General features: G+C 44.9%; 1 protein-coding gene across 3 annotated transcripts; it reads right to left on the reverse strand.

Moving 5' to 3' along the window:
• Positions 1 to 49,146: 49,146 nt before the first annotated feature.
• TRIM29 (tripartite motif containing 29) lies at positions 49,147 to 96,307 on the reverse strand. Of its 3 annotated transcripts, XM_028708385.2 has the most exons (9): positions 95,193 to 96,307; positions 76,874 to 76,969; positions 73,568 to 73,801; positions 71,722 to 71,920; positions 63,504 to 63,590; positions 61,883 to 61,975; positions 57,936 to 58,037; positions 57,623 to 57,699; positions 49,147 to 52,992 (listed from the first exon to the last, which is right to left on the reverse strand). In XM_028708385.2, exons 1-9 carry the CDS (start codon positions 96,033 to 96,035, stop codon positions 52,930 to 52,932), a joined length of 1,794 nt encoding a protein of 597 aa, XP_028564218.2. In that variant the 5' UTR covers positions 96,036 to 96,307; the 3' UTR covers positions 49,147 to 52,929. The 3 variants fall into 3 exon arrangements, with proteins under 3 accessions (XP_028564218.2, XP_028564219.2, XP_028564220.2); XM_028708386.2 differs by lacking the exon at positions 57,936 to 58,037; XM_028708387.2 differs by lacking the exons at positions 57,623 to 57,699; positions 57,936 to 58,037.
• Between the last annotated feature and the right edge of the window lie 47,872 nt (positions 96,308 to 144,179).

Genomic DNA, 144,179 nt, shown 5'->3' on the forward strand with positions numbered 1-144,179 from the left:
TTTTGTCAGTACAGTGGTACCTTCGTTCTCAAACTTAATCCGTTCTGGAAGCCCGTTCCAAAACCAAAGTGTTCCAAAACCAAGGCACTCTTTCCCATAGAAAGTAATGCAAAATGGACTAATCCGTTCCAGACTTTTAAAAACAACCCCTAAAACAGCAATTTAACATGAATTTTACTATCTAATGAGACCATTGATCCATAAAATGAAAGCAATAATCAATGGACTGTACTATAAAATAAATATAACAATATTGTAGATGATAAAAATTAAAGTTATATTTTTTTTCTTACCTGCACTGATGATAGCCATTGTTTGGATGGGGGGCTTTTATCCATTTCTGCAGTCACACAATCAATCAATCAATCAATAGCTGAACTGGGATCCACACAGCCACAAAAACAAATTAACTGAAAAAGCCTCAAAAACAAAAAATGCAAAATAAATAGCAAAAACAAAAGCACCAAATATAAGCTCCAAATATCACCTTAGAACATTGCAATTGGAAACAGAAGGCAAGGCTTGAATTACAATTGGGGGGGGCGGGGATTAGCAGCACAACAGGAAACACAAGGGGACTCAAAATGGAGCACGTTTGGCTTCTGACAAAAAGTTCAAAAACCGGAACACCTACTTCCGGTTTTGCAGCGTTCGGGTTCCAAGTTGTTCGTGAACTAAGCTGTTTGAAAACCGAGGTATCACTGTCCCTCTCCTCTTTTGGTGAACACTGTAGTTGAAGCCAAATATCTTCCTAATACTGTTTGGGAAACATTGTCTGCACTCTGAATAGGCTTTGTATTCCTAACGCTATTTGGGCAGTATTGTCTGCACTCTGAATAGGTGATATCAGCTTGTCACCAAGTCCGCTTCACTAAAGAGTGTTATGATGCCATTTGTGTCACTATCTGGTCCCTTATTGGCTGAGCTCACTCTAGGAGGGAACTATAACCAAATAAATAATAATAATAAATGAGGAGCACCAAAATGGCTGAAGTGGGAGAAGACAATAGCAACGAACAGATTGAAAAGAATGTGAACAGTTACAGGTTCTTTGACTTTAAGGAAATATGCCTGCTTTGGGGCTGACAGTGGAATGGGTGAATATTCAATACAGCCCTACCAGGAGCAGAGCCTAGATTAAAGAGATTGGCAGGGTGTGTGCGTAGGTGGAACGTTGCTGGCAGCTGAGTGGAAAACTTGGTGGTCTTGATTCTCCTTATTGAATGTGGGTTGTTTATGTGTCATTACTATGGCAACAGAAAGTTGAGATGGCGGGGTGCTCATGTAAAAGCACTAATGGAACCTATTAGAACACCACAATCCACACTGGCAACATGGCCAGGGTGAAACTCTCTTGGCATGTATGGAACCAAAAATAAATAGTTCAATAATTTGCAGAGCAGCCTGTTAAACAGCCTGTAGAAGCTGTCAAAAAGAAAGTGGGCTAAAATGTTCTAAAGGCAAGTGAAGGCATTTTTGCTCCGTTCATTTATGATTCAGCCTACTCTCTGGCAGCCCAGGGTCCCTTGTGGAGAGGGCGCATTGGGGAATCAAAATGGGAAAGAAATTAAAGTCATCCATTTGTCAAATTTGAAGTTGAGAACTGGAATGTTCATATTTGACCTCCAAATTGGGTATTAGAGTTTCTGAACCAAACTGTAATATCAAAATTCCAAGATCTGCTGTGTTTTTTAACCTATCCAAGGAGATTGGGTGGGATTCAACTAAGTTTTGCTCAGAGTAAACCCATTGAAAGTAATGGACCTAACTTCGTCATGTTCATGAATTTCATCAAGTCCACTTTGAGCTAAATGTTGTTGGCTATAACCCATTGCTCTTCTGATTGGTTGCCTCTGCATGTCAGATGTCAGGTTAGGGGGTGGGGTGTGTGCACATGAAGCATCTAAATAGGATGCCCACCTGCATTTTAAACTGACACAGTCAAAGCAGCATCCATCATCAATGAAATATTAATGCAATAAACATTAGATATCTGCAAGCAAATTTAAGGCTAAATTTTATGGATAGGGTGTGAGGAATGGAGGTGAGGGAAGCAAAGACACCCCTCAGAGTAGTTCTCCTGAAGCTCCACTGAAATATGAACCCCTTGCATAACTCCCATCCATATGACCAGTGTTTCCCAATCTTGGGTCTCCAACTGTTTTTGGACTACAACTCCCATCATCCTTAGCTAGCATGACCAGTGGTCAGGGATGATGTGAATTGTAGTCCAAAAACAGCTGGAGTCCCAAGTTTGGGAAACACTGATTTGGCAAAAGCAAGCTTCCACAAGCAGATGTTTTAGACTCCAACTCCCATCAGCCCCTGCCACCTTCCTGGGGTTGATGGAAGTTGGAGTCCAACGTGTCTGAAGGGAACAAGGGTGTGGGAGGGCCGGTCTGAAAAGGGAAGATGACACTGTAACTTTTGGAAGCTGAGCAAGCCTTTCTTTTAATGGTTTTTTTATTGCAAATTTATCAAATAAATAAATAAATAAGCTAGGGAGAAAAGGGAAGGAGAATCGAAGGGGGAAATCAGAAAGGAAACAACCCACCTACAGGAAAGCAAAGCAGGAGCTCTGTCAGCTCACATTAACAATGTAACACCCATCTATATAGCCATCTTAGTTTATGCATGTAGCAAGCTAAATGCCATCCAAATGCCCGAATAGGTATCCAAGTGAAGTTGGCATTTATAAAAAAGGCACCTTCAGATTTAACAAGGGTGTTAAGGTCTTCAGACCATTGTGTAATAGATGGTGGGCATTTATCCTTCCAGGCTCAAAGTAGAAGTCTCTTAGCAACCATAAAGGGTTGCAAAATCCATTTTTGTTGTCCTGTCATTAATCCCCACGCAGTTGCCTGAAGGCCAAGTGAGACTTGATGTGGTACCAGCCTGGATGGTAGCAAATGACATTAGAAAAGAAAGGATAGATAGATAGATTTAGATATAGATAGCTAGATAGATGATAGATAGATAGATAGATAGATAGATAGATAGATAGATAGATGATAGATAGATGATAGATATAGATAGATAGATAGATGATAGATTAGATAGATAGATAGATAGATAGATAGATAGATAGATAGATGATAGACAGACAGACAGACAGATAGATAGATAGATGATAGATAGATGATAGATAGATAGATAGATAGATAGATAGATGATAGATAGATAGATAGATAGATAGATAGATAGATGATAGATAGATAGATAGATAGATAGATAGATAGATAGATAGATAGATATAGATAGATAGATGATAGATAGATAGATGATAGATAGATAGATAGATAGATAGATAGATAGATAGATAGATAGATGATAGATAGATGATAGATAGATGATAGATAGATAGATAGATAGATAGATAGATAGATAGATAGATAGATAGATGATAGATAGATAATAGATAGATAGATAGATAGATAGATAGATGATAGATAGATAGATAGATGATAGATAGATAGATAGATAGATAGATAGATAGATAGATAGATAGATGATAGATGATGATAGATAGATAGATGATAGATAGACAGACGGAAAGATGGGTAGACAGATAATCAGATAGGTAGAAGACAGACAGACAGATGGTAAAGGGGTTAGGAACATAGGAAGCTGACTTAGACTGAGTCACACCATTGGCTAACTGCCCTGAGACCTGCAGGTATATGGTGGTACCCAAATTATTAAATAAAAAATAATAATAAAAGCCATATTGTCTACACTGACTGGCAGCAGCTTCTCCCGGGTTTCAGACAACTGGACATTCCAGGGATTGAACCTGGGACCTTCTGCATGTAAGGCAGATACTCTACCATAGAGCTGCAGCCCTTCCACAAATTGCCAAATTTCCTCCTTTGCCCTGGCAAGGTCTGGGGATGGCAAATGCAAGGGCCCAGGTGAGGAACTAAGGTGCTGTTCTAACACGCAAAAGGCAAAGGCTGAGGAACCGAAGTCAAGATCCACAAACATATTTGCAATGCTGAAAGCTGTATTTGCCAACGATTCCACCCTGTTCTCCACCTTCCCCCATCCGTCTCCTCTCCTCCCACACTGCCTCCCTCATAAGTAACACAAATGAAACAGAAGCAATTAATATAATGTCAGCTGCAGGGCAAAGTATGAGTCCCAACACAGAATAAATAAATGGATCTCCCTTCTTATTTTACTTCTCTCTTTTCCCCCCTCTTTTTTTTCTGTTCCTAGCTAAACATTCAAACAAATTCCAGTCAGGAAACAGAGGAAGTTCAAAGAGAATATAATGAATTGGATGAAATAAGCAACTAATGGCCTACAGATAGTATCAAATCAGAGCTGGTAGAGAATGCTGATCAGCACTAGAGGAGAACCGATCCATCTCTCAGGTATGGGGTAACTCTGGCAGTGCACTCTGGAGATAAAACAGCCCAAAGCTACACTCTCCTAACCAGAGGAGTCACATCCTATTTCACCACTTCAGGAAATGCTGCCCTGCCCAGTCACTGCCGCCATTCCTGCCACCACCTACCTGCTCCTGCCACCGCCTTTCACCCTGCTGTATTGGCCAATATCAGGGAAATGGTGCCAATTTCAGACAAGATTACACTAATTTTGGGCAAGATCTCACCCAAAATGGATGTGACCTTGCCCGAAATCAGCACCAATGATGGGGTGCTGCTGCTGCTGCTGCTGGTGGAGGCAGCAGGGCCAGCGGGGCGCCAGCAGGAGTGCCTCCTTTAGGGCTTCTGCTCCCCTAATGGCTGGGCCACCTCTGCTCCTAACTGGATCCAGAAGAGCCTAGTTGCTGGATTTGGCCAAAGATCCTCCTAGTTGATCATCCCATTCTCACAGTGGCCATCCACTATGAGAAGCCTACAAGCATCTTCTGAGTGCAGTAGCACTCTCCCTACTTGTGACTTCCAAGGCATATTGCTTCTGACCATTGAGGATGCCATTCTGTGACCAGCACGGATGTAAGTTTCAATCGTCAGTCCAGTCTGAATTAGCAGAACCGAAGATCAGTGTGGGTCAGTTGGGGAGAGTGCTACTGTTGCATTCAGGCCCTGTTTTTGGGCTTCCCATAGGCATCTGGTTGTTCACTGTTCACACCTCCTTTGGGGGACTCTGGAGCTTGGAAGGAAAATGCATTGATGGGTCTCACCAGGCAGAGGATGCTGGTCCATTAGGGCAAATGGATGACTGCCCCCACTAACCTCAGCCGGCCCTCAGCCAGCCCCCACCTGCCTGTCTTCTTACTTGCAACCAGGCCAGGGGGTGACACTGCCTGTCAGATTCCTCCTCCTTAGTCTCAGTGCTGCCTTTGGAGAACTCAGGGAGGAGGAGCCTGGGGACACAGCTAGAATGAGATGGCTCTGTCTGTCATTGGCTCTGGCGCCACCTGCTGCTGCGCTCCTTTCCTTCTGCCCTACCAGTCTCATTGAGCACCAGCCATTGCTGGTCTCCGACTTCTCTGAAGCCAACCGATGTCTTCCCAGGTGACGACAAACACGTCTGGTGAGTGACGGCACGTAGCGGATATTACAGAGAACACTCTTTAATCTTGCAGGTGAAGGCATAAAAAGAAATTAATGCCTGAACAAACTCAAATTAGAGATAAGGCATTTAATTGTTCGCGGTGAGGGTAATTCATTACTGGAACAGGCGAATCGAGGAGGTGACGGCTTCTCTGACATTTGCAGCTCCCAAACGAAGACGAGATTCTCTCCTAAAGAATACATTGCTAGCTGGTGCGACCCAGATAAAAAAACGAGGGGAAGGGAATTAATTTGGGGCTGCTGCGTGATCCCTTTTGCTCCTCCTTTGACTTCGAAAATCTGTGGATGATTTGGGAGAGAGGTGGAGATTCAGTGGAAGCCCACCTCTCCCTTTCAAACATATAATCACAAAATTATAGAGGTGGAAAGGACCCCACTATATGATAATGTAGCGATTAAATTTATACCCCACCTTTCCTCCCAAGAAGCCCAGTGTGGCAAACACTTCTGTGATTAAAAAGAAAGGAAATTAAATATATCTATATATTTAAATATTTAAAACTGCTTAAAACATCTCAATAAAGCACAATAAAACACGAGGCCCTAAGCTACTGAAGGTAATGGGGCTCTTTATATGTCCAGCTGTCCTTTGTCAACAACAAATTGTCACTGTTTTTGTGTTGAATATATGCTATATGGTAATTCATGGACCTAATAGGTATCTAAAGCCATTTGCACATAACAAATAGAAGCCTACACAACACAAAACACTATTGCTGTATGTAGGTTTTATTTTATTTGTTTTTTATCTTATATTTTGGAAATGTACATCCAGGATTTTTTTCTTTAATTTTTTTTAGGGGCCCCCAAGAGAGTGAGGCCCTAAGCTATAGCTTGTTTAGCTTATATGTAAATCCGGCACTGTTTCTATATGAGGAAGCTGTGTCCCTCCAGATTCCAATGCCCACTAGACTCAGAGAGCAAGTTCAGGGATAGTTAGGGATGGAGAATGTTGTAGTCAAACAACATCTGAAGATCTCCAGATCACACCACATGCTATTCTACAGCCATTGAATTTATAGCTCTGTAGTACAGCATCTGCTCTGAATGCAGAAGGTCCCAGGTTCATTCTTCAGAATCTCCAGGTAGGGCTGGGAGTGTTCCCCATCTGAAACCCTGGATAGCTGCTGACAGTCAGTGTAGACAACACAGAACTAGATGGACCAGGTGTGACTCAGTACAAGGCAGCTCCCTAATCAAGAGTTCTGTAACAAGAAGGATCGCAAAATACTAGCAAGCAAACTTCTCAGAAACAAAGCATGTTCATTGCAGATGAGATCTCTCAATATACAACTTTAGAGGAAAGTTGGATGTGATGTGTCATATGCTGTCAGCTCATGCAAGGGGATACCAACAAGCTTGGATAGTGCCCCATGTTAACTGCATGGACGGGGCCAGCCCTACCATTAGGTAGAATGAGTTTAGGTGTCATGAAAGGGCAGCAAATTCATTTGCTAATTTAGTGCTTTGCATTTTTTTACCTCCAGAAAATTTGGTAGACACTGGAGCCATTTTGTTTTTGCTTCATGTTACTGGCCAGACTAACTTTGCCTGCCCCTGGGATTATGCGCCTTGATGCTGGCAGGGATTGAGGGTGCTGTTTGCTGCTCTGCATCAGACAGCAAACTGTCCTGGGCAGATCCACAGGGGTTCCTCAGCCACCTAAGCCATATGAAAAGTGTTCCCTGAAGTCAGGAGGTTCTCGATGTTTCTGTGATTTCTGGGAGGATAAATATAGAGTAGAACCTGCTTGGTCTGAGGAAAAGAAATAACATTAACCAACCTTTCAAGGTTTTATTCTCGATTCCCTGCGCCTCAAGCATTTCTCCTTGATATCCGGATGGGACTCATTCCAAGAGGATGTTTTGCAAAGCTCCTGAGGGATATTAGCAACTCAAGATCAGCATTTTAACCTTCGTTCGCTTTTTGGTTTCTTGTAGAGTCCCCAGGGAGCATCGCAAAGCTTTTATTGGAGAGAAAGCTGTTGTACACCAAAAGAAGCCTTTCTCAAGACTACGACTTCCTGCCTCTTAAAGTGGTGGGGATTTCAGAAAGGCAGATGTTCCACAGAGTTGGCTATGATTCAGGGCAGGCATGAGGGTGAATTTGGATGCCCCAGAAGATGTGTGAAGGGCATGAGCATTGTGACTTCACCCAAATACTCTCCAACTTTACTCTTGATGTCAAAAATGACAACACTTCATGAGAATATTCATTTGTTAAAATCTTGCTTGGTGTCATTGAGCTCGTCCTTTAGAGCCTCTCCCCACCCCTACCCCTCGCCCCAGTTACTACAATGCCAACATACCAGAGATCATTGAAAATAATGCAATGCAAAATAGCAAAATGGATTTCCCTGCGTGGTTAGATTAATGAATTAAAATGCAGGGAGGAGCTCTTGCTGGATTGGTCTCGTGGGTGATCCTAGCCAATCAGGAACACAAAGCAAAGAAGATGGATTTCTTGCTGTTATCCTCTAAATGCTGTTCGACACCATCCCCCTTGTGTCATTCCATAGCTTCAACAGGATCCCCAGCCTTCTCTGCTAGAAAATTTGCCAGAACATTCAGGAACACATCACTTTCCATAAGTTCTGAGGGCAGGCCCACTATTCTTAACAGAATGGTCTACAGGCCCTTTTAAAGACTGTTTGCAGCTCTCCCAAGAGGGTGGAGCCACTGGAAGGGAAGGTTCTGCCAGCCTCTTAAGCCCTGAGATGACTCTGGCCCTTTTCAAGACACCTTTCCTTACTCAGTCAACAGGGCCCATTGGGAGCTAACCAGGGTCCTGATTTGCCTTAGCCTTTATGCTTTAGAATGGAAGAGGCTCTGGTAATCCTTGCTACCTCCCTTTCTGGCCCCTAAACAGGGTGCGATGAAAATGATTGGATGAACAATTTTGTAAGTAGTGCTGAAACCTTGGCAGGAATTTTAAAATGTTTGCTGAAAACTTTTCTGTGCTTCCAGGCTTATGAAAACCAATATGTTTTAATGTTGTTGTTTTTACTGGTTGTCTGTGATTTTGGCTTTTATTGCATATATGTTTGCTCTATGCCACTTTTATTTTTTTAAATGAAATTGTGATATATAATTATTATTATTTGTGTGTGTATAATCTTCTTCCCAAATGCAAGCAGTTTCATCTCAGTCCTAAAACACAAGCAGCTGGGCAAAGAACGCAAAAGAATGGAGAATAAGCTCCATCTGCAGCGAGAGTTTTTCAAAACTTTTTTTTTATTTAAGAGCAACACAAAACCTCAAGGTTGTGCAAAATGGAGCTTTTTATTTCTCTCCATACCACAGCCTCCATCTCCCCATTTCCATTCCATCTTGCTTCATCTCTGCTCAGGTGTGTCCCGACATCCCCAGTCCAGTGCTCCTGTTCCACCGGGACAGTTTCTCATCACCACTGTAAAACACTTCATTAACAAGAAGTCAGGCTAGGCCACTTTTCTAGGAGCCAAAAGCTGGGAAATCTACCCTCGCGGCTTAGCAGTTTCTTCTGCAATATTCCTCCCTCACCCTGTGTTTTTCAAACTACAGTGGTACCTCAGGTTACATACACTTCAGGTTACATACACTTCAGTTTACAGACTCCGCTCACCCAGAAATAGTACCTCGGGTTAAGAATTTTGCTTCAGGATGAGAACAGAAATCGTGCGGCGGCAACGCAGCGGCAGTGGGAGGCCCCATTAGCTAAAGTGGTGCTTCAGGTTAAGAACAGTTTCAGGTTAAGAACGGACCTCTGGAATGAATTAAGTACTTAACCTGAGGTACCACTGTAAACTCCTGGTCAAATTTACCTTTTACTAGGACACTGTAGGCGGGGACCCTGCCAGGACTTTGCTGCAAGAATAGTAAATGGGTGTTTGACTCCACCAACAAGAACCCCTGACCTGTCTGCAAGGCTGCAGCTTTCCTATCCATGATTTAGAGGTTCCTGAGAATGCTTGGTGTATGCTAGCAAAGCCTAGGAAGTATGAAGTTTCACGACTCTGCCGGGCATGGTGAAGCAAAATTGTATGCAATGGATTAGATCTTGCTGCAGAATTTTCATGGATGTCCTCCCACCTCTGACGTGTGTGGGGGTGTGCGATGCCTAGCTCCATACAGGTACCTAGCACTCTGGAGTAATCATTGGGTATGTGTGTGTGTCACCTGTCAGCCAACAGGGAGTGTTTTCCTCCTAATGCTGAAGTCCCCTCAGGCATTTTTTGGTGTGTTTCTTTTGCTTGCTCCCAAAGATACAGTCTCCAACTCCATTAACCTCCTTCTGCAAATGATGCAGAAGTGGGCCTGCAGATGACAAGCTGATGCCAAAGAGTAGGAGTCTGTCACTCTGCAAAAAAGCAAAGCTTTTCTCTCCCCCACCGCTACCATCCACAGCCTCAGCTCAGAAGGGCGTGGAGGAGGAAAGATAGAGCTCATGGTTAGCAGTCCTTGTAGCTGTGATTATGTAGGGAGGTGATTTAGAAGGGGTTGTACAAAGGGGCCGTGGCATGTCAGAGAGGTAGAATAGTGGGGTCAGTAGAGTACCTAGTTCATCATTCCCCAACCTGGGGACTGCTGCCAGTCTGTGTAAGCAATTTTATTTGTTTATTGGATTTATACCCTACCTTTCTTTTTCCTCCAAGGAACTCAAAGTGCCTTACATGGTTCTCCCCCTCCTCATTTAATCTGCAGAACAACCCTGTGAAGGAAGTTAGGCTGACAGGCAGACAGTGGTCTGCCAAGGTCACCCAACCTGAATAAAATAGTCCAGGTAAGCCCCACCCACTATAATCAATCACAAGATGTGGCCCGCACACACACCATTTTAATGTCAATGCCCATCAACTTGGGTGGGGGGCAAAACCCCTCAAATATTTTATTGGGGGACTGAAGGGACCTCGGCTCCTAGGAGCTGACTCCTATGCCCAGTGAGCTGCATGGCTGAGTGGGGATTTGAACCCTGGTCTCCCAGATCTAACCCAGAGCTTTCTAAACTGTGTGTCACGACACGTTAGTGTGTTGGCTGCAGTGTGTAGCTGTGTTGTGCGAATGCTCCTCTCACTCCTCCGAGGGCTGGAAAGGGGTTAGACTAACCTTCGGTTTTCTAGTAAAACTGAATTACTGTCTCACGAAAGGATGCATGTCTAAAAAGTGTGTCACTAGCATGAAAAGTTTGGAAAGCTCTGCCCTAACCACTACACTGGATCTCAATACTCAGCTAGAGGGACCCAATAGCCTGGTTCAGGATAAGGCACCTTCCTACATATAAGAAGAGCCTGGCTGCTGGCCAAGGCCAAAGGTCCATCTTATCTATCATCCTGTTCTCAACAATGGCTAATTTGATGCCTATAGGAAGTCCCAAAGCAGACTGCAATTGCCACAGTGCTTTCCCCACTTATGATTCCCAACAACTTGCATGCAGAGGCATTCTGCTTCCAACAGTGGAGGAGGAATAAAACCACCGTGGCTCATAGCCCTTGCCATGACAGACGGGTTCTACCTCCCCTGTTAGCCTCTGTACGACAAGCTGGGAATCACAAGGGGTGGGGGAGAGCTGATGCAAAAGGGGGGGAAAAAGATTTAGAAAAGATATGCATATGCTAATTTACATGCATAGATGTAAATTTAGACATAATTACTATCATTTAAGTAGAAATACAATATACCTCACCATAATGAAGAAGACTGCTGCTGCCGCCCAGGTGCTATTTAGCTGCTGATGGACAGCTTCAAGGCTCCTTTAGGTCCCATTTTCTTTCAATCTTTATCTTTAAATTGGACTAGAACTGGACTTCCCTTCAAATAGAGGACTGTTCTCTGTAAAGGAGAACAGATGCCCATCCTCATTTAGCAGAGTTGAATGGAAAGTCTCCTTGAATTTTCCAGTGGGAGATTAAAGGTCTCTCTCTCTCTCTCTCTCTCTCTCTCTCTCTCACACACACACACACACACACACACACACACACACACACACAGACACCCTTTTCTTTGGCCACTACCACCACCTATGACCACGTTCTGAGAAGTCCTGGCCTACACTGCCTGGCACTGGTTCTCCAGGCTTAAGCAGCGAGTCTTTCCTTGCCCTAGTGGAGACACCCATAGATTGAACCTGGGGCCATCTGCATGCAAAGGAGTTGCGCTGCCACTGAGGGACCCTCCTTCCCCATAAGGCTACCCTGCCACAGACATCCCCTGAAGATCCATAGGTCTCATCACATCACCATTGCAAACTGGGTCCCCACACCATCACAGTTTGCTGAGCAGCAGACAGTGTGCATTTCCCCAACATAGGCAGCCGCACACAGAGAAGGAGACCCTTGCATTCTGTGGATCTCCTTGCTGTACAGCAAGCAATCTGCTAGGCCTATACCACCTCCTTCCGGCCCCCTGCAGTTATGTTGAATCACCAAGATTATTTCGTTCTATCTCTTTTCAGGCCACAGAAACTCATAAATAAAGCCGTGGATTTAAAGCAGGACTCAAATCTTATTTGAAAGGATTTGCTTTCTCTTTCATTTCTCCCTCCAAACCCCACACCCACCCACCCAAATGTAGTTTTATTAACAAGTCTATTCAATCACAACTGGAACTCAAGCTGGCTCTGAGCTTAAAAGGTTGGTTTCTCTGAGTCTGGGGTTGGCTCGATTTTTTCTTGCCCCCCTGCCCTCCTCCTCTGTTGCATTTCACATATATATACAGTGCACACACATTCTAATCGGTACATTTTAAAAAAATAGATTGCTTTCTTCTTCTTTTCCTCATATGCAGGTTTATTTCAATCACAGGACTGGGTTTTTGTTTTGTTTTCAGTCTTTCTCTTGGAGATGATGGAAGTATTTTTCTCTCTCTTTCTCTCTCTGTCTCTCTTTCTCTCACACACACACACACACACACACACACATACATGCACAGCACTCCCCAGATTCGTATTTTAAATTAGTTTTATGCAATGGTGGTTGATAGGCTGTGGAAGGAGGGAAGAAGAACAACTTATCTGGCAATGCAAAGCTTTAAAAAATTATAATTTTATCACTCTGCAGCCAAGATCATAGCAACTCTGGGGTGTTTCTTGTAGGGACTGATGTCAGACAGAGCTTTCCATGCTCCCTCATTCCTGAAAGCAAGGAGGTTCCAGCTTTACCCAATCAGTTTATATGCAACGAGAGAACTGGTAACTCATGCTTTTTTTGTTGTCATCATGACTATTAATTATACTTAATTGCTGCTTATTTGAACTAAGGTGTTTCAAAGCGACTTAAACAAGAAGAATAAAAATAGCAATGACATGCAACAGCAATAAATTAAAATATGCTTCAGAAAATATATACCAAGAAATATATTCTGCCCACATTACTTAAAGGATACACAAAACTGACCACCGGTGGAGATTTTCCTTCTATCCATATGGAGGGTGCTTTAAACAGGGTGTATTAAACAAGGTCCCTATCTGGAGTTCCCTGGGAAGAGGGATTGATTGTTAAACCTCTCTGGGAATTGTAGCTCTATGAAGTGAAAAGGGGTCTCCTGGAAACTCTCAGCACCCTTAACAAGCTACAGCTCCCAGGATTCTTTGGAGGGAAACCATGATGGTTTCAAGTGATGTAAGACCAATTCAAATGTGTGGGGCTGGTGGGGCTGCTGAGGAAACAATGCTCGGGGCAAAGTTTAGGAAGAGATATGGAGAGGACCTTGCACAAGGCTGTAATTTTGAGGGGACGAGATAAATAAATATATAACTGTAATGACTGCATATTTTCATTCTGCAATAGCAGTTGAAAGAGACAATTATCTCTACCCAGTCGTCACTTGACCACAATCAGTGCTACTTCCGTTCTGATACAGTTCGCTTCTGCTAAAAGCCTATGTTATTTGTCAAGCTGTCCACTATGACCCAAATAAACATACAAATTAAATATGTGATTGATCTCATGCTTAATTTCAATGGAAGGGAAATTTAATACATCAAACAATGCAGAAATTAATGCATTCATGTAATATTTGTGGAATAAAAAAAAAACTATAGCCAATACCGTTCGTATTCGCTTCTGTGATTTCCATTCCTGACTTCAGTCAAACATGTGAATTGTAACAATTTCCACTCCTGTTTCTCTTTCCAGCAGAATTATCCAGCATCCCTACTCTGTAGTAGTGAATATTGGCAGAAGAGTCTGTATCTTGTGAGGAAGATTCAGAAGCTTATTACTTTTATTCATTCAGGTTTTATGTGGTTTTATTCAGGTTCGTCTTTTTAATATCTGTTAAAAGGGGGGGATGCAGGGACGCGGGTGGCGATGTGGGTTAAACCACAGAGCCTAGGACTTGCCGATCAGAAGGTCGGCGGTTCAAACCCCCGCAACGGGGTGAGCTCCCGTTGCTCGGTCCCAGCTCCTGCCAACCTAGCAGTTCGAAAGGACGTCAAAGTGCAAGTAGATAAATAGGTACCGCTCCAGCGGGAAGGTAAACGGTGTTTCCGTGCGCTGCTCTGGTTCGCCAGAAGCGGCTTAGTCCTGCTGGCCACATGACCCGGCCACATGTACGCCAGCTCCCTCGGCCAATAAAGTGAGATGAGCGCCGCAACCCCAGAGTTGGCTACGACTGGACCTAATGCTCAGGGGTCCCTTTACCTTTAAAGGGGGGGGATGCTGTGGACTCAGGGAAAATTCAGAATTTTAAGGTTTTTATGGGTTGTATAAAGTTTTATTCTTATTGATGTTGACTGTGTTGTGGTTAATTGCCTGCCCGTCGCCCTAAGATCCCATATGAAAACTTTCATATGGATACGTCCTTCCGTTTCTTAAAACTCTGGGTTTGTGATGGTCAAATGACGCTACAAATGCACAAATCTGAATCTGACAACATTGAAAAGCTTTGTGTTTTGAGGCATGGAAATAATTAAAGGTCTATTGGTGGTGCTAGATGTGTGACTGCCCATTCACACATAGCTCCTTGATGCATGGGACCCTCATCACCTCCAAAAGCCTTTCTTTTCTTTTATTTCACAGAAGAGGATGATAGAAAAAGTACTTTAAACAAATACATACTCAATCAGGGTGGTCCTGCAGCCGAGGTGGCAGTCTTGCACACAGAGCTAAGGCTGTCACGATTGCTGTGAAACCAAAATCCTGAAAGCACAGGATGTCAGGGTGCTTAAGCCTGGCTGCTGCAGTTCAAACAAATGCACCTTGGCACTTTGAAATGTGTGGACACCAGCCCTGCACCTACAATAATCAAGGAATGTACGGTACTTGCATTTAGCCCCATGTTCGGTGTTTCTTTACATCCATTCACAGGGACATGCTTGTCACGAACCGTTTTTGCAGTCTCTAAAGCACGTTGGCTACAACATCAGTTGGAGTCTCTCAGGCAGAAGATTGTGCTCCTTTTCATTTTTCCTTTGAACCCCCCCCACCTCCATTTAATAGGTGCACCTCCTGCCCCCCTGGACACCTACGCACAAGAGACATACAGAAATGGAAATTTTCCTGCTTGATTGCTTTGCTGTACTGAAATTTCATAAAGCCTAATCATCTTCATTAGCATAATTTGGGTGGATTCGTTCCGTATCTCCATGACACAGTTGATTATTTATAGGGCCCAACAGCTGATTACAATTAACTTTGATTAATGAAAGGCTTTCTCCACAACAACAGAAACACAGGACCTTTTTTCCCTATCCCTGCCATAATTTATAATGCAGAAGTGGGGAGGGTATAAAAAAACAGGAAAGAAATTAGACTAGATCATAAAACATGAAAGGGGGTAAGAAAAATATACTGGGTCCAATTTCTCCATTGGTGACAATCAACAATGTTCCACCTCCTTTTCAGCCAACCAAGCTATGCTAATTTACGCCTGCTAATGAGAATCTGCATCGTTCTTGTCTTCCCTGCTTGCTCTGTCTGCTGTTGAATGCTAAACCGATGGGGTGAGTTTCTTTAATTTATGGAGATGCATGCACCATGCCAATATTTATGTGGGTGCTGCATGCAAAGAGAGGATGGTGGAAGAAAAATTACCTGTTTTCGGGAGTGTCCGAGAATAAACAGTTGCTTCAATCTCCAGGGGATTTTGCCCCAGTGACGAGATCTTCTCGAGCCAGGTTAAGTGAGACAAATACAATTACAAGAACTCTGAATATCAGAGATGCAGATTTAAGTTTCAGGCATTATCTAGAGTGACCTAATATAATCTGGAATTGCAAGGGATTGATGCTGTATGTGACAGGTCTCAATGTCATGTGCAGTGAAGACTGGTCTATTAGGGGAAATGGGGCATGGCCCCGCCAACCTCAGTCTGCCCTCCATTTGGCCCCTGTCTTCTTGCATGCAACCAGTCCAGGGGGTAGCACTCCTCCTTAGTCTCAAGTTGCTTTCGCATGGCACTTTGTTCCATATCTCCAACATTTCTGTACCTGCATTATGTTTGAGCTTTCACATGATGCAAAAGCCACTTCCAGAAATATAAAGGAATATAGCACAGATTTAGTGCTCATATCCATGTTCTTGGCTTCCGGGGAGGGGGAATCTGTTTGCAAATTATATGAAAATGAGCACTGAACTGACTCTTGATTCACACCCCTGAATCCTACACAATTTTCCCTGGCTGCCTGTAATTCTTCTGTGTACCTATATGAGGTCTAGGGAGCTTGTGTCCTTGCAGGTGTTTCTGCACTACAAGTCCCATCATGCCTGAGCATTGGCCGTGCTGGCTGGGGCTGACTGGAGTTGGAGTCCAACAGCAGCTGGTGCACCACAGCTTCCCCATCCCTGACCTATAGGCATCCTCAATATAAGATTTAATTGTGCTATGCTCTACTATGCCAGTTTTGTATTGGGAAGGAGATAAGCAGCTTTCCCCTAACATTATGAAATCTTCTCCAGTCTGAATAACTCGCATCATTAGGAAAGCTGCTGGCATAAGCTCTAACAGCAAGTGCTAATTCCCACAATAAATGGTGCCAGGCTAGATGCCCTCCTGTGCCCTCTTCCATTCCTGCTTTTCTTCTCTCTCCATTTTACTACCTCCTCACAGCTGATTAAGGGAGCACTTTTTGCTGTTGTCTAGCAACCACTGCTTCCTTAGCATCCTTGCTGGACCCTGTGAAACAGCGAAGCCTCACAGTTGCCTTTCAGCAGGGGTTGGAGGAGGAACCATAGAGGGTGAGGAACACTCTTTTACAAACTTCTCAGGGACTCATCCATGATTATTAACCTGAGACAAATGTCCCAGTTGTACAGTGGGCAAGTAGTCCTTTGTGAGCATTGCAGGACAAAATCTTCTCAAATGGCAAAGAAGGCCAGAGGAGTGTTTGAGGCATATGCATGCAGCTGCCAGTATCCTTTCTGTCGCATGCCACTCCCACTGTTTTCTACATCTTCATCCAGCCCACAAAAGTTATTCTGCTGGATTCTAAACTTCACTGGAGACACCTTCTCCTTTCTCTTCTTTTCTCTCTTTTCTTTCTCCCCTCCCATCAGGTCTGTATGGTCCTCAGGTGCCCTATAGTGGCTTACGAAACACTGCTTTAAGAGCATCCCAAAAGCCATGGCTCCTGGATCAGACCCAAGGATCCACCTGGCAGAACATGGAGACCTCTTTTCTTGGTGGGAAAGGTATGCATGTGACTGTTCAGACTATGTCCGTTCAACATAGATTCTGTTGCTGGAAACTGCAGGAGACTTGCACTTGGGTCTTGCTGACCACTGAGAGGACAGGATGCTAGACCAGGAGGGCCATGTAGCCTGATGCAGCAGAATTGTGTTGTATTCTTATAAACAAATAAATATGATCTGTGATTTTACTTTTTTAATGAAAAGAAGAAGAAACCATGTCTTATCCTAATTGCAACAAGTGACCCATTGGGAAGTGAACATTTCAGCTCTCCACAGCAGTGGCAGCCTTAGAAAATTTCACTCCTTTCTCAGCAATAATCCACTTGCTCTCTCGCTGTAACTCCGGCTCCTAATTTATTTTTTCCTGGTGCCAAATGCTGGTGGATTTGCTCCACTGTGCACGAGGCCTGCTCTTCCCCATCTGTGCTATGCGTATCTGTTAAGCCGGGCACTTACTCAGCATGGGAGCTGTCTGCAATTCCTTCTCCCCCAGCGGGTGCCCAGTGGGCTGATAGGCTCTTTATGCTTGGCCGTGTTCTACATCTTCAAATCCTCCCTCTGCTGTTTAGTAACCAGCCTCCAAGGATCATCTTCTGCTTCTTGCTGAGAGAACAGATGCTGCTTCCTTTCTCCCCCAGGGGGCACAACATGCCAAAGGAAGGAAGGAGTTAAGTTAGCTCAGTTAGCTACAGGATTGATCACAGACTCTGACGAGTGTTTTCTGCCAAAACTGGGCTAGACAGGCTTGAATGCAGACATTCAAAATAATCTGAGGAGGGGGAGTCTATGAGGTCCATGGTGCTCATCTAGCCAAGCCCTTTGCCAGGAAAGTAGATGTCCAGTGTTCCTGATATATCAGGCCATGTGAACGTGTTATATTTGTTGTTATGGAAAATTGCTTCTATGCCATCTCTTTCACCTGAATATTTCCAATGTGGTTTACAAAGGAGTAATGCAATGGGAAATGGCCATAGCTCAGAAGTGGAGCAGATACCTCTCACACATTCAATCCTTAGCATCTCCAGGTAGGACTGAAAAAAGCTCTTGCCTGACCCTGGTGAGTTGCTGCCAGTCAGTTCAGGCAGTACAGAGCTAGAAGTACCAAAGATTCCATACAAGGCAACTTTTGTTGTTGTTTAGTAGTTCAGTCATGTCGGACTCTTCGTGACCCCATGGACCAGAGCACGCCAGGCACTCCTGTCTTCCACTGCCTCCCACAGTTTGGTCAAACTCATGCTGGTAGCTTTGAGAACACTGTCCAACCATCTTGTCCTCTGTCATCCCCTTCTCCTTGTGCCCTCCATCTTTCCCAACATCAAGGTCTTTTCCAGGGACTCTTCCCCTCTCATGAGGTGGCCAAAGTATTGGAGCCTCCAATGTCCTTCCAGTGAGCACTCAGGGCTGATTTTCCTCAGAATGGATAGGTTTGATCTTCTTGCAGTCCATGGGACTCTCAAGAGTCTCCTCCAGCACCATAATTCAAAAGCATCAATTTTTTGGCGATCAGCCTTCTTTATGGTCCAGCTCTCACTTCCATACATCACTACTGGGAAAACCATAGCTTTAATTATACGTTCCTTTGTTGGCAAGGTGATGTCTCTGCTTTTGAAGATGCTGTCTAGGTTTAAGATGCTGTCAAGGCAACTTAAAATCACACAGCTACAATAAACTTTGTAAAATCACACAGCTACAATAAACCAGAATAAGCAAAATGATATACAGGGTGCATTAGAAGTTAATACTAAGGTGGAATCTACACACATATTAAAAAACGCTGTGAAAATGCTTTTTTAAAAAAAGTTTTGAAAAATACATTTTAATTTGGCATAGCTCACTGTCACCATCTAGTGTCACAATTGCACATTGCACTTTAAAACATATTTAAAATGTTTTATTTGCAGCTGTATAGCTGAGTCCTAAGACTTGGCAGTCAGAATATGCTTGGGCAAGCCGATGCAGTGAAACACAAATGCTGTAGGTACGTGCAGTATCTCCAAAGGGGGAGAGTTCCTCTTCTGGTGGTATTATTGGTAGTAACAGTGCTGGCTCCAGATTTTGGAGGCAAGATACTATGGGCCCCTCCCTCAGTGAGTCTACCCTTTCAAAGCATTGGAGCCCCTGTTCTGGCCAGTGGGCCACTTGCTAAGATGTGGAGCCCTGGCAGATGCCTGCTCATGCCAAACAATACTGCCAGTCTTTGATATCAAAAGCCATGGCTGAGAATTCTGAAGTCTGAAATCATGTCACATGCTATGGATTCCATAGACAGAGTTGCTGTTTAAGAAATAGCAGGGGCCCCTATGCCACACAGCATTCTCTGGACATGTGCAGAAAGCTCAGAAAGCTGACTTGTAGCAAGGTGCTGGAGGAGACTTACTGACAATTGTTAGGTGTTTCTGAATCAGCATATGTACAGTATGTGCATTTGCAGGGTGTTCACACATTACACCCAAGCAATGTACAACATTTGTGTGCCTGGGTCTATGCTTATATAGTATTCACACATAATGTACAGTGAACATACTCTCTGTGTCCACTCAAGCTATACAAATCAAGAAGTGCACACCTGTTCACACAAACACTTGTACACAATTTCAGTGTAACAAAGCCATTTGTGTGCATGTCTGCTAATGGGTGTGTGGATGCATGGGTAATGCCAACCAAAGCAATGCATGCTATTTTCCTTAATTTTCACCGTTTACATTGGTTATACAAGTCCTCTCCCTTTGGTTTGAAAACCTGGACACCGCAGGTGCTAAATACGGATTGATTTTTTTTTTTAAGGGGCAGAGGATTACATGCAGCACTTTTCCGAAGACAAAACGGCTTGTCTTCCACATCCCGTATTATATTGCTGATCTCTCAGCAAAGTTCTGTAGCCGAGTGCTTGATCTGCCGCAGTAAATATTCATTCTATATTAATTTTAATTCTGCCCGGGATCAATAATTTATGCAGCTGCATCTTTTTACAACTTTCCCTCCCTCCCTCTAGCTAGCAAGGAAGAAAGCATGAAGACAACAAAGTAATATTTCATAGCTGGCTTGCCCAAGAGGAGTTTTGCAGTAGCTGAGAGGACTCCCAGCTCAGTCCATTTTTAACCCTGCATGGATTAGCAAACATGCAGGACATCTCTGGGCACGGCCTAAAAGTGCAACGCAGCAACTGTGCCAAAGAAGCTAAGCAAGTCTGAGCCCAATCCCAGGTAGGAGGCTGCCTGGGACAGGCCTGGTTTCAGCAGGCAGCATCCCAAGGCATCTGCTGAGGGCTCCTGGGGTGTCATGGTTACAGCATCGGACCAGGACCTGGGAGACCAGGGCTCAAATCCCCACTCAGCCAAGAAGCTGGCTTAGTGGCCTCAGGTCAGCCACTATCTCTCAACCTAACCCTACCACCTTCAAAGGGTTGTTGTGAGGATAAAACTGTTGGTTAGGGAAGGGCTGTGCCCCCCAAGACACTTGTTCCATTTCTAGGGAGTGCGGGGAGGAAAACGATTCCATTTGCATTGAAAGGCGAACTTATCTGATCTGCACTTCTCAAATGAATACATGAACCAAAAGAGAGCCTTCCTTCAAAATTCACACTCAAAATTCTCCCAATTCTGCAATGCACTTCTCCAGCCAAGTAAAGTGTACACAAATGCATTGATTATTATGATGATTGAACCCTTCATTCTAAGGTTCCAGAGTGGGTTACAAAATTAAAACTCATTAATAAAATTAAAACAATATATATAAAGGTCAATTGTGCATGTAAATGCAGTGATCAGTGAAAATAACACACAAATATGTGTTAAGATTAGGAGGGGGGAACCACCCTGTCATAAAGTTGTGATGAGTTTTTCTGAGGACCTGGAAGAAAAAACACATTCACAAACTGATGTGGAACTGTGGAGAACTGAATTTAAGATGGGGGGGGGGGGAGAGAATGAGGAGAAACCGAAACTGACAGGTTGCCCATTCCTATCCAGACAGAGCTGATTTTGTTGGACGGTGGGAATCTGCCCCTCTTAGGAGCACCAGGTATAAGGTACAACAGGGAGAGGAGGACTTGGAAGGGGCAGCAGAGGATTCTGGGATGCCTCCTTTCCCCCCTCCTTTGTTGGGCCGTGCAAGCAAATCCCCTGGGAAAGGGGCAGGTTCTGCCAAGCATGAAGGCTGCAGATCTCGTCCTCACTCACCGAGTGCCGCTTGTCGGCTGCGCCTGTCTATTAGCATGACGGATGCTGCCCTGGTGGCCAAAGCGCAGCGTGTAAATCCAAATGTACAGATTTCCTGGCAGAAGAACGTCGCCTTCTTCATGGCAGCATAAATGCAGGCAAGGAAAATGCGAGCCCCTTGTTTTCAGATAGCGCTTAACGTTGTCATCTCATCAGTCACTCCTCGGGGGTTAATTTGAGCCAGGGCACCAGCAGGAGGGATGTGAAGGAATGGAGAACAATAAAGAGGAGAAGGAGAAGTGGGTTTTTGCACAACAGGCCTTTTGTCTTGTGACTGGTAGGGAGATACATGGAAGCACCTTATATGCATGGCAGACAGGGTGCAAGATACCATCCTAGCACCCACCAAATGTGGCAGGAGCCTGTGCATAGCCACTGCCCATATGGATGGGAAGAAATCCCATCCAGTTCTCATATGAAGCTGAATCTATCAAATTTGCACTTTTCAAAACAAGATGAAAACCCAAACACAGCCATCCTCTGAAATTTGCACATATCTGAACTTTGCAATGTTTGTTCACCAGCCAAAGAACATTTACAAAAATGCAAATATTAGGGAAGATTTGCATTAAAAGGAATATAGTAGTGAAAATAACATGCAGAAATTCAGTTTATTGGAACAGATTACTTACGAGAAAAGTGTACATTAGTCAAAACTCTGTACAAAAATGCTTTATGCGAGAAATTCACACTAAAATGCTGGTGAATTTTCATGGGGGGGGGAGGAGGGAAATGTAAATCTTCGAGTCACAGCTATCCCCAAATCACAGATTGCTGCAGACATGGGAAGAACGGAATTTAAGAATGGAATTAGGAAGAACTGAGATAATTGAAACCAATAAATCCTTCCATCCCTGGCCCATACACTGGCCTATACACAGATAAGTGTGTGGGGGGGGGGGGAGAGCTTGCATTCCTTCCCTGCATCCCACACCCATTGCAAAATACATCAGTACCATAAGCTGTTTTGTGTGCTGCTGCAAAGGTCTGTGGTCATTTAGATTGTGAAGGCCTGCCCAGAATTATTAAGAACATGGGGAAAGCCTGGCTGCTGAATCAGGCCAGCGGTTCATCTTGTCTAGAAACTTTCCTCATAGTGGCCAATGACATGTTTATGGGAAGCTCACAAGCAGCACTCTCCCAGCTTGTGATTTCCAGAAGTTGGCATTCCCAGCAGCTATTGGTGGAGTTTGAAGGAGTCCTATGTTTAGGAAAGGAGACCTTCAGGCGCCTGGAAGGTGCCCATCAACACCCACAGCAGGCTGAGAGGGCACCTGCCCTGAGATGTATTCTCTTTCTAGTCAAGTTACAGCAATGGTTTCTAAATATGCTTCTCCACATATAAATTAGGGCAAGCACATCATGTGCAGATCCATGCTGTCTTCTTCTTGGGTGGCACATTTCCTCTTTCAGAGAAATACGGTACATAAGAGGCCATCTTCACCTTGCCTCCCACCTTCACTTCCCCACACTCTACATTGCTTTGCTTCCTGGAGCAGAGCTGGAATCAGGGGCCATGGGGGAGATGGGTTGTGAATGTATGAATATAAACCTGGGGAAACCAAGAGGGGAGAGCTATGACTAGCTTTCTCCTACCTCTCTTTGGAAATTTGCAGCCACCCAAACGCAGAGGAAAGGTAGCAGGTCTGATGTTGACCCACCCCTTTGCTTATTGGACTAGAAGCCTCTATTAGTTTGTACTTTTGTACTCTATTAGTTTGACCACTTTTCATTGTGTGGTCAAATGTCCTCCATTCTCCACATTTCATGCAGATTTCACCCACTCTGTTAAAATAGTGTTTCCTTTTTCTCTGCCTAGCTAAGAAATTGTCTTACTTTCGTCTGTATTTATAGAAGCAATAACTGCATTAGCCTAATTGATCTATTAGGCTGTCCTATTTATGGATTTAATCACCCTTCACTCTCCAGCTCGGCCTGGATCCAAGAGCCAATTAAAATCAATAAAAGGAATTCAATGGGTTTTCTATTTGCCATCTAACGACTTGAGATTTTTACACCTGGAGTGCACGTGTGTATAGATGTATATATCCTATTCTCTACTTACACGGCACAATTTCTTTTCCCGGGAAGTCACTGGATACCATAGCAATCAAAAGGAAGCTAAATTGAAGGGAGCATTGAGAGAAATCAACTCCTTGATTAGATATAGATGCTGGGATAAAAGAAAAATACAGCAATGTGAAATATTTTAAAGAATATTCCCCTCACTAGGCAATTATTTTTGTGATACATCCTTGACCTAAAGACCATATTCTTTATTTATGAAGTTTCTCTTATTCATTTTTATGAAGGCTTTGAAAGCTTAGGACAAAGGTTGCCATGTAGGAAGAGAAGAAAAGGGAATATGTTTGAAAATAGGATAGTGTGGGGGCTGGGGTCACATCTGAACATCTAGGCAGCTTAACTACATGTCCCAGAAGGACTGGGGCTAAATAGGGATGGGGTTCTTAAAACATTGTACCCTCAGGGCTGTCTGGAGAGGGCTGAAAAATATTGAGGTGCTGGGGCAGAACTCTTCACAAAATGGCAGCCAGTGGAGCTGGAATTTGGCTTAATCAGCTAGCAGTTACTGATAATCTCCTATTGAAATTGAACCTCTCTTTGCCACAGTGTGTTTTTTTCTTGAAGCTAGAGATTCCATGGGAAGCGGGTGGCGCTGTGGGTTAAACCACAGAGCCTAGGACTTGCCGATCAGAAGGTCGGCGGTTCGAATCCCCGCAATGGGGTGAGCTACCGTTGCTCGGTCCCTGCTCCTGCCAACCTAGCAGTTTGAAAGCACGTCAAAGTGCAATTAGATAAATAGGCACCGCTCCGGTGGGAAGGTAAACGGCATTTCCGTGTGCTGCTCTGGTCCGCTGCTCTGGTTAGCCATGCTGGCCACATGACTCAGAAGCTGTACGCCGGCTCCCTCGGCCAATAAAGCGAGATGAGCACCGCAACCCCAGAGTCGTCCGACTGGACCTAATGGTCAGGGGTCTCTTTACCATTACCTTTACCTTTAGAGATTCCATTGCTCAGCTTTCCTCAAGTGCAAACATTGGCTTCTAGAGGTGTTGAGACTTGGCCTCCTTTTTCTTCTTCTCCTTTTTAGACAGAATCTGCTAGTTCCAATCTCTAAATGGAGAGAGATTTTTGTCTTATTATGTTTGCCTTCCTGTCCCAACATGCCTTTCAATCTCCTGTCATTTCTTCTACTATTTTCCTTCCACACTTAACATTCACCTTATTCCCCCCCCCCAACCACCAGTTGCTTTTGTCCCTCCTAACTGCTCCTTTTACATTCATTTCTTCCTTCCTTTACAGCTCCCTTCTCCAATCCCCTTGCGTTCTATTCCCAGATTATAATGTTGATGAAAACTCTTCACCTCTTTAGCTCTCTTCTGCATTTCTTTCAGGCCCTTCTCCCTCAGAAGAGACTTCCCCCTCTTGCTGAGCTTCTCTCTCTCCCAGCAGTCTTGACTCAACTTGCAGAAAGTTGCCGGTGCTAGCATTGGTCTAGCATTGGCCAAAGGCTATGGCACAGCTGAGGGGGAGAGCAATGCAGGCAAGTAAGGAGGCACTGGGCAAGCGGTGGCATTAAGGCTCACTTGGAAAAGGTCTGAGGCCAACTGGGGACCCACTCTTTGAGAAACAGTGGGACACCTAGGAAAGAGCCACAGGGAAATCAGGAAGCAGAAAAAGAGGCAATTGCATGCTAAGGTCTGAGCCCATCAGAACGAATGTGGGACTGAAATGAGGAAAGCATTCAGGAAACTAGCTGAGGTGTTGCAAACAGAACTTCTTAGATCCAGCAGCTCAGGTTCTGCAGAAAACCCATCCAGGTCCAAAAGCCAAGCTTGCTAAATAAAGTGGAACTTTTGTAGATGATATAAAAAGCCAGTAGCTGTTAATGGGTGAGGTTAGGAGGAGGTGCCATTCAGAACATGCAACTAGGCAAATCTCCAGGCCCGGATGGACTTACCTCCAAATATTACAAGACTTTGAAGGATTACTTGACACAACCTTTGATGGAGGTTTGCAACCAGATTATGGAGGGGAAGAGGGCACCGGAAACGTGGAAAGAAGCATTCATCACATTGATACCTAAGCTGGAATCTGAAAAGACTCAACTTAAGAACTACCGTCCCATCTCACTCCTAAATGTGGATTACAAAATATTTGCAGACATTTTGGCAAGCAGATTTAAAAAGGTACTTAATGAAGTAATTCATAAAGACCAAGCAGGCTTTCTCCCTGGTAGACATATGTGTGATAACACCAGGAATGTTATCGACATTTTGGAGCTTTTGCAAATTAAGAGGAATACAAGGGCGGTGTTAATTTTCATTGATGCAGAGAAAGCATTTGACAACATTTCTTGGATGTTTATGAAGAAAAATTTGGAAGGGATGGGAGTGGGACGGGGGTTTGAAAATGGAATAGAAGCAATTTACTCAGAGCAAAAAGCCAAACTGATAGTGAACAATGTGGTGACGGAGGAATTTAAAATTGAAAAAGGGACACGACAGGGGTGCCCTCTATCTCCTCTTTTATTTATTTCGGTCCTGGAGGTGTTGCTGAACATGATTAGGGAGGACCGGCAGGTACAAGGAGTAGAGGTCGGAGTGAAACAATACAAACTGAAAGCTTTTGCAGATGACCTAGTTTTAACATTACAGGAGCCAGAATCTAGCACAAAAAGAGTTTTAGAACTTATTTCTGAGTTTGGTCGGGTGGCGGGATTTAAGCTGAACAAGCAGAAAACTAAGGTTTTGGCTAAAAATTTGACACCTACAGAAACAGATGGGTACCAGAAAGAAACAGAATTAAGTGTGGTTAAAAAAGTGAAATACTTAGGGGTATATTTGTCTTCTAAAAATTTGAATTTATTTAAAGACAATTATGAAAAATGTTGGACGGAAATCAAAAAGGATTTGGAAATCTGGTCAAGATTGAAACTCACCTTGTCGGGCCGAATCGCAGCTATAAAGATGAATGTATTGCCGAAAATGTTATTTTTGTTCCAAACCCTACAGATCGTGGACAGAGTGGAATGTTTTGGAAAATGGCAGAGGGATATATCCAGGTTTGTCTGGCAGGGCAAAAAGCCCCGAATAAAATTTAAAATATTAACTGACTCAAAAGAAAGAGGGGGGTTTGCCCTGCCGGACTTGAGGTTGTACTATGAAGCTGCAGCCTTCTGCTGGTTGAAAGATTGGTTCCTGCTGGAAAACACTGATGTCCTGGATCTGGAAGGGTTTGACAATATCTTTGGTTGGCATGCATATTTGTGGTACGACAAGGTGAAAGCGCACAAATTGTTTAAAAACCATATTGTCAGAAAAGCAATTTTTGCCGTCTGGATGAAATACAAAGACCTATTAGAAAGTAAGACCCCGAGGTGGCTATCACCGATGGAGGCCAAGGCTCGAAAAAGACCCAATATGGAGGCCCATTGGCCAAAATATTGGGAAATAATTGAAAGAATTGGAGATAATTGGAAGTTGCAGAGCCAGGAAAAGTTAAAAAGTAAGGTGTGAGATTGGTTACACTATGCTCAAATTCAAGAGGTTTTTAAAATGGACAAAAAAGTTGGTTTCCAGGTGGAAAAATCGAAATTGGAGACGGAACTGTTAGAACCAAAGACTAAGATACTTTCGAGAATGTATAACTTGTTGCTTAAATGGAACACACAGGATGAGATAGTTAAATCTGCCATGATAAAATGGGCACAGGATGTTGGTCACAACATTATGTTTGAAGACTGGGAAAGGTTATGGAACACCGGAATGAAGTTCACGGCATGTAGTGCCTTGAAAGAAAACATTATGAAAATGGTATACCGGTGGTACATGACCCCAGTCAAGTTAGCTAAGATATATCACCTGTCTGATAATAAATGTTGGAAATGTCAAGAGGCAGAAGGGACATTCTTTCACCTCTGGTGGACCTGCCCAAAAGTGAAGGCCTTCTGGGAAATGATTTATAATGAACTTAAAAAGGTATTTAGATATACCTTTCCCAAGAAACCGGAGGCCTTCCTTCTGGGCATGGTGGACCGGAAGGTGTCAAAAAAAGATAGAACCTTGTTTATGTATGCAACTACAGCAGCAAGAATTCTCATCGCAAAGCACTGGAAGACACAAGATTTACCCACACTGGAGGAATGGCAGACGCAGTTGATGGACTATATGGAACTGGCTGAAATGACTGGCAGAATCCGAGATCTGGACGAGGAAATAATAGAGGAGGACTGGAAAAAAATTAAAGACTATTTGCAAAAACATTATAAACTGTATGAATGTTAAGAATGTGCATGATTAGGAAATGTTATGCTTTCGCAATTTGATTAAGTAAATGGTAAAGTAAGTGATAACAAAGAAAAAAAGAGGAGACAAATGTGAAACAAATATATTATGTTTATTTTAAAGGTACTAAAACTGGGTTATAACATTCTGAATTTGGAAACATAATAATTGAAAGTTACAGTAAGTCGCGAAATAAGGTAACAAATTGCTGACACTGTTATTGCATAGAACGCAAGGCCTGGAAGATGTGAGGAGGTCCAACTGACAGTGATAAATTATGGAAAGATGATTTGACACATATCTATTCTTTTTTATTTTCTTATATCTTCATAATTTGTTTCTTGTTTTTTACTCTTGTATTTTTGAACTTGTGAACCTATGGAAAGAAACGCAATAAAAAATATTTATAAAAAAAAAAATGGGTGAGGTTAGGAGGGTGGCTGAGTTTCATCTTCCTAGCTTCAAGCGTAGAAAGCATCCTTACCAAATTTGACTATTGTCTGCCTTACCCAGAATTGTGTTTGCCGACTGGCATTGGCTTTTCTCAAGCAGAGAGAGGGTCTTTCCCATCGCATGGCATCTGCTTTTTTACATAGAAATGCTGGGGATTGAACCTGCATGGGGGAAAATATTCTGTATGCAAAGTGCATCACGGTCCCTCCGGGTGGGTCTAGTTTCTCTCCCGTGACTAATAAGGTGGAGGTGCCACTTCCACAAGTCTGAAAATGTCAACCGAAACATGCAGAATGTGGCCCGGGTGGGTGTCACACCAGGGGGTGCAGAAAAGCTGAAAGGAGCCCATCCCACTTTATAGTGGAAGTAGCTGCATTTAAAACTTCCAAGGCCCTTTTCGCCAAAGGTCAAATACTCCCTCTGAAAAGCATCTCTGCTGGGAGAAAGGATGCTATTACAACATCCATTGTGTAATTTGGGAGAGAGAGAAAAACTGAGAAGTACCCTAGGAGACCATGCATATCCCTGCACCGAATGAAAATATAATAGGGTTTTCTGCTGTTCGGAAGCAATTATGGAAAATTATAGCTTATGCCCACACTCCATCCCAGGATGTATATGCGTACATGAATATATTTTTTCCCCTAGGAAGAAGGCATGGCTGCTTGGGGGGGCAGGGTGAATAAATAACTGAATCAAGTTTGTTTATGGTTTTGAGAGTGATGGCCTTGGCGTGGCGAAAAAGCCCTCCAGCAAAACAATGTTTGTGGAATAAATCTACAGCAAATGAGGCTCTCATTTGATGAAGAGGGGAAGGGTCAAACAACTAAATACATCAGTTATGTACCTGTGACCTTAGGTACAGGGTTTTGGGTTGGTTTGTTTTTTACAGAAGTTGTCAGCACCTTGTGGGTGTGATCTGCATTGGTACTCTGTAGGAGGGCTTTAAATCTCAGAGTGGCACTGAATCCTTTATTGGCACCTGGAGCGCAGGCGTGCGCACACATCACATGGGACCAGGGGCTGGGCATGGAGGGTGAACAAAACAGGATGGGCCAGACCAACTCTGGCCAGCACTGCTGCTGGGCAGGCATGGGGCATGGAGGGTTCATGGGGCCATGTTGCACAGCCTGCCTGTCTGCCCACCTGCCCATGCAGGGGGGAGCCTGGCCAGCCAATGCAGCCCTTGGCGGGTACATCCCACCAACACTAGCTGGGCAACCATTCAGTGAGGGGGCCAGGAGTGTGGCAGCAAGGCCAGGTTCCATGCCCCAGAGACCCCTGGAGGCAGGCAGACAGGGCAGGGATACCTGGCTCACCTTCTCTCAAAATCATGTGACTGGGGCTACAGCCCCCCAGTCATCCCCATGCTACGACCCTGAAATATCGCCCTCCCCAGGCTCCTGATGCAGACCCAGACCCAAGTTCTGCCCTTGCAATATGCATTGGGGGAAATAACTCTCACAATCCATCCAGAAATTTGTTTTAGGAACACAGCCAACTACTTTATGCTCAGTCAGACCATTGACCCATGTAACTCAGTATTGTCTACACTGACTCCGGGGTTTCAGACAGAGGTAGCTCCTGGATTTACATGGAGATTCTGAAGATTGAACCTGCAACCTTCTGCATGCATATCAGGTGCTCGACCACTGAGTTACAGACCTTTCCTGATGCAAATTCCAGGTGTGGAGGGGGGAGGATCTGAATTGGAATCATAGTGGCCTTAGTTTGTTGCAAGCTGTGGGTCTGGAATAAGTAGGTTGGTCAATGATGGGGTAATAGGAGGAGCAAAGGTTGGAGTGAAAGACCTTGGGTTAGGTGTCCACTTGCAATATTTACCATATTTTTAACCAGAATTCTGAGATCCACCAACTGGAACTTGGCACATAACACTACAATAAGGATGGAAGGATCTGCCAATTTCATTTCTCATTTTTGCAATTTTTATAATTCAGTTCTCCCCATTTTGCTACAGTTCATGATTTAAAATTAAAATCCTCATGAAAATCCACCAGCAATTTAGTGTGAATTTGTCCTAATAAACACATTTGGGTGCAGTTTTGACTAATTTACACATTTTTGCAAGCGATTTCCCCTAAGGGAATACATGCCATGGTACTTTCACTAGTGTATCCATCTGTAAGCACACTTCCCCCTAATATAAGCCTTTTTAAAAACACTGGCTGGTGACCTGCGGAGCAAAATGTGGATAAGTGCCAGGGCCTTATGAGGCAAAGTGAAGCAACCGCCTCAGGGTTCACCAGGGTAGCAGATCCAAATGTCAATCTTTATTTCCCTGTTTTTTCCTGATGTAGATCTTCCCTGAGCCCTTTTTCCCTGGTGGGGAGGGGGCACCATTTTGGGGTCCACCTCAGGCGCCAAAATGTCTTGGGCCAGCCCTAATGTGCAAATTTGAAGGGCAGCTGTGCTTCAGTTTGCATATTGTTTTGGAAAGTGCAAATTTGATAAATTTGGCTTCAGATACATGCATACTGAATCAAATTTTTCCTTCATCACTAAACTACATTTATAATTAAAGGATTTTGGGACTTGGAAAAACAGAACTGAATAGATCTCACTGTCTTTCTACATAGAAATCCTTTCCTGCTTACCCAACACTTCCTTCATTTCAGTAGTATAATTGAGGGTGGGAGTCATCCCACACACACTATTGTTAAATAATTGAGAGTCAAAAATATTTGACAATCTATTGCTGATTATTCAGAGATCTATAGACCAAGATCTACATTCTGCCTGTCCCCAATTCGCAGTTCTACAGATTATAGCTCTTACACTTCTGCAGAACTGCAGGACATATAATCAGCTATTCCAGACAGTGAAAAGGCCATGGAGCTGCAAAGCCACCTGAATATCATTTCTTGTTGTGCTTATTGATCACTGGCAATTTTATCGTAGTTTTTATTGTTATTGGCCTAATTACAGCTTTTTCCATGCCTCTCTTTCTGTCTGTATATGGCATTGTCTTAATCTATTTGGCAAACAATGATCTGGGAGTTAATTGCTGGTTTCCTGCATCACAGTTTTTTACTGTGCTGATCAACATTCTATCTTAGATTTTGCTCTGGTCTGCTTCTTTCATGCTGGTTTATTTCCATGCATCTTGCTAAAGCTGTAATTAATAAGATGCAGTGGGGAGTGGGAGGAATTCTAGAAGATGATGCAATTTTGCCTAATATAATGAATTTTGTGTTATTTTCACACACAAAATGTGCCTTTTTATGCACCCTATATTACCTGGCCGGAGAACTGCACTGCAAAATTCAGAGAAGTGTGAATTTTGATGGATATGTGTGGTTCGGTTCTCGTGTTGTTTTGAAAAGAGCAAGTTAGGCAGGGTTGTCTTCAAAGGTAAACTGGATGAAGTCGCATGAAAGGGACACAGACCAGAAATGGGCTGATTTGCTCTTTCGTAAAAGCAACCAATATCCACAGCATCCATCTGTTGCAGCAAAGTGGTCCATGGCCGGGTTGAAGAGCCAGTGATCATCCAGCCATGGTAGACTCCAGCTCCCATCAGTCCCCTTCCAGCATGGCTAGCATCATCAAGAATGATGGGAATTGCAGTTCAGCAGCATCTAGAGGGCCACAGATGCCCTATCACTGACCTAGTGAGGAACTCCCAGCCAGAATAGACTATACTTGGCTGAATGGACAAAGTATCCATCCTTGTAATAAGGCAGCTTTCCGTGTTCCTAAAAAGTTGTGTCCCAAGAATGTAAAAAGAGCCTGCTGAATCTGGTCCAGAGCCCAACTTGTCCAGCATCCTCTTCCCACAGTGGCCACCCAGATGCCTGTGGGAAACCTATAAGCAGGACTGCGGTGCAAAAGAAGTCTTCCCTCCTGTTCTCCCTAGCAGCTGATGTTCAGAGAGTACCCTGCCTTTGACAGTGCAGGTAGAGCATAATCATCAGGGCTAGTAGCCATTGAGAACCTTCTCTCCCATGAATATGCTGAATCCTCTTTTAAAGCCGTTCTAGCTGTTGGCCATCACTGACTCCTATAAGAGTGAGTTCCATAGTGCTGTGTGTGGGCAGAGAAAAAACTTTCTTTTGTCTCTTCTGAATCTTCCAGTGTTCAGCTTCATTGGATGTCCCCTAGTTCGAGTGATACGATGAGTCCCGTCATTGTCTGTTGATTGAACCAAGCCCCACTTCCCTGCTCTGACCCCCTCTCCCCCAGCCAGAGGATGTTCCTGTGTTTCCTGATCGACTTTAAAAGGTTTTGAACCAAGCCATCAAATCTGAGATGACTGCAGTTAGCTAATCTTTTCCCCAGCACATTAAAACACACACCAAGTGCTGTCTTTAAGCACTTAGGTGGCATTAGTGTCATCATAAGCACTTCAAAATCATTTCTGAGATTAGCTCAGATTTTATTCATGCGGAAGGAACATGAAAGAGGGAACATGATGCTGTTTATCAGCACCTTCCTCTGTCGACCGCAGGGAGTGGGAGCCTCTGGTTCTCCAGATGCTGCTGGACCCAACAGCCCCAGCTAGGGTGGCCAATGCCCAAAGATGATGGGAGTTGTAGTTCAGCAGCATCTCTCGGGTCACAGGTTCCCCATCTCTGGTCTACAGCAAACACATGTGGGCTGATGCATGAGCCCTGCCAGCTGCCTCAGCTTCTAACTTGCTCCTTGAAGAACCCTTGCTGCCTACTGGATAGGTCACAGGGTTTCGCAAACTTGGGTCTTGAGCTGTTTTTGGACTACAACTCCCATCATCCTGAGCTAGCAGGACCACTCTTCAGGGATGGTGGGAGTTGTAGTCCAAAAACAGCTTGAGTCCCAAGTTTTAGAAACCTTGGGATAGGAGTTGAAGTGTGGCCTCATGTGCGCAATGAGCAAATGTGTGATTTTTAAAAAAATAGTAAAAAGAGCAGGTATGGTGCCCCAATCCAGCATGGGACCCAAATCAGGGAGGGAGGAGGGTGAAGGGTTGAACCCTTTCCTATCAATGAGAGAATGTGGCTCTTGAGCTGAGATAGGTTCCCCACCCTCTGCCAGGCAGTGTAGGCTGGACCATCAGGACAAACGGGGTTCTGCCCCAGCAAGGCCAGGCTGTCCTCAGCCACCTGCCTCCACCTGCCTGCCTTCTTCCTTAATAACCAGCTCAGGGGTGGCACTGACCCCCAGCTGCTTCCTCCTCAATTCACTTTGTGGAATTCAGCAGGGGGGAGGAGAGGGACAAAACTAGAATTACTTGACTCAGCCTGTCATGGGTTGTGTTGCCACCTGCTGTTGGGCTCCTTGCCTTCCATCCCCACCAATCTCAACATTCTCCAGTCAGCACCAAGTACTGAGATCTCCTCCACACCTGCTGAGATGTTTACCATAGCTGTGCAAGAGACAGGGATGAACACAGAGTTATGAAAAGGCACAAGGGCACAATCTGGTGTAATTTAGGCAGGATGTTTTGATTCATGCCCCCCCCCCCCTTCCAGTAGCGTCTGTGTGCATTTAGGTTAATCCCATTAGCTTGCATGAATGGTGGAGTGGCTGGTAGGGTGGAATGAGGGGGTGGAATGAATGGTGCTTATCGTGTGTGTGTGTGTGTGTGTGTGTGTGTGTGTGAGAGAGAGAGAGAGAGAGAGAGAGAGAGAGAGAGAGAGAGAGAGAGAGATTTTTTCTTGAGATGTAGCTACAACAGAGAACTCAACAGCTTCTTGTCTCTATACAGTGAAATCTGGCCATTCTGTCCACCACCAGTATGACCAGCCTCAGAAATGATGCTTTAACCTGGAATTAGACTACCACAGCCATAGGCAAGAGCCACCTGGGGCCAGAACTGGGATCCCATAGCCCTGCATGAGCCTAATCTACATGGCAAGACACCAGAAGGACCCTTTGGAGAAGGGATAGCAATTGTCATTCCCTCCTAACGTGGCTGGAATACAACTCCCATCATCCCTGGCCATTCATCATGCTGACTGGGGCTGATGTGCACATATGAGGGATTCTATGCCAGCTACCTCTGCTTTGAAGCACTATCTAGGTCACTGGAGTGGACTCTGTGACCCTCCCGATGTTTTTGGACTCCAACTCCCATTAACTCCAACAAGCATCACCAATGGTCAGGGATGATGGCTGATGCTATCAGCATCTAGAGGTTCATGGGCCTAGGAAATGAAGAATTTCCAAATTCCTATTAGTTATGATGACTGTATGGACCTTCCATGTTCAGAGACAGCACTCCACTTGCTACCAGTTGCTTGGAAGCAATTTCAATTTCTTTTATGTCATGTTTATGAGCTTCCTAAAGTCAGCTAGGCCCCATCTGCACTGGAAATTTAGAGTAGTATAATACCACTTTAAACAGCCTTCACACACACACACATCCTGGGAAGTTTAGTTTGTTAAGGATGCTGAAAGTTGTTAAGAGTTCCCTATTCCCCTTCCAGACCTACAATTCCCAGAGTGATTTAATAATCAATCCCTTTTCTCAGGTCACTATTGGAATTGTCACTCTTGAAGGGGAACAGGTGTCTCCTAACAATTCTCAGCACCCTTAACAAAAGTGGTCAAGTCAAAGGTTTGCCTGTGATAACTACTCTAATGCAGGCAGCTTTAAGGACCATAAACCTCCTAGGCAAGCAGTTAACCTTTTTCTAATGCTTTCTCTCTTTTTTTTTACAACAAGAGTCAGAGTAACAGCACCGGTCCTGTGAATTGCCCAGCCACCAAACCCGATGATTATTAAACAAAGCCTTGCTTCAATTTTGCACTATCCATTCATCGGAACAACTGTTCATATTTTTGGATGATTATTATGAAACCAAATCTAGTCAAGTGATGCTGAAAAGGATTGTCTAGATTTTTTCTTTCTTTGCTTACTGATTTGTGTGGGATTCTCCCCCCCACACACACACTTTTCATAATAAAAATGGGAAATCATCAAAGAAAATGAACATTGCTCAGTGATATTCAGGGCTCAACGGTTTGCCAGCGATGACGTCCAAAGGGCAAGTGCAGGAAGAGTTTCAGGAAATTTGCTTCCTTCTCTTGGAAGCACAGCACTGAGGAAGGTTAATCATCAGCTTGATCATTCATATATGGGTGGACTAAATGAAAGAACATTGGTGTCTGGGATTCTCTCTGACTTCCTCTCGTTCCAGTTAAGCCTGTTTACCGAGCCTGCTGGTGGGCCAACAGATGTTATGAACAGAGAATTGGCCATAGGGGGTTGGCGGAATGGGATGGCCTCTATCTGGTTCTGAGAGTGCATCTGCAGAGCACATGAGATTGTCGCTGCTGTGTTCCAGTTGTTGGCCATTGCAGGTGGGCAAGACGCTATTGTGCTCATTTCCACCTTGCAGGCTTCCCACAAGCTTCTGGTCAACCACTGTGAGAACAGGATGTTGGACTAGATGGGCATTTGATCTGGTCCACCAGACTTGTCTCATGTCCTTATGGATTGGGCCTGTACTGGACATTGTGCTGGGGCACATTTTTTAGAGAAGGTGTCAGAAAACTTTGGTCCTCCAGATGTTGCCTAGCTTCAACTCTCATCATCCCTGGCCATTGGGCATGATTGCTGGGGCTGATGGCAGGTGTAGCTCAGCAACATTGGGGGGGGCAAAGGTTCCCCACTCTTGCTTTGGAGCATGGGTAGTCAACATAGTGCCCTCCAGATAGTTTGGGTTACAATTCCCATCAGCCCAACCAAGCATGGCCAACAGTCAGGGGTGGTGAGACTCATAGTCCACAACATCTAGAAGGCTACCTCTGAAGTACAGGACTGCAGTCTTATTGTACATATATTTTAAATTTAAATTTTTCATATTTCATCAAACAAAATGTTTCATTCCTTTGCTAAGAACCAGTAGTGGTATGGTGATAGAGTGTCTGACTAGGACCTGGGAGTCCAGAGTTCAAAACTCTACTCAGCCCTGAAGCTCACTGGGTGACCTTGGTTCTGCCACTGTCTCTCTGCTTAAATGGGAAGAGGGAATAACATCTACCTTATCCTTGAGCTCCTTGGAGGAAAGGTGGGATATAAACATGATCAGTTGCATATTTTGAAAAGTGGTTTGTCCATTTGTCCATTTGTTTTCTATAGCTTCAGGTAGCTCTCAAGATATTGTCACCAAACTCTGAAGAAGGATTCCTGAGATGAGGGTCTATGTTGGTGTTTGGGTGCCATTTTGAAGCAAGATGGTGGGCCAAAACATGATTTTGATGTGACTGCATTCATTTTTTAGCATAGGTTCGACCATTTATGGAGATATTGTTGCTATACTTGGCATGAGGGTTCCAGAGGTGAGGGTGGCAGTCTTCATCAATGTTTCGATACCAGGCATGACTTTGGCATGTCTTTCCCTCTCTTTTTTTGTGAGAGGTTTGGCTGCCTCTCAAGATATCACCCCAAAACTCAGCATGAGGGTTTCCAAGGAGAAGATGGAGGTCATAGAATCATAGAGCTGTAAAGGACCCCTGGGTCATCTAGGATGCCAGGCACCATTTTGAATCAAGGTGGCAGACTAAATTGTGACTTTGCCATGACTCCACCCAATTTCGGGAGTGGATTTAGAATTCACAATATTGTTTTATTTCTAGAAATTCCAGGGCAGCACCAGATACTCCCAATTGGGAATCAATTAACTGGAAACTGCTTTGTGTGTTTTTCACAGGAAAGCAACATATTGAAGAAATAATCTATAGAGCTGGAGGATCAGCTGTACTGGCCCATTGCACAAGACCTTAGGGTCATGGTGGATAGCTCCGTCCAGATGTCAACCCAGCATGCAGCAGCTGTGAAAAAGGCCAAATTCCATGCTAGGGATCATTTGGAAAGGAATTGAAAATGAAACTGCTGATAATATAATGCCATTATACAAATCTATGGTGTGATTGCATTTGAAATATTGTGTACAGTTCTGGTCGTTTCACCCCAAAATAGAGAGTGTAAAGTACTAGAACAATGAAGCTGAATGTTGGATGATTTAGGACAGATGACAGAAAAACAAAGGAGCTTCCTTTTTTTTAAAGCAATTTTATTGGTTTTTAAACAAATACAATAACCATTAAACACTTTCCCATCAGTATGTAGTGATGTATGGAAGTGAGAGCTGAAGAATTGATGCTTTTCTTCGCCGAAAAATTGATGCTTTTGAATTATGGTGCTGGAGGAGGCTCTTGAGAGTCCCATGGACTGCAAGAAGATCAAACCTATCCATTCTTAAGGAAATCAGCTCTGAGTGCTCACTGGAAGGACAGATCCTGAAGCTGTGGCTCCAAGACTTTGGCCACCTCATGAGAAGAGAAGACTCCCTGGAAAAGACCCTGATGTTGGGAAAGATGGAGAACACAAGGAGAAGGGGACGACAGAGGACGAGATGGTTGGACAGTGTTCTCAAAGCTACCAGCATGAGTTTGACCAAACTGCGGGAGGCAGTGGAAGACAGGAGTGCCTGGCGTGCTCTGGTCCATGGGGTCACGAAGAGTCAGACACGACTAAACAACAACAACATCTAATGCTGTTTGCTTTATCCATTGTCTCTGGACACACACTTACACATTCAACCTTCAAACATATTACTTATTGTAATCCCACCCCTGACAATATTGAGTGGTTGCTATAGGAAGGTCTTGATTTGGTCATTAACATAGTTAAAGAAAGAGGTCCATGTGCTTTGGAAGGTGTTTCTATTCATTATGCCTTTAATTGCCCTCCTGTGTCTGGTGAGATGCTCAGGCATGGCTGTATCCCAGATATTATTCTCCTATATATTCAAGGGTGTTTCATTCTGGTTCTTCCATTACTGAGCTATTGCTAATCAAGTGGAGATCAGTAACAAGCCTACTAGTTTGCTGTGGTGCAGGGTAGAGCCTAAGTCCATGTCCAAAGATTGCAGGTTAAAGGCAGGATTTGGAGAATGGAGTTGGCTTGTAATTGTGTATATAATAGAGAATACTATATTCCAAAAGTTTTTTTAAGTGCTTCCTAACACAGGGCATAGTTAAATGATGGAATTTGCTCCCACAGGACATAGTAATGGCCATTAGCTTGGGTGGCTTTAAAAAAGGAGTAGACAAATTCATGGAGGTTAAGGCTACTAGACATGATCACTATGTTCTGCCTCTGCTGTTGGTTATAGACCTTTAGGCACCAGGCAAAAATGTTCCTCTTTAACCAGGCCTTTAGTTGATTCGATTGACATCCTTTTAAAATGTGGAAGTTTTTTGGAGTGGGTATTGGTTTTTAAAAATGTTTTTTGTGGTTTTCTATTTTGATTTTATTCTGTGAACCGCCCTGAGACCTCCGGGTATAGGGTGGTATAATAATAATTCATCATCATCATCATCACCATCATTGGAGAGAATGTTATTGCATCTGGTTAGACACTGTGAGAATATGATGCTCAATTAGATGGGCCTTTGGTCTGATCCACATGGATCTTCTGAAGTTCTTTTGACCCACTTTCTTATGTCCACCTTCCAACCCCACACAACTAAGTCTATTGTCACAGTTTGCCATGGTCAGGCTGACAGCCAGTTCCACTCATGCACAGCGATGCCTTCAAGCACCCGTAATATCAGCCGACTGAGTGCTTCAGCAGGGGCAGCTGATGGACATAGTTTAATTAGCAGGAGAGTAAATTACACTGGGCTCCAAGAGCCCCCGACTTCTTTCTCGACAGCCTGGGAAAATGGAGAGACTCGCATTTTCAATTTAAGGTTTAGTTAGATAATGCCTATTGGTGCCAATAGATTACAGAGTGGATATTAAATCCTACAGGATTTGCAAGAGGAGATGGCAGGCAGAATCCGTAAGCAGTCTGGAGAGGCCAAAGGCAGGCTAAGGAGCTAAACATCCCCTGGTATTTGTGTTTCACAGTTGAGACGGAGAGAAAGAACGGGTGATGCCCATACATCATTGCTGCAGAGGTGACTCTGTATCAGAGGCGTTAAATCTGTTCACCTTGCGATACTTTGTGATTCTTGCAAAAATGTGGGGTGGGGAGGAAAGAGTATTTAACTAACAGGAAATCCTAATCAACACTTTGTCTTTCTTCAAGTACCACTTGTCCATCCCGCTACAAGATTAAGAAGATAGGAACATAAGGAGAGCCTGCTGGAGCAAATCAATGGCCCATCTAGTCTATAGTTTAATTTGGTGCTCCATGAAGAAGTACTTTTTTGTGAATTTTCCAAGACAGCTTCAAGACCGCAATACCTCAAGGACCTCCTTTTCCCATATGAACCTACCCAGACCCTGAGATCAACTCCTAAGGCCCTCCTCCTCAAGAGGTCCAGAGGGTGGGAACACGAGAAAGGGCCTTCTCTGCAGTGGATCCCCATCTATGGAATGCTCTCTCCAGGGAAGTTCACCTGGCACCTTCATTATACACCTTTAGGCCTTTGGTTGATCTTATAGACATCCAATACCCTTTTAGAATGTGGCTTTTGGGGGGGGGTATTGGGTTACTGTTTTTCGTTTGATTTTATACGTTGTGGTCTTGTTGTGAACTGCCTTGAGACCTTTGGGTATTGGGCAGTGTATAAGTTGAATAGGTAAAGGTAAAGGGACCCCTGACCATTAGGTCCAGTCGTGACCGACTCTGGGGTTGTGGCCCTCATCTCGCTTTATTGGCCAGGGGAGCCGGTGTACAACTTCTGGGTCATGTGGCCAGCATGACTAAGCCGCTTCGGTGAACCAGAGCAGCACACAGAAACACTGTTTACCTTCCCGCTGGAGCGGTTCCTATTTATTTACTTGCACTTTGACGTGCTTTCAAACTGCTAGGTTGGCAGGAGCAGGGACCTAGCAATGGGAGCTCACCCTGTCGCGGGGATTCGAACCGCTGACCTTCTGATCAGCAAGTCCTAGGCTCTGTGGTTTAACCCACAGCGCCACCCGCGTCCCTCTACCTTTGGGTATAGGGAGGTGTATAAGTTGAATAAATAATAATAATGTTATGAGAAAAGGAGAAAAATGTTTCACTGTTCACTTCCTCCTACATATTAATAGCAAAGCCTTTTCCAAGATCTTCATGTAGCCAAATAAGGCTGTATGTGGGGCTGTCCTTTAATTTGGTATAGAAGTCCAGCTGGTGCAGGATGTGTGGGGCTGACTGCTGATGGGGGCATCTCGCCAACAACAGGTGACACCATTGTTAAAGCAGGTGCAGTGGCTGCCCATCTACTCCCAAACCAGGTTCAAGCTCCTTGTATTGATTTGCAGTGCCCTGAACAACAAGTGCCCTTTATATCCTAGCTGAATTATTGAGATCAATAAGAATTATTGCTGGTTCCCTGAGTTCTTTGACAACGACAAGAAACCAAGACCTTAGTGGAACCCAGCCCTGTGGAACACCCTGCCACTAGAGATTCAGCAGACACTTTCTGTGCCAACTTTTAAATGCCTGCTGACAAACTTTCTATTCTGCCAGGCCTATGCAGGCCATTAAGAATACAGTGGTTAATTGATGTCTATTTTTAACTTTTAAATTTTTTTATATGGTCTTTGTTGTACACTTGTATGTTTTATTGCTGTAAACTGATTTGATACATTTTTATGACATTGTGGTATGTAAATATATTTTTTTTATAAATCAATAAATATGCACAAACAGCTCCCTTGAACAGATAAAATGTTCTGCAGAACATGCTGAAGGTGTTCTTTTCTTTTCTTTTTCTTAATGAAAAAGGAGACTCCTTTGCACATGATCTGCATGATGGGGAGACATGTGAGTGACATGGGCATTCGTCTACCCTCGAACTGATCATTCAGGGTTCCTGGAGCCAGGAATGCCCACTATATAAAGTATACATGATAGGCTTCTCCATCTCACACATCCATGCAATGTGGCCTGGGAGAGCTGCACTAGAGCAAAGCTAGGGGACTCTTGTGAGTCTTACGTTATGGCAGATTTGCTAATATATTATGCTTCAGAAGCCAATGCAATGGACCGGCTATTGTACAGCAATCAGGAAAGAGAAATGTCCCTATTTTTATCCATAACATGTTGGCTGGAATCTGTGTGTGGTTTCCTCACCACATTACTAAGTAACTAGAGGCAAAACCCACACAGCTGAAATTACTGGTGTGGTGGGAGAGGTGTATTTCCCCAGGGACTGATTTGCTCTCTGAACATCATTAAGCCTATGATGCTAGGAGGCAGGAGGACACTGAGGACAGCTGCACCAACCTAGAAAAGAAGGGAAATCCCTGCTAGTAAATGAGGAGGGATTGTGTAGGGTGCTTGCTTGCTCTGGGGTGGGGAGGGGAATAGCAGCTTTGAATTTTGCTTCCTAGTAGGACCCCATTGGGTGGGAGGGGCATCCTGGGTGCTTAGCAAGTAGGAATGAGCAAATCTCTCCATTCTCAGTTGGCTCAGTTTCTTATTTTTCCAGTCTTCAGTTCTTCACATTTCTCAGTTTGTGATTTCTTTTTAAAAAAACACACAAACACCCTTGAAAATTCATCAATGATTTCATGCAAATTTCTCATCCTAAACACAGCTTTGTAAGCTAGTTTTGCCAGATCTAATGCATTTTTATATGCCATTTTCCCACCATTATATACATTTTTCTACACACCTCCACTAATCACCTATTTGCAGACATTATTTGTTGGGAAACAAAATTCAGAGAAGTGTGAATTTTGAAGGATAGCCTTGCTTTGGGTCACATATTGATTTGGAAAGGCAGAATTCAGTGGATTCACACCAACATCTGAAATAAACTGAATTTATCTTACCCCTCTTACTGGCAATGAAAAACAGGGTTTTTTTTGTTTTTTTTAAAAGGGTACAAAAATAAAATATGGGTTCTTTTTGAATATGGAGAGTTCAACAAGTCATTCTATTCTAATTATTTTTATTAAAGTTTTTGTCGTACAAAACAAACAGATAAACAGGGAGAGGTACATCTACTTTAATGCGAATCTGATGCTACACCAAATTAAGATACAGCAAACATTCCTGAACCAGAAGCCATTTTTTAAAAAAGCAGGGGAGAAATGCTTGCTGTATCAGTTTTCTGTTTGCTAGTGCTTCATCCCTTTCATGGACACACGGTTCATTCCCCTCCCCCTCCAAACAAGAACGTTTCTGATATCTCTCAGTCTGGTTTTTTTGGAATTAATGGGGAAAGACAGCCATCTCCCCCTCTCTCCAGCAGAAACGATGTTTGCTTGCCTCCCTGGGGTGTCAGCGCTTGCAAATTAATATTTGCGAATCATTCTGAGACACTCTGCTAGCATCTGTTTGGCGAGGGGCAGAAGAATATCAATTATTGTCCAAAAACGTATGTTGAATAATGGGCTGGCCTGTTTGTCTATGCCTAAGGACCATCTGGGGGGCCGCACAGATGACGGATGAGGAGCTGCAAGATTACTAAGTTTAATTTATAAGCGGGGGGGGGGGGGAATCCCATATAAATTAATTACCGCCAGTATCTGGGCATGTATTATATTTTTCAACCTCTTTTCTGAAAGGTTAGAATAAATATTAACCTCCTGCACCCTGTGCTAGAACTGTTCCTTCTGTTTATAGATATTAAGGTTAATGGAGAGCTCTTTAGAATGAATCCTGCTAGCAGATGGAGATGGAACGTAAATGAGTTTGTTCTCAGAAATGCTTCATATTTCTCGATCTTTTGCATTCAGGGGTGACGATGCCTGAAATTTTGGGGATGGAACTTACGTTTGAGCTGAATGTTTAATCCCTCGCCAATTAAGAGCTCTAAGTTCAATGGAACGTGTTTGATTTGATTTTCAGGATGCTAGGAAAATTCATAACGGGGAGCTGGAATAAAATACTTAGGCCACATTCGAACCATACATTTAAAGTGCTATGATAGTGCGTTAAACAGTCGTGGCTTCTCCTCAAAAAATTCTGTAGCAAAGGTGAGGGGAGAGAGAGTCTGTGATGGCCAGCAGGTAATGGCTTTTCCCAGCTATCTTGTTCCACCCTCCAGCTCTAGGAACCTTCATAAGGGAGCTACAGTGGTACCTCGGGTTAAGAACTTAATTTGTTCTGGAGGTCCGTTCTTAACCTGAAACTGTTCTTAACCTGAGGTACCACTTTAGCTAATGGGGCCTCCTGCTGCTGCCACACGGTTTCTGTTCTCATCCTGAAGCAAAAGTTCTTAACCTGAGGTATTATTTCTGGGTTAGCGGAGTCTGTAACCTGAAGCGTCTCTAACCTGAAGTGTCTGTAACCCGAGGTACCACTGTATTTCCAAAAGGGTGCTTAGCTTATTTTTTTTAGTTGTTGCTTTTTAAACAGAGTTTTATAGATTGTTTTGAAGATGATTTGTTAATCATTCTATATGATTTATGCTGCATTTGTGATGTTCTATTACCTTCTATTGTGTTATTGTTCTTTATTGTTTGTCAGCCACTTTGGGATCCATTTGAATGAAAAGCAGAAGGGAAATATAATCAATCAATCCAATCCATCCCGTGAGCCAGAGGTAAATGCCTGGAGTTGTAATGAATCGAATTCCTGTACTCCCGAAACCTGAATTCCACCTTGCCATAAGCAAAGACCTGATTCTGGATTGGATCGGTGTATCCTCTCCCACCTCCAGCTTCCCATAAGCCAGGGCAACTAAATTCTCACCAAACTTCCTTGACTATCCAAGCAGATGTGTTGGCAGGTGGGGCCGCCGAAACCTCCCTCCCCCCCCATAGCAAAGACAGACGAACAGCAGCACAGACCGAATGGCACAGATGAATTGCAGTGGAACAATGACCCCTGCTGGGCACATCTGTGTGTGCACCCTAGTTCCTGCTGCTTTTGTGGATTAGGCTGGGTAACTCATGAAGAAGAAGAAGAGGAAGAGTTTGGACTTGATTTCCCACTTTATCACTACCCGAAGGAGTCTCAAAGTGGCTAACATTCTCCTTTCCCTTCCTCCCCCACAACAAACACTCTGTGAGGGGAGTGGGGCTGAGAGACTTCAGAGAAGTGTGACTGGCCCAAGGGCACCCAGCATGTGGAGGAGCGGAGACGCGAACCCAGTTCACCAGATTACGAGTCTACCGCTCTTAACCACTACACCACACTGAAGGCCAGTGTTGGAGGTAGGCATTGTTGGGCACCCGCCAAGGCTCACATTTCTGCAGGGCTCTGCTGCTGCTGCACCTTGCTGTGCTGCCACTGCCTATTTGCCTGCCCTCCCTGAGCTCTCAAGCATGAACAAGTTATGAGAAGAGGTGGCAGCATCCTTCCCACATAGCATCCTTCGCATGCATCCTCTGCTCAGTTGGACGGAGGGAAGGGGTAAGTGGGGACTTCATTGAGGGGGCCCTCAGGGCACCACACCCAAGACCCACTGAAACCTGACACCAGCAATGGTTGCACAAACTGACTACCATGGGATGTCAAGTACAGTGGTGCCTTGGAAATCAGACGGAATCCGTTCCAGAAGTCCGTTCGACTTCCAAAATGTTCGGAAACCAAGGCACGTCTTCTGATTGGCTGCAGGAAGCTCCTGCAGGAAGCTCCTGCAGCCAATCAGAAGCCCCGTAAGCCCCGTTGGATGTTCAGGTTCCAAATAACATTCTCAAACTGGAACACTCACTTCCGGGTTTGCGGCATTTGGGAGCCAAGGTACGACTGTATTCAGCGACTGACTTGACACAATTAGGAACTAAGCTTGGGTAATGTGAGTTCCTTCCTCCTTCCATTCCCTCCTTTGGAAAATACTTTCCTTTCCCAACCAAGTTCAATTGAATTTTGGAATTAGAAAATGTTATCTTATTCTCAATGACCAATTACATCCCACCCCCATCCTCCCATTCATAAGCCCTTGAGCCTTGCCCTCTGCTCTTGACCCAATATTTACTTGGTAGTGGTGGGGGAACAGCTAGAGTGATCAGGAGACATCTCTGTGGGACGCCCAGTCCTCCCAGGTATATGTAATACTGAAATGACAGGGTGCCAGGGACTAGAGACCTGAGAATAGTTTTCCAGGACAACCAAGTACTCAGTAGGGATTTCACTTACCCTGGGAAATAAATGTCCCAGGGCTCCTTGTGCCTGTGCTGAACTTGCTGATGGTGTCCCAGGTGTACGAGGCATTGGGATATGCAATTCCCAGGGTGCCTGTAATCCCTACAGAACTCTCTGGTGACCCAGAAAATGTTGATTCCCAGGGCATCTTCCTGACCTGCATGCACTCGTGTGTTTAATTTCATATTCTGAGTTTCAGAAACGATTCCCAGAGTAATGGTGCTTGGTTTTTCTTGCAGCTGAGAATTTCCAGGCAGAAACACCCCCATTCCAACCCAAATCAATCCAAACTTTGGCAAAACTGTTGCAAATATATGCTCAGCAATCTTTTGAGCCTTCAGAGAATACCTTGGGGTTATCTGGCATTAGAAGTCTCACGGGACAATTTTTTTTTGAAGCAAACCCTTTTGAAGGAAATACGTTTCCCAGTTCACCCCACCCCTCCAGGCTCAGAATGCTGAATTCTGAACATGACAACAGACACACACAACTGTCTTGCCAGGAGCCGAAGTGGACTAGGAGCCCACTAGGGTCCAGATTTTCCTAAGGCAGTCATCACAAGGGAAGAGCTACAGCCAGCGGCAGACTTTGGGCTTTCAAATTTCAGTGGCGCCCTGAACATAAGAAGAACCTGGCTGCTGGATCAGGCCAATGGCCCATCGAGTCCAGCATCCTGTTCTCACAGTGGCCAACCAGATGCCTGTGGAAAACTGGCAAGCAGAACCTGAGCACAAGAGCATCTTCGCCTCTTGTGGCTTCCAGCAACTGGCATTCAGAAACTTGGCTGCCTCTGACTGTGCAAGCAGACTATATCCATCATGGCCAGCAGCCATTGACAGCCTTCTCCTCAGGAGTAGGGCTTGTGTGCCAGACCAGGCTAAACTCTGCATTTCCTTTGTTACTTCCTCCCTGGAAACTGAAATACGTCAGCAGCTGCTGCCTGAAACACCCTTTGCTTGCATCTCTGAGAGCTGGAAGCAAAGCATTGGCAGCCATTTTAGGAATAGGAGAAGATTTCCTTTGATTGCCTTTTAATCACAGTAATAACGGTAATGGATGCAGCAAGCGGAATGGATGGGGAAGAGCCAATAAGCCGACATGCGTAGGATAAATGAGGAGAATTTATAGCCATCTTCTCTCAAGCCCCTCTCCGTGAAACAGCTCTGACCCGTCAGTTCATTATAGGCAAAGTTTCAAAACAATATAATTTTAAAAAACAAGGAACACATAAAGAAGCAGAGAGGAATCAATCCCTATCTTCCTCTTATGAGATGATATTCAAGGAGGTTGTAATATTGATCACTCACTTCACAAACTCTCTCCCCCCCCCCCCCTTCTAGTGTTTCCTTGCCTTTGAGAACAAACTGCAATATTTGAAACCTTTTATTTTTAGGATGATCCCTGAACTTTACAAAACAAGCAAATCATTTCCAAGGGCTACAGGTGGTTCTTATTTTTAATGGTTGGAGCCATTAAGTACATAAGGAGGTCAGGGCAAACATCTGTGAAGCCCAGCAATCAGTTCTCATGGTGATTAAGCCTATGCTTTTTCTGGGATGCCCATAAGCAGGAAATGAGCACAATAGCCCTCTCCTGCTCATGATCCAGTGACTAGTAACCAGAATTGATCCTGGAGGTGATGCAGCCATTGTGACCAGTCACCATTTACAGTACTATATCTTCCGAGAATTTGTTAAATTATCTATCTGCTCCTGTGTCCTTCAGGCAGCTTGATCTGAAGAAAACAACAAAGCAAAACACCACTTTCTACACAGCATGGGAATAGATGTGGCCTCCTGCTCTTAATGTAATATTATATTATATTTAGGGAAGAGCTCAGTGGTAGACCATCTGCTTTGCCTGCAGAAGGTCCCAGGTCCAATTGCTGGCATCTCCATGTAGGGCTAGGAGAAGAGACTGCAGTCTGAAACCCTTCAGAGCTGCTGGCAGTCAGTGGCAGGAACATTGAGCCAGATAGAGTACTGGTCTGACTCACTATGACAGCTTCCTGTGTTCCTGTGTGTAATGCACCTGCAGATGAAGGTGCTGTTAAAAGGGTCAACTCCAGGAACTGGTGGAAGCTGGCAACTTTTGTTCCCAAATAATGACAATTGGTGGCATGCAACTAGCATGAACTCAGAGTAGATGGATTGAAATCAACAGGGGTGTGGGTGTGGGTGTGAGTGTGAGTGTGAGTGTGCATTTATAGAGTTGGAAGTAATCCTGAGGATCATCTAGTTCAAACCCCTGCAATGCAGGAATAGGCGGCTGTCCCATTCAGGGATCAAACCTGCGACCTTGGTGGTCTCAGCACCACACTCTAATCAACTGAGCTATCCTAACTTCTCCTGATCATTCATTTCAGTCGGTCTAATCTGAGTAAGCCTAGTGTCAAATTCTACCCATTATTATTTTCTTGACTGGATCTAACAATTAGATGCAGAGAAGATTAGCAAAGAGATTATACTGGAGAGGGAAGCCACAGAATGGGACTCTACAGCCCATGAATTTTCTGCTTGTACTTCTTGTGACGTTAACATATGAGAGTGCTGGAGGAGAAATAGTTAAACAGGTTACCCAATCAGGACCCAGGGGGGTGGAGTCAGTGGAACTATAAAACCAGCTCTGGGAGAGGAGTTCGTTAGGAGTTGGGTGGGTGATTGGTTGGAGTGGGAGTGAATTGGGATAGAGTTGTGGGTAGGTTGAGTTAGTGTAGCGAAATAAGCTGAGTCAGGAACAGTTAGTGGCTAGGAAGACAAGTAAATATCTGAGAGGTGGTTAGTGAGTGTGAGCAGGTAGCGGAAGTTATAGGACTGGATAGGCAGCCCATGATTGTAATTGACCGATACCGTTTATGAAACCACATGCTTGTTAAACTCCAATAATTAAACAGAAGTCTATGTTCCAATTTAACCCTGACTGGACTCAGTACTGTACCAGGTAGGGCCTGGGTGGTGGCAGTGAGAAATAAAATGGTGGCACAGGGATCAATAGATGGTGAAACGTCCAGGGACCCTGTGTGATCGCCACATGTCTGCTTTCCCCCTTTGTTCACCAACAGGGTACGGCCTCACTGTCCCCTCCCCACAAAGAAAGCACCTCTGCCACTTTGGCCAAGAAACAAAGGAAGATATATTAAAACATTATAACACAACATCACCTGTAAAAGAATTCCTGCCGAGTCCTCACTGCATACGAAGCAGTGGCGTAGCGTGGGTTGTCAGCACCCGGGGCAAGGCAAGTAATTTGCGCCCCCTAACCCGTGGATTTGCGCCCCCTAACCCGTGGATTTGCCCTAACCCCAGATGTTGCGCCCGGTGCGGCCGGCCCCCCCCTGCACCCCCCATGCTACGCCACTGATACGAAGGAAAACTAAATTGTATGCACATGGGATGCCATGTGCAACATCCAAGCACAAGTTTATGTGGAAGGTGAAGTAAAATTTTGTACAAATGAAACATCTGGCAAAGGGAAAAAAATCATTCCAAATGGAGAAAAACAATATTTTATTTTATTTTTTTTAAGTTCTACTGTTCTATTTTCAGGGACATTTACAAAGCAAAGTTGTCTACATAAACCTCCTTTTTGAAGTCAATTAACATTAACTTGTCACTATTAGTGTTTTAAACCAGCACCTCCGCCTCAAAAAGCCTCTAAATTGCCATATCATCCAGAACAGGGAATGTTGTATAACAAAAGGCAAAACAGTGTGACAACACACACACACACACACACACCACACACCACACACACACACACACACACACACCTCAAATTCAAAGGACAGAAATCTGTAAAAAAAAATAAATTGCAAGCCCTTCCAAGCTAGCTCCTTTGAGACTCTCCCATCCCTCTGATAATTTGCATCTCATTTTGCAACCAGGGATGGATCCCTAAAGAGGTCCTGCTGGTTGTGGATCAGGCCTGCCTTACAGCCAGCCCTCTTCAGCCAGGACTTTATTATTACTCATTCATAATTTGTTAATTTTATTGTTATGAATTCCTTAAGTCATTTATGTACCTTTTGGGGGGGGGGGGGGCTGGATGTGTGGAGTTGCCTGTCTGGTTAGCAAGACACTCTTCATGCAAGGCATTGTTGACTTCATCATTACTATGTCCAGTCTGAGGTTCAGCCCTAGAACCATTTTCTGGAGGGGAACAAGCTCAAATAAGAGCTCTTTATGGAAGAGGACCATTTTGGCTGCAGTGGGTTGTTGGGTTAGTTGTTGCTTTGGATTCTTCCAATACGCAGATGACTAGGAGGGAGTTTAAAAGGAAGATCTGCAAAACACATCTCTTTTGGTGATCCGCTGGTTTTGAATTCCTTTCACACCACATTCATAGAATCAAATAATTGGAAGGGATCCTGGGGAACATCAACCCCTTGCAATGCAGGAATATGCAGCTGTCCGTTATGGGGATCGAACCTGCAACCTTGGCATTATCAGCACCATACTCTAACCAATCGAGCTATCCATTCAGGTCATGTCTGACACTTATGCTTTGCTTATTTCCTCTAGCTTCACCTGGAGTGTTGCATTTTTTCTCTCAGTGCCACCTTTAAAAAAAAGGCATTTGGGAATAAGCAAAATAAGCTTTGCCAGCTGAAGCAACACTGGTCTTGCGAACGCTCCCTCTTTCCTGCAAGCTAATCCACCATGCTTAATCGAGATCATCAACACCACGAGGAACAAATTGCAAATGCATGAGGACTTTCAGGCAGCGATTACAAGGGGAACAAGACTTCAGGTAGTCTATTTTGCCATCTTAAACTGTGATGATGCAAATGCATTTTGCTAGCATTATGCCTCATCCCGCAGGTTAGCAACAGATCCATATCCCCAATTACGTGGCTCTATTTCAGTGGTGATAGCTAAGGAGGGGCAGCCTCAATTGACTTCTTTGGGACACGGAAATGTGGATAGGAATGCAAATGATAACATTTTGCATTGTCTCTATGGAATGGGAGGGGAGATGTAATGCATGTCCTTCTTGCTCACTGGAAACCTGGACGTGATGCTCTCATCAGCCTGTTCTCAACTGGCCTCTCTCCAGCTGTCTTTATGGATAACTTACAGGCATTCTTTCCAACATAAAAAATGGTTATGTTAAATTGAGTGGGGTGGGGAGGCTTCATAGTGCACTAATAGAACAAGACAAATCAGTCACCATCATGAGATCTAGCAACCTGCTCTGAGCTCTCTCTTTTTCTATCTTGTTTGTTTATTTTTTAAAAACACTAATGCGTAATTTTTATTACCTTTAAGAACTTTCACCCTGAAATGAAGGCAACAACAAAGCAAGAACAGTCCCAAACAGTGACAAACAAAATTCAGGGTGGTTGTCAGGGAAGAACAGGTTGGGCAACAGAGAAAATTGCTTCAGCAGGTTACGAAATCTTTTTCTACAGATGGTATCAATAGGACCTTGGATGAGAGGTGCTTCCCCCTCTAAGGAACTCTTCAGAAGTGAGACAAGATGGTCCTTAGGGGCTTTGTTGAACTATATACTTTAAATTCCCTTTCAGTGAAATACATCTGTATCTATACATTCCCCCACATTTCTCAGACTTCTTAAAACCTGCCTCAGTTTCTGCATTTTGGAACATTTCTTCTTCAAAAAATAATAACTCCCCAGAATATAAGGGGTCCTAGTGTCAAGATCTTTCACACCACAAACTTTTAAAAGTCTAAAGCAGAGTGTAGTTTAAGTGGGGAGGGTCTTGCTTCTTTTTGCAGAGGGCTTAGCTACAAAGTAATTTTCAGCATGCAAAAGGTGTGATCTCTGTTAGTCAGATGCTCTGTGTGTTTGTGCAATTGAGTGTGTATATTTCCAGGTATCAGGCGGGGGGGGGGGAGCAAGCTGCTATAAAGAACAGGCGTGAACAATAAGTCCACTCACCTTTTTTGGTGGGCAGTGTTGTGTCCAGCCATCCGGGCCCCTGCAGTGATCCAGCGTGGGTACGGGGAGTTGATGCTGCCCTGGTGATGTCCCAGCCACGTCACTGGTAGGGCCATGCCCAGTGTGGCCCAGCTGGCCAATCAGCACCAGTGGGGGCATAGCCACAGGAAATTTAACCACGGAGTGGTTGGGGGCCTCTCCTCTCTCTACCTTTTGCCGGATCTCCCAAGCCACCCACCCTCTTTTCATGCTTTGCTCTGACATGACCTTGCTATGGACAAATGCCAACCGCCATATTGTTGGGGCCGGGTAGGATTTTTTTCCACTTGGCAAATTGGCACCAGCCATTGGGTTTTTGCCTACCTTGTAGCAATATTCACAGCTTTGTGAGGTTAGGCATTGAGTAAGCCTTTCTTTGGATGGAGGGGAGGTTGTAGCCTCCACCTGCCCCTTCTCGATAAGGGTATCCTGTTAAAGGGATCCAGGGGTGTGGATCCTGTCCAATGCCTGGACATGGGCTAGGGCCATGCCATGACCCCAACGGGAACCCCTCGGGGTGCCTCTATTTGATGTAAGTCATAGGGCTCCCCTTATTGGTCGTTTACCCTTAGATGGACTTCCTGCAGACAGGTGAGAGTCGAGATATAGCCTGGCTTCACCCAGTGCCTAAGCCAAACTGCTCACATCTGTAACCAATAAAGTTGTGGCCTATTTGAACCCATAAAGGAAGAGCCCAAGTGCTTTAAAATGTGTTCAGTTTCCACTGAAGATTGAGGCTCTTTGGACTTTGTAGGAGATGGCCAGTGGCCTGCAAGCTTGGGTACCAATTCTAGGGACTGGGTGAAATGGTTCCCATGACGACTGTAGATCTTTGGTTAGGATGGTAGAAGCCACAGCAACACCCTTGCCCTGGTTCTCACCTCACGCTGATTCAGTTTGCAACAGTAGGTGCACATGCACACACACACACACACACACACACACAGAGAGAGAGAGAGAGAGAGAGAGTCCCGTTGTAGCATTGTAAGAATAAATTTCAGAACTTCCAGTAATAACTCTTCTTCTAGATAATAAAACAAAACAAGTGAACCAGAGCATATCAGCCAATATCATCAGAGGGTTGAGGGGAAGGGAATAGCTGAGACATCTAATCAATCTTCCATTAGCAGGATAGATTTCGCCCACTTTCTTCTATAATTTGAGAAGCTGAATGGCTGGAGGGAGGGAGTATGTATCAATAGGCCACCACGCATCCTTTTGCCTATCAATTCACAGCCCATGCCCGGTTAAGTAGCAACAAGGAATTGTTAGAAGTTTGTGGGTTTTTTTCTTTTATTGCTGTTGTTATTAGCAAACAGGTTTTGGGGTTGCGTCTACACAGCAAGAGCCTCCATTAAAAGTCAACAGGGCGTCTCCGATGGGAGTGGATAAGGGTGCAGTTATAACAAACAGAAAGCTGGATGAAAGCAATAGTGGTTACGTTGAGAATTCCAGCGGTGTGGCACAGACCTTCTGGTGGGAAGAAAAGTGATGCCCAGCTCAGATTTCATCTTCCCTACTAGACACCTAGCATGAGCTAAGCAGATAGGTAGGGGGAAAGGGATGCATTATAGAACTAGGTTTGCATTTGGGGTTATTTTCTCAGGGGCTGAAAAGCTGTTACCAAGAATAACATGACGGTGCCCTAATACAGCTAGGGAGACGGTCTTCATTCCCTCCTAGAATGGGGCATGCACTACTGCATCTTCTTCCTAGAGCACCGTTCTCCACCTCCCATCAATTACAAAAAAATAAGAGAAAAAAGATTAAAACAGCATGGTTAATACAGCAGCAGCAGTAGAGACATCCATGAAAATTTTCATATGTTCTTCCTCTCCTAGCACAACAGACTCCTCTTGTCATCGTCTAGGATCAAGGTGCTTCATTAGAAGTGACTCCATTGCCCTTGTTGACATAGAAGGGGCGGTAGTGGGACTGCAAATGGAGAAAAAGAAAAAGCACAGGGTGATTTTAGATTAAGAAGCAGATGGATAGACTTGTTGCCTTCTGCATATCTGATACCCATTGCCCTCCTTGCCAAATGGAACTGCAAGGAGAGACAGCTCATCAAACTCTATAAGGTCCTGTGTATGCAAATTATTATCATAGACTCATAGATTTGTAGAGTTGAAAGGTACACCCAGAGTCATCTAGTTCAACCTCTCCAGTGCAGAAATCACAGTTAAAGCTTCCCTGACTGACGGCCACCCAACCTTTCTTTAAAACCCTCCAGTGAAGGAGAGTCCACCACCTTCTGAAGGAGTCCATTTCATGGTCAAAGCAGAAAGTTTTATAACATTCAGTCAGGATCTCTTTCCTTGTCATTTGAATCCAATGGTTCAGGTTCTACCCTCTGGAGAAAACAAGCTTACTCCATCGTCCACCTGTCACTTCAGATATTTGAGGAAGACTATCAGAGCACCTCTCAATCTTCTCTTCTCCAAGCTAAACATACCCAGTTCCTTCAACCATTCCTCATAAGGCTTGGTTCCGAGATGCATTGTTGTAACTGTGACAGTTGTTGACACAGATCTGTCACAGTCAATCTTGAGCCAGATTGCGTAATGTGAAATAACTGGATCAAAATGGTAACAAGGAATGGCTCGTGAAATTTGATTCAGTCCAGGTTTAAAAGTGAATACTTTCCAAAACAATATGTGAAGCGAAGCACATACATCCTTTGAAAATTGCATTTCTCTAAAGATTGCAATGCAGTTCCCCAGCCAAGTGATGCGTACAAAAATGTATATAAATGCACATTTCTTGAAAATGACATGGAAAAATGTGGTATGTGGGGAGAAAATGCTTTGCATAAGTGCATAGATTAAGAATCATTGCATACAAATGTGTGTCTGTTGGGATATTATGTCTATTAGTATTTTTTTGCGAATAAAGATATACATATTCACAAACTGTTGTGGCAGTGTGGAGAACTCAACTTAGAACTGGAAGAATGAGAAATCAAGAAAACTGAAAATAACAGATAAACCCATTCCTGCTTGTAACAGCAGTCTTTCATTTTTGGAATTTTTTGATCCAGTGAATTTCCTATCTTAAAGAGAGATGGTTAGACGCAAACCCCACTGTATTAGCAGCATTCCTAATAACCCAGCTGGTAAAAAAAAAGATTTATGCTGATTGTGAAGTGTTTGCAATGGGTGGTGGACAGGAACCACCTGCCCTTTCACTTGGCATCACTCTCCCTCCAAGTTCCTGCTGTTCAGCACTGCCTGGAGTATTAAAGCCATTTGCTTTATGGTGCCAATTTTGTACCTAATTAAAGAGGGGAATCAGCTACCCTTTAAATAACCCTCAATGGGCTGGTGGGACAGGCCTCCTCAAGCCGTGCCGCTGGCTGCTAGGACTCATGTTTACAGGCCTTTTTCTAAGGACTGGATTACTCAAATACATATTTAAAGCAGCTTTAAAAGCAGGATTATTGGCCCAGTAGACCATAAAAGCTCCTGCCGAGTCTCGGCAGTCCAGTGGAAGTACATCTATTCTGGGACATTTAATGCTCTTTATTTATCAGCTCGATTGTTTGCTTTTGGGTATAACTGCAATTCAAGGACCAAATGGCTCTAGCTACTGAATGCACATAGAAGACCAACTTAGCATCGTTAGTGCAGGAAGATGGTGGAGCTGGGCAGTTGCTAGGGCTGTAACCTGTTTCAGCATCTCCAGATAGGACTGGGAACATCCCCAGGTGAGCTGCTGCCATTCAGCGTAGGCCAGACTGTGCTAGCTGCACAAAGGTCCTGATTCAGCATACAACAGCTTTGTATATCCCTAGAACCTGGAGGCCCGTCAGTTAAAGAGGCCAGCTACTCTACTCAGTTACTCTAACAGGGGCAGCTCCAAAATCAAGCAGGATCCATCTCGGGTGAGAAACACATCCTTTGCAAGCCAATATGATTCCCAGCATCACCAGGCAGAGCTGAAAGTGCTCCCCATCTGAAGCCCAGGAGAGCCACTTTCAGTCAGAAAAGAGTGAGCTAGAGCAGTGTTTCCCAACCTTGTGCCTCCAGCTGTTTTTGGCCTACAATTCCCATCATCCCTTGCCACTGGTCTTGCTAGTCAGGGATGATGGGAGTTGTAGTTCAAAAACAGCTGGAGGCACAAGGTTGGGAAACACTGAGCTAGAGGAACCAAATGTCTGATTCAGTATAACACACTTCCAGGGCCTTTCAACTTTCAGCCATTGGGAATTGAGCCCACAACCTTCTGCATACTAGGCAGAATCTCTGCCACTGAGCTGCGGTCCTTCCTGGACTCCAGGCCCAATTGAGAACAAGCTGTAGTTCCCTCTGGAGGTGCAGGAGACTCTAGAGCATATTCCCAGTTTGGGTGGCCAGCTGAGATGAAAATGGCCCAGATAATCTAGCAAATTACACCAAGGATTGCATTCAACCTTGGCCAATCCCCAGGAAGCCAGTGGCAGGCATTGCCCAAAGTATATGTGATTACACCACATTATTTTTTCACATACTCTCTTGCGCACACAAAGGACATACCCATGCAGATTTGTGGAGGAGGAGATTAATGCCCCACTCCGGTCATAAAATGATTGCTCTGCTAAGCAAGGATGGGCTGGTTGCCATCCCCAACAGGGTCCTCGGCTCCACTACACAGTTCTGTGTCTAATTTATTCCCCAACACACTCCACCCAAAATCAGTGGGGTCTTGTGGTGGGTCAGAAAAAGTTACTTGGGTGATTGGATCAGGCATCTGAACCAGGGGAAAACACCTCCATCCCCTGGGAGCCACCACAAGAAGCTGCCTTATACTGAGTAAGATCAATGATCCATCTAGTTCGGTGTTTCCCAAATTTGGGTCTCCAGCTGTTTTTGGACTACAACCCCCATCATCCCGAGCTGACAAGACCAGTGGTCAGGGATGATGGGAACTGTAATTTGAAAGCAGCTGGATACCCAAGTTTGGGAAACAGCAAGCTAGCTCAATACTGTCTTCAGTAGCTGGCAGTGGCTCTCCATGGCTTTAGGCAAGGTCTTGTCTGGCTTTGTTTGGAGATGCCAGGGGCTGAACCTGGGACTTTCTGCATGCAAATGAGATGCTCAGCCACTGAGCAATGTCCCTTCCATCCCTCTTATCCATATGAACAATTAGGCATGCAAGAGGGCCAAAGATTCATCCTCATACAGGCTGCGGATGTCAGTGTTCTCAAGTAGCTTAAGAATTTATATTTTTTTTTCATAATTTTGAAAGGCTTAGGCTGTACTGTCATGATCCAAGAATGGTGAAATTTGCAAGCCTCCTGTCTTCTATCTGAATGCCATGCAGTTAATTATTTTTATTAAAAACAACAGCCGACAATCAAGATTCTCTTCATCAACAGAGCTTAGCCACTATCTCTTTCTTTGATCCTCCTTAATCACTTTCTCTAAATCCTGAGTTGTCTATGGAATCGTGCTGTCTTTTTCTCCTCTGTAGATGTGAAGCACATGAGGAAGAGCAGAGGGGGAGGTAGGATATTGTACCGGAGCTGGTGTTTTATCACTTTATAGCCCTATTTGATAACTAGTATTCTTGTGGAACCGCTTTGGGAAATCCATGACTTGAGGGCTTTGCAGCGCACAGCTGAGGACTCAGATGAAGTTCAGGCTACCTTCTTGGTGGGTAAGCACCAGTAGCTTATTCAGAGCCTCCTGACCAGAGGACACAGACCTGCCACTCCCTTGCAAAAGCCAACATCTACAAAATAGAATGAGGGCCATTTAACCAGCCAGCCAGCTCCTCCAGAGAGGTGGAGCGTCCCATATTTCATGCTCTGTCAACCAATGTAAGGCTACAGTTAGCTCCAGAATTTTGGGATGCCATCCCACCAGAGACCTTCATGGCTCCATCCCTGTCATCCTCTCAGATGTAGGTGAATAATTGCTTACTCCTTTCAAAAGCTAGGGCAACTAGCACATTTGTCTCTGTTCTTGACCATTTATCTGTGTATTGTTTTGGGAACAGTTGCATTTTTAGAGCTATAACACCAACAACAACAACACTTTCTGATGGTTGATGATGGTGGTTGTCATACTGTGTATTTCTTAGGAGGTTTCATGTTGGAAAAAGGTGGCATGAAAATTCTGTAAATAATAGTAAATGGATGGGGAGAGTTCTTCCCCTGTCCTCGATTTACAGTGCAACGTATGCATGTATTTTGTCTCCATTGTTGAAGGAAGTGTGACTTTGAATACCAGTTGGTGGGAATCACAAGTGAGAAGAGTGTGGTTGTGCTTGTGGGCTTCCCATTAGAGCATTTGGTTGGCCACTGTATGAACAGGATGCCCAACTGCAGATAAGCCTTTAGCTTCATCCAGCTGGACTCTTCTTATGGAAACATAGCATTGTAGAGTTGGAAGGGACCGCAGAAGTCATGTAGTCCAACCCGCTGCAATTCAGGAATTATGGTTAAAGACTCCCTAACAGATGTTCTTATGCTCTTAATCCCACTCAGTTAAACAGAGCTTACTTTCAGGTAAGTAGGGTTAGGGTTGCAGCCCAGAAGGCCTTTTGGGTGGAAGGTGTGAAAAGCGCAGGTCTAATGACTTACCAGCATGCTCTGCTTGGAGGACTTCCATGTCTGAGGTTGCACCTTAGTGGCTTGGTGCCTCACAATGGAAGGGTAAGCTGGAGGAGACACAAGGCATCTGTGGTTATTATTCCCGGAAGAACCTCCCTTGCATGCCGCTGGGTGCATTCCAGAGTTAGAGGGACACCTTGTTTAAACATAAGACTGAAAAGCACAGCAATTCCAATGCAGCCAGGTGAAACTGGGGCATTTGGAATGAATATCACCCCAGAGAAAAGACAGAAAGAGAGGATGAAGGGAGAGGGGGAAGAACTCATAGAAGCCCTGAAAGTACCATTCTTGGTATAGAGGCTCCCGTCGGACTGCTTGCTGAAATCTCCCGGTGAACTCTGGCCAATTGGGGGGAACTGATAAGGCATCTTGGTCCCATTGCCCACTGGAAAATAGAAGAAGCAACATTACATTGAGGTGGAGTAGAAAATGCTTCTCTCCACAAATCTCTGCACATTTTGGCCAGATCCTGTGAGCCTCTCCGCCAGGACTGCAGATCGCGGAATCAGCAATAGTCCCTACCACAGGCACAAAGACAGGATGAATCTGCTCCAATGCAGGAGTAACTAAGTAGGAGGCACACACTTCTTTGAGTTAAGAAGTGGTGGGGGAGCATAGAGCCCACAATTTGGGTGTCGCTTCTTCAATAAAAGCAGGATTGAGAGCAAGAAGAACTCCACTGGAATCAAGAAACAATGGATAAGAAACAAATTTCTATGGCTTTCACTGGCATGAACCTTGATGCCAAGTTCTCCTCAAATTTTCCAGTGTTGCAGAATAAATGGGTCCTGGACCTCATCCTGCAAAGATTTCTGCCACTAGAAGTGCAATATTTAATTGATTAATCAGTTAGGTTAATTGCTTTTCAAAAACCGTTTTAACAACTAAAGAGGTGTCTCTGATAAATTGTCCAGCAGATGATGGTGGTGATAATAGTTGTTTTAAAAACTGAAGACAAGCACTGCTTTAAAAGAAGCACCTCCCATCTTCTCTCTTTCAAAGGAAAGAAAACTTCAGAGATGATCCCTGTACTGACATACTGACATATCCATGATTCATTTAAAAAGTGGTAAGGATGCTTCTTCCTCAGAACTATTCTTTTTATCCATATGCAAATATATCCACTTGTTGTCAATTATTTATCAATTAATTGAGTAAAACACATGTGTGTACTTGGCTAAGATTTCTTTAATTGAGTGCTAGCTTTAATTTCTGGCATTACCATAATTAGCTTGCACATTCCTGTAAAAAAATCCTTCTCAATTTGAATTTTTACCCTGTGCAGAGCTGTGCATAAGGCTTTGCTGGAACAGGGCCTCTCCATCTTGCACTCTCTGCGTATCTGGGCCACACTGACTTGTATTTATGGATGCATTCACACAATAAGGTCTGGTTTACAATGCCCTAGAAGGATCCTTTGTGGTAATTTGTCTTTGCCACCTCCCGGTGTTGTTTCGTGTAATGTTTGCTAAATGGTGATGCAGGGGTTCGGTGTAGCTGCTTGCACAGAGCCGTAACAAACTGCAGTGTGCACTCACCAAGAGATGCTCCCACCAGTATTTACAGGTTCATCTGAATGGGCCTGAAGCAAGGAGCAAGTTTGCTGTAGTGAATGGCAAAGGGGCATTGCACTGCTTGCCTGCCCGTCCTCCCACTGAGTCACTGCTGCATACTGGGAGGGAGGGAGGGAGGGAGGGAGGGAGGGAGGGAGGGAGGGAGGGAGGGAGGGAGGGAAGGGGCCAGCATGGTACAAATTCACCAGCAAGAGCACCAGATTGGCTCGACTGGCTTGTTTCCAGCCCGCCAACCTTACTGCCACCTTGTCCCTCCCTATTTCCATCCTGGTATGCAGCAGCAACTCAACCGCAGGGAGGTCAGGTCAGCTGTTTCCCACTGGGGGCCACTCACTGACTCCAACATATAACTGACATGATAAATAACAATGATTTTATTATTTAAACCCTGTTCATATGGCTGTGTTGCCCCAGCCACTCTGGGTGGCTTCCAGCACATATAAAAACATAATAAAATGTCAAACATTAAAAGCTTCCTGATACAGGGCTGCCTTCAGATGTCTTCTAAAAGTTCTGTAGTTCTTCATCTCGTTGACATCTGATGGGAGGGTGTTCCACAGGGAAGGGGCCACTACCAAGAAGGCCCTCTGATAACCGAGAGAGTCAATATCTGTACAAACTGTACATGGGCAGGCTCCATCTACAAGACTGTGGGACCCTTGAATAGATCCCCAGTTGTGCAGACAGAACCTATGTGTGTACAGCTTATATGCACTTAAATATGGCCCTGGAGGTGTGTATGGAGTAAATGAGCAGAATTCTGCTCCCTTCTCCATCCATGTTCACTTCAATTTCTGAACCATGCTACACTGACATGGGGAAACAAGAAAAATGGGGAGAGGAGGCATGTCGTCTTCATAAACTGCCTTGTTCCCAATAAATAATGAATATACAGTATATATACCAGAACTCGTAACGGACAAAGAGTGGTTGTGTAAAAGAAATAAGAGTTGGTCCCCAAATTAAGTCGCAGCTTTGGGATGGGAGGACAGGTAGGGGTGCCAATGGGAGACCAACACAGAGAAGTGAATGGATCCTTTCATCTTACATCCATGCAAGAAACTTTTCCATAGCTCATATTCCAAGGGTTAACGGTGCAGCTTTACACTGTGTCAGATCATTGCTTCCTATTAAACATAAGTAGAATCTTGCTGGATCAGTCCAACTAGTCCAGCATCCCTTTATCACAGTGGCCAACCCGATGCCCATGAGAAGCCTTCAAGAAAGACCTTAGTACTCCCACTTGTATCAGGAACTGGTATTCAGAGGCCTGTTGCATCTGATAGCGGATGTAGAACATAGTTGATGTAGCTAGTAGCCATTGATAGCCTACTCTTCCATGAATTTGTCTAAACTGCCATTACAGCCATCATTACTACACCATGTGGGAGTGAACCTCTTAGTTTAACTATGTGCTGTGTGAAGAAATATTTAGTACTTCCTTTTTTGTTTGTCATGAATCTTCCAATAGACATCTTTGTAGGATGATGGAGATAGCACAGTCAGTAGAGCATGAGATTCTTAACCTCAGGGTCACGGTTTGAGCCCAACGTTGGGCAGAAGATTCCTGCATTGCAGGGGATTGGACTAGATGACACTCGTGGTCCCTTCCAACTCTACAATTCTATGATTCTATGACCCCAAGTTCTGGTATTATAAGAGAATGTATCCATTCTTTTCCAGTGGATAGCTGGAGAAAGATCAGGACCACGACTATTTTCTCCAGCCTCCCCCAACTATGGGACCTTCAGATAACTGAACTACAACTCCCATCATATCTGACCATTGGCAATGCTGCCTGCAGCTGATGGGAGTTGGAGTCTAAAACAGCTTTGGGTCACTAGGCTGGGAAAGGCCGGTCTACTCTAATGATCCAAGGCTCTGACCTAGACACAGGTACAAATGGTGAAAACCTAATGGCATTGACCACGGAGACATTGAGCCTTAGCTCAGCAACCAGAGATCCTTCCCACAAGCCCAAGACGCCTGAACCCAAGACCTCTAAATTTAGACCTGTAGAGAATATCAGCCCCAAGCCTGATTCATTCTGGGGATGTGCATTTTCATCCCTAAAGTCCTTGTATTCTGATGGTCTGCTTGCTAACACATGCAGAGTGTCTAGCTCAAGGTCATGGGCAGGTGAGGGTGTGCTGTGCTCCAGGCCCTTTAAGGATTTGCATTCTTCAGCAGGAGGGTGGAGCCTGAGATGAGCTGTCATGCCTAGGGAGCATCAAAGGGCTCAGTTGAGTCAGTGCTCTTGTTGGAACAACTCCTCTGCTCGTTGAGTTCTGTCTGAGGTCCTCAAAGGTCTACTACCCCTGACTGTCCTAATTTTCAGGATTCTAACTAAAGAACCCATCCTGACTTTCTACTCCACACTGCCTGCCAGACCTTCTCAGCCCTCTCAGGGGCTCTAAATCACCAGCATTGGGCAGCAGTGGCTTTTGGGAGGTCCTGCTAGCTCATGCTTTTTCTTTTTAAATGAAAGCACTGAGGGGTTGGACCCGGGACCATCAGCTTGCAAAGCAGATGCTCTCCTGCTAAGCTATGGCCCCAGGGGTGAATGAAAAGATAGCAACTCTGTAAAAGGGAATTGACAGGGTAAGGTGGAGTGGTGCACCACCAGCGGCAGCATTGAAGGTGTGAAGAGTAGTACCTTTCAGGGAGTAAGCAGAGTTCCCTGCTGTAATGGACTCCTCTGCAGTCTGCAAGGCAGAAAATTCCCAGGCTCTGGTGTTGTAGTTGCCTCCTAGATGAGAGAATTCAGTTAAGGAATTAGTTGGTGTGAAAACAAATTAGGTGACTAAGGATTTGCTAGGGGTGGACTTACCTGTCTATTTCAGTTTCAGTCTTCAGTTCAGTTTGGCACAATTTCTGCATCACTGCACTTATTTCTTTTTTTTTGGGGGGGGGGAGTCCTCAATTTTCACCAGCATTTTAGTTCACACACAATCTCCCCTAATGCGCACCTACATTTTTTGTATGCTATTTTCACTAATATAGGCACTTTATGCAAACCTCCCTCTAATATTCTTAAAATTTCGCTTATTGGTTTGGTTATTGGTTGGAGAGGAGGGAATGCAGCAGGTTCACAACATTTCCCTCCCACCAGTAGGATCTGTCCAGTGTTAGAATCTTAAAAACAATCCAATCAGCAGATTTAGAATCAGAAATAATGTACCCAGTCTTAGCAGGGGAAAGAGTTCAGCCTGTGAATGAAACTGTCCATCCTTCTCCTTAGTGCACCAAAGGAGCTTTTGAGCCAAATGACCCAAAGCTCTCCCTGAGTAGCCATTAGTTACATTCATTTACTCACTCATGCTCCATCTCTCAGACTGATTGTCTTGGGGATGTCGGGACTCTGGCTTTGGAAGAGAGATGTGGAGCAGGTTAAGCTGCTCTTTGCTCGAGAGCCATCAGAAGTTCGAAATAGCCTCAAAAGAAATGGTTTTCTTTATTTATCATCTCTATATGCCATCTAGGCCTCCAAACGGGTTAGGAAGAGGACATTTAAGTCTCGCTTGGTTCTCTACTACTGTGAAATGTTCAAAGTAAAATACACAGGGGTGAATCAAAAGAATGAATTTATACTATCTGCACAGAATTATTCGTGGCTTGTTCTCCACTGCTACATAGAGCAGGATTAAATGTAACTGGCTTAAGTTACAGGGGGTTAGGTTTTGGTTGAACAATACAAGAACCCTCCAGCTGTTAAGAGCAATTTAACAATGGAACCAATGACCTGGCTCTCCCTTATTGGAGGTTCTTTGAGTGGAGGGTGGCCAGCTACCTGTTGCTGAGGATAGTCCTGATCTCTGGATTTCCTGCACCACACAGTGGAATTAGACTAGATGGCCTGCCAAGGACCCTACAGACTCTAGCATTCCATGAAAAATCATTAGTTGCCAGTCAATAAATCAGATGAAATGGCACTAAGGGCAAATGAAGCCAGGGGGGCACAGAAGAAGAAAGAAAATGGCCTTGAGGGAAAGTACATGGCAAGGGGGACAAAAGGGTGCTGAACGCTGAGACAACACAGATCCTTCCATGAGTATAAAACAGCCTTCTCCAAGCTTGTGTTTCCTGGGTGTTGGAGGACTCCAACTTCCATCATTCCCCTGACCATTGACTATGCTGGTTGGGGCTGATGAGGGTTGTGGTCCATCAAGATCTGGAGATTTGGGACGGCTGATGTATAAAGCTGTAGCAATTCGCAACACTCACACCAACAAAACTGGTAACTAGGCAGGTAGTTTTGGCTAGCCTCTGCTTCATACCTTTTGGATTCAGGAACATGGAGAACCTCTTCATGCTGTCTGGCTGGTTCCAGTCAGAGTAGTTGTTCATCATGAAACGGTGATCGCCTGAAAGTTCATAGCAGAAATGGGGGGGGGGGGGATAAAAACCATAAGACAAGAAGGGAAAAGCAAAGAAACAAAGAGTAGCTCCCTGGATCTAGACTGAGAAGCTGAACCCCAGAAGACTTATCAGGTACACAAAGTTCTTTTTGCGAATGTGATACACATTTAGATGTTTGCTACTTGATGACAGCAGGATCAAGGGCTGAGTTGCATGTACCCAGCACATGGAGCAAAGGTTGTGGTTGGTTATTGGCTCTTGAGAGAGCTGGGGATCCTTAAGTCAGGAGCCAGGACCCTCAACCTCCTTGAGTTATTTTGCCTGGCTAAAATGTGCCTTTGAACTGTCATAATTCCTCTTGCTTGCCTGGACGGAGGGTCAAGAGGTGTCAGTTTTGGTTCTTTCACTTTCTTATTTTTTCAGCCTTAAATTCAGTCCTCCACATTCCTGCAGAAATTTGTGGTTATTCTGCAGCAAAATCCTCGTGAAAATTCACCAGCCTCTTAGTATGACTTTATAAACAGTGCATTTATATATGCCAATCTGACTCATGTGCCCATTTTCCCCAAGCATTTTCCCCTACTCAAATGCATCTTTGTTGGTTATTTTCACTAATAAGTTTGTTTTGATGCCGCTGCTTAATCTAGTGCATTGTGGGGTTGGAGAACTGCACTGCAAAATCCCCAAATTTCAAAGCTGCATTTTGACAAACAGGTTGATTTGGAAACTGAAAATTAGGCAGGCTCTGGTTAAAACACCAACAAACTCAAGTATCACCTGCCGTACAAGGGTAAGGGTCTGCAATCCTTGAGAAGGTTGCCCACCAGGGAATGTGGCATTCAGACTCAAAAAAGAAAAGCCATTCTCCTGGCTTAGCCAAAACTATGCAGAGATGGCTAAGGAGGATGTGCGAAGCTGAGCCTGAAGGAAAACACAGATCTTTCTTCCAGGCTGTCACTGGGGCATCTGTCACTGGGAAGCATCAATGGTTCAAACTCAGGAGTGCATCTGATTGTGCCCTGTGTGATCTAATGAGTGTCCCCATGCAGAAATCCCACTGATCAGGAGGAAACCGTGTTTCACGGAAGCTGGCATTTTGTGACCTAACCTGTACTTTACGACCACCTACTAACATCTATTATCAGTTCCAGCAGAGTTCCCTTCCTTCTGCCTTCTTTCTGCTATTCCAACCCTTGCTGGAGGAGGCATCCACTTATCTGCACTCTTTGCAACTTCCCACAGACTTGGCCAGCTGTGAAAATTGCATTGTAGCATCTCTGAATGAGACACCACTTACAGAACCAGGTGCTAAAGTTCCCCTTTCTTTTGTAGAACAGAAGTAGGTGGAGCAAACAGAGTTTTGTCTTGGATGAGTGTAGGTGCATGGCAGTGGATGACGCAACCCTTCTCTCCTAAACTGGACACATGACTTCTTAAAAAGAAACCCTATTACTTTAGTACCTTTCAAATTTGGTTTTATTATGTGAAGGGTCAATTAGTGATTCTGTCAAGTTTTGGATCTCTTTTCCAACCCTAAGTTAAATTCTCCAGAGTTTGCCATTAGAAAAAAAAAATCCCTCATGAACATTCACCAGCATTTTAGTGTGAATTTATCTCAAGATACAGATTTTTGTATGCCTTTCCCCCTTAATATAGGCAATTTTGCAAAGCAATTTCCCTTAATATGATGGTGGGAGTGTTGGATGACATTTTCACAAATATATGCATTCCTATGCACATTTTTTGCTGGGACGCGGGTGGCGCTGTGGGTAAAACCTCAGCGCCTAGAACTTGCCGATCACATGGTCGACGGTTCGAATCCCCACGGCGGGGTGCACTCCCGTCGTTCGGTCCCAGCGCCTGCCAACCTAGCAGTTCGAAAGCACCCCCGGGTGCAAGTAGATAAATAGGCACCGCTTACCAGCAGGAAGGTAAACGGCATTCTGTGTGCTGCGCTGGCTCGCCAGATGCAGCTTGTCACGCTGGCCACATGACCCAGAAGTGTCTGCGGACAGCGCTGGCTCCCGGCCTATAGAGTGAGATGAGCGCACAACCCTAGAGTCTGGCAAGACTGGCCCGTACGGGCAGGGGTACCTTTACCTTTACCTTTTATGCACATTTTACTCCATTATACAGTGGTACCTCGTGTTGCATAACCTCCAGGTTACAGAATCTTCAGGTTATGGCCGCGGCAAACCCGGAAGTGTATACTTTCGGTTTTGCCACTCACACATGTGCAGAAGTGCTCTGCATGCCGTGCACATGCATAGAAGTGCTCTATTGCAGCATGCAAGTGCGCAGAAGTGGCGCCTCTAGTTATGGATTTTTTGGGGTGCACATGGCACCCCAAAATGAATTAAATCTGTAACCAGAGGTACCACTGTATGTATTTTTGTACATATTACTTGACTAGAGAATTACGTTGCAAAATTCAGAGAAGTGTGAATTTCAAAGGATGGGTGTGTTTTGGTTCATGCACTGCTTCAGAAAGTGTGTTCACCTTTAAATGCAAACTGAATCCCTTTTCTCCCTCATCCTGTGGCACAGTTTAAAGGGGATTATTTTTGTTGTGGTGGTGGTTTTAGGGATGTGGCCCAAGTCTCTGAATACTTTGCCAGCAGGGAAAGAAAAAATAATCCTGGTCATTTATTTGGAAAGTATAAATTCTCTTGATGCAGAAGGCTCTACATCCATCCAAAAAGAACAGCAATTTCCATAACCTTCACTAAGAAGCAACATGGGGAGATATGTTTGGTCTAATAAAGTCTAAGCTTAATGTGATGTGGGAGATCCCTGAATACAGCTTCCAAATTCTTTTCCTTTTTTATAAAAGCCACTCATCATGCCCTGATCCAAACTGGGGTCATTTTCCTGACATAAATTTGTCACCTTCCAAGACTACTATTAATCACAGAGGGGGAAGCATCAGTATACTCTTTTCTTCTATAGGAAATGGAAGTGGTTTGTGATGGAGAAACACACTGGGGCACCTCAATACTGCTTTGAGTAAAAAACAACAACCCAAAAACAAACCATGGGGTTATAGACAGTCCTAGGCCTACTTCAGAGTAGACCCGCTGAAGTTAATAGAAATGATTTTATTTATTTATTTATTTATTTATTTATTTATTTGATTTACATATTGCCCTTCATCATAATATCTCAGGGTAGTTCATAGAATAAAATACATGATTAGCATAGGTTCATCCATTTCAATGGGTTAACTAAAAGTGCAACTACTATGTGTTGCAAAGATCCATGCACATGGATAGCACTACAGATATACTTATCCACAGTGGCAATGGAAAATTCATAAATTGAACTTATGTCTCATATATTAGTTTGTTCCTGGTACAGTAATACCTCGGGTTGAATGTGCTTCGAGATGAGCGCATTCGAGTTGCGCTCCGCGGCAACCTGGAAGTAACGGAGCACATTACTTCCGGGTTTCGCCGCTTGAGCATGCGCAGATGCTCAAAATGACGTCATGCGCATGCGCAGAAGCGCCAAAACGTGACCCACGCATGCACAGATGCACAGACACAGGTTATGTTTGCTTCTAGATGCAAACGGGGCTCCGGAACGGATCCCGTTTGCATCTAGAGGTACCACTGTACTAATAATATACTTATGGGGTGGGTTAAAAAAAAAAATTCCCAGTGCTTTGAACACATTATATAATCAACTGCTGCAGCAGCCTTATAAGGCAGGCCAGTAATCTTGTCACCATATTGCAGACAGGAAAGGTGAGCCTGTGTGAATATGGCTCCTGTGGATTTGGGATGAGGTTATTGTGGGTGGTATAACTTCAAGCTCCCTGGGGTCATAGGCTGCTCTTTCCTCTTGACAGAGCATAAAATAAACCCATTAGGGTTGTCCACCGGGGTGGTGAACCTGTGGCCCTCCAGATGCTGTTGGACTTTAGCCCCAGTCAGGGATCATGGAGTTGTAGTTCAACAACATCTGTAGGGCCACAGGTTCCTAGCCCCTACTTAAAAGTCCTAAACATTTGGGGGCTGTTTAACTCAAGGACCACCTTCACTCAGATGAGCTGCACCCCATATTTTAAAATCAGCTGCAGAGGCCCACAAGTACAGTCTACTAAGTTCACAAGCACAGGACCTTGTCAGTGGTGGCCCCACAGTTATGAAATTCCCTTCCTACACAACTACAAAAGTGGCCTTTGGACATACCTTAGACAATCTAAATGTATTTAACCATGTTTCTTGTGCTACCGATTCCAGAGGCTTAATACTTCCTTGCGGTTCAAGATCCCCTTTTGCTGATTTGTGTGGGCTCTGTCCTGAAAATAGTGCATGGCCCAGCAGCAGTTGCTTGTTGGACTACAGCTCCCACCATCTCTGATCATTGACCTTGATGGAAGCTGGAGACCCTCGGTATCCAGAAAGCCACAGGTTTGTTGCTCCTGATGCACATGCTGCCCAAATATGCCTCCTTCCCTTTCTAGCACCCTTCTTGATCTTCAGTTTTAAATTGGGGGGTATTTTAAAATGCTGGCTCAGAAAGCTAGATTAGATTGTACCCATGACTGCACTCAGCCCAGTTCTATGTTTGATCTGCTTCCTCGTATCTTATTATTGCACCAGAGTGTTCCAGCATGTCTCTGGCACGTTAGATGTGTTTGAAGCCTAGAGAGATTTGTAAGACCCTTTGCCAAGGAACAAACAGAGGCATGTTTGATACAGATCTTAATGAAATGATAAAGATCTGGGGTTTCCATGGCAACCTTCATCAAGAGCCACATCAAAGACCTTTCCCTGCGATAGAAGCCTTTCTCTGGCTCCTCATCTTCCCAACGCAAACGGAAAGGTGGTGAGAGTCATTACTCGCACATAAATGCCAGCCCCTCTGCCCTGGGCAAAGTAGATTGTGTCTGGAGGCCCAGTGATGATCTATCTAGGCATCTATCTGGTTCTCAGGACTGGGAGCTGCCAAGAGTTAATTCATATTTTTTGGTTTCTCAACTCCTCGTGATGTGGAGAAATATTCTCTCCATTTTACAGATAAGTATCTGAGACATGAAACAGATTAAGGCCTTATATTCCCTGCATTATTGGGTTGGGTTTTTTTTTTTTTAAAGTGGGTAATACATCTCACAACTGTCAGCAGTTTTCATGGAGCCAGAAATTACGTGAATTATAAGCAATGATTAAGAACTACTGTGTTTCACAGCACAGTTTCACAGCATCAGCAGGGAAAGAATGTAACTGCAGCCAAAACAAAATGCCATGGATGTTTTAACACTGACATCTGAATGGACGATTTCCCTTTTGTGCTGTAAAGGATAATTTTGGATGAAATGAATTGGCAGTCAGTTCGGTTTTGACAAAGGGAAGCAAGTCATTTACAGAGCAAAACAACTTTGTGCTCCACGAGCCCCTTATCAGCCCTTGTGTTGGATAGGAGAATTATTCTTTGAGGATATATCCCGACCCTCTATGGTCTGAGGATCTCACAGACCTGGCTACTTGCAAACATATTTCATACAGGTGTCAATTTCATGTGGTTACCTATTTGGAAATCTTGGGTGCTTATATTAATTTATATGTTTAATTTAAGATCTATGTAGTGATGGTCACTGCATTGTCCATTTATTTATTTATTTAATTTTTATCCCACCTTCTGCTCCAAGAACCTCAAGGGGGTGTACACTGTCCTCCCACTTCTTGCTTAATTTCTGCCACATGTGAGAAGTGCAATTTTAGTAGGTGAAATTCAATTTGGGGGGGGGGGAATCGGTGAGGGGTCTTAACAATATGTTTTGGGGCAATGTTTTGAGGAATTCAAATCTCCTATTATTTTTGTGACTGGACAACATTTAGCTTGGCAAGTCTACCTTTGATGAAGAAGCACATAAATTAGTTTTTGAAAACCAAATAATTTTAATTTTACCTTCTGAAAATGTCAGGTAATGCTAAATAAAAATAATTAATAAAACTGCAAGTACTTGGCAATCATTTTTAATGATTTCTATGCAATTCTCCACACTTTTTACTTAGCAAGCAAAATTAAATAATATGAATTTAACCAAAATACAGTGGTACCTCGGGTTAAGTACTTAATGCGTTCCGGAGGTCTGTTCTTAACCTGAAACTGTTCTTAACCTGAAGCACCACTTTAGCTAATGGGGCCTCCTGCGGCTGCCGTGCCGCTGGAGCACAATTTCTGTTCTTATCCTGAAGCAAAGTTCTTAACCTGAAGAACTATTTCTGGGTTAGCGGAGTGTGTAACCTGAAGCATATGTAACCCGAGGTATCACTGTATATTCCAAATTCCCAGGTCATGTCACAACTTTTTAGCACACCTCATTTTTGGAATTTGAAAGTTGAAAAATTCAACATGTCCTACACAGCCATGTGAGGTAGGTCAAGCTCAGAAGCAGTGACTGTTCCAAGGTCACACAGTAAGCATCATGATTGAGTGGGGATTTGAACTCAGTTCTCCCAGGTTTTAGTCCAACACTCTAACCACTCAGGGTGTAGTGTTGGGGTGTGTGTGCCAGGGAAACTGAGTATTGGGCTGCGGAAAAGATTTGTATCAGTTTACACTTTAATGCTGATCCACATGATCCTGAACCAACACAAAAACCTAAACACAGCTGTCCTCCAAAATTGTGCTTCCCTGAATTATGTGATATACTTCGTCAACCCAAAGCTGCATGTGTTAGTGGAAAGTGTGCACAACAGTATATATATTAATGGAAGCAATGCACCAAAATGTGTTATTTTAGAGGGATAACTTGCAGAAATGTATACACTAGGCAAAAGGAATGTGCAGGAATGTGTGTGTTGGGATGTGTGCGCACAAAATATATAAAAAATGTTCGTGTAGATTTTTAAAAAAATGCAAACTGATGCAAAAGTGGGGCAAATCAAACATAAGACAGGTGAAAACAAGAAAATGAGAGAAACTGAAATTGGTAGATTCTTCCATTCCTACATGTGGCCAGCCAGATGTTTTTGGACTTCAATTCCCATCATCCCTGATTATTGGCCGTGCTGACTGGGACTGATGGGAGTTGGGGTCCATTAACACCTGGAAGGCCCCAGGTATCCCACTTTTGGCTTAGACAAACTCATGAAGGTGAAATTTATTGGTGGCTATTAGCCATAATAGCCAAGTGAAATCACTACATTCCATTTATTGGGTGTGATTATTCTGCTGTATTTGTTGCATTTTTATTGCTCCGCCTTTACTGATTAGCTAAATTGATGCATGATTTATTAAGTATTGCACTTTGAAGTCTCAGCTGTTCACTTAAGGCATCCTGTGTCTTAAGATGGAAGGGTAGAGGTAAGCGATGCTGTTTTTACAGGGAGGCTGTAAATATTTTTATACTGACCAGGCATTTGTATAATGAGGCAAACTATTTTCTGGTGAAGCTTTTACTGATGTTATTTGCTGTTGAATTGCTGCTGTTGCAACCTTGTGGTTTACATGATGTCTTATTTTGCATAATTGCTTCTCTATTGGTTGTTTGCCACCCTGAGCTCCAGTTTGGAGGAAGGGTGAGATCTAAGAATGAAAGAATGACTGGATGGATAGATAGATAAATAAATTTCATTTGTCACTAGGTGAAATAACTTAAAAAATAAAATAAAATCCCAGGCTTCTTAGAACTGTGGTTTAAGCTCTGCTTTTATGTAGCTGCTCCTACATTTCATCTGCAGAACTTTTATCATTAGTTTTGGTTTGGATAATATTATTGCCGGTTTTTAAAAAATATTGTATTTTGAGCTGGTTGGGGAACCTTTGCATTGAAGGGTGAAATAATAAAGACTTTTCAAAAAATAAAAAAGTGTACAGGAAGGATGCCTTTGCTTTGGGCAAATAAAGAGGAAAAGTTCTACAATTGTTTCTGCAAGTTTGAGCTCCAAGTATACTTCAAATGATAAAAGACCAAAGATAGTGAATAACTTCTCAGTGCAATCTTGTGCGTGTCTACTCAGAAGTAAGCCCAGTGATTACAAAGAGATGTTCTCAGTAAAGGTGGGTATAGGAGATGGCACTGTAATCTCAGAAACAGACAGGCCAGGGGCCTTCCTCAAGGGGAAGCAGGACCTTGAACCGCTTCTAAACTGAATTAAAAGGCCAAGTGGAATAAGTTCCCCTTACCGTTCTCCATGTGGTTCCTCTCGATGAAGTTCCTGCTGAGGTCTGCCTTGCAGATCTTCTCAACATGTCTCATGCACACGTTCAGGAGGTCATCTCTCAGTATCCCCATAGACGGGCTCATGTTCTCTCCCTCCAGCAGGATGCTGTATGTCGGCAGGGATGGTGGAATGGTGTAGCTCCTCATCATTGCTCCAAATTCCTGCCAGGAATAATAGCGATAAACAGAAGTGGCGTACAGAGGAGGAGCAGGGTTTGGTCTGGACAAAGCCGCTGGGGTGAAGCTAAGCAGACCTAGGTCTGGTCATTGGTCTAAATATTGATGGACCACTCAGAAATCCTAGATATGCCACCTTGAGTTCAATAGAATATCTTGTAGTGATCCAGGGTTGCAAGGGGGGGGGGTCAAAGACTGATTACTATTTCTGCAGCAGGGTCCCTGTCTCCAGCGTCCTAGGGCTACTCAATCTCCATGAAAGAGGAGCTTTCTAGCCACTGTCTACTCCAAAGCTAGGGATTTAGGAACACTGAAAATACAAGGTGAATCCATTTCAAGAAAACGATGCACAGGGTCTGTTATGTACAATGGAACTTCATGGAAAGTGCAACTTAAGTCACTGCCGAATAAGATACTGGAGTGCTCCTAAAAATTTGCCCATGTACATGTACAGAAAACAGTGGATCTAGCTAATGGCAGCTTGTGGAAACCTGCATTGATTATGGCAGTGCAGCCCTAATTATTATTGTATAATTATAAGCTTATTGAATCATTGTGGAAGGCATGTGCTTCTGAGGGGGTATGGCTGTGACCACCAGGAGCAGACCCTCCATTTCTGAATTTGCCACTACACTACTGAACATAACTCTATTAGAAATAAAAAGACAGTGAACATATCAAAGGTAGCCAGTATGATGCATTCCAAATGTCACTGGATTGCAAGTTAGATCTTCATTTGCCATGCTAGCTGGGGCTGATGGGAGTTGAAGGAATAATAATAATACCCCACCCATCGAACTGTGTTGCCCCATCTGAAGGACACAGCAAGTGAATAGCCCTGATGCTCAGGATAGTGGATGAAGATGAAACGTTTGAAAGGATGTGGTCAGCCTCTGGTGAACTCCTTACAGTTCAAAGAGGATTCCCAGTGTTTGGCTGAGAACTGGGATTTCAATACTCTCCTTCCCTTTTACCAGTGCTGACAGAATAAATGAAGCATTGACATCTATGAACAGCTGTTTAGTTTGCTTTATGTATAATTTAACTTTGGGGGGGCAGAGGTGCTGAGTCTGGAGATGTATACATATTTGCATAAATTATAGGCCAAGGTGGAAAAACTTTATCCACCCAGGTGCTACTTGACTACAACTCCCATTATCTTCAACCATTGGCCATGCTGGCTTGGGCTGATAGGAAATAGAATCCAATAATATCTAGAGGGCCACAGGCTGCCCACCTCGCTATAGACAAATCAGACAATAGTGTAAAGGTGCTATATAGCGAAGTCTTAAAAGCATGCAGGTATTTTTTCCATCTGACCTCTTTATTGGATCGGAGACTGGCCCATGAGGGCAAATGGGGTATTGCCCCACCAACCTCAGTCTGCCCTCCCTCTCACCAGCCCAGCTTCTAACAACAATTCCGGGGGGGGGGGGGCACTGTCTATGGCAGTTTCCTCCTCCTTAGTTTCAGTGCTGCCCTTGTGGAACTCTGCAGGGAGGATGGAGACAAAATTAGCTCATTGGCTCTAGCTCCACCTAGTGTTGGCCTCCCTGCCTTCTGCCCTACCAGCCCCAATAGGCACCAGCCACCACAGTCAGCATGGGGGGGGAGGGGAACAACCTTGCATACCTGCAGGAAGAGAACTGAGTCACTGATCTGGCCTATCTGCTCCCTGGTTTCCTTGTCTTCTTGCAAGAGTTTGGCCCTTTCTTCCAGCTCCTCCACAATCTCCTTGATGTTCTCCACGGCAACCTTCTCCCTGTGATCCAAACCGGCCTTCACTTCTTCCCGCTGCTTCTCCAGGTCACGGATCAGCTCTTTGAAATGCTGATCCACCGTGGCTTTCTCATTGGTGGTGAAGTTCTAGACGAAGAGACAGGGGGATAGAAATGCGCTGACTCATCTACCACAAAGCTTTTTCTCTGCATGGCTGGAGCTGACATTTGTCACAAAACGAAATGCCCATCACCGGTAGAGAGCAAAACCAAACCCCTTCTCCCTGATGCCCTAGTTTTCTGTGTGCAAGGATGCTCTGAAAATTGCAGACCCACACCGGGAGTGTGATGTGGGATGCCCAGGAAAAGCTGCACCAGTTCAATTTCCTGAGTGCATGTTTTAGAAACGTATGGGAGGGTGGAGGCTGGTCATTTCAGTGTTATGTCACTGACATTTCTAGACACCTTCATGCAAAGTATATCCTTGCAGGTGTGACTTATATTGTGTGCAGAATCTGATATAGAAACCATCATATCAGGGGTGGGGAACCTCAAGCCATGGCAGGAGCAAATGTGGCCCTCAAGGTCTCTCCAACTGGCCCTCTCTGGCTTTGTTTCATACCCTGGGTGTTTTTCCCCTGTCTGGGATGTATCCTTCGCCTCTGATGCTGCCTTTTGCTTGTCCAGATGGAGGACAGAGAGGGGTATGTGAGCATGATTAGAAACTTGACAAAAAGTCAAATTTATATTTATTGCTTCATCCACTTTCCCTCTGGCTCTACCCACCATTGGCATGTGGCCCTCAGAAGCCTACACAGAAGGAAATGTGGCCTTCAGACTGGAAAAAGCTTCCCCACCCTGGTCTAGATTGTTAAGAGTAGCTGAACAAGGAGAAGTCTGAAAGGGTGCTTTTGTGCACAGTACAACCTGCAGGGCAGAGGTATAACAAAGCACTTCAAGATGACATCATCATCAGTTGATAGCGTCCCAGGTTTCCTCTGATCTAACCACGTTAGCTGTTTCTACTGAGAACGTTTCCACCCACACAGAGATTCTCAGCTAAATCCTGCACTCAAAACATTCTGGTCGTTTCCCTGTGAATCAGGAGTCCTGTGAAACCCTGGGGAGACTTTTAAGGCAGACTTTTGACGACCTGGTGCCCTCCAAATCATTTAGGCCTCTAGTGGGTGTAGCAATATCTTGAAGTTCCAAGTTGGGGAAGACTGGCTTAGAACTGGTGCAGAACTAGGTTCAGAGCTCCACTCAGCAATGAAGCTCACTGAGTGTCCAGACAAACTTTCCCTGCCTGTCCTGCCTCGTAAGGTTGTTGAAAGGATAAAATGGGTAGAGGATACAGAGCAAATAAACAGGCATGCCACCCTGAACTCCTTTGCGGTAGGTCAGAGATTTATTTATTTTTTTAAATGTAATAAGTAGTAAAAGAATGAAGATTACATTAACATGGGACACAGTGAATCCATATAATGGAAGTTCCCATGCTCAGGCGTTCTCCTGCGATTTGGAAACAGAAAAAGCCGGCTTTGCATATATTGCTTGACATGATTTTTTATTTTTGCAACACCCTCGGATATTCAGGGATGAGCTCTGGCAGTCGAGATAAGCAGACAACTTTGGCGGAGCCAAGGCGCAGAATTTAAATGTGCTGGGTAGTCCCCGGAGTGTGAGACGAGCTTGTGTGTTCCAGGCCTTCTGCCAAGTTAGATGTATGGGCCTATTCTCCCCACCCCCCCACCCCACTTCTAGTCCATGCGGTTGGTCTGGCCCTGAAGAGATACTCGAAAAGAAAAGTGAGCAAGAGGTAGAGGTGAGAAGATGAGCGGAGGAAGCAAAATGACATCTTAGGAGAACCATATGGGGAGGAAATGGAAGTGAGAAGAAAAAAAGAGCAAGGCAGATGAAGGTGGAAGCCTCCAGCTGTATCTAATGCTGGTCCTACTCAGAGTAGACTCACTGAAATTTATTTAGTAAATTAGGTCCAGTCATGACTGACTCTGGGGTTGCGGCGCTCATCTCGCTTTATTAGCTGAGGGAGCCGGCCTACAGATTCTGGGTCATGTGGCCAGCATGACTAACCCGCTTCTGGCGAACCAGAGCAGCACACAGAAACGCCGTTTACCTTCCCGCCAGAGCAGTACCTATTTATCTACTTGCACTTTGACGTGCTTTTGAACTGCTAGGTTGGCAGGAGCAGGGACCAAGCAACGGAAGCTCACCCCGTCGCGGGGATTCGAACTGCCAACCTTCTGATCGGCAAGTCCTAGGCTTGCCACTCGCATCTTTTAGTTGGCTATAAAACATTGATATGCCACTATTCATAAAAATGTGTGAGAATAGTTTACAATGGTATATATTTAATAATAATAATAATAATAATAATAATAATAATAATAATAATAATATCAGAAATCATCTAGCTATTTTGGAAAGCATCTGTTTTCATTGCCTGCAGAAACCTGGTGGGCTTGAAATGTTTTTAGCAAGCATTTGAAAGCTGAAGCAGAACCTCGCTGCTCAGTCTCTATTGGGAGAGCATCCCACACGATCGGGCCAATGACACTTAAGTTCCCTCTTCACAGGGAACTTTGGGAATTGGAGTTTTCTGAGGGAGTCTCCTAGCAATTCTCAGCACACCTTAACAAAACTACAGCTCCCAGAATTCTTTGAGTGAAGCCATGACTGTTTAAAGTGGCATCAAAGTGCTTTAAATGTATGGTGTGGTCATGGCTTCTAAAGGTAAAGGTACCCCTGCCCATACGGGCCAGTCTTGACAGACTCTGGGGTTGTGCGCCCATCTCACTCAAGAGGCCGGGGGCCAGCGCTGTCCGCAGACACTTCCGGGTCACGTGGCCAGTGTGACAAGCTGCATCTGGCGAGCCAGAGCAGCACACGGAACGCCGTTTACCTTCCCGCTGGTAAGCGGTCCCTATTTATCTACTTGCACCCGGGGGTGCTTTCGAACTGCTAGGTTGGCAGGCGCTGGGACCGAACGACGGGAGCGCACCCCGCCGCGGGGATTCGAACCGCCGACCTTTCGATTGGCAAGTCCTAGGCGCTGAGGCTTTAACCCACAGCGCCACCCGCGCCCCGTCATGGCTTCTGCTGGAGTGCAAAAAGTAGGAGGAAGGAAATGAGCAGAGCAATGAGGGGGGAGTAGTTTTGGGAAGAAGAGGGAAGCGGGAGGATTTTGTGTGGCTCTCACCTTGATACGGTCCCTTTCTTTCTGCCACTTGTCCACTTCATCTTCCAGCTCAATGATTTTCAGCTGCAGCTGCTCTTTCTGCAGAGAGAGCTCAGTCTGTGGAGAGGAAAGAAAGCCACCAATGAAATCAAACTCTGCTAGGCGGCAGCTTCAAAGCCCACAGATGCTGCTTACTTTTGCCCTTGGCCCCTGGACTGCAACTCCCATGAGTTACAGGTTCCTGGCAATTAGAAGTATCTATCACAGATAATCAAGCCCATCTAGATAATCTCACTAGTTGGGTCAGGCAATCCCAATCCCCAAGCCGAACACACACACACACAAAGCTAGACTTAAAGCTTTGAGCAGATTCCTATCTACCCTCATGAATTGGGTTTTTCTTAAGGGGGTTAGGATTATGCTTCCCCCCCCCCCATCACATTAATGTGGATTGCTGTGGGGGGTGGAGGGTGTTAAGGAGCCAGATTTCAAAATCCAGATGTGTTTGAAGCCCAGGGCCCAGCCCAGGGTGTGTCGCTGCAACAATAACAGTTTTCCATGTAATTACAGGATGACGTGGCCCATGTTGCAACAGAGAGGAGGACGCCCTGGGCAGAAATTTTGTTTAGACATGACCACAGATTCATTCGCTCTGCGTCTAGCCCTTTGACGATGCCATGATCAAGGCAGGGTGAGGAAGACAGTGAGAGCAGAAAGGAGGACTGAAATCCACCAGGTCGCTCGGGCACTGTTTAATCGCAGCCCACTTTGTCCCTTCCAAGCCTTGAGAGCAGAGGCAGAAAGGGTTAAGAGTTGTGCAGAGATGTGTTTGCATGGCTGGCTGTCCCTTGACTGGTGCATGATTCTAGGAACAATTTGCCTGTCCAAAGATCAGGTTTGTCCAGGTAGATGAAAATGTGACAGAGGGCATCTGGAAGGAAGACGGTTCTCTGCACCTTCCCCCAGTTCTCCACTGCAATGTGTGGTCCGGTGATTCAGCTGTGATTCCTGCGTTGCAGGAAGCTGGACTACATGATCCTTGGGATCCAACTCTACAATTCTATGACTGACACCTGGATTTCAATGCATGAGAAGCACAAATAGGCGTGTTTGCCCTAGTGCAAATCTTGGAGTTGCTGTGTACTCGGTGTGCAGTCAGTCTTTCTGTGTGGTGTGCACTAGGCACGGGGTCAGTTTCACATCAGTAGTTCATCCCACGACACACCCAGAGCCCTGCACTCACATAGCTGCTCTTTGTAAGAATCTAAGAACTGCTTTGTGGAGTAAAGGTCTGCCTAGCCCAGTCTCTGGTTTCCAACAGTGACCAGCCACAAGATCACAAGCAGGTAAGGCACATTTGTCCCCGACATCTACTATATCCAGAGATACACTGCACTTGAATGTGCAGGCTCCATTTAGTCATCGTGCCAAATCAAATTACTATCATGCTAATTCATGTCTCCACATTATGAAATTTAGCCACCCAGAGAAAGATAACTTGGTCCTGAGAGATGAACAGTTTTTTCTAGCCTTCCTTTGTTTATCCAGTGTGTGCTAACACAGCACCGCTAGAAAGGAACACTACAAGGAACCTAAGTGACTGTTATGTTGGTCCCGATTTTACATCAATGAGACAGGAATACTGTGATGATGATGATGATGATGATGATGATGATGATGATGATTTATTTATACCCCACCCATCTGACTGGGTTTCCCCAGCCACTCTGGGTGGCTCCCAACAAAATATTAAAAGCACAATAAAACATCAAACATTAAAAACTCCCCTAAAAATTCCTTTCTTTCAGGATAGCAGGTAGGGAAAAAGTGACCCACAAGCCAGTCATTGGGGCTTCCCAATATGGCCAGGGGTATCCCTTCCTTGCCCCGATCCCCCTCTCACCCCACTCACCCAAAACAAACATAGCAATCTCCTATTGACCCCAAAAGAAAACCTTTTGTCCAAACCTAATTGCAGTAAGGTAAAGGTAAAGGTACCCCTGCCCGTACGGGCCAGTCTTGCCAGACTCTAGGGTTGTGCGCCCATCTCACTCAAGAGGCCGGGGGCCAGCGCTGTCCGGAGACACTTCCGGGTCACATGGCCAGCGTGACATCGCTGCTCTGGCGAGCCAGCGCAGCACACGGAAACGCCGTTTACCTTCCCGCTAGTAAGCGGTCCCTATTTATCTACTTGCACCCGGGAGTGCTTTCGAACTGCTAGGTTGGCAGGCGCTGGGACCGAACAACGGGAGCGCACCCCGCCGCGGGGATTCAAACCACCGACCTTTCGATCGGCAAGCCCTAGGCGCTGAGGCTTTTACCCACAGCGCCACCCGCGTCCCATCTAATTGCAGTACAAGGCACCTTTTTGGGAGGAGGCCACAGTTGGGAAGGGAAGGGTTAACTTGACAAGGTACCGGAAAAGGAGCACTACCTCTAAACATATCTGAAAGTGTTAGACACATCTTTATTCATTATTATATTCATCTAATTCTCCAGATTTCATACATACACACCTCTAGTTATGGGTGTTGCTGGAATTGAACAACCTTTAATTTCCAAATCAATTAATCCAAAACATGCATGCTCTTCTCTTCATCTTACTGCTTAGCAGTCTTTGGAAATTCCCACAGGGGCTTTGGACACATTTGCACAATCCAACTAATGCAGCTTAGTTAACCTGGACATCATTCAAACATTGTGTTTTTCAGATGAACCAGAAAACAGATGGGTGACAAAAGGCGAATTATTTTCTCTCTGCCAAACTGAGAAAGTGAATCAAGAAAAAAACCCTCCTACAATCCTATGTCAACACACGCTTTTCATTAATAAAACCTGGTGCACTCTGCAATAAATCTACAATGCAGATAAATAACACCATTTCACATGCTGAATATCTAATGGAAAGGGAGGAACTCAGCCAAATTTATCAGATCTCTTGGGTGGACCCTTTAAAAAAAGAAGAAGAAGAAAAAGATAAATATTGTAATTTGTTTCACACCCAGGGCCTAAGGGTATAAGACAAGAAAATCTTCCACCTCACTTTTGCCTTATGGTGCAATCCTGAGAAGTGAGTTAGGCTGAGAGGCAATCACTTGCCCAAGGTCAGCCCATGAGAAGCAGGAAATAAAAGAAATTTGAAAGCAGGACAAAGTCCTACACTCCCTCCATTACCCCACACTAGCTGTGTCATGAAATTCGGATAGCGTGGATCTGAGAACATGCCCCTTAAATCATGTGTGGTCTCACACTGCTGTTGGACTTTGCAAGCACATAGTAACCAGGAACTGTTCCGCTAAGGGCAGACCTCAATTGCCTACCTGAACTGGTTTAACAGCCAGCTCAGCCACCCTCCAACAAACCCAATGAACTATGGCACCATAGACATGCCAGTGATCTCTTACCAAAGCACTTCTGCAGCTTGAGAAAACCAATGCCCATTATGCCTCTGGGTGGAAAGCCATGATGGTCAAGCCATTTTGTATGGAAACCAGTACATGTGTTTATAATGTATGTAATGGGGTGGCACATCCAATTTTGCCACCTGAGGCAAAACAGGAAGGTGCTGCCCTGCTTCCGCAGTGGTCTCCTTCACCTAGGCTGAATAGTGGTGGGTTCCAGATAGATCTCACAAAGTGCATGTGATCTCATGAGATTTTGGTGAGATCTCATAAGATCTCAAGGGAAATCAGTGCTGCCACCGGTACTGCTTCTCTGTCACCTTGTAGGCTTCCGCCACCTGAAGTAAGATATCTCAGCCTGCCTCATGGGTGGGCCAGCTCTGGGATGTGCCATAAACATCTTTCATGCCCCATCTAGGGATGAGCAAACATGAGGCTCTTTTCTTCCTGAAAAAGAACTGAGTCCCTTCAAGCCTTCAGGTACTGCACTCAAATGCTTAAAACTCCATCTAGGAGAGTTTCAGGGTTTCAAAAGAATGCCCAGAGGGACCCAGTTTCTTACTCCACCCGTTACTCAGTCCCCAAGGAGGTAGTGAAAGAACTTGGGGGCAGGTAGATGGAGTATAATGCAGTGAATAGGGCCGGCCCTACCATTAGGCAGAATGCAGCAGATGGGTAGAAATTGTGGCAGGAAAAGCAGGAAAATGCCGCCCAGTCTGCCCTGCACTCTTTTGATGCTCTCATGTCCAGTGGAGGCAAGCAAAGTAGAATACAGTTTAGCTACCTGTCCAGTTAACATTTGCACATAGAATTGTGGTGGGATGGTGGGCACCTTCCTATATTTTGCCTGGGGCAGCAATATAATGTCTGATGGATGGAATCATCATCATCATCATTTACCCACTCTTCATCCTAAGGTCCTAAGGTAGATTACAACAATTAAAACACTGTATTAGAAACAGTTTAAAACAACTGGCAATCACAGAAATAAGGTAGGTCCTAAAAAAATACACCTCTGTAAAGGGTCTTCTGTAAAGGGTAAAGAGGTGGGTCTTCAGTATTTTCCAGAAGCTGTATACTGAAAGTGCCAGGGGAGGGAGTTCCACAGCACGGGGGCTGCCACAGAGAAGGTCCTCTCCTGGACCACCCCAAGTTTCTGAGACTGATGGTACACCCAAGAGAGTCTATAGGGAAGGAACAGATCTTTCAGGCGTTTGGGAGTATGTACCACCTGTGCTCCAAAGTGATCAGAATGTCATAGGACTTTAGGAAGTTGCCCGCGGCAGAACATAGTGCAATCTCCTAAAAGGTGGAGACATGTGAAGCTAACTTAATAAAGCTTTGAAGTTGGGTATTTTAGGATGTTAAGTAATATAACATGCTCCTGCATGTTACTTAGAAAAAAAGAAGACTTCAATTATTCTAAATATGATGGTATATCTTTTTTTTAAAAAAAAAAAGAAGAAGAAAAATGGGGTAAATCCTAGCTAACATCCCAGGAAAAGGAGAGTGAAGCTTATTTTGTGAAGGATAAGCTACATGCCTATTTTTGCTATCCCTGTCACTTCATGGTTTTACAGTTTCTGGGGCTTTTTGTTTTAAGTGAATTATGCAGTCAGCAAAATATTCCTTTTTGAGTGTTATTTCATTTTAATATGTACGTATTGTTGCATGCCACCCCAACCTCCAAGCAGTCAGAGACTCCAGGGATGGATGCTATCCCACAGTTTTGTTTCCTTGGAATGAAGTTCACTGGGGTCTTTCTAGAATCCTAGAATTGTAGAATTAGAAGGGACCCCAAGGGTCATGTAGTCCAACCCACAGCTATCCCAGGGTGGGCTCAAACCACCAACCTTCTGATTAACAGCCAGACACACTAACCCATTGCACCACAGAGAATCTTCAAGGAAGCCCTCCATCGCCTGCTACTCTGTTGTGGACCCAAAGGTGAGTCCATGAAAGAGAGGGACAAGGTAGCATCCGGTGGAAGTCTGAGGCTCAAGCAAGCATGATCAAAGCTGGTGCCTGATAATGCCAAGGCTGTATGTTTAATTTCCATATGGGACAACTGCATATTTCTGCATTGCAGGGGGTTGGACTAGATGATCCTGACGGTCCCTTCCAACTCTATGATTCTGTGAATTCAAGCACTTATGACCATCTGTACTCAGAACTCTCACCCCTCCGCTAATCCAGTCTGCACCAGGGTTGAGGCAAAGTGAGAGCTGGACAGTGAAGACTCTTTGATAGCTGCTGGCTATCAAAGAGGACCAGACCTCTCTCCTAAAGAATCCTGGGAGCTGTAGTTTACCCCCCACACACACACACACACAGAGCTATAATTCCCAACACTCTTAAGAAACTAACTTCCTGAGATTCTTGGTGGGAGACATGTGTTCTAAATATAACGTGGGTATGACCTCAGGGCAGACTATGTGGCACACACAATTCTCTCCCCTCCAATAACTCACCATCCCCATTCCATCCTCCCATCTTCTGCCATCTGAGGCAGCCATCTCATGGTGCCTAATGGTAGGGCCGGCTTTATTGGAGTTCCCTGGCTGGTTACCTGTTCAGAGTTTTAATAGAGCGGTATAATACTGAGTGATTGGCAGCCCTGTCGATGTATGGGCTAGGCAGAGCTTGAAAGACAATTTCAAAGAGAGAGAAAGGGAATGGATAATTGACCTTTTATGGTGCTTGTCGTCAAGATGGATTCAAGAGGTTTTTTAAAAAAAACCTTTAGTTACTAACTCATTGTATAAGCCATAATCCCTTTGATCTGCTCGCGTTCCTGATCTGGGAGATGGGAGCTGTGTCAACATCAATCTCTGCGGCACAATGAGGCACAGCTGGAGTGATGGCAAATTAAAATTTCACCGGTAATTTAGGGTAGCCCAGACCTTGGAACCACTGCCATCCACAAAGATTGCGCTTTTGCCCCAAAGATTTATGGGAGAGATCGTGAGGATGCTCTCGCCTGACGCATTCCAAACAGCCATAATGGCAAGGGGGCGGGCGGAGGAAGAAATGTGAGCAGCGAGGCAGGTAATGGAGTACACCAAAGAGAGTCTGATTTATTAAAGGGGTGGGAGAAGTGTGCTTTCTCATATATTAAAGGTGCTCATGAAAGGGCCGGAGGAAGCAATCTTTTCATAATACAAAAATTGAGAAGAAAGGAGTAAATCAAGAAGAGGCTTAGACTCAAAGGACGTGTTCTGATGTCTCCACAAAGGCTGAAGTGTTCAGAGCGGGCCTCTCACCTCTGTCCTAGAGATGATGGATAGGTCATAGGTTAGCAGGGCTGGGGAAAACTCCCTGTTTGAAGCCCTGGAAAACCATTGCCGGTCAGTGTGTAGACAGGACTGTGCTAGTGGACCAGTGATCTGACCTGCTAAAAAGGAGCATAGAGTAAGTCAGGGTTCGGCAAGGTTTATCTTGCCTGGGCCGGATCGGTCCCACGAAGATCTCTTCTTGGGCTGAATTGCAGATGTGCGTGAGCGCGCCCGCCCACGATTTTTGGCGTCTGCATGCGCGTAGATGTGATTTCCAGCATCTGCATGTGCGCAGATGCAATTTTCCAGTGCCTGCATCTGCACAGACCTGATTTCCAGTGCCGCAGAAGCAAGTCCCCACGCGAGTGGGCAACTTGGTTTGGTGGCGGCTCATGGGCTGGTCAAACGACCTCGATGGGCCGCTTCCAGCCCATGGGCCTTAGGTTGCTGACCCCTGGAGTAAGTGGTGGGGGAAGCGTAGCTTGAGACTCTGGAGAGCAGCTGCTAGCCAGAGTAGGCAATACTGGGCTAGACCAGGATTGGGAACCCGGAAGCCACATTCACTCCTAAGCAAGCATCCATGGGTCGCACATCCATGGTGGGCAGGACCAGATGCAAAAGTGGGCAAAGGAAGGGGTGTGACTTAGCTTTGTACAGGGCACTATGTTCCAGGCACATAAAACTCAGGGGTTTCTCCACAGGAACTCATTCCATCCAACAAGAGACATCGTCATAGTCCATGGACACATCCAGATGAGCAAAATCACTTGGGGAGGGTGCAGGACAAGGCTGGTGAGAGATGGAAGGGTCTCAAGGGCCAAATAAATGGACTTGGGGCACTTTCAGCCCCTGGGCTAAGGTTTCCCCACCAATGGCATAGCGTGGGTTGCCAGTGCCCAGGGCTGCATGGAGGGGTGGGGAGGCAGGGAAACAGACAGAGTACGCATGCACATTCAACAGCCTAACAGTGTCCCCATCACCCAGGAGATTACAGCCACAGAGACAAGAAAATAAGAGTTGTTCCATTGTCTGGAGAGGTCACTTCCTGTTTCGCATGGAGAAGCCACTTTCAACAAAGCCCAGTGACGGAAGCACATAGCTGTACTGAGGCAGCACCGGTGTTGAAATTTTGCTCCCCTAACAATTTTGCACCTCGAGCCTTCCTCCGTACTGGAATGGCATGAATGGTTTAAACCAGCCCTGATCAGTGGGACACCACAGCTAGGTGGCAAGGCAGAAAAACTAAGGGACAAATAGGGGGAAGGAGAGTGTGTGCCCACAGAGGCTTCAACTTTTTCACCAGTCATTCCTTCTTCCTAAAGAACTTTGGAGGAGGTTAAGCTTCTTGGGCTAATTCCTGGTTCCATCACCAAACTACATCTCCCAGGATTCTCTGGGGGAGAACCGAAGCAGTTAAACTAGTATATGCCCATTATATGTTGAAAGCTGATATGGCTAGACAGAAGTGGAGGAATTAAACCAAAGGAAACAAGGGAGATGGAATAGAGTCCACACCCATCATTATTTACTAAACCTTTTATCATTAGAGAGAGGCATGATTTTGCCAATTCTGACTAGAAAAAATATCAGACCAAAGGGAGCTGATGAAATGATGGATGGGCAGTTGAGAGGCATCACCATCCCATTGTGCTCAGTGGCAGAAGGGACAGGCGACAGCTCAACTGCAGAGCATTTATTGACACACAGAAGGTTCCAGGTTCAATCCCTGCCAGGTTAGAACAAGGAACCCCATGGCTTTAGGTATGGTTCAGGATCAACATTGGGACTTGTAATGGTTGGTGGTGGACCTGGAACTCAGAAGGGTCCATATCCACCCCTGACACCCACCTACCAGGACTCCTATTCAGCATTGCTGCTGCCCCTGCCCTTGCATTGAGAGACCCCTACTGCTGCCCGAACAAAACACTCCCCTCATTCAGATGCACTGCTAATTGGCTACAGCAGGCATAGGCAAACTCCGGTCCTCCAGATGTTTGGGACTACAATTCCCTTCATCCCTAGCTAATAGGACCAGTGGTCAAGGATGATAGGAATTGTAGTCCCAAACATCTGGAGGGCCAGAGTTTGCCTATGCCTGGGCTACAGCACTCAGGAATGGGAGCTAAACCAGCATTTGGCTTCAACGCATGACGGACAGACATCATCTTAGATTACCCAAAATTCAGGGTTCAACTTTGATGTCGTGCATTGCAATGTAAGGTGATGAGCAGCATTTATGCATTGGAGCCTGGCTTGCTTTACAAAGCACCACTGCAGCTTGTCTGCCTGCCTGCCTGCCTGCCTGCCTGCCTGAGAGAGAAATCCAGGTCCAGAAGGGGAAGATGAGGGATTGGTAGTGGCATCTCCTGGCACAACAGCAATAACATTGGAGGGGAGACTGATAGGGCAGCAGTACAGTGCAGGGGGCCATGTTTGTATGGATCCATCAAAGTCCTAAGGAAATCTGGCTCTCATCCTGGCCTGGCTGACTCTTGCAAGAAACCACCTGAGCTGCAGGTTGATGTAACTGCTTAAGCCAGCCTTTCCCAATCAGATGTTGACTAGATGTTTTGAGCTACAGCTGCCATTAGCACCAGCCAGTAAGGCCAAAAGCCAGAGTTGATTGGAGTTATAGTTCAACAATATATGAAGGACACCACATTGGGGAAGTCTGGCTTAAGCAGAAAAAGGTTCCCAAGTCCTGAATGGTCTCTGCTCATCTGGACTTTGAACACTGACTCTCTTCAACAGAAAGAGCTATAAAGGGCTTCCTATTCAGACCATTGCTTGATCAATGGTTGTCCTCCCTGGCTCTTGGCTTGTTCTCTGGTTCCAAATTCCTGGCTCTGATTCCTACCTTGCCCTCCTGGCTCCCACCTGACAGCTGTATGTGACTTCCCTCTGAAATGCAAAGTGAGAATGGAAATGCTGTTCAGGCAGTGGGTTCTTTCTCAGTCTTGAGACTTCAGCAAATGGCCAACTTCCCCACCCACAGAAACTGGTTGTAGACATTAGTAGGATAACAGAATAAGAATAAAGCTAGCCACCCGCATGTGAGCTGGGATGTGACATGCATGGGAAGGTGAAAAGTAAGCCAGAGTTTGAGTATGCTAAACACATATATCTGATCTGTGTGCACCATGAGGCAATGATGATCTCAAATCAATATGGTGATGAAAGAGGAAACTCAAGCAACCTCTTGTCATTCCTCAGTGAAAGTTCTGGGTGTTCACCCAAATCTCCTCCCACAACTCATTTGCAAGAGCCCTGACCAAACCCAACCACAGTGGTGAGAATGAGCGTCAAAGGATGGCTGAATGTGACTCTTGTATAATGAATTATGATGTGCTTCTATTGTGCAATGTGGCAAGTCAACCCCAGGGGGGGTGGCCCTACCATTAGGCAGAGGGAGGCAACTGCCTCAGGCACCAGATCCTGTGGATTGACAGTGAGCTGTTAGGGAACAAAGCTTTGTGTGTCCTGTACCCCCAAGGTGAGGCTGCTCTCCTGATAACAGTTTTGAAGTGTCAATTCCCAAATGGCCCTTGACCTCTGTTTGGGATCCATGCAGCTGACCCCATCACAGTCATTCTGAAAGTCACTTCTTTTATTGTATCACAGACTCCCCAACACCTAGCTATGTCCAGTAACCTACTGATTAAGTCTGTCTGATTAACTCCAGTGGTTGACTCTTTAGTTTCTGGTTTCTTAATTTTCTTAACTTTCAATCTTGCTCTCCAACAATGATCTCACGTAATGTTACAACACTGATAAGATCAACGTGCCAATAAAGACTTACAATACTAGGTCATTGGGGTGGACTAAAACAACATTTTTTATTCCCTCCCCCCCCCAAAAAAAATAATAATCTTGAAAATCACAAGCTTAAAACTCAGAATAAGTCAAGTTCTTGGCTTCTTTTATGGCAAATGAAGAACTTACGTGTTTAACATTTTGCAGCGGAATAAAAGAGACCCCTCCTATCACTAGTGCAGAAGTCCCCTTTATGATAGACACAAGCATTAGACTTTCACACCAGCTCAGTTGTAACAGTAGATGAAATTTGCCAAGCACACACAAAGTCCCTTATACCTCCATGAAAAACTGAGCAATGGGTCTTTCCAACTCAGCATTCCATCTGGTCAACCAGATGCCACAGGAATGTTCACAAACTAGTCATGTTTTTAAAACTACTGATTTTATACTTATTTTGAGAATGTTACCATTTCAAGTGTAAGTCAACAAACCATGGTTTTTTTCTGCTTTTCCAGAAATCAGACCATGGTTTGTCTGGTGGGCTGAGCTCTTGTGTTCAAACAAGCCACACTGTGACTAAACAAACCATGTTTTAGCCTTAGCTGTGAACCCAGGCCACTGGGTCTCACCTTCTTTGGTTGTGGTACCAAGAGCAGCGGCAGACATTTTGCAAAACTAAGAAGCCAGCCAGATCTTCTAGCAGTCAGCTTGGGAGAAAGGAGGGGCAGGTACACCACCATTCCAGCGTGTGAGAGAGATTCTTCTCTTTCCACTGTTATCTGGTCTTACAAACCCCACCTCTAATTCAGCCTAATTCAGAACTGCCAGGACTCAGCCCCATCCATAAATCACAGCCTCTGCATTGGGAGCCAACTCAGGGACATATACAGAAGGCCTATAGCTCAGTGGCAGAGGTCTGAAGTTCAATCCCTGGCATCTCCAGGTAGGGCTGGGAGATAACCCTATCTGAACCCCTGGAGAGCTTCTGCCATTCAGTGTAGACAATACTGAGCCAGATGGGCCAATGTGTGGTGTGGTAGAGCCACAGAGCTGCTCTCCTGACACCAGCATCACTACAACTTACCTGGATGGTGGTTGGGCAGGGTGGGGCTCTAGGGCTTTATGGAGGCACCAGCAAAACCACTCTGAGTACAATGGTACCTCAAGTTAAGTATTTAATTAGTTCTGGAGGTCCGTTCTTAACCTGAAACTGTTCTTAACCTGAAGCAACACTTTAGCTAATGGGGCCTCCTGCTGCCGCTGCACCGCCAGAGCACAATTTCTGTTCTCATCCTGAAGCAAAGTTCTTAACCCGAGGTACTATTTCTGGGTTAGCAGAGTCTGTAACCTGAAGCGTATGTAACCCGAGGTACCACTGTACTGTCCTGCAGAAGCACCAGTCCTGAATTCGCCACCTCCCTTCCTTGCCCCAGCTCAGGTAAGCAGCAGAAATTCAGTGTGTCAGAAGGGGGGCTGTCTCTCTTAACACTGGTCCCTACTGGCAGCTTCTTATCTTCCTATGAGAAGCCAGATTTGCATGTCATGTTTTTGCACCTCTCCTAATAGCAACAGTCCTTTCATCAATAAGGGATAACAAAGAACTGGATTCAATGCATATACTTCGGAAGGCTTGTTTGTTCTCTGAGAGGAAACTTGTTACAAAACACAAACCTCTCTCAAAGCTACGGGAAGTCTCCAAGCCCCCTTCTCCAGTGAGCACGGAGGTATCAAAGGCTGGCTAAGTACTTTGAACAGGTTTTCATCTGCACACCACTTTGTTTAAATTAGAAACACCCAGTTCCAGTCACTGACAGTGCTTCTAAAGAGCTTCATTAAACCCACAAAAGGAAACAAGGAGGAAGAAAATAAATTTTAAAAGGCAGGGGGGAAATCAAAGCCTTCTCACTCAGATGAGATTTGACACAAGATGAGGGCTGGGCCCACAGTTCTTTGTTATTTCCAGACCTGTGGTTGTCAGATATTTCTTATGCTTTATCAGGTTTTTGTGGGTGGAGGGAGAAAAATAACCTTCAGAAAAAGAGTACTGGAAATAAAAATATTTATAAATATAAAAAATGTATCTAGCTCCCTGGAAGCACTTCCAGATTCTGTTTGTAAAACTTTTGCTAACAGAGAATGTTTGCTCCAATGCTTTGTGTGTGAAAGAGAATTTTATTCAGTAATCTTTTTTTTCCACCCTGTTTTGTACTTAGGGTATTTTTGTAAACTTTTCCCTCACTCTTTCTTCAATTCTGTGAGCCTGAAGGCTTGGCAGCTTTGACAGAAAGTTTTTGTAAGGAAAAAAACAAAACAAAAAACCTCGGCAAGAAAATGAAAGAAAGAGAAAGAAAAAGGAACAGAATCCAAGGAGCTTTAAGGATAATACAGTTGGTAACATGACACCTCACACAGTCTTAGCATCTGCTCTGACATTCAAATAGAAAGACAGAGCTGGAAAAAAATCATATAATCCTGCTGGAATCTCACATATTGGGCTTAACTTTGGAAAGCAGTAAATTCTGAGAGGCTTTTGCCTCTGACTGCTAAAGGCTAGAGCATGCTCTGCTGAAAACAGAGAAAGGAAGGGGTGTTGCCACATTTCTGACTCTCGCGGGTTTATCGCAGCTCTTAGATATAAAGACAAGTCATCAAGGAGACATTTGCTGTATTGTTTTTTCAAGTTCCATGATGGAGGGGAGGCTACCATTTCCACACAGTTTCCTCAAATGGAGGTACGACGGGTGGGCAGAAGTTGCAATTTAAAAAAAATACCCAGGTATCTTTTGGATTTTACATCATCAGCACTTGCAATCTGCATAAATGTATAGCAATTAGCAAGCAAGCGAGACTCATAAACGGCTCTTCAGCTTTGCGTACATCCCATATAAGCCATTGCAGTGACTTACAGCAGGTGTGGCTAACCTGTGGTCCTTCAGATGTTGCTGGACCCCAGTTCCCATCAGCCCCAGTGACCATGACCAATGGACAGGGATGATAGAAGTCGTAATCCAGCCACATCTGGATAGTGCAAAGTTAGCCACCCCTCACTTAGAACCACTGTGAAACAAGTTAAATCCCCACTCACACATGATACTAATGGAACAATCTTGGTACGGTCACTCTCTCTCAGCCTGTTCTACCTCACAGGATTGTTGTGAGTATAAATTGGAGGGAGAGGCATACACACCATCCTGAGCTGCTAAAAAAGCAGTAAAAAAGAGGCTGCCCTCAATGTGGTGTAGTGGTTAAGAGCAGTGGACTCGTATTCTGGTGAACCGGGTTTGATTCCCTGCTCCTCCACATGCAGCTGCTGGGTGACCTTGGGGATAGTCACACTTCTCTGAAGTCTCTCAGCCTCACTCACCTCACAGAGTGTTTGTTGTGGGGGAGGAAGGGAAAGGAGAATGTTAGCCGCTTTGAGACTCCTTAGGGTAGTGATAAAGTGGGATATCAAATCCAAACTTTTCTTTTAATTTTATTTTTAAAAGGCCAGTTTGTAACTCTCAGAGCATTGCACCTGGCTGGATTTAAATTGGGTCAACCATTTTTTCTGTGTTTGGGCTCTTGGCTTTGACTTGAAAAGACATTAACTCTGCCTTGGCATTGGCAGGGTGACAGAGTCCCCATTTCCAAAGGTTTTCATACCAAGCCTCTCTCACCCCAGCCTCATATGCAGACCAGAGTGAGCGAGCAATGCTCAAAACCAAGTTCCAGTTTTTATCTACATGAGCAGCAAGAATCAGGTCAGGAGATTTCCAGTTAATTTCAGCTCCCCTCAAGTCCTGGCATGCCTTGTGAATCACAGCCTACAGGCAAGGCTTTGGAATGAAGCTAGGGAGGCCAGCAGATGGGGGAAAGAAACAACAAGTTTCTAATCCCTTACTAAATGACGAACACTCATTGAAATGTCATCTTCTGAAATTCTTGCTCATGACCTCCATTTTATTTTATTTTTGAAAGTTACTATCCCAGGGGTATAATAAAAAAAAAAGGTTTGTTACTTTTCCCAGTGTACAGGCAAACAAAATTGTAGCTAAGGACATAGGAAGCTGTCTTACACCAGGTCAAATTATTTGTCCACTTAGCCCAGTCTTATTGGAAGGGGTCCTGAGGGTCATCTAGTCCAACCCCTCTGCTATGCAGGAATCTCAGCTAAAGCATCCATGACAGGTGACCATCCAACCTCTGCCCAAAAACCTCCCTTGAAAGAGAATCCACCACATTCCAAGGGAGTCTGTTCCACTGCCGAGCAGCTCTTATTGTCAGAAAGTTCTTCTTGATTGGAATCTCCTTTCTTGAAACTTGGACTCTCCTTTCTTGTAACTTGAAGCCATTGAGTTGGGTCTTATGCTCCAGAGCAGGAGAAAACAAGCTTACTCCACCCTCCATGTGACAGCCCTTCAGATATTTGAAGATGGCTATCACATCTTCTCTCAGTCTCCTCTTTTCTAGGCTAAGCATACCAAATTCCCTCAACTGCTCCTCATATGGCTTGGTTTCCAGACCCTTTATCCTCTTTGTTACCCTCCTCTGCACACCTTCCAAATCACTCCAGGTGTGATCTGAAGAAGGCAGAATAGTGTGGTACTATTACTTCCCTTGACTGGGACACTATACTTCTGTTTACGCAGTGTAGAACAGCTTTTTTGCTGCTGCATCACACTGTTGGCTCATGTTAAGCTTGTGGTCTACTAAGACCTCTAGATCCTTTTCCCATATAATACTGGTAAGCTAGGTGTCTACCATATTATATTTGTGCAGCTGGTTATTCCTGCCTAAGTGTGGAACCTGACATTTATCCCAGTTGAAATTCATTTTGTTTGCTTTGTCAATCTGTTCAGTTCATCTTGAATCCTATTCTGTCTTCTGCAGCATTAGCTACCTCTCCCAGTTTGGTGTTATCTGCAAATTTGATGAGCAGTCCCTCAACTCCTTCATCCAAGCCATTTTAATAGATGTTGAACAACAACAGGCCCAGGGCATAACTCTGACTGGCAGCAGCTCTCCAGGGTCTTGTGCAGAGGTTTTCCACATCACTTGCCACCTGAACCTTTGGCGATGGGCAGGATTGAGCCCAGGAGCTTCTGCGTCCAAAGCAGTGAGCTATGTGCCTTCCCTGATACATCAGCACATGTTTAAGGGTTACCCAGATCCCTAGTTAGTCCCACATGTTCGTCATCTCTTTAACCCTCTCAGTAGTTTGTCCCATGAGACGTGATCCTCTGCTCTTGGGGATGGGGAGAAATTTAGTTCAGTTCACCTTGAAGGCTGAATCTATCAAATCCTCCCTTTTCAAAACTAAACGAGAACCGAAACACAGCCATCCATCGAAATTCACACTTCTCGAATTTTGCGGTGCATCATTCTAATAATGTGCACCAAAATGCATACATCGGGGGAAAGCATGCAGCAAAATGCATGCATTAGTGACAATAGCATATACAAATGCATTATGTTGGGGGAAATTGCATAGAAAAGTGAGTGTTAAGAGAAGTGAGCACTTAAAATGCTGATGAATTTTCATGAGGGCTTAAAAAAAATCACAAACTTTTGCAGAAATGTGAACAACTGAACTTAAAAGTGGAAAACAAATGAGGAACCAAGAGAAAGTGATATTGACAAATTAGTCCATCCCTATGTGCATATCTGTTTTGCTGTGTCCAATCTCTGGGCTCCCAGGTATCCATCCAGGCTTTCTTATGGGGCCATTACCTATCAGGGTTGACAATACTGAGCTTTATAGACTACTTGCTTGACCTCCATTAGGATTATCATTCCCTCTAATAACAAACTCAGGGAACAAGTGCCAATCTGGGAGCCAGTGGGCTCCGTAGGGAGGATGCGCAAGATTTAAATTGAATCATCAGCAACAACTGGATCGTATTCAAAATGGGGTCACTGGGAAACAAGATGGAGGTGTCAGCCTGCTTCTGGGAGAAACTCCAAGGATAATTCAGCAACACTCGCTGGCCGTGAAATGTTGGGTGTCAGTAGGAAAAGGAAAAATGGAAGACACAGTGGTGTGGATAGATTGGAGAAGCCTAGAGGAGTGCATTGCTGGCTGAAATGCTGGATAGGATTTAGAGGTGAGAATACATTGATTTTTGTTGCTGCTGCGAATCCTAAAATTATACACTTCCTGTTGAGGGTGCCTCTGACCAATATTTTGACTGGCCTGGCTGTTTTTATAATGCCATCTATTTATTTCCAATGGCCTATTCTTTAGCAGTTACATGTAGGAAATTATTACCTCATGAACTGTTGCTTAGTTGAGAAAACACATCAGATAGAGTTTTCAATGGGTGCCACATCCATTAGCTTGCCCTAATTCTCCACCTCTTCTTAGGTAAAAAAATAAATAAATTGAAAATCCTTTCATTAAAAAAAAAAGTCTTCTCAGCTGTTTCTGAGAGAAATTTTTTTGTTATGATTATTCATATGTCTTTAAAACTATTTTGTGAGGCTCCCTGTATAAAACATGACTATACCATTTTAAGCCACTGGGCACCTTCAGTGTCTAGGGTGTTGTACCCAAAACAGAAAGAAAAGGAAAAGAAAAGCCTTTGAGAAAATAAACACCTCTCAAAGAAAAGTAGGGAGACAGAGAAAAAGAGAAGACAGGTTGATGTTAAGTATTTGGGGGCAGAATCTTGAGGGGTGGACACTGGAAACGTCTAGCCAGGGTCTTCATCCTCTTATATCATTCAGGGACTAAAAAGTCCAAAAATATTTGGGTTTATCTATATTACCCCCTTCCTTCCAGGTGTTTTCTGAGGTAAAAATCCCCCTTCTACAGAAACGGAAAGGTGTTAAAATCCTCCTATGTGGTGTAAGTCCCCCTCAGGTGAGTACATCCTTATTCACCCTGCAGCGCTCTGTCATGACAAGTTGTACCTGCTAAAACTATTCTTTCCAGAAATATGAGGGCTAGGCCATAGAAGTTTCCAGCAGTCTCTCTTTTTCTTACTCTCTCTCTCTCCTGCACGAAACCCATCAAGCTTTAACCCATCAATCACCCATGCCTTGTAAACTGTTCACTGTAATTGTCACTCAGCTACTTTACAGAGCCAGAAACACCCTTACAACAATGACCCCTCAATTCAGTTCACGAGCACAGTATATCCTGTCTTCCATTCTCTCTCTCTACCATCCATGCCTGACACACACCCCAGGTCCCACAGACATATGTCCTGACAGCTGCCATGAGCACACATCCAGATTATACCAACAACCCAGCTTCTGACTTCCAAATGTCAGAACGGTCCCCAGAGCCTAGCTTTTTTATATAGCCTAACTTCTTTGAGGATGGCACTTGGGGCCTCCCCTTAAAGGTATGAGGACCCAGGTTGTCCTTCATCTTGACAATCAATAATTAGTCTGCACATGCATGCTCCTTGTTTGCAAACTCCAGCATCAAGCAGCAACTGGAATACGTGAATCTGCCAACACCAGAGAGCTTCATAACATTTTGCCTCAAAATACTTCTAAGGCAAAAGGTTTTAGCTCAGTATTTGAGCATCTGCTTTGCATGCAGAAGGTTCCAGGTTCAATCCCTGGCATCTGCAAGTAGGTCTGGATAAAACCCCTGGCTGAAAGAGCTTCTGTCAATCAATGCAGACAATATTGAGCCAGATGGACCAAATGATCTGACTCAGTGTCAGGCAGCTCTTCCTATATCCTATATCAGTGCACACATAGCAGGGTGCAAATCATCACATGTTGGAATATCAAGTGATAGGCATGCATGTGTGAACCGGCCGGACAGGCCCACTGTATCACATTTATTTCATTAGACATAAGAAAGTTTGCTGGGTTGGAAGTGGGGTACTTGAGACTGAATCAAGATGTCTCACTTCCTGATATGGAAAGAGTAAAGGTCCAGTATAATATGTAGGAAAGGAACAATACCTCTTTGCCGGATTTCTCAATCTCTACCGTCACCGTGGTGTGGTTCTTGTGCTCCTGGAACATGCAGAGGTAACAGATGCAGACCTGGTCCGTCTGGCAGAAAAGCTCCATCGTCTTGCCGTGCACAGGGCATTTCCTGGCTTCAAAGTCCTTGATGGGGTCAAGGAGCTGGTGATCCCGGAAGGCAGCCCCTTCAAAGTGAGGCTTCAGATGGAGCTCACAAAAGCTGGCTTGGCACACAAGGCAGGACTTCACGGCCTTCTGCTTGTTGTCAATGCAGGAGTCGCAGAGGACCTCTTCGAGGACCCGGGGCCTTGAACTGGACCCTCTGCTCACCCGGTTGAAGTTGGATCTCTTGGTGTCTCCTGATTCCCCAAGGGAGCCAGTGGGTTTCCTCAGATCTGCAATCTGCCCACTGGAATACAGTGACTTCTTCACATCCCCTTCGCTGGTGAAGGTTTTCTTTGTTTCCATGTTGTATATAGACTTCCTCAGGTCCCCTCTTTCTGGGAAGGACATCTGGGACCTCCGAGGCTCCCCTAGAGGCATGGAGGGGAACGCTGGCTTCTTGCCCTCCCCAGACTCCATGTTGAAATAGGTCGACCTCTTCTCATCGGATTCAACAAACTGGATGATTGGCCTCTTCCAGTCGCCCCCAGAATATATCGATTTTTTGAGCTGTTCTATCTCCAGCGCAGGGCTGGTGTTATTCTTGTTGGCATCTTTTTCCCCTTTGCTTGGGCTAGTCGGTTTCTTCCCTTCTTCTGCCTCTTTTGGTGGAGAGGCTGGGGTCTTCACGTCTTCTGACTTACTTGTGGTCCCATTTGCTCTTGCTGCCTCCATCCCGTAGCTTTTTCTCCTGGCCTCAACACTTTCTTTTCTCTCTCTGCTGCAACTGTCAGGAAACGGCAGAAGTCTCGGACTACCTTACCCTTTCACAAAAGCCAGCAACCTCACTGGCTGCTGTCCCGGCAAGGAATGGAAGAACAATACGTCAAAAGCTTTACCTAAATGCCACACCTGAAAGATGGGGAGGAGAACTGAGATACCTGAATTACACTGGGCAGAGCCAGAGAGAGAGAGAGAGAGATGTTACAAAAGGCATCAAGAGAGCCAGCTGCATAGTTAATTATACAAGCCAGCCCACACCCAAGAACATTCTTGTCTAACCAGGTTTGGGAATGAAGGGTTGTTTATGTGTCACTTTTTTCTTTCAAAAATAATTTTCATTAAGAGGCAGCAACCAGTTCTGCTACCTACTTCGAAAATAGTTGCTTCTGTTGACAGCAGGAGTGGAGTGACCTTCTCTGCTGCAGGAGCAGGATTATACGTAGAGTGTAAGGTACAAGAAAGGGGGGGGGGGGTAAGTGGACTGCTTGTGTGTGCATGCAACTAGGCTTGCCATTGGAATTGATGCAAAGAGTCATAATCAGATAATGAACTAAGGATATTAGAGTTTCCATGAGAACTAGAAGCAGAAAATGTCTGAAGCTGAGAGTCTCAGCTTCTGACATTGTTGTTTGAATGCCTGCACTGCAACACTTTACTAGTTTATCTAAAGGAGGCTGAAAATACAACATTCTGCACACTTACTCTCTTGACAAATGGTGAGAGAATGAGAGGAAGTGGAGATTGGCAGAAATGTCTTCATTCACCTATGAGTATTCAAGTGGGGAAGGCCATAGCTCAGTGCCATAGCATCCACTTTGCATGCAGGGGGTCCCAGGTTCAATCCCTGGCATGTCCCAGTAGGACTGGGAGAGACCCCTGCCGGAAACCCTGGAGAGCTGCTACCTGTCAGTGTGCGCAATACTAAGCTAGATGGACGAATGGTCACTTTGAGGCAGCTTCCTATATTCCTGCCATCCTGGTTATTTATTCTGATTCTCCGTGGACACACACACACCCAGCACACATCAGGTCTTTTCCTCTCTCGGTGGCCCTCCAATTATCTGCGCACCCAGTTAGTTCAAAGCTTTTAATAGCTACCAGAGCATTTCAATAAATGTGGGCATTGTACGCGTCTGTGTTTATAATTTTCAGCATTAGGATTTCATTAGTGGTTCACAATAGGCCTTGCCTGCTCCTTTACAGAAGCACAGGACATGTGCTTTAATTGTTTAAAAACGCAAATCATTAAACAAAACAAAACAAATTACATGGACTGTTTATGACTATATATGCTGGGCTTAATCCCTCCTTCCCCTACTGCCGCCGCCTTCTTTCGCTCTCTGCTTCTTGGGTTGAGGTGATCTCTTAAGACAATAGCCTTTGGGGAACTTGAGTCAATTAAGGAATGTTCTAGGGTGGAGATCTGTGTTCTCAGATGTACTGAGGCAAGTATGCAAGGCTTGCTTGCTTGCCTGCTTTTGTTCTGGATTCAACACTTCAAGTAGGAGAGAATGAACTTCAGGTAGCCAGCCACTGAACTCTGCAAAATAATAAAGGAAGCACTTCTACAAATGTTCCATTCAACGTGGCTGGTAAGAACGTAAGAACATAAAAAGCTCTTCCTGGGTCAAACCAAATGGAGCCCATCTGGTCTAGAATTCTGTTCTCACAGTGGCCACCCAGTGGACACCCACAAGCAAGACTCAACACTTTCCCCTCTGATGATTTCCAGCAACTGGTATTCAGAAGCAATACTGCCTTTGATCACAGAGGCAGAGGACAGGAATCATGGGTAGTAGCAACTGATAGTCTTCTCCATGAATTTGTCCAATCCTATTTCAAAGTCCTCCAAGTTGTTGGCTATTACTGCCTCCTGTGGGAGTGAGTTCCATAGATGAACCGTGCACTGTGTGGAGAAGTGTGTGGAGAAATGGTAATCTGGCGCTCAGACTGGGAAATGTTATGCCATTTTTGTTGTTCAAACCTCCCCAGATAACAGTTTCTGGTGAGCAGCCTACTGGTTCCCTCACGAGGGAGCTTTTGACACTAGTGTTTTGTTTATAATCAGAATCAGAATTGAAGAATTGTAAGGGACCCTGAGAATCATCAAGTCCAACTGCCTGCAATGCAGGACTACAGTGGTACCTCGGGTTACATACGCTTCAGGTTAAATACGCTTCAGGTTACAGACTCCGCTAACCCAGAAATATTATCTCGGGTTAAGAACTTTGCTTCAGGATGAGAACAGAAATCGTGCAGCAGCAGCGCAGCGGCAGCAGAAGGCCCCATTAGCTAAAGTGGTCTTCAGGTTAAGAACAGTTTCAGGTTAAGAACAGACCTCCAGAACGAATTAAGTTCTTAACCCGAGGTACCACTGTATGCAGCTGTCCCATATGGGGATCGAACCTGCAACCTTGGTGTTATCAGCACAAGCCTCTAACCAACTGAGCTATCCAGGCATCGTTGGCATTAATACAAAAATATGCAACTTAAAGAACATTGAGACAAGCTCTGCAGGATCATACCTATGGTCCAGCAAGGGCTGCATCCTGTTCCAAAACGAGCCAGTCAGATGCCTCTGAAAAGATCACAAGCTTGATGGCAATATCCAGCGGTGACTGGTGTCCATAGGCATTGGTAGGGCAGAAGGCAGGGAGCCCAACAGTAGGTGGCGCCAGAACAAATGGCAGGCAGAGCCAACTCATTATAGTTCTGTTCCCCATCAATCCCTTTGCAGAAATCTACAGGGCAACACTGAGAATAAGAAGGAAGAAGCTGGCAGGCAATGCCACCTCCTGGACTGGCTGTAAGAAAGAAGGCAGGCATACGGGGGGCTGTCTGAAGGCAGACCGAGATTGGTGGGGCAGAGCCCCATCTGCTGTAACGGAGCATTGTCATCAATTGTTGCTCCCCAGTAATGGGTATTTAGAGGCATAATGCCTTGGAATCTGGACATTCTATATAGCTTCCATGACCTCAATTACTATAGATAGTCACATGCTTTTGTCTTATTCCTTTTTTTACCTTCTAAGCCAACAATCATCCATCACCACACTTGGAGGCAGCATATTTCATAAATAAGGATATGTGGTGTGAGAAAGGTCTTTCTTTCACCCACCGTGACTCTGAAGCCAAATAATTTTATTGGATGATCCCCAGCGTTAAGGATTTTGAGGAAAATGTTGCTTATTCCACTTTCTTCCACACCATGCATTATAATGTAAAGCTCAGTTCTATTTCTCCTTAGGCATTTTTTGAATAAAAGAAATGTATTTTGTCGAAGTAACCCCTCAATCATTTTCGTTGTCCTCTTTTGCTCCTTTTCAGTTAGGAAAGCTGGCAGCTGGCCAGATGGTGCTAGACTTTGATATGAAGTTGGTCCCTCCAAAGCAAACATCTTGCAGAATCTCCAGCTCTTGAAGGCTTCGTCTTGCTTGTTGTTGTTGTTGTTTAGTCGTTTAGTCGTGTCCGACTCTTCGTGACCCCATGGACCAGAGCACGCCAGGCACCTCTGTCCTCCACTGCCTCCCGCAGTTTGTTTGTTTTTTAAAAAATATTTTTTATTGAGTTTCTTTTCTTAGGGTCATAGACACAAAGTTAAAGCAAGAAAATACTAGAAACAAAAACAAAGAAAAATGATAAAAAGATTATTACAATCCAACTTTCAATAGTTTTTCCAATATTCCAAATGGACTTCCCCACATCCTCCCGACTCTGCGTTCTTTGCAATAAAAGTTTCAGCAATTTGTTACCTTGTTTCTTAACTTACTGTATCTTTCAGTTATTATGTTTTTAATTTCACAATATTGTATCCCAACTTTGTACATTTAAAGTTAACATAATAAAATTGTTTCATATTTACCACCTCTTTTTTCTTGTCTTAATTTTCAGTTTACCTAATCAAGTTGCTAAAAGCAAAAGTTTCCTAATCGTGCGTATTTCTTAACATTCATACAACTTATAATGTTTTTGCAAATAGTCCTTAAATTTTTTCCAGTCCTCTTCCATTGTTTCCTCCCCCAAATCTCGGATTCTGCCAGTCATTTCAGCCAGTTCCATGTAGTCCATCAACTGCGTCTGCCACTCCTCCAGCGTGGGTAAATCTTGAGTCTTCCAATGCTTTGCAATAAGGATTCTTGCTGCTGTGGTAGCATACATAAACAAAGTTCTATCCTTCTTTGACACCTTCTGGTCCACCATGCCCAATAGGAAGGCCTCTGGTTTCTTGGGAAAGGTATACCTAAATACCTTTTTTAACTCGTTGTAAATCATTTCCCAGTAGGCCTTCACTTTTGGGCAGGTCCACCAGAGATGGAAGAATGTCCCTTCTGCCTCCTTACATTTCCAACATTTATTATCAGACAGGTGGTATATCTTAGCAAGCTTGACTGGGGTCATGTACCACCGGTATATCATTTTCATAATGTTTTCCTTCAAGGCATTACATGCCGTGAACTTCATTCCGGTGTTCCATAACCTTTCCCAGTCTTCAAACATAATGTTGTGTCCAATATCCTGTGCCCATTTTATCCTGTGTATTCCATTTAAGCAGCAAGTTATACATTTTCGAAAGTGTCTTAGTTTTTGGTTCTAACAATTCCGTCTCTAATTTCGATTTTTCCACCTGGAAACCAACTTTTTTATCCATTTTAAAAACCTCTTGGATTTGAGCATAATGTAACCAATCCCGCACCTTATTTTTTAATTTGTCTTGGCTCTGCAGCCTCCAATTGTCTCCAATTATTTCAATTATTTCCCAGTATTTTGGCCAGTAGGCCTCCATGTTGGGTCTTTTCCTGGCCTTGGCCTCCACCGGTGATAGCCACCTCGGGGTCTTGCCCTCCAGTAAGTCTTTATATTTCAACCAGACCGCAAAAATTGCTCTTCTGACAATATGGTTTTTAAATAATTTATGAGCTTTAACCTTGTCGTACCACAAATATGCATGCCAGCCAAAAGCATTATCAAACCCTTCCAGATCCAGGACATCAGTGTTCTCCAACAGAAACCAATCCTTCAGCCAGCAGAAGGCTGCGGATTCATAATACAACCTCAGGTCCGGCAGGGCAAACCCCCCTCTTTCTTTCGAATCAGTTAATATTTTAAACTTTATTCGGGGCTTTTTGCCCTGCCAGACAAACTTAGATATATCCTTCTGCCACTTTCCAAAACATTCCACTCTGTCCACGATCTGTAGGGCCTGAAACAAAAATAGCATTTTCGGCAATACATTCATCTTTATAGCTGCAATTCTGCCCAACAAGGAAAGTTTCAATCTTGACCAAATTTACAAATTCTTCTTAATTTCCAACCAACATTTTTCATAATTGTCTTTAAATAAATTCAAATTTTTCGCAGTCAAATAAACCCCTCACTGCCTCCCGCAGTTTGGATAGGCACCATAATTCAAAAGCATCAATTCTTCGGCGATCAGCCTTCTTTATGGTCCAGCTCTCACTTCCATACATCACTACTGGGAAAACCATAGCTTTAACTATACGGACCTTTGTTGGCAAGGTGACATCTCTACTTCTCAAGATGCTGTCTAGGCCTGTCATTGCCCTTCTCCCAAGAAGCAGGCGTCTTTTAATTTCGTGGCTGCTGTCACCATCTGCAGTGATCATGGAGCCCAAGAAAGTAAAATCTCTCACTGCCTCCATTTCTTCCCCTTCTATTTGCCAGGAGGTGATGGGACCAGTGGCCATGATCTTCGTTTTTTTTATGTTGAGCTTCAGACCATATTTTGCGCTCTCCTCTTTCACCCTCATTAAAAGGTTCTTTAATTCCTCCTCACTTTCTGCCATCAAGGTTGTGTCATCTGCATATCTGAGGTTGTTGATATTTCTTCCGGCAATCTTAATTCCGGCTTGGGATTCATCCAGCCCAGCCTTTCGCATGATGAATTCTGCATATAAGTTAAATAAGCAGGGAGACAATATACAGCCTTGTCGTACTCCTTTCCCAATTTTGAACCAATCAGTTGTTCCATATCCAGTTCTAACTGTAGCTTCTTGTCCCACATAGAGATTTCTCAGGAGACAGATGAGGTGATCAGGCACTCCCATTTCTTTAAGAACTTGCCATAGTTTGCTGTGGTCGACACAGTCAAAGGCTTTTGCATAGTCAATGAAGCAGAAGTAGATGTCTTTCTGGAACTCTCTAGCTTTCTCCATAATCCAGCGCATGTTTGCAATTTGGTCTCTGGTTCCTCTGCCTCTTCTAAATCCAGCTTGCACTTCTGGGAGTTCTCGGTCCACATACTGCTTGAGCCTTCCTTGTAGAATTTTAATCATAACCTTGCTAGCTTGTGAAATGAGTGCAATTGTGCGGTAGTTGGAGCATTCTTTGGCACTGCCCTTCTTTGGGATTGGGATGTAGACTGATCTTCTCCAATCTTCTGGCCACTGCTGAGTTTTCCAAATGGAAAAGATTAAGAATGTTGCCTGGGAGCAAGGCAGCTGGAGGGATACACAGGCCCTCAGTAACGTCATCACAAAGCCACATCAGAATGGCTAGCTGATTGGCTACATGGCACCTGACATCATCATGTTCACAATGTGATCCCTGATTGGCTAGAATAACACCATGAAGAAGCTCTATAATTGGTGCTGAAGTAGCAGCACATTAAGGATGTAGGGGAGGGGGGAATGTGAACGAGTGAGACCAGTAATTGGGGCGTGGTCACTGTAGGGACTTCTTAAAGATAAAGGGATCCCTGACCATTAGGTCCAGTCATGGCTGACTCTCGGGTTGCGGCGCTCATCTCGCTTTATTTGCCGAGGGAGCCGGCGTACAGCTTCCGGGTCATGTGGCCAGCATGACTAAGTCGCTTCTGACGAACCAGAGCAGCACACGGAAATGCCGTTTACCTTCCCGCTGGAGTGGTACCTATTTATCTACTTGCACTTTGACATGCTTTCGAACTGCTAGGTTGGCAGGAGCAGGGACCGAGCAACAGGAGCTCACCCCATCGTGGGGATTCGAACCGCTGACCTTCTGCTCAGCAAGTCCTAGGCTCTGTGGTTTAACCCACAGCGCCACCCACATCCCACAGGGACTTCTTAAACCACCTGAAATATTACTTTCCACATTGAACCTCACAAAAATTCAACATATCACCCATTGATCTGTCTGGTTTTATCTTCTGCAATTATCATGAGCATACTGGGTCAGGGTTAGAATCCTATGCATGTCTTCTTCTTCCTTCTCTAGCACAATCAAGAAATGCAAACTATCTAGGTCAGTGTGAGGGGTAGGGACACGAAGGAATTCCTGTGTCCTTCTACAATTGCCCAGGCCCGCTTCTTGCATTTATTTAGTTTTTAGTTTTTTGCACATGCATGCAGAGAGCCAAAGTTTGCCAATAGTGGCCCATGACTCATGTGTCAGCCAGCCACTGCCATTATAATCCTTCTGTCATCTCATTCTACTCAAGGCGTGTCTAGACAGTGTAGGGTGGAGTGGGGGAAAGTGAGTGGTGGTGACGGAGTTCTGGAATCAGTGCATCTTAGACTGTGGAAGCAATCGCATCCTCTTCGTTTCCCCCAACAAGCACTTCCGCAGATGTTCCATTCGCCATGGCTATTAATCCAAATGAAAGTTACCTGATGCTATGGGTGTATGACTCTGTCCATTTCTACTTCCTTCAGGGTCTCGTTTTCCCAATGGTTAAGTTCATTTCTCCACATTTCCACTTCAGTCTGTAGCTTCTTCTTTTTTCAAGTTCTCATGAAAACTCAGTGCATTTCAGTGCAAATTTTTCCTAATATGTGCAGGTCTGTATGCAATTTTGTCAAATAGATGCATTTTTGGCCACTTGATTTCCCTTCATATAATGCATTTCTGTATGTTATTTTCACTAATATTTCCATTTTTATTCACACTTTACCCTGCATATAATGGTATCACATAGGCTTTCAGTGTACTCCTTTCAATACCTGTTATAAACATTTTTGTTTAGACAAGCCTATCCAAATATGTAAAATGTTGATGTGTGCTTTAATCTGTTTTTAGGTTTTTGCTGGTTTAAACATTTTTGAGTATTTTAAATAGTTGCTTTTAACTGTTTTTACTGATAATTTTATTGTTTTGTTCTCTTTGTAAACTGTTGTGAGGTTGTTTTTCATAAACAAGCAGTGTATACATTTTATGAAATAAATAAAATAAAAAGTATATGCACTTTTGTAAACATTGCTTGGATGGAACATTGCTTGCACTGGAAAATTCAGAAAAGTATGAATTTCAATGGATTGCTGTGTTTTTGTCTGTGTGCTGCTTTGGAAAATGCAGGTAAGGTAGGCTCACCTTTAAATACCAACTGAATTCAATTTATCCCTCATTTATCCCTCTACCAGATGCAGCAGGAAATTTGGTCTATGAAGTTCACCCAACATATCAGCGTCTTCTTTCTAGTACAGTGGTACCTCGGGTTAATAACTTAATTCATTCTGGAGGTCCGTTCTTAACCTGAAACTGTTCTTAACCTGAAGCACCACTTAAGCTAATGGGGCCTCCTGCTGCCACCGTGCTGCCAGAGCATGATTTCTGTTCTCATCCTGAAGCAAAGTTCTTAACCCGAGGTACTATTTCTGGGTTAGCGGAGTCTGTATCCTGAAGCATCTGTAACCTGAAGCGTCTGTGACCTGAGGTACCACTGTAGATCTAACCCGAGTCAATCTCTTTCAGGCTGCATGAGAGTGCAGGGCACTGAACTTCTCCCTATTCTGTCCCAGCCAGATTTTTCCTTAAAGCAAAACTCCCAAGTGAATTTTGTGTAGATGCCAACTTGGGCAGATTATCTGAGGAAAGCCAAGGGAAGTCAAACAGGTTTCAATAAGACTAGTCAAATTTATTAGGAGGGTTTTGTTCAACCATCTTTTAATCCAACCTATCAGAAGACAGTGGCAATCTGCTTGGTGAACTACATGAAATTGTCTCTACAATACTGTGGGAGCTCTCCTATGTTGCATTCTATGGGCGATCCTATAGAATCACTTATGTTCTCCCTGTATTGGAGCACCATCTACCCACTATATGTAAGTGAAAGAAGGTTATTCTTGAACCCATCCTTGCTGGTTTCAGATATATTTTGGATGGAAAGGACACTGCCCTCAAGCAAAATAGCAGGGGCAGCTCTAAATCCTACACTACAGCTTCTTGTTAATGAGGCTCGGTGTCCTTTCAGAATTCTAGGATGGTAATTTAATGAACCTTTACAGGATAACAAATGCAAGGGACTAGGACAGAGCACTATGAAACTATAGAGCAAAGTAGTTTCCTTCTATTTTGCCCTGTCTATATTGTGTTCCTGCTCTGCAAATGTCAGTTTTCAATTAGGTGATGGAAATCTGAAGTTGGGTGGGTATCATTCAAGTCGTGTCTTTGCTGGATAGCTATCACTGCTGGAAGCAAACCATGGAACCAGTCTTGCCATCTCAGGTTCCAAAGGCAACTCCTTCCATCATCATCCAAACTTCACTTCCCATGCTACCTGTTCCTACTCTTCCTCTGAGATTTGTATTTTCTGCCCTATTGGCCAATCCTTCCCTGCCCATCAAATGTCATGTCTAGAGACCAATCTGCATATGCAGGAAAACCCAGAGACAAGTCCTGTTTGGAACAAGCCAAATTCATATCGCAGTGTGGCGACTGCAGCATGTCACATCTGAATGCCTTTTTGAATACTATTTCATGTTAATGTATATATAAGAAATATTTGCATGCTGCCAATTCATGCAGAATATTGAGGCAGTGTACAACAATATACCAAGTTCAATAAACACAGAACACCATGAAAACAATGCAAGATAATAATGTACATGACTGGTGAATCAAGGAGGTTTAAATGGCTTACAAAGACCTGTCAACATAAAAAAGGGGTCTTTGAGAAAGTCAATAGCAAGGCTGCCTGCCAAATCTCTGCTGGAAGAGGAATCTACGACATGCAACCAGAGATACTAAATGCCTGATTTCTAGAGAAATCAGAGACTTCAGGGAAATGATATATAATGAATTGAAAAAGAATATGTTGAAAATAACTCTTCCTAAGAAACCAGAAGCTTTTCTTTTAGGTATTACAGGACTAGAGATCCCGAAGGACCAGATGAAACTATTTATGTACGTGACCATGGCTGCACAGACTCTCTTAGCCCCAAAATGGAAAAATGGTACAACTCTGACCAAAGAAGGGTGGCAGATGAAATGGATGAACTATGACGAGATGGCAAAACTTACAGGAAGAATTAGAAGAGGAACCAGGAGGAGGAGGTCTTTAATAAAGAATGGGGAAAGTTTATAATTTATTTGGGGGGGGGACTATTGTAAACAATTACACACACTGGTAGGATTGACAGAAAATTTGTAGCAAAAATTTGAACTATGGAATGATAAAGAATTTATAAGAATAGCGTTATGGAAGAGATGCAGAGGGGGAAATCATTATAGTGGTACCTCGGGTTACATATGCTTCAGGTTACATACACTTCAGGTTACAGACTCTGCTAACCTAGAAATAGTACCTCAGGTTAAGAACTTTGCTTCAGGATGAGAACAGAAATCATGCTCCGGCGGCAGCAGGAGGCCCCATTAGCTAAAGTGGTGCTTCAGGTTAAGAACAGTTTCATCTTAAGAACGGACCTCCGGAATGAATTAAGTACTTAACCCAGGGTACCACTGTATATTAATATCCACAATGGGGGTGGGGGAGTCAAAGAAGAATTACATGTTTGTGTTTTTAATTCGCTTGTTTATGTAAAATAGAAAATGCAAAAATAAAATTAAAAGAATAAAAATAAATGCCTGGGTTCTAGCTGAGGCTATTTGGGCCTCTGTAACATGGGGGACACCTAGCAGGGCTCTTCTGGGGTTTCTCGGTAATAGGGTCTGGGAAATAAGGTGGTCCTTAAGTATTCAGGGCCCAAGTTCTTCAGGCAGCAGCCAAGGCATATGTTTTTAGCAGAGGCGGCACGTGCTGGCAGCTGCCAGCTGCCACCAGTACTCTAGCCTCTGGATTCTGCACCAGCTGCAATTTCTGGACCAGGCCCAAGGACGGCCCCACACAGATTGTGTTGCACAGCTCATTCTAGTAAAAACAACCTAGTGCATTAACAAATAATGGTTTGTTTGTTTTTTCTTAACCTAGTCCTCTTGCCTGTGCAGTAGCTTTCAGTGTCAAGTAGTTGTATTCCTTGATTTTCTTATGAATCTTTGCTTCCCAGATGAGTTCACCACCACTTAAGATTTTCTGAGGAGGTTCTGCTCCTCATTCCACCATAGTGGGAGGATATACCGGGCTCCACAGGGAACAGGGCCTCCTCAGTGGTCAAAAGTAAGCATTTTATGTCAAAATACATTTGAAATCTCTCTCTTGGGGTAGGGGAGACTACACTGCAACATTCAGGGAAGCCCACCATCCAATGGATAGCTGTGATCTCACTTGTACATTAGTCCCAGGTGTGTGGCTCAGGTATGTTGGTGTCAGAATTTGCAAAGATAAATAGCCTCACAGGTCCCTTGTAAAAACCTTCCTATCTTAGAAGGCTTTTAATAACTTGTTGCTATCTGCTATCTACTATTTCCCTACCAATGCAGTCTGGGATTTGGCACGCCATGAAAACATTTTTATTTCAGCAAGCATTTCCAGAATCTTATCTGGTCAATTCAGTATTCTACTGCAGAAGTGGTGAACCGCAGGGTCAGGAGCCGAACATGGGTCTCCACACCTCTCTGTCTAGCCTTCAGGACTCTGTCTCACAGGCCCTGCCTTGCCCTCTCCCTGAGTGTTCTTGCCCAGCTGGACTTTGTCCTTGAACTCTGATCGTGCCTCTCGCCATTTATGTATTCTGCATACATTTTATTTTCTTGGAAATCACGTAAGGAGCTATGATTCTAGGTGATTCATGAATATTCTCAAGAAACAAATACAACTCATGCCATTTTATTGCTTGTTTATTGTTTTGCCCTTAGTGTTGTTGCTTGATATTGTTTCCACTTTGCGCACTGCTCCAAATGTTTTTGCATGAATAGGAGTACGAAGGAAAAACCCATCGAGTCAAGCATGGTGGCTCCTCTACCCCCTCTTGGAAGAAAGAAGGCGCTTGGAATATTACAGTCTGAAATTCCTTCTCTGACCTACCAGGGCTACAGGCTTTGCCAGATAGCTCCCCACAGACACGTTCTGCCAGTTCCACTTTCAATTTGTGTTATCTTTGGCCCTGGCTGCAAATTAGTCTTGTTCACAGCTGACTGTAACTGGAGCTTCACACGGGATTTTTCTGGACTGCAGCAAGTCTTGACGCCGCTTGCAGCAACCAATTTAATCCTCCTTGGCACAGGATTAGCAGATCCACAGTTTGCAAATGAACAATTTTATTTTTTTTTCTTACTGGGACAGAGGGTGGAAGAGATCCATTGAAACCCTACACTGGGTGATCATTGGCACTGTCATCAGGCTGGTTTCTGACCATCCATGCACAGAGAACATAACCCAGGATTATGTACTGTGACTGGCAGGAACACCCCAGGGTCACATGCTGAGATCTTTCCCATTACCTGCTTTGTCAGGTATGGGGAGGCTTTGGCCCTCCAGATGTTGCTGAACCACAACTCCCATCATCCCTTGCCATTGTCCATGCTTGCTGAGGCTGATGGGAGTTGTAGTTCAGTGAAGTCTGGAGGACCAAAGTTCCCACACCTGTGCTACATGATCCTTTGGGATTGCCAGGGATTGAACCTAGGACTGTATGTATGTAACACTTGTGCTCTACAATTGAGCTACAGCTCCTCCCTGAAAATATCTACCCGACATTAACTGATCAAAATTGCCCTTCACTTCCAATCTGAAGGTGTTAACAGCTTCAGTGGTAGGGGGGGAAGGGGAAAAATGTGGACACCTGTCTTTGCCCCATTCTTTATGTGTCTAACAGCAACTTCCTGCATGGAACCTATTTGGATCAGGGAAAAGTCACAGGGGGGAAGGTTAATTTCCACCTTCTCAGCACCACTTCCCTGTGGCCGCTCTGAAAAAGATGTCAAGAGATCCAGTCATGCATTTCCTACCCACGCCCTGTTTATTTCCATCTACAGAGATCATGCAGGAGATTTGGAGCAGGGGGTGCCCAATTTTCTCATATGAGCCACCTAGACTGGAAGTCTGAGTCACAGAGCGAGGGAAACCCTATAAAGCATCTTTAAGTGTCATTGTGGAATCCAGAGTCCTTTGCAAAACCCAATAAAGCAAGCTTCACAACAGAGCTGTGAAATAGGTCAATTGCGCAGGTTACTAGACCTGTGTAAACAAACAAGGGAGGGACACAGCCAAGAAACAGGGCGCAAAACCTGCTGAGATATGTGTTTGAAGGATTCTCCATGTGCCACTTCCTCCTTTGATGCAGAGTGAGCATATTTCTGCATCTTTATTTCTGCATCTTCTCCCCTTCATTTATGGGACTCATGACTCCATATGATCCAGCTATCCCTGTTTAGAGCCACATTCCACATCTCCTGGTACAAGTCTCTGGTCAAGAACTCTCTGTCAGTTGCCCCTGATTTATATTTGGCAATGCCTTGTTAAAATGCAGTTAGAATGGATTGCAGAAGTTGTCATTTTGTAGACATCAACAATTCCCATTCCCCCACCCACTTTGGGGGTCTCTTGAAGTTGTATTGCTCAGTTGGATGCAGATCAGTGGCATAGCGTGGGGGATGCAGGGGGGGGCGGCCGCACCGGGCGCAACATCTGGGGTTAGGGCAAATCCACAGGTTAGGGGGCGCAAAACCACGGGTTAGGGGGCGCAAATTACTTGCCTTGCCCCGGGTGCTGACAACTCACGCTATGCCACTGATGCAGATGCACCTTGTTTCTGCTTTACCCACATAAAAATGCATGTTAATGGACACAAAATTACCATGCGGCACATAGCTACAGATAGGGAAGAATTAGGTTTTTCCTTGCACTGTAATGAGGAAGTGCCTAATTTGTATTTCTCGAACCAATGCACAAACTGAAACACAGCTTTGAAATCTGCACTTCTCTGAATTTTGCAGTGCAGTCCTCCAGTCAAGTAATCTGTATAAAAATGTATATATCAAGGTAAAATGTGCCTTAAAATGCATCTTTTTGTGAAACCAACATGCAAAAATGCATCTTAGCAGGAGAAATTGTTTTGCAAAAGTGTGTGAAGAACTGCAGGTAAGATAGGAAATAAAGGAGAAACTGAAACGGATTTGCCGCCCCCTAATATCACACGCAAACCCAATCCCACCCTGCTTTGAGCCCTTTCTTCTGACATGAGGTCATGTGCATCAGCAGCCTTCAAAGGAAATGCTTTAGCACTGGGAAAATGCAGCCCCAATGTGCAGCAAGAGGCTGTGAGCCCATCGTTTGGGAGGTGTTTTCGCTGTGAGAAACTCCTGGGAGGCTATTGGAGAAAACATGTTGAGACAAGTGAATGCTTATTCACTCTGCAACTGAGTCACGCCGCCAATTCATGTTTTTCCCCTCTTGATTTCTCTCCATTTCTTTTTTTTTTTTTTAATGAAGTGAAGGAGAAGTTTGATGGGGGTGGGAAGGGAAATGTAGACGGGAAGGGGAAGAGCAAACACCAAGGAGACAGGGGCACAAAGAGAGGGAGCGGGGTGAAAACAAGGAGAAAGTAGTAACTGAAACTGGATGTGTAAGATGGTAAACAGCAAGAGATAAGAGGCATGAAACAATGGAAGATAAGGATAGGTGGAGACCTCAGACTGGGGTCAACTGGGGGGGGACGACAGACTAATCCTAGTGTAATCTTGATATAACAATGACCTTTGTATAGCTCAGTTTGTAGAGCATAAGGCTCTTAATCTCAAGGTCATGGATTCAAGTCCCACCATGGGCAAAAGATTCCTTCATTGCAGAGGGTTGGACTAGATGACCCACATGCTCCCTTCCAACTCTACGATTCTATGATCAGGGGTGGAGCACCAGGCGTTGCCCTGCAGGTGTCGTCCGACTCCATCAGCCCCAGCTACTATGGCCAATGGTCAGGTCTGATGGGTATTGGAGTCCAGAAGCAACTGGAGGGTTTTGTAGCAACATAGCTGGTTTGAGCTGGGTGGGAGTAATTTCAAACTAATTCTGAATAAAATGAAAAGTAGAGCACCCCACTGTGCAGCCTGGATAGCTCAGTTGGCTAGAGCGTGGTGCTAATGATGCCAAGGCTTCAGGTTCAACCAATGAGTTGCAGAATGGGCAGGGCCATAATTCTATACAGTGGTACCTCGGGTTAAGTACTTAATTTGTTCAGGAGGTCCGTTCTTAACCTGAAGCACCACTTTAGCTAATGGGGTCTCCTGCTGCCGCCGTGCCGCTGGAGCACAATTTCTGTTCTCATCCTGAAGCAAAGGTACTTTTTCTGGGTTAGCGGAGTTTGTAACCTGAAGCGTATGTACAGGTACCACTGTATTCACCTTCTTGGGTACAGGTCACATTGGAGATTTTTCTGAGGAAATGGGTATAGCAGTCCTCACCAACCTGGTGCCCGGGGCTGATCTGGAGGGCATCCCAGACTTCCCAGACTTCCTCCCAGACTTCCTCCAGACTGGGAGGAAGACCTTTCATTGCCTACAGACAGCCACCCAATCTTAAACAACTCCTAACCCACAATAATACTACAACCAGACTTAACACGGACACTGGCACCAGAGCCTGCAATAAACCCAGATGCCAACTTTGCTGCCACATACACCCGGACAACACCATTACTGGCCCCAACAACATCACACATACCATCTCGGGACTATTTAATTGCTCATCGTCTAACATTGTGGATGCCATCAAATGCCAACAGTGTCCTTCAGCTCTCTATATTGGACAAACAGGCCAAACCTTACGCCAAAGAATAAACGGACATAAATCTGACATCAAGAATCACAAGACAGAGAAACCAGTAGGAGAACACTTCAATCTCCCAGGACATTCTATACAAGATCTCAAAGTAGCTGTTTTACTACAAAGGAATTTCAGAAATAGACTGGAAAGAGAAGCTGCTGAATTGCAACTTATTACCAAACTTAAAACCATGGAGAGACCTGGTCTGAACAAAGACATTGGATTCTTATCTCATTATACATGACAAAGCCATTTTTCACCTTCTCACCCCTTGCTTTTTCCTGTAAGACCTATTGCAGCCGTTAAGAGTCGTCAACAGGCTCATCACAGCTCTCTGCCAATCACCCATTCCCACCACCCTTCTGAGTAATACCCCTCCCCACCTTCTCACTATATAGAAGGATCTGGCAACTTCTGTTTCAGTGTATCTGAAGAAGTGTGCATGCACACGAAAGCTCATACCAAGAACTAACTTAGTTGGTCTTTAAGGTGCTACTGGAAGGAGTTTTTTTTTTGTTTTGACTATGGCAGACCAACACGGCTACCTATCTGTAATTATGAATAATATTATTAATAGCATTTTTAACTGCCTTTAAGAGCTTCCTGCCTCTGTGTTTGCATGACAAGAAAGCTCCACTACCCAAATTTATGCTTGTCGTGCAGCTGTGAAAGGCACAGGAGCCTGTTGGAAAACAGATGGTGGCAACCCTATCAGTTAGGTGAGATACCGGCTTAGCATCCCAGAGACGCCTGCCTTGCTAGCAAGAAACACAGAAGGGTGTGCTACAGCTTCTGTGGCTCCTCTTTTTTTCTTTTTTGGCAGGTGAAACTTGCCTCAGCTTGCTGCATGGTTTCCCTTTGATTATCGCTGCTTTCCTCAGTAAGATGGCTTCTCTGCAGGTTTTTATGGACACAGTTTGCCTCTTGTGAAATCCCTGAGCAAGCAGAAAATGTGAAGCAAGAGCAGCTCTTTCTAAACCTCATGTTTCTTTCTGAATCAGAGGTTAAGGTTCAGCTACTTTTTCTTGCTTGCTTTGCAGGCAAGGCACACAAACCATTGTTTGTAGTTCAATGTTGTCTACAGTGACTGGTGACAGTTCTCTGGGGTTTCAGACAGGGGCATCTTCCAGTCCTACCTGGAGGTACCAGGGGTTCAACATGGGACCTCCTGCATGCTAAATTCCCCAGGAAGAGGGACTGCTCATTAAACCACTCTAGCAGTTGTAGCTCTGTGGAGAGAATAAAGGTAAAGGTAAAGGTACCCCTGCCCGTACGGGCCAGTCTTGCCAGACTCTAGGGTTGTGCGCCCATCTCACTCAAGAGGCCGGGGGCCAGCGCTGTCCGGAGACACTTCCAGGTCACGTGGCCAGCGTGACATCGCTGCTCTGGCGAGCCAGAGCCGCACATGGAAACGCCGTTTACCTTCCCGCTTGTAAGCGGTCCCTATTTATCTACTTGCACCCGGGAGTGCTTTCGAACTGCTAGGTTGGCAGGCGCTGGGACCGAACGACGGGAGCGCACCCCGCCGCAGGGATTCGAACCGCCGACCTTTCGATTGGCAAGCCCTAGGCGCTGAGGCTTTTACCCACAGCGCCACCTGCGTCCCTGTGGCGAGAATAGAGGCCTCCTAACTACACACACTACCTCTAACTAACTACAATTCCCAGGATTCTTTGGGGGAAGCCATGTTTGTTTTTTTAAAGTGGCATGATACTGCTTTAAATGCACAAATTGAGCCCAGTTCAGACGGGATGTCAACATCAAAGCTCATATGTAGGTAAGAGAGACAGGCCACTCAGAATAATGATGATTGAGCTCTGAGACTGGGGCTCTTTAAGGCCTGGTGGCATTGGATTGGTCCTTGGCTTCAGGCGACTACGTGTTCAGTCAGGTGGTGACTCAAGTAAAGGTAAAGGTACCCCTGCCCGTACGGGCCACTCTTGACAGACTCTAGGGTTGTGCGCCCATCTCACTTAAGAGGCCGGGGGCCAGCGCTGTCTGGAGACACTTCCGGGTCACGTGGCCAGCGTGACAAAGCTGCATCTGACAAGCCAGCGCAGCACACGGAAACGCTGTTTACCTTCCCGCCAGTAAGCTGTCCCTATTTATCTACTTGCACCCGGGGTGCTTTCGAACTGCTAGGTTGGCAGGCGCTGGGACCGAGCAACGGGAGCGCACCCCGCCGTGGGGATTCGAACCGCTGACCTTTCGATCAGCAAGCCGTAGGCGCTGAGGCTTTTACCCACAGCACCGCCCGCGTCTCGGTGACTCAAGTACTGCAGCCTAAATGGCATCCTTGAGGAAAACAGTCTGCAAGACTTGTTGTGTGAGAGAAATGGGGCTCTGGTGACCCATCTGAGGGAATGTGTCACAGCCTGACTGCTGAGAGCCCCGGTTCAAGACCAACCCTGCTGGGTTCCCCCACAAGTGTGCTACAGATTCCAGAGCAGTGCTGTCAATTTTAATGGGAGCCCAGAGCTCCTTGTAATGTTGCATTAGCCTTTATTCGTCAAGTCAACAATGGCTGCTTGCGTGTGTGTTATAAACAGTCAGTGTGAACACATCAGCCATGCTAATAATTCCCACTTTGTTCTGAATAGGGTTATTAATCCAACATCTTCATGATTCAAATGGACAGGGCCCTTGGAATTAATTAGACCTGCTTTGTAAGGAATCACTCTCCAGAAATTATGGCTCTATTGCTTCCAACCGAGCTCAGATATCAAACAATCCAAGAAAATTGCAGACAGGAAAACCATAAGATCACTGTTTCAGTGTTTCTTTCTTCCTTCTCTTGGAAAGTTGTTGGCATCTTGAGTCTGCAAAGGAAGACAAGTTTCCCAACCCACAACCCACACACACATACACAAACACACACATTTATTTGAACCTGTGTCAGATCTTTGGTCCATCCAGTCATGTACTGCCAACACAAGGAGTCGCCAATCTGGTATCCTCCAGTTGTTTGTGGACTCCAGCTGCCATCAGCCCCAGTCAACTATGGCCAACAGTCAGGGGCATAAGAACCTAAAAACAGCCTGTTTGATAAGGCAAAGGGCCCAACCAGTCCAGCATCCTGTTGTCACAGAAGATTTGATCCTGCTATGTGCTGTTTCAGGGAGCAAGATATCAGGTGGGAAGAAGGAGACACTGGGCAAAAAGTCACTTGACATACAACACCCTGCAAATCATATCCAAAGGCATCCACACACAACCACCTCTTTCTTTTCCTAGTCAGTCCTCTGACTCTCCTTATGAAGAATGGTTGAGGGAGTTTGGTATGTTTAGCCTGGAAAAGAGGAGACATGATAGTCATCTTCCAATATCTAAAGGGCTGTCACATGGAAGATGGAAGATGTTTAGCAGTGGAATGGACTCCCTTGGGAGCTAGTGGAGGTTTTTAAGCAGAGGTTGGATAGTCACCTGTCATGGATGCTCCAGCTGAGATTCTTGCTTTGCAGGGGATGGGCTAGATGACCCTCAGGGGCCCTTCCAATTCTACAGTTCTATGATTCTATTATACTTCTTCCTGCTTTGCTGCCTCTACTTCTTGCCTGATGTCCTAACGCATGACAGCCCTGGATAGCTTGGGGCCACCTGACCCAACCTGCAGCAAGTCAGGGCTGTCCCAGACTGACTCAGGTGACACCCAGATCCCACTGAATCAGCTCAGTTTGGTACGGGACTGAGGCTGCAGCTGAAACCAGTACACAACCCTAATGAACAGAGATTTCAAGAACTGAACCAGAGACCTATTTTACACTGGGCATACTCCCTACCAGTGAGCTATGGGTCTCCCCATTCACCCAAAATCGAGAGTCCGATAGGACTAGAGGCCTTGTGGCACAAAATTCAACTAGATACTAAAGAACCCAAGTGATTAAAAACTCCCCTTTAATCTGTCCCAGCCTGGGAAAACCAAATCTTCTGGTACAACCTGCTCTCAGTAAACAGGCCATTTGCACCAACTCATTCCAGAAGCACATAGCGGACTGAGGGAAGATCTTCCCCAGAAGTGGCTGCAACAGATTAGTTAGCTGTTGATTACAGATGAAGGAGGATGATTCATTGTGGTTTGTGATCTCCATCACAGAGATGATTGGATTGGCAAGAAGCAGAACAAGGACAGCTAATTGTTGCTGGACTACAGTTCCCATCATCCTTGAGCCCTGGGACTGATGGGAGTTCAAGTCCAAGAGCATCTGGAAAGACAGAGGTTTCCCATCTGTGAAGGGGCAGGGAACTGTTCAGTGTATGATCTTGGCATATCTCAAATAAGGCTCACCTTTGCGCCAAACTTATCATCCCCTGCAGTCAGCATGGCCAATGGCCAAGGAAGATGGGAGTTGTTGTCCAACAACTGTTGGAGACCCGAGGTTTGGGTGTCCATGGTGCCTCTTTCAACTATCCCATCCTCCAATCTCCTGACCTCATAAATGACTTGATGCTCCTTATGTTCACAGTTCTCTTCAAAACTCTCCTCAAACATTTGAGCACATCTTTCCTCTCTCCCTTTGCAAGAGGTGAAAGTGAAATTTGGGCCAGTTCACATTTAAAGGCCAAACTACCTAATTCACATTTTCTGAAACAATCTAGGATCCAAAACACAGCCATCTTTCAAACTTTGCAATTTACTGGATTTTGCAATCAAGTTCTCTAGCCAAATATTGTTCTCTAGCCAAAAAACTAACATACCGGGATAAACTGTCTATTAAACTGCATGTACTAGTGAAGATAACATACCCCAAAAATATGATACTGTATTTTAAGGGAAATGGCTTTGCCAAAATGCGTATATTAGCTAAAATTACATGCAAACATACATATACTAGGAGATATTCACACTAAAATACTGGTGAGTTTTTGTGAGGACTCAGGTGTGAATGTGGAGGACTGAACTAAAGAGTGGGAAAATGAGAAATGGAGAAAAACTCACAATGAAAATTCACCTCTTGCCTCTGTCACCCTCCCTCTCATCTGCTGACATATGGATTGTAAGCACCTTGGGGCAGGGGCATTGTCTCTGTGACTCTGTAATGCACCCAGAAAGGAGAAGGAACAGGACAGTGAGAAAGTGGAGGGAAAGGAAATAGGGAAAGCTTCCTGACATGAGAGAGCTGCTGTCAATCAAACCAAACAATTCTAGACTGGATGGACTAATGGTCTGACTCAGTAAACAGCAGAATAATGTCTTCATTTGAGTTCCCACACTGGCCAGGAGAATACACCCTGGAGCTGCAGCTGTAAAACACACCTGTTTCATGACCCTTAAAGCCCAACATTTATTTTTGCACCTGTTGAAGTTCCAGGAGCAAAGAGGCAGATCTGCAAGGGAGCACCCTTGGATGGATGGGTTTTTGTTGGCAAGAAGGGTTTGGAAAGGGTTCCTTTGAAGCTTCCTCCAGTTCTGCTTCATGCGGTGTGTTTTCTTTGCCTCTGCCACCCAGTTGCTCGATTGCCTTGGCCCCTGTCCACTGGCTTGCTGTGTGAACGTTAGCTGATGCAGTTTATTCAGTTAATTGCAATTAACTTAAAAGCTCCGTCAAGTCCAGACTCAACCCGATGAAGCGTCATGGGACTGGCTGACGCCCAGAGAGCGCACACTGGGCTAGCCCCAGGCACGTGGATGGCCTACATGAAGGCAAGGTGGGGCATGTGATCCTGCACTCGCAGCTCCACCCAGACCCCCTACCTCCTCCCTAGGGTTGCGGGTAGGGATTGGGAAGGAAGGGAGTGGGGAAGTCCAAGTTTGGAGATTCTATCAAGGTCTGTAGCGGTGGCAGGGCTAGGGTCCACAATGTGTCCTCAGTAGCACTGCTCAGATCAAGGAAGGATAGCATCTCAAGAAGTCTCTGCTATCCATTCTATTCTCTGTTTGGTGCAGGATACTCCCCCCCCCCCCCAAGTGCCAATTCTCTGCAATTGAAAACGAGGGTTGTCTCCATCTAAGTTGCACACTGAAATCAACAAACCTAAGTTAGTTGTGTGCATTAAATTCAGTAGGTCTGCTCTGAGTAGAACTACCATTGGCTACCTGTCTGATCTAGTAGTCTTTTTATTTGGTGATCACTTCTGGCCGAGTAAGATTGTCTTCCATGAACACGTGCCTTTCTCTTAGTTCTTAGCCGCTCTGAGCCCGGCCTTGGCTGGGGAGGGCGGGGTATAAATAAAAATTATTATTATTATTATTATTATTATTATTATTATTATTATTAGTTCGTTTCTTTCTTTTGTCCTGAGTTCATGCTTCTTCAAAATCCATGCCTTTGGTAGAAACTATTCTCCAATACGCGGGGACGCGGGTGGCGCTGTGGGTAAAAGCCTCAGCGCCTAGGGCTTGCCGATCGAAAGGTCGGCGGTTCGAATCCCCGCGGCGGGGTGCGCTCCCGTCGTTCGGTCCCAGCGCCTGCCAACCTAGCAGTTCGAAAGCACCTTCGGGTGCAAGTAGATAAATAGGGACCGCTTACCAGCGGGAAGGTAAACGGCGTTTCCGTGTGCTGCGCTGGCTCGCCAGAGCAGCGATGTCACGCTGGCCACGTGACCCGGAAGTGTCTCCGGACAGCGCTGGCCCCCGGCCTCTAGAGTGAGATGGGCGCACAACCCTAGAGTCTGTCAAGACTGGCCCGTACGGGCAGGGGTACCTTTACCTTTACCTTATTCTCCAATTGGTGCACTCGCAGGCCAGTGTTTCCCAATTATCTATGATTATACTGCATTTTTTAAAGATTTGCCTTAAAAGCATTTTTAAGCCTCTTTTGTTGTCCACTGCTTTCACTTTCCATTCTTAAGTTGGGAATAGAGTAGATGCTTAGTAGTACATCCAGAACAAAGGATGCACCATATAACACATAATTAATATGTGGAACTCATTATCACAAGCTGCAATGGCCACTGGCTTAGATGGCTTGAGGGGTTAGACAAACTCATCGTCTATCCATGGCTATTTGTCATGATGAGACCGCTTTCAGGAGCAGCAGGTCACTCACTGAATACTGATTTTTTTTTGGGGGGGGGGCATCAGTGAGAGAGACAAGTTGCCTCCAAACCTTGCTTGTAGCCTCCCTATCGGCATTGTGTTGAGGGGAACAAGATGGTGGGCTAAACAGGGCTCTTTTTTAAATCTGGCCCAACAGAACTCAGCGGTTACATGGTGATGATGTCACTAAAGGCCATAGGAAGTCGATTAAGGATGAGAGCAAGTGAGGACAATGGAAACAAGTCCATCAACATTTCCCATGGAAGGTTGATAAAGCATTGACGAAAGAGAATGTTTTCTTTTTCTTTTTACATATAAAACACATACATATACATTTACACAATGCATGTACACAACACACTACCTTGTTTTCATAGCATAAAACATACCTACATTACTCTATATAATACCTACCTATACTATACATATCAACATACCTACACAGCTACCCCACACAGACACCCACCAAGTGACTTGACTTCCAGCCATTCTTGTTACGCTCCTTTATTTTTCCAACTAGCTTAAATGCATTCATTATTTCTTTAATCTCTGAAGAAGGAGAATGTTTTCAAGGCAGTTAATATTTTTGCCCTCAAACAAACATGCACAGACCAAAAATAAAATCTGCCATAACCAATAGTGGTGAAAGTTCCAAACTTCTCCATTGTTCCTGGTTTGAACAGGAATATCTTCATTAAACAAAACAGAAGCCATTTTACATAAGAATATAAGAAGAGCCTGCTGGATCAGGCCAATGGCCCATCTAGTCCATCATCCTGTTCTCACAGCAGCCAACCAGTTGCATGTGGGAAACCCACAAGCAAGACCTGAGCACAAGAGCTCGCTCCCAGTGGTTTCCAGTACAGTGGTACCTTGGTTCTGGAATCCGTTCTGGAAGTCCATTCGAAAACCAAGGCATGGCTTCCGATTAGCTGCCGGAGCTTCCTGCACTCAATCGGAAGCCACAGAAGCTACAGAAGCTGCATCAGCCGTTCGGCTTCCAAAAAACGCGTTCGCAAACCAGAAGAAGAAGAAGAAGAGGAGGAGGAGTTTGGATTTGATATCCCACTTTATCACTACCTGAAGCATTCTCAAGGAGGCTAACAATTTCCTTTTCCTTCCTCCCCCACAAGAAACACTCTGTGAGGTGTGTGAGGCTGAGAGACTTCAGAGAAGTGTGACTGGCCCAAGGTCACCCAGCAGCTGCATGTGGAGGAGCGGGGAAGTGAACCCAGTTCACCAGATTACAAGTCCACCGCTCTTAACCACTGCACCACACTGGCTCTCACTTCCAGGTTTGTGGCATTCGGGAGCCAAAACGTTCAAGTCACAAGGTGTTCCAGAACCAAGGTATGACTGTAACTGGTACTCAGAAACATTTCTTGCCTCTCACCATGCAGGCATAGCCATCCAAGTTGGGGGCCATCACTGCCTCCTGCAAGAGTTCATTCCATGGCATGACTGTGTGCTGCTTCAATAAGTCATTTAATGCACTTGTCCGAAATCTTCCAACCTCCAACTTTATTGGACGTCCCCCACTTCTAGCATTATGAGAGAGGGAGGAAAACTTTTCTCTATCCACCTTCTCGCAAGCAAAAAAAGCCCTAGATGCGGCAACCTTTGTTTGCAGGAGAGGAAATATAAGTGGTCTATAAATTAAGTAAGTGACAATTATAATAATAGTAGCCATAGCAATTATGAAGATGCAGCTTTTGAAAGGAGGTGGGTGGAACGCATAGGAGATCCAGGTCGCGCAGGTGAGAATTTTAATGAGACTTGGGTGTTGGTGCCTAATTCAGCCGTTCCTCCTGCTCCACCTTCCTGCAAGGCACTGGCAATCGTTCCTCCCTGGAAGTGTCAACCTCTGCCCAAATGATGCCAAGGTGTGCATGCTGCTGCCACTACTGTCCAAGGCCGGTGCAGCCATTAGGTGGGGGTGAGACTTCCGCTTCAGGCGGCGGAAGCTCCCAAGACAGCATCCCCATGGATGCAATGCCTGCCCTGCTACCTCCATCAGTAGTGGAGAAGTAGCACCAGCATCAGTGCCAATTATGGGTGATTTCCAGCAAGATCTCACTGAAATCATGTGATATCTTACCTGAAATCAACACCAATGCCAGCACCCTTGTGTGCCTCAGCTGGTGATGGCTGGCTTGTGCAACGGCCCTGTCATCCAGAAAACCCAAGGGGCCAGAAGAAGCAATACAGTGTAACTTGCAGTGGATAAAGAGCTGGGATTTTTAAATGAATGAATGAATGAATGAATGAATGAATGAATGAAAGCAAATAAAGTTATACCAAAGCAGAAGTCACATCCCCTTGCCACGGAGGGAGAAAACAGATTGGGAGCCCACCATATTTCTGTGACTGCAAGTTGCTTTAAATTTTTTTTTTTAATATTTGGTTTTAATTGTTGTAACCTGTTCTGTGACCTTGGGGTGAAGGGTGGGTAATCAATCAATCAATCAATCAATCAATGATAAAAATCACAATAATTATTGAAGCTTTTTCCTCAACATTTTCCAAACCATTTAAAATCAAAGGACATGAAGAGCAACATTTGCTTTGTATTCATTTATTGAAAAGATGTGTATTTTCACACCTCGGGCAAATTAGCCTGAGCAGCTTACAGAAATTTGACAAAAATATTTTACAGACATAGATAAGCTGCGTTAAGAAGAGCACAGCATGAAACCCTCTGGATAAAATTCCAATTAAATTTAAAATGTTAGCCTAAATGTGCTTCTGAAACAGAGCAACGCAGGAGAAATGGCTCGCAAAAATGTCTATTAGGAGAAAGGCGCACTAAATTTCCTGGAAGTTTACATCACTTTTTTAAAAAAATTAAAAATGAACAGATGCAGAAATGTGTAATGGTTAGTGTGAGACTAGGACCTGAGAGACCAAGGTTGAAATCCCCACTCAGCCATGAAGGTCACTGGGTGCGACTTTGGGCCAGTCACTGCCTCTCAGCCTAAACTACTTCACAGGGTTGTTGTGACTGATTCAGTGAGGAGAGGGAGAACCATGTGTGCCGCCTTAAGCCCCTTGGAGGAAAAGGTGAGATAAAAAATGCAATAAATAAACAAATGGAGAGAACTCCACATCGACGAATTAATCTATCCTGCCCCACAGTTAATGGCCAGGATGAAGTTTTCTTCTTCCGCCAAAGAATTGATGCTTTTGAATTATGGTGCTGGAGGAGACTCTTGAGAGTCCCATGGACTGCAAGAAGATCAAACCTATCCATTCTTAAGGAAATCAGCCCTGAGTGTTCACTGGAAAGACAGATCCTGAAGCTGAGGCTCCAATACTTTGGCCACCTCATGAGAAAAGAAGACTCCCTGGAAAAGACCTTGGTGTTGGGAAAGATGGAGGGCACAAGGAGAAGGGGACGACAGAGGACGAGATGGTTGGACAGTGTTCTCGAAGCTACCAGCATGAGTTTGACTAAACTATGGGAGGCAGTGGAAGACAGGAGTGCCTGGCATGCTCTGGTCCATGGGGTCATGGACACGACTAAACAACTAAACAACAACAACATGAAGTTTTGACTAAGAAATTTCGCACAGAGGCAGAGCATTACTTCTTAACTAGCCTACTTAGGTTGTCGTGGTTGCCTTAAAAATGATCTTGGGGACAATCTCTCCCCCCCCCCCCCAGCTCTCACTGCAGTGAAATAAAGACAACCAGCCACCCCCCCCCCCCACCTCTCTCACTGTCAAGGAAAAATAGTAAATGAATAGGAAAAAAAATGTTGTTGTGGGCTTTGGGTACATGTTTGTCATTGATCAAGATGTGCTCCCATTTCCTCTGGTCACTCTTTCTTGTCTCCAACTTTGGGGACTTTATACCTTCTTCCCCAGACCTCTTTCTCCCTCTTGGCTGGGAATGACATCCTCAAGACTTCTTCTGTCCCACATTGACATCTGTGTGATGTGACCGAGAATCTCCTATCACCATCAGGTTGCTAGCCTTGATAAGAGGGGGGCAGCTAGTCTATTACAGTCGTACCTTGGAAGTCAGACAGAATCCATTCCAAAACGTTCAAAAAACAAAGCATGGCTTCTGATTGGCTGCAGGAAGGTCCTGCAGCCAGTCAGAAGCCCTGTTGGACATTCGGCTTCCAAAAATAGTTTGCAAACTGGAACAGTCACTTCCGGGTTTGCGATGTCCGGGAGCCAAAACTTTCAGGAACTAAGTTGTACGATTTCCAAGGTACGGCTGTATTTGAAAATGTGACTCCTGAATAACTAAGTAAATAATCCACAATATGTGATTTAACTCCTTGGGACAGGAATGAACAACCCCTGAAGACCCCCTGCAAGATTACAATAGTTACTCCCACTTCTCAGTACCTTTGGGGACAAACAATGTCTCCATTAGGCAGCACAGCTGCGGACAGAAGGCGATCTAAGCTTTTCTAGATACTTGAAGTCTTTGTGGTCCAAAGAATGGAAGGCCTATGATACATCCTGAAGAAGAAATGAGCAGCATCACCAGCTATTGAAGGGCTGTAGTTCAGTGGCAGAGCATCTGCCTCGCATACAGAAGGTCACAGGTTCAAATCCCCGTCATCTCAAGGTAGGTCTGAGAGAGAATCCTGCAGGCAGTGCTGGAGAAGCTGCTGTCAGTCAGTGTAGACAATACTGAGGTAGATGGACAGGTGGATCTGCTGAGTATAAGGCAGCTTTCTCCCTTTCTATTTAGGGATGTGTTTCAAGTCAGATCCAGTAAATTCCCTTAATGACAAGCGAGACTCTCTCTTCCTTGTCTTCACTTCGCCTGGGTTCTGGGAGAAACCCTGCTGCAGGCTTGTATTTAGGAGCCTGCCAGCGAATTGTATAGACCCAGTTAATCACCCAGTTGCCCCAAGAGCACCTGTTTGGTGTCTGAACTCTGCAATCAGAGTTCAACAGACAACACACCCTGGGCCCTGCGTCCAGGGGCAAAAAAACCACAAAATACCCACACCCTCAATTAGTAGAAGCTTAGAGGGATGTCCTGAATCTTGCTGAAATCAACTGAAACAGTCTTGTGTCATAACTTAGCCAGACATAATTATAATTACCACTCAACATTGCTGCAACAGGAGCCAGGGCATGTGCTGAGTTTTTCCACATCAGCCACTAGGTGTCCTCATAGGTACACATATAAACACCAGGAGAGGGGATAACCTCTGAACTAGGAATCCCATAGCAATAGCCATTCGACTCCTTACTGAAGGATGTCAAAGTCCTGGTACCTCCTGGGCTCAGAGCATGGGGAAGGGGTGCTTTAGGTCCATCAGCAAATAAGAAGAAGAAGAAGAAGAAGAAGAAGAAGAAGAAGAAGAAGAAGAAGAAGAAGAAGAAGAAGAAGAAGAAGAAGAAGAAGAAGAAGAAAGCTTAAGCAATGCACAGACATCCTCAGAGGCAAAGAAGCGTTGGTGAAACAGACAACTGGTCTACCTAGCTCAATACAGGCTACACTGACTAGCAGTGGCTTTTCAGGGTTTTAGGCAAGATTATCTCTCAGCCCTACCTGGAGATGCTGGGGGGTTAAACCTGGGGTGTTCTGCCTGCAAAGTACCTAGATGTGCTTAGGATGAGATCGCTGGGGTTGAATCAGGAGCCTTCTGCATGCCTAGCCTGTGCTCCCTGCAAAAGTAGGGGCCTTCACCAAGAGGGACCCACAACGTGGACACCCTTTTGAAAGCATTTGCAACTGGATTGGTTTCAGTCAGCAAAATCTGAAGGGCTGTGACAAGCGGCAAAGGTTAAGGCACCCTGGGTTGGGAATCCACCTTTTTTCCCCTGCTCCTCGGCTACTGTGCATTTAGTAGTAGCTTGGCATGCAGACATTGAGTTTTCTGCAGGCTTCAAGGAGCTTGCAGGAGCAGGGCAAAAAGAGAGAGTAAGGAAGTTGTCCCGTTAGGGCAGATGAGGCATTGCCCCACCACTCTGCCTTCAGCCAGCCCCCATCTGCCTGCCTTCCGACCTACAAGCAGTCCGGGATATGGAATTGGCTGGCTGCCTCCTCTTCCTCCGTTGCACTGTTGCCTTTGCAAAACTCAGCAGGGAGGAGGAAGGCGACAACACTAGAATTAGGCCACATTCACACCATGCATTTAAAGCAGTCTCCTACCACGGTCAAAGGGACACAGGTGGTGCTGTGGGTTAAACCACAGAGCCTAGGGCTTGCCGATCAGAAGGTCGCCGGTTCGAATCCCCGCAATGGGGTGAGCTCCCATTCCTCGGTCCCAGCTCCTGCCAACCTAGCAGTTCGAAAGCACGTCAAAGTGCAAGTACCGTAGATAAATAGGTACCGCTCCGGTGGGAAGGTAAACAGTGTTTCCATGCGCTGCTCTGGTTTGCCAGAAGTGGCTTAGTCATGCTGACCACATGACCCGGAAGCTGTACGCCAGCTCCCTCGGCCAATAAAGTGAGATGAGCGCCGCAACCCCAGAGTCGTCCGCGACTGGACCTAATGGTCAGGGGTCTTTTTACCTTTACTACCACGGTCAACAGCCATAGTCAAAGCTTCCTCCAAAGAATCATGTGAGCTGTAGTTTGTTAAGAGTGCTGGGTGTTGCTAGAAGGCCCCTGTTCCCCTATCACAGCTACAGCTCCCAGAGCTGTATCACAATCATGTCATTTTCCCAGGAAACTCTGGGAATTACAGTGGTACCTTGGGTTACAGACGCTTCAGGTTACAGACGCTTCAGGTTACAGACTCCGCTAACCCAGAAGTAGTACCTTGGGTTAAGAGCTTTGCTTCAGGATGAGAACAGAAATTGCGTGGCGGCGGCACGGCAGCAGTGGGACGCCCCATTAGTTAAAATGGTACCTCACGTTAAGAAGAGTTTCAGGTTAAGAACGGAACTCCAGAACGATTTAAGTTCTTAACCAGAGGTACCACTGTATAGCTCTGGAATGGGAGGGGTCTCCTAAAAACTCTCCGCACCCTTAACATGCTACAGCTCCCATAATTCTGTGGGGGAAGCATGGCTGCTTAAAGTGGTGTCATGGTGCTTTAAACGAAGGGTGTGAATGTGCCCTTAGTTGACTGTGCCTGTCATTGGCTCTGGCGCCACCTGCTGCTGGTCTCCCTGCCTTCCACCCTGCCAGTCTCAAGGGGCACCAGCCACCACTGCGAAAAGAAAAGATGGCAAATCTTGAGTGTGCGGTTTGCTTTTTTCGGAGCCTGCTCAGATATCCGGTGAAATCTGTGCAAGTTTAATTTCACCCAGTGGTGCAAACCATGGGGATTTTTTCCACACCCCCTGTCCACTTTATAAATGAGACATCTATATGTTTAAGCATGGGGTGGGGTGGGAGGACTTTCAAAAGGAACTTTTTAATGCTTCTGCTCCTCTCATATGAAAGGGAGTGTGTGTCCCGCTCCACCCTTCAGGGTGGAGAATGACATGTTTGCCAGCATATGTTTGCCAGATGTTGCAAAGCGTGCAGCACAAAGGGTCCCTCCTGGTTGTTCAGTTTGCCATATGTCACCAGGGTAATGTTTTATCCTTTTATGATGGGGCCTGAAATTTGCAAATATGTAAATACCATGAACAAAGGCCGGGGAAAGGGAAACATCCCTGAGTCTCTTCTGTTACATGACCGCACTAGTCTCCATGCCTCTATAAGGAAATCAGGAATGCGGAGAGAAAACAGCTCAAGAAAACATCAGCTCATTTGCTCAACCAGAATAGCCACCCTTGGATTTACAGCAGGGGTCAGGAACCTCTGGCCTGCAGGCCAAATCCAGCCCTCCAGGCCTCTCAGTTTGACCCACAGGCCTCTTCTCAGGCCACACCCCTCAAGAGTGCTGCTCTGCAGCCCTCCTTGACTGTCTTTGCCTTGTTGAAGCATGCCATTGAATAATGCTTCCATACCCTCCAACATTCCTCAAATGAAAATAGGGGCATTTGCATCTGAGGAATGTTGGAGGATATGCAAGTTGGTTTTGGTTGGGGGGAAGTGGGGGTGTGGAAATACATGCGCACACACACTATACATGCTCAGAGGCACTACTGCCACCTCTTCATTGCTTCACACATCATGGGGCAGAACCCCAGTGCTGGACACCAGCCCTCCTTCCCTCCCCCCCCCCCTCATCCTGCCAGCCACTCAAGACTCACCCAGTGCTGTTGCCGGCTCCAATCTGCACTGTGGCCCTTTTAAACCCAGACCCGCCAAGTGTCCCTATTTTCCAGGGACAGTCCCGGATTTACAGAAGCCATCCTGGTTTCTGATTTGATCCTGGAATGTCCCTCTTTCCCTTGGGATGTCCCTATTTTCATCACAGAAACGTTGGAGGGTATGGAGTTATGCAACTTCCAAGCCAAGAAGATAAGTAACCATACAACATTCAGAAGACATCTTAAGGTGCCCTGTATAGGGCAGATTTTAAATGCTTAATGTTTTATTATGTTTTTATATGTGTCAGAAGCCACCCAGAGTGGCTGGGGCAACCCAGTCAGATGGGTGGGGTATAAATATTATTACTAACAGTAATTTTATTCTGGAATAGGACATCCCTATTTTCATCAGAGGAATGTTGGAGGGTATGCAAGCCCATCTCTCTCTCTCTCTCTCTCTCTCTCTCTCTCTCTCTCTCTCCCAGTAGTGAACTGGTGAATGACATCATCAGGCTGCGCCACCAAGCTCAGAGCCAGCCACCATGATGTGAGGGGTAGAGTGGCAAGATCTGTGCAGATCAGATCTGAAGCACCTACCTCAGAAAAGGCAGAGGGGGGCAAACTTTCCTGTTTTACAAAAGCATTTTTAACTGACCGAGGGCTTCTGGTTTTAAGTTTACATTGTCCCAAATCTGTATTTGGGTTCTGCTAGCTTCCCCCCTCATAATCTAGTTTGTTCTGTGCACTTAAAATCTTTATTGTGCATTATTTGTAAGCCTACACAAGAGTCCCTTTGTGACCTAGGAACTAAATAAATAGACTCCAGCTGCTGGGAACCCACTTGATGGAATGAATGTTCTATGGAACTTGGCTGGTCTGCTCTTCTTATACGCAGAAAAGGCACTGAATTAATAACAACTACAGTACTCAGCTGTTTCCCCTGGCTACTAGTCAGTCAGTAATTCTAGAAATCTGCCCCAGCTTTTGATCTTTCATTTACACCCACTGAGGCCTGTCCCAGGCAGAGCTCAAAATCACTACGCATCTAGGGATATGATGGATTCTGCAGACCATTCTCGATGGCTTTCTCAGATGTGTTTCCTATCTACACAAGAGCCCTTATGGCCAGGGCTGAGTCCATAGTGTGATGCAGTGACAATCATCATCATCATCATCATCATCATCATCATCATCATCATCTAATGCTATTCTAGGCTGCATCAACAGAGGTATAGTGTCCAGATCAAGGGAAGTAATAGAACCACTCTATTCTGCCTTGGTCAGAGCACACCTGGAATACTGTGTCCAGTACGTTTAACAAGGATAGTGACAAGCTGGAAGGTGTGCAGAGGAAAGTGACCAAGATGATCAAGGGTCTGGAAACCAAGCCATATGAGGAACAGTTGAGGGAGTTGAGTATGTTTGCCTAGGATAAGAGGAGACTGAGAGGAGGTATGATAGCCATCTTAAAATATCTGAAGGGTTGTCACATGGAAGATGGAGCAAACTTGTTTTCTCCTGCTCCAGAGGGTAGGACCCAACCCAATGGCTTCAAGTTACAAGAAAAGAGATTCCATCAGGAAGAACCTCCTGAAGATAAGAGCTATTCAACAGTGGAGCAGATGCCCTTGGAAGGTGTTGGACTTTCTCTTTGCCCCACACTTGTGTTGCCACAGCAAAGGCAAGCTCCCAACCTATGTGTTCCCAAGGTAATGTGAGGGCTAGGTGACAGTGTGACTGAACAACCTTCCAAAGCTCTGCTTGGGGGTTCAGGATCACCAACCACCACCTTGGAACTCTGCAGATTGGTGCAAATCCTGAGATCTCACTGTTTCAGATCAGAAATCTCAGATCATCATAGTTGGGTGAGTTCTCAGGATCAGGTGGATGTGATGTTATTTGGTCTGCAGAACAAAGGGGCTTGTTGGTGGATGATTTGTTTGGGAGTGCATTATAAAGGGTAGGTAGATATTTCCCTCTGACACAGATGTTTAGCCGTGGTTACATTGCAGGTAACATTTGCTTCCTGGAATCCCTATATGAAAAATGATTAGATCTATCCTCAGGCTTACTGGATCAACGTGACCAAGATGAGATGAAAGAGAGATGTATTTTGACCTTAATCTTTTATTGCACACTCCAATATCCTTGGCCAAGTCCCTTAATCCTTGCATCCCATGGGAACCTAACTCTCTCGCACCTGACCTCTGCTACTTACTGTGCTTTTGTGAGCACACCCTCCCTTATCTTGGCACACACCCATGTGGGGAATGAAGTCTTGGTATGGCATGCAAGGTTGCTGGGTTTTCTACATGAGCACCAAAACATGGGTGGGACGAAGTTGGAAAGGGGGGCGGGCATGCAAAGTGAATTGTCTTGACTGATGTTGCCAGAAGATTGAGGGCACTGAAGGTGGAATACTAGAGCTCTGGAGCCATGTGAGACTTTTGCACCAGGCAGAGCTTCCTGTTTCCTTTCACAACAACACACCTTTACCAGTTTGCTGAGCAGCTATCTACTTACTGTACTTAATAGATGAAAGGGAACCAGAGATTGCCTTAAAAGTGGCTGCCATAAAATTAAGGAGAGAAGCTTTGAATGAATCTAACGGCCAATGTCTTAATATGTTTTAAATTAGTGGTTAAGGTTTTAATTTACATATTTTAGCTGTTTTATATCTGAATTATTTATCATGTATCAGCTCATAGGGCATGATTTTTGATCTATTTATATCTGTCTGCTCTCTGTTGTTGTATATGCTTGCACTCTGGTCAGTGACTGAAATAAATCGATTCATTCATTGAGCAGCTACTCAAATCACCGTAGGGCAAAAGCTCAGTAGCAAAGCATTTGCTTTGTATGCCTGAATGGCCCAGTATACCTGAAGGAGCGTCTCCACCCCCCTTCGTTCTGCCCGGACGCTGAGGTCCAGCGCCGAGGGCCTTCTGGCGGGTCCCTCATTGCGAGATGCAAAGCTACAGGGAACCAGGCAGAGGGCCTTCTCGGTAGTGGCGCCCGCCCTGTGGAACGCCCTCCCATCAGATGTCAAAGTGATAAACAACTACCTGACATTCAGAAGACATCTTAAGGCAGCCCTGTTCAGGGAAGTTTTTAATGTGTGACATCTTAGTGTATTTTTGGTGTTTGTGGAAGCCGCCCAGAGTGGCTGGGGAAACCCATCCAGATGGGCGGGGTACAAATAATAAATTATTATTATTATTATTATTATTATTATTATTATTATTATTACAGTGGTGCCTCACAAGACGAATGCCTCGCAAGACGGAAAACCCGCTAGACGAAAGGGTTTTCCGTTTTGGAGGTGCTTCACAAAACGAATTTCCTATGGGCTTGCTTCGCAAGACGAAAATGTCTTGTGAGTTCCTGCAGGGTTTTTTTCCTCCCCCCCCCCTTTTCCCCAAGCCGCTAAGCCGCTTATCAGCTGATCCGCTAAGCCGCTTAACAGCTGATCCGCTAAGCCGCTTATCAGCTGATCCGCTAAGCCGCTTAACAGCTGATCACTAAGCCGCTTATCAGCTGATCTGCTAAGCCGCTTAACAGCTGATCCGCTAAGCCGCTTATCAGCTGATCCGCTAAGCCGCTAAGCCGTTTATCAGCTGATCCGCTAAGCCCGCTAAGCCACTAATAGCGCTAATCCGCTAATCCGCTAATGGGCTTGCTTTGCAAGACGAAAAAACCGCAAGACGAAGAGACTCGTGGAACGGATTCTTTTCCTCTTGCGAGGCACCACTGTACTATTATTATTATATGCAAAAGGCCCCATGTTCAAGCCCTGGCATCTCCAGGTTAGGGCTGGTAGAGACCCCTGCTTGAAACCCGGGACAGTCTCTGCCTGTCAGTGTAGGCAAAAGTAAGTTAGATGGGCCAATGTTCTTCTGGCTCAGCATAAGGCGGCCTTCTGTGGTTCTGTGTCTTAAGGGAAGGGATGTAGCTCAGCAGTAGAGCCTTTGCTTCATGTTCAGAAGGTCCTTGGTTCAATCCAGCAGCATCCCTATGTAAGGCTGGGAGGAGTGGAGGTCATGGCCAGGAATGCATTGGAATGTTAGAGCAGAGGGGTGATGTACTGATTGCGCTCATTGCATTGCATTTATGTGCGGTACAATCACATTTTGTGCAGGGGTTATAGTCCGAGGTTGGTGCATATCTGCAAAAACATGCATACCTGAACCACTTCCTTGGAACGCCCCCGCATGACCTTTCTGGAGCCAAGCACTCAGTGGGCTTTGCTTCCACCGAAGCAAGGCAAAGAGCTTTTACCAAGCTCTGTGATGCTCTTGCAAGGTCTTGCAGGGCCATCTGAGATCTCGCAAAAGCATCCAGAGCCCGTGAAAAAGCATTCCAGAGCCCAGTAAGCAAGATGGAGAACTTAAAAGTTCTTTCTGCACCAGGAAAATCCTGCACAAAAAGAGTTTGTTTTTTTTAAATCATATTTATTGAAATTTCCAAAATACAGAAAGTAAAAATAAAACAAAAATGAAATACATTTAAAACCTTACTTTCATTACCCACTTTCTGGGACTCCCCCCTCCCCCATCCCTACCATATTCCCCTTTCATAATGTTAGTTCTACAAGCTCTCACTCCCAATTTAAAACTTAATTTGTTTAACCCAATATTCCAATTTAAATTTATACAGTCATCATCATAACCTTAGATAAAAATCAAAGATTCTCTCCCCAAGGTCCACCCCATTTTCCTTCCACGAATTCCCTTTTTTTTTTTACGCCCCAACAGAATATAAAAAAACTATATAAAGATATAAAAGATAAAAAGTATATAAAAGAAAAAAATTCAGAAAATAGTTACGCAGCCTTTGGATTCTATATCTCCCCCCCCCCCTTCCCCAGTTTAAATTCCCCATGTCCATCAGTCTGTCTGCACAAAAAGAGTTTTTAAGCTCTCCACCTTTAATTCATGTGAGTTCAGCTGGCTGGTCTTCAACTACATAAAATTGAAATTGCACATGTATCAGGGCTGCCAACTTGAATAAAATATTTTGGGGGGAGATAAAGGTAAATCCTGCCCTGCATAATCGATCACAAGATGTGACACATGCCCATCAACTTGGGGAGCGGCCCCCTCAAATATTTTATTGGGGGGGGCAAAGGGACCTCAGCCCTAAGGAGTGGCTCCTATGACATGCATCCTCATACTGTACCACTTTTCTGACAGGGCACCTGGTTGAGTGGGGTGGAGATGCCATGGAAAGTTTTGAAGGAACATGTTGGGTGGTGACATGCCTCCCTGCAGCTCCTTGCTCTCTATACATGCTCTTGTGCCTTGGGAACAAGTCTGGAAACAGGAGTGGAGTCGTTTAAAAACTGTTCAAGAATCCATCTCTTCAGATGTTCACATCAGAGAGCAGAGACAGCGAACAGCACTCATCAAATGGATGACAGTCCTGCAGGGATTAAACAAACATGGTGTCTAAAATGCTGCGAAATAAGTGTGTGGGGGGTAAGCTTGCTTGTGGAGAGCTACAGAAACTGTTGCCAGCTCTTTTCCCAGGAGTTCTTCATTAGCCTCTAGGCTTTGAAGCACTTTTGAGATTCCCTTTGATTCCTTATATGGGAGAAGATCTTTCCAAGCTTGGCTAGAGCAGCATTCCACCTGAAGCATTCTGGCTGGAGCAGAGGAGCAGAGCGGCTCAGCAGAATACCATTCTAGCTGCAACCAAAGGAAAGATGGCCAAAGACCCACCTATATTTTCCCCACCCCACTCTGATGCTACCTTGTGCTTACTGTAAAGTCTACTAAAAGAATCGCAAAGTATCAGCGCTGTCTTTAGCATATGCACCGCCGGGGTGCAAAGATCCGCCCAGCGCACTGAAATTTCGCGTGCATGGCGCCGTTGTGAATGACAAGCATTGTCATTGAGTCCGACAAGCACCGCCATTGTGAATGACAAGCGCCACCGCTGGTGCAGCGCATCTTTGGTAAATGAGCGCACAAAGTCGAAAGTCCTTTTGTGAAACAGTAGGTATACATTTCAGTAATACCTAGGTATACAGTGGTACCTCTGGTTACGTACTTAATTCGTTCCGGAGGTCCGTTCTTAACCTGGAACTGTTCTTAACCTGAAGCACCACTTTAGCTAATGGGGCCTCCCGCTGCTGCCGCACGATTTCTGTTCTCATCCTGAAGCAAAGTTCTTAACCCGAGGTACTATTTCTGGGTTAGCGGAGTCTGTAACCTGAACATAGCTGTCAACCTTCCCTTTTTTTTGCGGAAAATTCCTTTATTCCAGCACCGTTTCCCACTGCTTCCTGCTGCTATCCCGGATTGTCAGATATCCCGTAGACTGTCCCCAGGACAGGTGAAGCTGCGGATCCCTTATTTTCGAGGCTGATGATCCCTTATTTTCGAGGCTGATGATCCCTTATTTTCAAATCTGAAAGTTGACAGCTATGAGTTACAGCATATGTAACCTGAAGCGTATGTAACCCGAGGTACCACTGTATATGTATTTTGTTTTGCTAGCTTGATCAAATATATTTATTATTTCATAACAGAGGTCCGTATAGTAAAAGCTATGGTTTTCCCAGTAGTGATGTATGGAAGTGAGAGCTGGACCATAAAGAAGGCTGATCGCCGAAGAATTGATGCTTTTGAATTATGGTGCTGGAGGAGACTCTTGAGAGTCCCATGGACTGCAAGAAGATCAAACGTATCCATTCTTAAGGAAATCAGCCCTGAGTGCTCACTGGAAGGACAGATCGTGAAGCTGAGGCTCCAATACTTTGGCCACCTCATGAGAAGAGAAGACTCCCTGGAAAAGACCCTGATGTTGGGAAAGATGGAGGGCACAAGGAGAAGGGGACGACAGAGGATGAGATGGTTGGATGGTGTTCTTGAAGCTACCAGCATGAATTTGATCAAACTGCGGGAGGCAGTGGAGGACAGAAGTGCTTGGCGTGCTCTGGTCCATGGGGTCACGAAGAGTTGGACACGACTAAACGACTAAACAACAACAAGATAGTTAAGAACTTAGGCAGCTTCAGCAGAATTCAGTGCCTGGGTGCCCCACACCCCTTGCACCCCCGGGAAAAGACAGCCCTGCAAAATATTTCTCCACCAATCTTTCTTAAGCAACCGGAAATTAAGATGAGTTTTGCAAGGGCTCACCTGCTAGAGCAAGCTGCTTAAGAGCTCAGTTGCTATATTAACACTAGATAAGGAAAAGCAGATTCAGTTTGCATTGCCCAATCTTTCCCCAGCCCAAGGAAAGGACATGTCTAGTTCCCAGATCTTGCTTCGCCCAGCTTGAGCCCCAGCCATGTAGGGATAGCAATACTTTTCAGGGCTCTTGTAAGGATTACTGGGATGACACAAAGCAGAGCTTTGGGACACTTATAATCCCGAGAAGGCAGTAGAAAGAGTTGCGACATAGAGGAGGCAAGCACACTTTGTATTCTTGAGCGCCACCTGCTGGCATGCGGCCTATCGCTTCTCAAAGAGTCCAGCATGACGAGCTTCACCAAAATTCAGCAGGCGTTCTGTGCCTATTGGGACAGTCTCACTTCTCTGCAACTGCCATCAAAAAGGAGATGTTGCTTCCCTTGGTGGGCGTCAGTTTTGAAAGCCTCTTTTCTGCCCCTGTAGGCCCAGTCTAGCAGAGGGTTAGCATGGAAGACAGAAACACGGCAAGGTGCCTTTCCCTGAGTTAGACCAACGTCCCATCTGGCTCTGAATTGTCTACAATGACTGGCAATGGCTCTCTGGGGTTTCAGACTGGGGTTTCTCCTAGCCCTGCCTGGAGATGCTACTGGTGACTGAACCTGGGAACTTCTCCTGCGCTCATCCTACTTCCCTGCTCCAGCCAGTCATCATTAGGAATGGGGGAAAGGCAAACTGAGCTAAATCCCACCTTCCAAAAAAATGTGTGAATCAAAAAGCGTAGCCATCCTTTGAAAATTGTGGTTCTCTAAATTTTGCAATGTGGCTCTCCAGCCAAGCAATGTGTACAAAAACACATATATGTGCAGATATATTAGCAAAAACATACTAAATGCATTAAACTAGGGAGGATTGCTTTGCAAAAAAAAAAAAAAAAAAAGTTTATGTGAGCCAAAATTGCATACAAGAATTGTGTACATTAGGAGAAAACTGCACAAAAAATCCAGATGGATTTTCCTGAAGACTCTGCAAAATAATAACAATAGCAATAATAATCGTCAAACTGATGTGGAAATGTGGAAAGCAGTAGATTGAAAAAATGAGAAACTGAGATAAACCAAAATTGACAGGTTTACTCATTCCTAGCCACCGCCACCCCTGTACATCTCCATTTTCTTCTAGCACCTGAGCTTTGAATGTAGCAGTGGCCTGTTAGAATCTGCTCAATGGTAGACAGAAACTGGAGGTGCCAATCAGCTGGAGTTATTTGCTTTTCCTATCAAAAGGGGGCTCCCCCTCCCAATGCTGGAGAATTGGGGAGGTCAGGTTGTTTTGAACTTCTTGAGCAAGAATGTAAGCTCCTGCCACCCAAAAAACACAAGTGCTTCCCTCTCTTCCCTTCTCCGCCTCCGTGCACAAAATGCTGGTCCCAATTTTTCTCAAAACAGAGCTTTTCCCCCCCTGCTAGGCCAGGCTCCAACTCTGGCTTGTTAGCTTTAACTGGAACAATTTCCTTTGAACCCGGCTTGAATTAATGTCACCATGGCAATGGGGGCAGGGGCTTTGTCTGTCCTGACCTGCCCTTCACCCCTCAGCAAGACATTTGGGGTGGGGAGGGGGGAGGAAAGGAAAAGAAATGGGAGGGAGGAGGATAGGGCAACACTTTGTCCAAGCTCACCACCCAGCAGAGGAAAGTTTCCCCTGCTTCTGATGTTTGCCCAAAGTCTGACCTGCAATGGAAGATAGCTCTTCCTTGGGTCTGCTGAATATTTGGCTTTCCTTGCACTCAGGATACTTTAAGCTGCCATGTGGCAAGTACAGTGGCTTAATGTGAGGACCATCCCTCTTCATAGGGGAATTTTGGAACTGCAGCTTTGGGAAAAGAATAGGGGCCTCCTACCAACTCTCAGTACCCTCTATAGACCTCAAGGGATGCGGGTAGCACTGTGGGTTAAACCACAGAGCCTTGGGCTTGCTGATCAGAAGGTCGGTGGTTCGAATCCCCGCGATGGGGTGAGCTCCTGTTGCTCAGTCCCAGCTCCTGCCCACCTAGCAGTTCGAAAGCACGTCAAAGTGCAAGCAGATAAATAGGTACCGCTCTGGCAGGAAGGTAAAAGGCGTTTTCATGTGCTGCTCTGTTTTGCCAGAAGTGGCTTAGTCATGCTAGCCACATGACCCAGAAGCTGTATGCCGCTTCCATCGGCCGATAAAGAGAGATGAGCGCTGCAACCCCAGAGTTGTTCGCAACTGGACCTAAGGTCAGGGGTCCCTTTACCTTTATCTTCCCAACTCTCAGTACCCTCCATAGACTACAGGGGATGCGGGTGGCACTGTGGTCTAAACCCCTAAGACTCTTGGGCTTGCTGACCAGAAGGTTGACAGTTCAAATCCGTGCAATGACGGTGAGCTTCCTTTGCTCTGTCCCAGCTCCTACCAACCTAGTAGATCAAAAGCATGCCAGTGTGAGTAGATAAACAGGACCACTGCAGCAGGAAGGTAAATGGCATTTCCATGCCCTCTGGTTTCCGTCACAGTATTGCGTTGCATCAGAAGTAATTTAGTCCTGCTGGCCACATGACTCAGAAAGCTGTCTGTGGACAAGCGCTGGCTCCCTCAGCCTGAAAGCGAGATGAGCGCCCCAAACCCATAGTTGCCTTTGTCTGGACTTAACAGTCCAGGGGTCATTTACCTATTTACCTAATAGACTACAGCTCCCTGAATTCTTTTTTGGGGAAAGCCAAAAGTTTAAAGTGGTATCAGAACACTTTAACTGCTTGGTGTGAATGTGATCCAAAACTCCTCACGTTTTTCCAGCCCTCAACATCTGAAAGTGTCCTGTGCGCTTGAACAGCCCCCCCCCCCATTCTCCTCTGACTCCAATCACACCTGCAACCCACTGCATCAGGCTTCCCTGACAAAGCTGCAATTCCCAGAGCAGTTTAACAATCAATCTGTATTCACAGGAAACTCTAGGAATTCTCTCCCAACAACTCCTATCACCTTTAACAAACTACAGTTCCCAGAATCCTTTAGGGGAAGTCATGACTGTTTAAATGGCCTCATGGTGCTTTAGATGTATGGTGTGAATGGAGCCTTAGTTCACTCACATGTACTTAATCTTGTCTATAGTGCAGCATCAAGACTTCATTCTCCGTAACGGCTCTCGGATTTGCACCAAAATTACTCCACAGCAAAACTCAACACCCAGCACATGTACTTCCGTGACTTAAATCTCATTTCCCCTCTTTTGTACCTCAGAGCAGGCTGCAAAACATTCACAAGGAGTTTACAAAGCTTCCTCCAACCAGAGTCACTGCCTCCCATGCATTTGTGATTGCTGCAGCCTTTCCAAAAATGCCAGCCTGCCCTCGCCTCTGGAGGAAGCAATCTTCGGATAAAGGGCTACTTCATCCCATCCCATCCATTGCTCCCACTCCCATCCCAGGCTTGCGTGACTTGATGGTCAGCCACAATACTCATTTATTTCCATGGCAGAGGAACCTCTTTGTAGCCAGAGCTGAAGGTGGGTGGGGAGGAGGCCCTGCAGCTTTGCATGCTGGGAAATTTCTTGGCACACTCAGCTCCCCTTGTTATCTCCTTGGGCGAGATTATGAGCCTCCAGTTCTGGCAGACTTCCCCCTCCCCCATCTAAGACATATTTCTCTTTGGTTCAAAAAGCTGGCCTCACTTGGGACTCAGCTATACAGCTGCAACAAAAACGTTTTAAGTGTGTTTCAAGTGCAATATACAATATGACACTAGGTGGTGATGGTGAGCCTTATGGAAAATTCAATGTGTTTTTAAAAACGCTTTCAGAACTTTTTTTTTTTTATGTGTGTGTAGATTCCACCTTGGTTATTCAGGGCATCCATTGCTTGGGAGGACAGGGCTAGGTGCACAATTGCCACTGGCTTGAGGAGGGGGAAATGGAGACTTGGCACCTGACTGCTGGATCAGAGAGCTAGAGGAGAGGGCTTCTGAGGCCACAGGTGTGGGAAATCCAATGCAGGAACATCTGTAGCCTCTGCCTAATGTCCCCATTGAGGAAAAAGAGCCCATCATTCCTGTAAATAGTGGGTTTCATTGTCAAATCGTTCTTGCCAACTAAATATTTTTCTCTCATAGCATTAGATCTCATGGAAATCCTATTATTATTATTATTATTATTATTATTATTATTATTATTATTATTAGAATTCATATACCCAGAGGTCTCAGGGTGGTTCACAGAAAAGATCAACATAAAAAACACAGTATATATAATCAAAATAAAAACAACAACCCAATAACACCCCCACACACACACACACATTTTAAAAGGGCATAGGATGTCAATCAGATCAACCAAAGGCCTGGTTAAAAAGGAACATTTTTGCCTGGTGCCTAAAGATGTGCAATGAGAGTTATAAGGAGACCCCTTCACAATTCCCAGCATTCTACAGGAGAAGAGATTTATTGTTATGCCACTCTGGTACAGTAATTGTATTTCAGTTGCTATTTAAAGGCGAATTTACATAATTCCACTTTCTGAAACCATATTGAGAAGGAAAGGGCCGTCATCCTTCAAAATCTGCCCTTCTCCCAAGTTTGCAGTGCAAGTCCAAAAATACTGGAGTGTGTATAAAACAACATTCATTAGTGAGAATAATGTGCACCGCAATGCAACATTGTATTATATTGGGGAAAATTTGCTCTGCAAAGATGGTTAGATTAGGCACAATTGTGTACAAAAGTGTGGGTATTGGGAGAAATTCACACTAAAGCACTCAGAAGGCCTTTTTTTAAAAAGCGCCAACTGATGTGGAGATGTGGAAAACTGAACTTACAATTGGAAAAGAAAGAGAGAGAGGACATTGTTGGAGCCACCCATCCCTAGATAAAACACATAGATTGATGCAAACTCTGCAAACCCCGCCCATTCCCAGCTCTGGGAATACAATCAAAGCCAATAGCTTCTCTTAGCAAAGCCTCCAGACTCAGAAATGAGCCAGGCTTTACCTCTGAGGTGCCTCCCCAAACAGCTGCTTCATAGCGAATCAGCCTCTTTGCTCCAAACCCCCTTCCTGTTCTCTCTCTCTCCGCCCGCCCCCCCCCCCCCAGCCTCTGCAGCTGGATTAAGACAGCCTTCTCATTCCTGGTTAATGAGAAACTCCTGTACTTTGTCCCATGAGCTGGAGCGCCAGCCAGCATCCATGTGACTGTGTGGCAGGGCTGGGAGCTTCCGAAAGGGAGAGACGGAGGAGGGAGGGTGAAGCAGGCCTGAATTCACAAGGGGCTCGATCCCAGAGGTTGATCTGAAAACCTGCTTTCTCTGCTGAGGTTTACTGTATACGCCACCCAGTTACGAAACTGCCTTACTCTGAGTCAGACCATTGGTCCTTCTAGCCCAGTGTTGTCTACACTGACTGGGAGTGGCTTTCTGGGTTTTCAGACAGGGATGATTCCCAGCCCCACCTGCAGATGCCGGGGATTGAACCTGGGACCTTCTGCAGGCAAAGCAGGTGTTCTGCCACTGAGCTATGACCTTTCCTTCTGTCCTGACTTTTCCCAGCACCTGTAACGCTACCAGTTCTGCCAGCTGAGGTGGTCGAGAGGGCATATGTGGAGTAAGTAAGGCAATCTGACAGGTAAAGTGGTCCCAAGTTGTCAAGGGCTTTGTATACTAATAGCAGCCCATTGAACTTGGCCCACCTGCAAAAGGGCAACCAGTGCAGATCTCTGAGCGCAGGTGTTGTATGCTGACAAGGCCTCGCTCCCATCATTTTGCACTAACTGCCACTTCAATGGAAGTGCCTTGCAGTGATCCAGTTTTGAAATAACCAATGCATGAGCTGCTGCAGCCAAGCTTTCCCAGTCAGCTTATCTGCAAATTCTGCTGCTACTAATTTTGGGTGCTCGTAAAGCAAAGCCAAAATGGGGGAATACCAAGGAAGTGAGACGGTTGGAAGAAACTTGAGATTGTTTCAAAGCTGGGTGCAGGGAGACGATTAGAGCAGACTCAGGACTCAGCTACATTAGTCAAAAAGCAGTGTTTTGATTGCGTTATAAACATGCAGCATCAGATGGTGCTGGAGAGCAAAAAAAAAATTATTTGCAATTTTCCATAGTGAGATTTTTGTTGTTGTTGTAATGATTTAATTTCTGGCTTATTCATAGTGTTTTTTCCCCTGTGTGTAGATCCACCGTTAGTTACATCTATCTGAAAAGAAGTCATATTGAAAAGCAGCAGGAGAACATCTGAGCCCACTTTAGGCACAGACGTTCAAGCACTGCCATTATGAGCTGTTCCATGAGTAGAGTACAGTTATCTAAATGCAATTGGCTCATTGGTTAAAACCCAGGAGCTGAATTCATCCAGCCATTTGAAGAATGCCTCCTGACCTTCCTTTTGCAGGCCCCCCATCTCCCCCCATCCAGGCAAGATGTGGGGAGTGGGGGAGAGATGAAGCAAGAGGCACCAGAGCTCATTGTAAAACCTTTGTGGGAACTTGTGAAACCGACCCTAAAATGCACAGCTGCATCCCATAAAGGAGGCTGTTAAAAGGCCAGCTTGTCTTGCAAGGACCCATCTGACTCACAATCTGGGGCTCAACCCATCAGGAAAAGTTGAATGGTTTAGAGTTTCAATTGACAGCCAACTGATATAATAGTTTAGGGTTTTCGTTGACAGGGGGAAAGTTTTTCTCCTGCTCTCATAACACCAGGAGCTTGTGGACATCCCATGAAGCTGAATGCTGGAAGTTTCAGGGCAGATAAAAGAAAGTGCTTCTTCATGCAACACATAGTTAAACTACGGAACTCTCTCCCACAGGAGGCAATGGGCGGGGGCCACCAACTTGGATAGCTTTAAAAGAGGATTGGACAAATTCATGGAGGAGAAGGCTATCAACTGCTGCTAGCTAAGATGGCTAGGTTCTGCCTCCACTGTCAGAGGCAGCAATGCTTCTGAATACCAGTTGCTGAAAACTACAGGGGGAGAGAGTACTTGTGAGTTTCCCACAGGCAACTGGTTGTCCACTGTAAGGATGCTGGACCAGATGGGCCATTGGGCTGATCCAGCAGGCTCTCCTTATGTTCTTAGTCTAGGATGAAGATGGGAAGACTCTGGAGGGGCAGGTGGAAGGAAGGAAGAACAGAGGTAGCCCTCTCTTGAGAAACTGAGGCAGAGAACTGACAACGCACGCGGAGGGTTGAATACACTTTTCTGTTTCATAAAGGGCCTTGGAGGGGGGAAATGACTGAAAGAGGAAAATATTATTATTGCAAATCTTGCTGCTATTCCTGGCTGTTGGCCGAGGGGAGGATGGGGAGCGGAGGAGGCTAACCTGGCAGAAGCTGCTTTCCTGCCCCGGCCTTGTGTTTTATCAATCCCTCAACAGGAGCGTTGGCACCAAGGCCGGCGGAACAGTGATGAAGAGCTTTTGCGCTCCTCCGGGTCCAAAACGCCACATCAGCAGGAGCAGGAGGAGCAAGGGAGCCACGAGCCTCCAAGCCGCGTGGTGAATGTAATGAAGAACAGATTGTCTCCTGGCTGGATTCCAGAGCCCTCACAGGCACAGTGAAGCCAAGTCCTTGGGATTGTGATAGAGATGGAGGGGTGCGGGGACTGGGTGTTATTTAGGGGATGAGTTGGGGAGGGGGAGAAGAGTCAGATATCAAGTTAGACTGGGCCTCGGGCAGAATTGGGGTTGGGAGGGGGCAGGAGCAGTGGAATATATCAGAAGAAGCCAGCGAGGATGAACGATTGCACAGAAACTTGCCTGCAGAGGGTTGCTTTTTTTATATAATCGCTGGCCTGCTGGATTCTTGGCAGCCCTCAACACAACTTATAACAGGGATGTGAGGAGGGGGGTAGCAGAATATGGGAACTGTAAAGCAAATGCTCAGGCCCGGACCTGACTTAGATGGGTCCCACCTCCTTGCAGTGAGTTAGCAATGCAACAACTAGACTAAGGGACTTTCGGCTGGGGACTCTGGCTGAGTACACAGCATATATTTAAAACATTAAAGCACCCACAACCCAGAAAGAATCCTGCGAACTGTAGGTTGTTAATGCACACTTCACCCCAGTAGATGCATTTTTGTACACGTTACTTGGCCTGAGAAGGGCATCATGAAATGGCAAAAACACTCAAGGATATGACAGAGGGCTGGTGAGGCTTGTGGCCTGGGGTGCGTTCTGAGGGCCAGATAGTGAAGCCTGGGCACATTAGGCCCCTGGGCCTGAGGTTTCCCGCCCATCCTTTGACTAGAAAGACCATTGATGTGATCTACCAAAGTTTCTCCTATGTTCTTGTGTTGTATTGATAATACAAGGGAGATGGTGATACCAGTCCTCACTAGACTTTAGAGGGCTTACAGTCTTGAAGGGAAGAGGAAAGTGGAAACTGGTAGAGGAGATTAGGTCAAAAGATGCAAGTAAGACAAGTGCATCTTGGGAATTGCCTTTCTTGTGTCACCCATGGACAGCCCTTTGCTCAATTCTGCACAATATTTTTGGATTCCAGCTCTGGGCTGCCTTCATCGTGGCAGTCTCCAAATGGTTCAGCCAAGGCCTCTGAGACATAGAGATCTATATATGAACACCTTCAAATGTTCTTGTGCTGATGGTGATCCCTGTTCCTTTGGAACCTAGAAGCCTGCTTTAATGAAGCCTCTGCTTGGCCACTGTCCACTTGATAGGAAAACTCCAGGAATGTTGACTCAGCATGGGCAGAAACGTGGACTGCTGCCTAGGAGACTAATGGGTGAGTCGTTCTTTCCCCTTGGTTCACAAAAGAGCCAGACATGCAACCACCAGTGGCCAGGTCTTCCTCAATGGTTCCAAGTTTGCTGATGCCACACAACCTACAGGCTAATTCCTAGGTTGGTTGCCAACAGCACATCCCGGCTGATGGCTGACCTGTTCTGTTTTGAATAAATGTTCAAGCACTATATTCCAAGCACAATTCAAAGTGTTGGTGCTGACCTTTAAAGCCCTAAACCAGCCTCGGCCCAGTATACCTGAAGGAGCGTCTCCACCCTCATCATTCTGCCTGGACACTAAGGTCCAGTGCCGAGAGCCTTCTGGCGGTTCCCTCATTGTGAGAAGCAAAGTTACAGGGAACCAGGCAGAGGGCCTTCTTGTTTTTTTTTTTTTTTAATATTTTTTATTGCTTTGTTTTCCAGGGTCAGAGTACAACATTAATACATCGTCAATAACACAACAAAAGCTTTTTTTTTTTACAAAATAAAGAAACAAGAAAAAAAGATTCACTTTTTCAAATCCTTTTTCAACATCAACTGGACTTCCCCACATCCTCCATCCCTGCATTCCTTACAATAAAGATCAACAGCAAATTAAAACCTTGTTTCATGTGTATTTGTATTTTCATCTAATTATTTACTCTAAAAGTTAAACTTTTCTCAAACATAACTTAGTTTCAATCATTTCCGAATCTCCATACTGAAGCATGTTTTTCTCAAAACTTGGCAAATTCTCAACATTCATATAACTTAAAATGTTTTTGTAAATAGTCCTTAAATTTTTTCCAGTCCTCTTCCACTGCCTCTTCTCCCTGGTCTCGGATTCTGCCGGTCATTTCAGCCAATTCCATGTAGTCCATCAGTTGCGTGTGCCATTCTTCCAGTGTGGGTAACTCCTGTGCCTTCCAGTATTTGGCTATAAGAATTCTTGCTGCTGTAGTTGCATATAAAAAGAAAGTTCTATCTTTCTTTAACACTCTCTGGCCCACAATGCCCAGGAGGAAGGCTTCTGGTTTCTTATGAAAGGTATACTTAAATACCTTTTTCAACTCGTTATAAATCATTTCCCAAAAAGCCTTCACCCTCGGGCATGTCCACCAGAGGTGAAAGAATGTTCCTTCAGCCTCCTTACATTTCCAACATTTATTATCAGACAAATGATACATCTTTGCAAGTTTGACTGGGGTCATGTACCACCTGTACATCATTTTCATAATATTTTCTTTTAAGGCACTACATGCCGTAA

The sequence above is a fragment of the Podarcis muralis genome, chromosome 15 (assembly GCF_964188315.1).
Source record: "Podarcis muralis chromosome 15, rPodMur119.hap1.1, whole genome shotgun sequence".
Classification (NCBI taxonomy): domain Eukaryota; kingdom Metazoa; phylum Chordata; class Lepidosauria; order Squamata; family Lacertidae; genus Podarcis; species Podarcis muralis.

What these genes read in the sequence shown, in the direction of transcription:
- TRIM29 (XM_028708385.2), bottom strand. Translation starts at nt 96,035, where the DNA reads ATGGAGGCAGCAAGAGCAAATGGGACCACAAGTAAGTCAGAAGACGTG. An exon ending in TTGAGAAATCCGGCAAAGAG is followed by an intron (nt 76,970 to 95,192) that starts GTATTGTTCCTT and finishes TCCTCTCCACAG; the next exon opens with ACTGAGCTCTCTCTGCAGAA. An exon ending in ACTCAGTTCTCTTCCTGCAG is followed by an intron (nt 71,921 to 73,567) that starts GTATGCAAGGTT and finishes TATTCCTGGCAG; the next exon opens with GAATTTGGAGCAATGATGAG.